General features: G+C 38.7%; 1 protein-coding gene across 4 annotated transcripts; it reads left to right on the top strand.

Moving 5' to 3' along the window:
• The first annotated feature begins 47,542 nt into the window (after positions 1-47,542).
• On the top strand, positions 47,543-139,059 carry LOC140478924 (ephrin type-B receptor 3-like). 4 transcript variants are annotated; one of them, XM_072572557.1, is made up of 16 exons: positions 47,545-47,699; positions 73,370-73,434; positions 78,715-79,387; positions 111,361-111,516; positions 115,104-115,439; positions 120,516-120,640; positions 121,834-121,996; positions 122,417-122,525; positions 122,650-122,714; positions 123,738-123,860; positions 123,968-124,215; positions 124,728-124,943; positions 127,407-127,556; positions 130,073-130,266; positions 135,905-136,060; positions 136,986-139,059. In XM_072572557.1, exons 1-16 carry the CDS (start codon positions 47,645-47,647, stop codon positions 137,092-137,094), a joined length of 2,943 nt encoding a protein of 980 aa, XP_072428658.1. In that variant the 5' UTR covers positions 47,545-47,644; the 3' UTR covers positions 137,095-139,059. The 4 variants fall into 4 exon arrangements, with proteins under 4 accessions (XP_072428659.1, XP_072428660.1, XP_072428658.1 ...); XM_072572556.1 differs by having other exon boundaries at positions 123,738-123,872; XM_072572558.1 differs by lacking the exon at positions 135,905-136,060 and having other exon boundaries at positions 47,543-47,699; positions 123,738-123,872.
• Positions 139,060-144,179: the final 5,120 nt, after the last annotated feature.

Genomic DNA, 144,179 nt, shown 5'->3' with positions numbered 1-144,179 from the left:
CGGTTGAGGGGTGAGGTTTGAGGGCGGAGGTGCGGGTCATGGATAAGATGCGTTGGAGGGCCTCTTCAACCATGTGGGAAGGGAAATTACGGTCTTTAAAGAAGGAGGTCACCTGGTGTGTTCTGTGGTGGAACTGGTCCTCCTGGGAGCAGATAAGGCAGAGGCGGATGAATTGGGTATACGGGATAGCATTTTTGCAGTCCTCACTTTCGCCACAGTCCTGTTCTGAGCCAAGAGAACCGTTAGCAAGAACCTCAGCAACTGAATGCACTTTAAAACTGTGTTTCCCCCAGTAATGAACGGAAACTCCTGAGATCCCAGAGTTTCCAACTTAGCTAGGAGGGAGGGGAAGGCGGGTGATGACAGTGCAGGGACCCCAAGTGTAGGAAGCCTGAAGAAGGTGTCTGTGATTAAAACTGCTGTGTAGTTTTGAATAGTGTTTTAACCTCTGTTTAATTTGATAGTGTATTTCATTTCTGTCTTCTATATAATTGTAGGCAGAAGTGGGTACTGCAGATGCGGGAGATTAGAGTCAAGATTAGAGTGATGCTGGAAAAACACAGCAGGTCAGGCAGCATCCGAGGAGCAGGAAAATCAATGTTTCGGGCAAATGCCCTTTATCAGGAATGATTCCAGATGAAGGGCATTTGCCCGGAACATCAATTTTCCTGCTCTTCGGATGCTGCCTGACCTTCTGTATAATTGTGTTAATTTCACTGTTTTTATTGCATTTGCCTTTTATTTCTTGTATTATACTTACCTTTTTTTTGTATTGAAATAAATGCAGAGATTCTTTTGCCCTGAAACACCTGCCTATTGCTTTCTTCATTACACATTCCCGAAATAAGTCCAGTGTCAGAATCAGGGATCTGGGGGTGATTAGAACCACTTAAGATCAGCAAATTACTGATCGCAAACCAGAAATCCTACAAGGCTGAGCATCGTTGCCTGAATTGATATGCAGCTTTGTGTGCATATCTTGCAGACACTGAGTTTGTTGGACTTGAGTCTCCACGGCAGTCACCAAACTGTCTATAGATACAGGGTTGAAAGTGTGATGCTTAAAAAGCACAGCAGGTAGGCAGCGTCCAAGGGGTAGGAGAATCGACATTTTGGACATCAGCCCTTCATCAGGAATGAGGCTTCTGGCCCAGGGGGTGGGGGGGGGGGGGGAGCAGCTAAGAGATAAATTGGAGAGGGTGGGATTGGGGGGAAAGGTACCTGAGAAAACGATAAGTAGATGAAGGTGAGGTCAAAGGTGATAGGTCGGTCAAAGGTGAGGAGGGTGGAGCAGATAGATGGGAAAGGTGATGAAAAGGTCAGGAGGGTGGTCCTCACCCTCCACCTCAACCAAACCCCACATTTAACGCACCATCCTCTGCCACTTCTGCTGACAGCGTTGGGGAGGAAAAACATATCTGGTGGCGGGGTCCGTTTGTAGATGGCGGAAGTGGCGGAAGATGATGCGGTGTATGCAGAGGTTGGTGGGGTGGAAGGTAAGGATCATGGGGTGACCTCCCTACCCCATCAATGTTCGGGAGAGACCATTCCCTCTGCGAATCCCTCGTCAGATCCACGCCTCCCACCAGCCCACGCCACACTCCCGGCACCTTCCCAATCACCCCAGGAAGTGCAAAACTTGCACCCACACCTCCCCGCTTACCTCCCAACAAGGCTCCAAAGGATCCCTCCATTACTGACAGAAATTTACCTGTAACTCCACCAATGCCATCTACTGTATCCGTTGCACCCGATGTGGTTTTCTCTGCACTGGGGAGACAGGACGCCTACTTGCAGATTGTTTCAAAGAACATCTCCAGGACACCCGCACCAACCTACCCCACTGTCCCGTGGCTGAACACTTCAACTCCCCCTCCCATTCCGCCATGGGCCTGCAAGTCCTGGGCCTCCTCCATCGCCAAACTGTTACCACCCGACGCCTAGAGGAAGAATGCCTCATAGTCCACCTTGGAATCCTGCATCTACACGGAATCAATTTTGATTTCGCCAGTTTCCTCATTCCCCCTCCCCTCACCTTATTCCAGTCCTAAGCCTCCAACTCGGCACTGCCCTTCTGATCTGTCCATCACCTTTCCCATCTATCCACTCCACCCTCCTTTCCAACCTATCACCTTCTCCTTCACCTTCATCTACCTATTGCATTCTCAGCTACCTTCCCCCCAACCCCACCCCCCCTCCCATTTATCTCTCAGACTCCCGGCCCACAAGCCTCATTCCTGCTGAAGGACTGATGCCCGATACTCCTGCTCCTCAGATGCTGCCTGACCTGCTGTGCTTTTCCAGCACCACACTCTCAACTCTGATCTCCAGCATCTGCAGTCCTTACTTTCTCCCTGTCTATAGATACAGTCAAACACACACAGGGCCATAGAGTAATGTAGCACAGAAGCAGACCTTTCAGTCCACCTCTTCCACAGCAACCAGATGTCCTAAACTAAACTCGTCCCATTTGCCAGCATTTGGCCCATATCTCTCTGAAACCTTCTTATTCTTGTACCCATGCTGATGCCTTTTGTGTAATTGTACCCACCTCTCCCATTTCCTCTGGCAGCTTGTTCCATACACATGTAGAAAAGTTGTACCTCAGTTCCCGTTTAAATCTTTCCCCTTTCACCTTAAACCTATGCTGTCTAGTTTAGGACTTACCCATCCTAGGAAAAACGATCTTGGCTATTCACCTTATCTATGGCCTGCATGATTTTATAAATCTCTATAAAGTCAGCCCTCAATCTCGTCTGCTCCAGGGAATGAAGCCCCAGTCCATCTAGCCTCTCTCCATAACTCAAGCCATCCAGTCTTGACAACATAATTAAAAACCTTTTCTGCACCCTTTCAAATTTAACAGCTTCCTTCTTATAGCAAGGTGACCAGTATTATACAAGTGGCCTCATTAATGTCTTGTAAAGCCCCAATATTATGCCCCAACATCTGTACTGTATGCACTGACCAATGAAGGCCATCTGAAATAAAAACAAATGGAAAATCTCAACAGGTCTGGCAGCAACTGTAGAGAGAGAAACAGTTAATGTTTCAAGTCCGGTGACACTTCATCAGAACTATATTTGTTGCATATTGCACTTTGCACAGTAAACAAGTACACATCTTTGTTTAAATGATTACTTTACTTGAATTTAGTTTTCTATATCTGTTTCCAGAAGTTTTGAATCATGACATTGTAGTTTATGATCACAAGCGGCGCTGCTGTTACTTGCTTATGTACACATTGCGTAGAAATCAGTTTGGCCTCATAGAAGAGAATCTTTTTGACAATGCATGTCATGAATAAGGCAGACGAAGATCTATGCCTAAATGTGCAACATGTAATCCCAGCAAATGAACCTTGTGTGCTGATGCACTTGGGTGGCATGATGACTTGGTGGTTAGCACTGTTGCCTCACAGCATCAGGGACCCGGGTTCTATTCCAGCCTCGGGTGACTGTCTGTGTGGAGTTTGCACATTCTCCCAGTGGCTGCATGGATTTCCTCTAGGTGCTCCAGTTTCTTCCCACAGTCCAAAAATGTGCAGTGAGGTGAATTGACCATGCTAAATTGCCCATAGTATCCAGGGATGTGCAGGTTAGGTACATTGGTCAGGGTAATAGGGTAGAGGAATAGGTCTGGGTGGGATATTCTTTGGAGGATTGGTGTGGGCTTATTGGGCTGAAGGGCCTGTTTCCACACCATAGGAATTCTATGATTTATAAAACTGACCCTGATGATTTGGTGTCAAGCATAACAACATTTCTGAGACCATCTGGATCAGGTGCCATTCCTTTCACAATAAACAATTTGCTCACTCCCACCATTGACACTTGCACATGAGAAATGGCCATTTCAGTGAGATCACAATTGTTGGGGACATCCATTAATCACATAGAATGCTGCCATCTGACAAATATGAAATGTTGAGGCAATCATCAGGATAAACCCTGTGAATATTCAAACATGAGAATTGCTGAGGGAATAATTGTAGCTCCATAGTTTCTTTCATGATCCCAAAGGCATCCTACAGAACTTTGCAATCAATGAATTATCTTTGAAGTGCTGTCACCACTGCCATATAAGTAAACACAGAAGCCATTTTAGCACACAAGTTCTCACAAACAGCAATGAGACAAGTGATCAGTTAATTTTTTTCAGCAATGCTGATCTGGTAATAGATGTGAACTGAGGCACCAGATCAACTCCCTTGCTCCTCTTTGAATAGAGTAGTGAGATGCTTTGTGTGAGGACAGACAGGCAATGCTTCCCATAATGCAGCATTCCTTCAGTATCACACTGAAGTGTCAGCCAAGATTACACGCCTAAATCTCTGAGCTGGGACTTGAATCCATTATTAATTTAATCAGGCAAAAGTTTGTGACTCACATGCCAGTTTCATTATTTATAAATGATGGAAAGAAATTTGGCGAAACAGAAATCAGTTCCTCTGTTAAATACTTTCAGAAGAAAATTAGAGCTATCCCTCTAATTTTAATGCCAAGCATTTCCAAATCTCAATATATTTCTGAATGAAGACACTGTATTCTTGCTTGTGATCAACTTTTCCAGTTTCAGAAATGAAGTTTGCAAACTTCCTACTCTGATTCCACTACCTGGGTCACCCTGATTTAGACAGCCCAGGAGAGGGACTGAGTTGGCCACAAGGGTTTGGAGGTTGTGGTAGGAGCCAGGTAAGGTAGCTTTGTCTCTCTCAGTGTTTAGACATTCAGAATATTTTACCTAGTACTCAACAGCAAAGAGGTGGATCACAATAGCAAAATATGACAAGTTGGAAAGAGGCAATATCATGTTGTACTATAAGTACTTGAAAACATTTCCTGGTTGAATGTATCTACCAGAATTAGTCATGGAATTAATGCAAGAAGCCTGGAGAACCTCAGGGAGTAGTGTGACATTGTGCTACAAGCTAAGGAAAGGAAGCTCAACCTCAAGTTAATGATCAGTGATCTGAGCAAGGGGGAGACACAACAGCATTCATCTTTGATTTTTCTTTTCAATTTATCTACTGGTTGTAGCCTTCAATGGATTGAAATGCTTGAGGTGTCACAAAGATAGGCAGCACCCGTAATGGCAGGTTATGAGACAGGTTAAGAATAGCCTCAGGAGGACGAAAGCTGAAGCAGCAATAGGCAAAGAAATAAACAACATTCTTTTGAATTTAGATTTTCCTTTCTTGCTTCACTTATAGGCTTATCTACAGTGACAGTGCAAAAGTCATAGTATAATTCAAGTTTAGCCACTTGGAGATATTGGTGGATATACCAGCGACATATTATAATTGCATTGTCTCATTGAGATCTCAAGAAAAAAAATCTTGAAAATTTTAGAAGTTTACTGATAAGGCAAAGTTTTGGCTCTATTGCATCATCTGCTTAGCTTTGTTTAATTGGCTATCAGAGATTATTGTGTCTTTCTTGTTGCAGCTACTGAACATTTTGTAACCAATCTACTTTTGATTCATTGTGTGGTTGCAATGTCAAATGGCGTACTTCAATGATTTCCAGGTGTCTCTTGTGTAATAATAGACAATGTATGGGTGGCATTGGTGACTCAATTGGTAGCATTGTTTGCCTCTGACTCACAAGGTTCTGGGTTCAATTTCCACTCTTGAATTTAAAGTCATGGCCTACGGTGCTAAAGGAATGATGTTTTGTCCTTCAAACAATTGGATTCCTGTCTGCCCTCACAGGTGAGTGAAAAAAAACATATACTGTACATATTATGGCAGAACAACAAATGGAACACAACCAGAAACACTTTCTGCCTTCATCACTTCACTTGTAGAATCAGTAATGAAAATGCGTCATAATGGATATTGGGAAAATGGGCAATATGGGACTGGATGCCCATAGTATTTAGTGGAATTAAGTTTAACATTCTGATTGTTTTAAGTAAAACCAGTAGAGCAAGCTATCAGTAATAAAGCACCTATTGATACAAAATCAAATTGAAACTGGCAACAAGGAACCAGTAACTGGATTAGAATAAATCAAATGAGTCCCTGTGAAATCTTTTACCCAACCTCAATGAAGGGAGAGCATTCTATGCTCGGAGCTGCATTTCAGACATGCTTGAGGAGATGGCCTATTCCTGCCTGAAGCACTGAAGATGGTTGGGTCTCAGACAGGACCCTGAGGAATTCCTGCAGAAATGTCCTGGAGCTGAGATGATTGACCCTCCAACAACTACAACCATCTTCCTCGTTGTTAGGAATGAGTCAAATAAGCAGAGAATGTTCCATTTGATCCCCACTCTCTAGTTTTGCATGAGCTCCTTAATGTCACACTTGGTTCAGTGTGGCCAGACAGGAGAAATCACTTACACCTCACCTCTGGAGTTCAGCGCATTTGCCCATGGTTGAACCAAACTGCAAGTCTGCATCTCACTGTGTTGGGACACCAACAGGAGATGGTTGTTAGTCGGACCATCCTCTCCTGCACAATACTGATAATATTGGTGGGCGCCTCCACCATTTCATCTCGTTCACTGACCATCCCTGACAATTCTGTCTGCTGTTCGAGCCTCTGTCTGTGCATTTTCACAAAGTTATTAATGGCTGAAATCAGGGATTGTCCACTGCCCACAATAAGGTTACGGTTAGGTATCTGGTCTTTAGCAGTGCTCTGAGTGTCAGAAGCCCAGGGCAATTTTTTTCTCGACCAGCTGTGGACATGTATCTGTGATGTGCCCACAGATTGCGCTGAGAAGTCTAATCGATGTACAGCTTGAAAAGAAGTAAAAGTCTCTGAGCTGTGAGGTTGCAGGTGCAAGCTTTGCCAGAATGTCCTCTGAAGGTAAAGACGGAGGGGTGTTGAGTGTCTCCTGGCCCCTTTTTTCCTGACATTTGTCAGGCGCCACTATTGCCTTCAAAGGCAGGAATTAGTTGAAGGATAACTGCTTGGAAGGGTTAAGTATGAGTTAGCTTTGGTGATAATGAGAGAGCAGTGCAGCACAGCGCAATGAATCTGGTTGCCTAGTGAGGTCTCCCCATTCCCACATGTGATATTTTTTAGCTAGCACAAGAATTTTCTCCTCATATGGAATGGGGAGCTTTATGTCTGACGTTACCCCAATTGTGTGCCAAACGTTGGGATTGAGAATGATGGAACTGTATGGAAAAGCCTCTCGTGGTGAAACAGGACAGATTATGAAATGTTATGAGTATGCACAAGGATGCAGAATAGATTAGTAACTGGAAAGCTAAGGTGGATGAGAGCTGTTGAATGAAATGGTGCATGCAATATCATTGAATCCCAACAGTATGGAATCAAGCCATTTGGCCCATCGAGTCAACAACACCTCTCCGAAGAGCATTCCACCCTGACCCAGCCCATTATTCTATTCCTATGACCGTACATTTCCCATGGCCAATCCATCTGACCTGCACATCTTTGGACTGTGGGAGGAAATCGGAGCACCTGGAAGAAACCCACGCAGAAATAGGGAGAATATTCAAATTCCACAATAGCCTGAGGCTAGAATCAAACCAGCAGGACTAACCGCTGAGCCACTGTGTCACCAACTCTTACAATATTTACGAGTTGGAGTCCATGCGCTTTGGTGAGTGACAAGTGCATTAGTAGCTTTAGAGTAAGTGGTGACTTTGTGAGAAGGAGATAGCAGAGAAATGATGATGCACTTAATCATGTGGAATCGAGAAGACTATGCAATGCATTTCTTCTTACAATTCAGTACTGGCACAGGCAGGCTGAGTCTGGTGGCTTGGCCTTCTTTGTGTTTAATAAGATAAAGCACTGCCCTCCTCACCACCACCAATCCATCAGCATTGCCAGGTCTCTGTTGGTGCATGGGGGAGGAACTTGCATCTCTTGCCCATGTCTTCAGTGATAATGGTTGAGCATCACAGTCTGAGAGCCACTTCCTGGCTTGTAGTGTTTGAAATGGTGTGTAGTTGGGCTTTAAAAATGGGGATAGTGGCATGAACACCAGAAGTTCTCATCAGTGATAAGTACTTCCACTTCTCCTGATTCCATATGAAGTGCACTGCAAAGCCCAGATTCATAGTTAATGAAGTGAAGAACAGAAAATTGCATCAGAAATGAAATCACTTCAAGCCGTAGCAGACTGGTCATCATGAATCTCACTTTGACAAAACCCTTTAACTTAAAATGGGAAAATTCACCCCATAGTTTGTCAATTTTAATCTTCCCTTAAAATTGAAATTGAACAGGAATGATTTCATGGAACCAGAATGATCTCACAGAACAGGAATGAGCCTACAGAGCACACACAAGAGTGAGGCTTTGTGTTCATTATTGCGCTATTTAACATTCTGAAAATTGATCGTAATTTAACAGGTGCAGGATGTGTACTAACACCAAGCAGAAATATTGGCAAGCTGCCATATTCTAAATGTCGGCCCTTTGCTTCTGTGACTGATCATTCAAGTAGAATTATGACTCCTATTAATATAATGTGAATCTAGATACATAAAGGCAGCTGCTCAGCAAAATTTATACTGTCACTACAGTTGCTCTTCACCTGTCATTGCTCAGTGCTTGGAAGCAAACTATAATAGGGCTCAACAAGACAGAACATTTGTAGAATGAGTGTCTACTCTTCTAAAGAGTGACTGATGATGATCTATTTAACCCTGGAGAAGCAACACAGCTGTATCTGATTTCCAGTCACCCTCACATATTCCCACAAGGGCTCTGGTCAGGAACCATGATTGAGTATTTTCTCTTCCTTAGCCTGAGGACACTGAGCCCAACTACATAATCTCCAATGTTATCCAACTAGCTTAATATAAGGCTGGGTTTTGTACCCAGCGTCCTTATGAGTCATTGCCTCATTATTTGTGGGATTCACTGAGATATATGGGTGAATGAGGAAGGGGAATGGATTTCAATCATTCATGCATGCCAACTGAGTTTTAACCATTGTTCAGTTTTTTAAAAAGTGAGTTTCTTTTACATTGGTGCTAACCAAGGAACTTGCTATTGCCAAACGTAACTTCATTCTGCACCTGGCTTCAATGCTAATCGAGGGCTATAACCAGGAATCTTGTTTTTCAGTGCAGGAACAGGTGGGTCAGCAAGACGGCTCCATCATGGAGACGGGAGCAGATCAAATTAACGTCACCTCCTCGGCAATAATTATTGCCCTGGCCAACAATTATGATCTCAGCGTCAACTTCAGTCCTGACTGCTTCCATTGCTTTTCCTAGTATTGACTGAAAAGTGGTTGCTTTAATTTATTAATTTTATCCATAGCATTTGGGATGTTTATCTTTTGCTAGAGAACATTTTCCTTGTCAGAAGCAAGTGGAAAATACATTATTCCACCATGGAATTTTGCAAAAATTATGTTTTATAAACTATCTTCTGCAAGGGGATTGTCAATAGTGACACAAGCGTTTGGTCATTTTGTTGGCTGGACTCCAGAAGCTTTAAATGATGAGAAGTTAAACTAAAAAGTAATCAGATTTATGTTTTGTTCATGTGAAAATAAATGCATCATCAATTTCAAAAATCGTGTACAAGTAAAATAACTCACTAAAATAGAAATGTTTCAACCAAAAGTACACAAATATATGGGAGGAAATCCAACTTTTGCATGATGTACACTCCACAGACATTGAACTTAACTGTACACATATGTTGAGGATACTATATTAACTGAGTTAAAGTATTAAAACAGCTAATGTCATTAGGCTACTTACATATTCACATAAGAAGTGATAAAATTTAACTTTTCTTCATGTTAACCCTTTAAAATTATAATGTTTCATTGAGAAATTAATGTTGTTAAAGTCCAGCATGTGGCGCAACTTATCTGCCTAAATCATCTTTTGTCTCGACATAGGATAGATTAAAGATAATAACTGCCTATTTGGGTGTTGATACAATGATTGACACTTATTTCTTCAAATCTTAATCTGATTTTTCATTATAAACATATCGTTGCTTTTTTGATTTGCATAATCTCTAAGGTTTTGGTACAGGTGGTTGTTTATTTACATTATGTAATAGAATTATCGGATTTTTACGATATTTATGGCATTAAACCTGTTTTATATACATATTATGTGACAAGACATTGCTTTAATGAAGATTAAACAGTCTGTATCACTAATGTACCAAAATATCTGCATATATTAAAGAGACCATCAGCAGCTTTGTGTGTAATATTAAAAATCCTCTTCGTCAAATTTTCAGTGCTTTATCTTTGGCAGCATTTTTTTAAAAAAAGGCTCTCTTGTTTTAAAATTTTGCTTATAACATACCTCAAATATAAACAAATTTATTTTACATTGAGTATTATTGTCAAAGTTTAACCGTTAGAGTTCAAGTATTCTATTAAGTCTGCTAATTATTGCTATGATTCAGTTATGCTACAGAAACTTAGATGAACAGAAAATTTGTGGCACACAAGAGGTCATTTTACCCATTATGACCATACCAGGCAAAAAGGAATGACTCAGCCAAATCCCACTTCCCAACCCTCAGTCTGAATTTTCACAACTTTAGAAGACAACAGATCTTAGCCAAAATAGCCCCAGAGCCTCAATTCCAGAAGTTCTGCCACCAAACACAGTGATGGAGGCTGGGGAGTGGTGGTGGAGATTGGTGGTTTCAGTAATTGGATCAGGAGGCTTTTCACAAAGTTACAATTCACAGAGGCAGCAACACATTACTTTCAAACAAGAGAAAGTTTGGTCATTAAAGTTTCAGAAACATGACATTAAACATTTAAGAAAAAGATACAAAATTACTGGAGTTTTTTGAAAAGGAAAAATTCTTTCTGGAAAGGTCAGGTACTCTTTGTGATTAAGAGCAGCCATGAATGTGCATAAAATTAAAAATCACACAACATCAGATTATAGTCTAACAGATTTAATTGGAAGCGCTAGCTTTCGGAGCACTGCTCCTTCATCAGGTCCTCAGGTTCAGAGCAGCGCTCCGAAAGCTAGTGCTTCCAATTAAACCTGTTAGACTATAACCTGGTGTTGTGTGATTTTTGACTTTGTACATCCCAGTCCAACACCAGCATCTCCAAATCACAAATGTGCATAAAAGGAGAACAAACTCTGTGGAACTGTCAAGCTTTTCTGTTATTTAAAGTTCTTGCCCCATAAATTTTAAAACAGAAACTAACCAAATTGTTGTTGAAAAATGAACCATCACTTGCAATTTCAATAGACATTTGTTGACAAAAGTCTGTGTGCTCTCATTGTAGTATTATCTTTGATTCTTTACTTCCACAATCCAACACTTACACAATGGGAGCCTGTAATTCCTAGGCTGTTTGATGAACAGATCCAACTGACTATCAAAAGATGAGCTTTCTCTGATGTGGGACTATAATTAAAAATGTTATTATGTGATGTCAAGTACTTCAAGCAAATGTTTATTTGCAGAAGGGACTAAACACTTGAACTGATTTAAATTTTTTGACTAGATTTTTATCAATGAGCGTTTTTGTTTTAAATATAATGACATCTGTAATAGACACAAAAATTTTATTTTGTTTTATATGACTATAATTCCCATGATCTCCCCATGGTGGACGCTCAATGAGTTGCAGGAAACTTGTAATGGCAAAGGATGCTGGGTAGGGCATAGCTGACGTGAATTGACATTAACTTGACATAGGAGTTATATAGATCCAACGGGATAAGTACTCATGAATTAACATTAATCTGTCATAAAGGTTATGAGAGGTCATAGGGTTGGGGGCATATGTGGCATAGTGGATATGGGGGGCCAGAGGGTGGGTAGATGGGCATAGGTTAGCATGGAGGATATAAGGGAGCCTTTCAAGCATGGGGTGGCATGGATGAGCATGGGGAGTGTATGGGTGTGAAGGATGAGTGTTTGAGAACTGTTATTGTTTTTACTCATTTCTTACAGATGGAATCTCAATACCTGCCTTCAAACTCTTTCTGGGAGATGTAGGCCAGACATCAGTTGGAACCAGGTCCCAGAATAAGAATTTGATTTATAGAATCAGGAAATCTCCCATCTCTGCCCTCCAGGTTTGGTAGCGCAAATTTGACACTTGTTCTTCAACTATTTAGGTTATAGAATTACAAGTGCATATTTCATGATTATTTTAAACATAATGATAGCTTCTTGATTCCATGATCCTTAGAGGCTGTCAGTATTCATCCCTCGCTCCCTTTGGATAAAGTAAGTTCTTTCAACTCCCTTTTAATTCTTCTGCTCATTGTGTTAAACATATGCCCTCTGCTAATTGATTCCTGAAGGAAATTCCTATTCGCTCTAAAGCCACTCACAATTCTGTGCCTCAGCATCTGCTGTTTTGGAAAAAAACCAATTCCAGCCTCTCTAATCTTTTCTCAGCTAAAATTCTCCATTCCTCATTACAACCATGTAATCTCTTCTATTGCTGCACCAACGTGACAACATCCTTCCTAAAATGCAATGACTAATCTGTGCTAAGTATTCTAGTTATGATCTACCTAATGCTTTATACAGCTATCATATAATCTGCAAGTCCTCACAAACAATGTCTCAGCAAATAAAGAAAACTATCCCAAATGCTTTGTGATCACTTTATCCAGCTGTACCTTACCTTCATGAATCTATGGAAATTAATTCTGAAGTCTTTCCATTCCTCTATGCCTTTCAGTACTATATTATTCATTGTGTATTCCCTTGCCTTGTTTGCCCTTACCAAATGTGATACATTTTATACTAAGGGATTGAATTCAATTTGTCACTTTTCTATTTAAATTTTCACGCAGTCTTCCAATTTCTTCCTCACTTTAACATGATCATTTTTGATATCATCTGTATTTTCTGAATCATCCCACACCTAGATTTAAGTTGGAATGATTGATATCTATCACAGAAAGCAAGGGACCTAGCACTGCGCCCTGTGGAACTCAATTGGCCACAGCCTTCCAATCATAAATATACCTATCATCAATTAGCCTTCTCTTTCAGCCACTGATCCAGTTGTGGATCCAACTTGTCACTTGATCCAGGATTCCATGTATTCTTTATTTTCTGCCCAGACTGCCATGTTAGACCTGGACAGAAACTTTGTAGACTACCTCTTTGTAAATTTCCCAAAAATAAATCAGAATATTTACACATGACCATTCTCAATTGGCTATCCTTTGTTCATTTGAGTCTTTCTCAATTATTAATTATACGGTCCCTCAGAATGTTTACCAATTATTATTTCCCACCACAGAGATTAGGCTAGCTCACCTGTAATTACTCAGTCTATCATTTCCCATCTTTTTAAAAGCTGTTAAAACAATTACTTGCCTCCAGTCCTTTTCTACAAAGCTGTTGCCAGTGATGAGTGAAAGATTATATTTTGCATGACCTATTACTGGGTTATTACAAACATTTAACTGCATTTCAAAGTTTAATATTATCTCAGCAAGGGTTCCGACTTCATAGTTTCATTGACAATTTAAAGAGACTGAGTCAAACGGTGTGGTGCTGGAAAAGCACAGCAGTTCAGGTAACATCTGGGAAGCAGGAGAGTGAATATTTCGGGCATTAGCCCTTCATCAGGGATCAATTGTCTTTGATGTGGGGTTGAAATAGAAGTTTATTTTTTATCAGTGATTAACCACCTGAGAGTATTTAATGCTTTGGATAATTTTCATAAATAGGATTCTTTCACTCTCAAATATATATGGCTGAGAGCTGTATTGAATTATTAGGCATTCATTTTTCTCTTTGCTACATGTTTCCAAATTGTATAAGATACACTGCAGCATGGTGATCAAATTAAGTTTGAAAATGACACACAGCAGTCACAAACTTAACCAAATCCACTAAAATATATATTAAGGGAGAGCAGAGTAAAGTAGATTGAAAGGTATGGTATTAAATAAACATTTAAAGAAGCAATTCAACTAAAAGCTACTTTAATTTGAAAAACAAAACCTCAGCTGTAAAGATCCATCTAATGATTACCAAGAAGGTTAATAGTAATAAAGTGAAGCAATGAATTGCAGAACTGGAGATCTGAAACAAACAAAAATAGAAATAGCTGGAGAAAATCAGGCTGGCAGCATCCATGGAGAGAAAATAGTGTTAATGCTTTGAGTCCAGTACCTTTCTGAAGAAGGGTCTGTTCTGAAGGCTTAGTGTTAGGATGGCTGATTAATGGCTGTTCCATTATTGTATTTCTTTTAGTATTGAAAAACATTTTGAATGCTTTATTCAAACAATCATATCCTGTCAAGCTTTCTTCTATGATTTGTCTTATCAGAACATCCTCAGATATTGGGCACACTGTATATAAAAATGTGCTGACTTGATGTCACCTTTCCTTCACACGCAAGCCTGAAGACATTCCACAGCAGTGAAACTGCCACTTCCAGAGATCTATTCCCTGAAGTGAAAGGAAGTGAAAGGAAGAGTTGCTTAGAGGCCATGTTAAGCTGTATTGGGTACAAATCGAAAGCAAAGTCAATAAAATTTTCCAACTTAGTGAAAGAGTAGAATACATCATTGATACAAGCACCAATGATGTTAGAGAGAGTTCCTGAGCACAAATGGAACAAAGAATGTTCCACATATCCCGCAAAAAGGCAGGCATAAATCAGACACATGCAGGTGCCCATAGCCAAATTCAGCCAGACTGCGGAGAATGATGTTGAATGGAGACTGATTCAGGAGCCTGGAAAATGGTGAAGGAATGGAGGGTATTGGAGAAGTTACAGAGGTTAGGTGAGGCAAGGTGATTAATGCAGCTGAATGTATGCCTAAGAGATGATGCAGAAGAATGGGGTTTACGATTCTTGCAGCACTGGAACCAGTTCCAATGCAGATTTCCAGCAACCACTGTATCTTCTTATTCCGGCACTTTAATTTATTGATATATCCATCATCCCACCTCACAGTTTTGATTGGTTCTTTAACAAATGAAAGTATACCCACCTCCTTTCATTAATCTTTCTCTCTATCCTCTCTGAAAACCCTGTCTTCAGGAATTTAGAATAAACATTCCTGCATTTTCTTTAGCTATGGGTCTGTCACTGCAACTATATCATATTTGCAAATATTGATCTGTGTCCACGTCACATCTGCCCTATTCACTGGGCTCCTTTCATTGAATTTCTTTTGTAGATTAGATTCTCTACAGTATAGAAACAGGCCCTCCAAAGAGTAACCCACCCAGACCCATTCCCCTACCCTACATTTACCATGTTTACTAATGCATATAACACTATGAGCAATTTAGCATGGCCAATTGACCTGACTTACACATGTTTGTTGGGAGGAAACTGGAGCACCTGGAGAAAAAGCCACACAAACATGAGAAGAATGTGTAAACTCCACACAAACAGTCACCAGAGGCTGGTATCGAACCCAGGTCCGTGGTGCTGTGAGGCAGCAGTGCTAACCACTGAGCCACCGTGCCACCCTATTATATTGCTGATCACGACCTTTTGTTCTTTTTGCCCTCTATACTCATTTACTAATTTCCTGTTTTCCTTTGTAGAATACACCTTATGACTTTGACTTCAGTTGTCAGCACTCACTCACTTTATGCTTACATTAGCAGTTGCCAAACCCTATGGTTCGCATTGCATTTTATCACAATAGGCAGATTCTTATAGGGGTGTGAATTACACATGCTATGGTGAGATGCATGCAGAATTGAACATGAAGTCTGACAAGGCTTATCTCAACATCAAAAGCATCTCACTCCATTTGATGCAACTTGCACTTAGCCAATCAAAAGTAAGATTCACACCATTGGCTCTTCAGTGCTGAATGGCTTATATTTCTTCAAAGAACTTGAATTAATTAGCTAAAGAAAATTTATGCCAACTTTGCCTGATTACCTTAAATCTTTCCAAGTGCTCTGTTATAATATTTGTAGTCTTGGACCTACTCTGCTCTTCCTTAAATTGAATGTAAAGTTGAACACTGCTACCTATGGGGAATTCTTCATTTTGAGATCATTAATTAATCTGATTGCTCTACCCAATATCAAGTTTATTATACCCTGCTCTCTATTGGAATCCAGAAAGTGCTTTTCTGAAAAATTATCCTGATACATTCTCTGCACTCTTATTCTCGGCTACTCTTGGCCATCTGACTTGTAAGATTAAAATCTCCAAGATTATTCATATATTCAGAGTATTCAAGGAAATTTGTAATTCAGGTTGTGGGAGAGGTTGTTGACTTGCTCGCTGAGCTGGTAAGTTTGTTTTCAGACATTTTGTCACCATCCTAGGTAATATCATCAATGAGCCCCGGTGAAGCATTGGTGTTCTGTCCTCTTGCTATTTATGTGTCTGGGTCTGCTGGGGTTGGTGGTGTCATTTCTGGTTTTGTTGCTGGTTCTGTTTCTTAGTGGTAAATATATGGGGTCCAATTCTATGCGTTTGTTAATGGAGTTCTGGGGTTGAGTGCCAGGCTTCTAGGAATTGCAATGCATGTTTCTGTTTGGCCTTCATTGTCCATGTGTATGGATACAAGTGATAGCTGGTCATGTCTCTTGGTATGTAGTTGGTGTTTGTGCATGCTGGTGGTTAATTGCCTTCCTGTTTGTCCTATGTAAGGCTTTTGGCAGTCTTTACATGGTATTTTGTATATAACGTTAGTCCTGTGAGTATGGAATCCTTTATACTTGTTAGTAGCTGCCATATTGTGGTAGCTGGTTTGTGGGCTACCATGATACCACGGAGTCGGAGTAGTCTGGTGGTCATTTCTGATATGTCCTTAATGTATCGCAGTGTAGCCAGTGTGTCAGGATGTGTTGTGCCTTCTATTGTTGTCAGGCAGGTATCAGCGTACTATGCTTTTTGGATACCCAATGTTTCTGACGATGTTGTGTAGGTGTTCTTCTTCTGCTTATCCAGAAGATAATATGGGTAACTAATCTGTGATGCCATGTGTATGGTGTGGAGTTAAAATTCCACAGTTTATGAGTGAATCCAAATTTCTGAATTCTCCACAATTTTCAGATCTACTTGTTGCCCAAGGTTTAGATCTGTCAAAATGGAGGTCTTTCTTTCCAGAATGAAGAAGCCAAATATCACAAATGTTTCCTTAGAGCCCTGACACTGGGGATAAACCTCATGACTCTTCCCTGCAGAGTGTCTATAACCTGACTGTCTCCCTTGTTTCTCGTTGACCAAAACCAGACACAGTACTCAAGGTGATTTCTGACCTGAACAGTATGCATGTTTGATCACCCACTTCCTCTGATTTGTTCTCTGCTGTTTTGGTTTGTAATTTAATACTCTATTGGCTTTGTCTTTTGCCACTTATGTACGCATATATTTGAGCTCCAGGGTGTAAATATTTGTTGATTTAAAACATTTGAAAAAGGAAGAAAAGTGACTAGACCCATAATTGAATGCAGATACAGCTCAAATGCCAAGAATCATGCAACCCACCTCCTGACATTGGTCTGTCAGAGACTTTTTTAAAAAATTATTTTGTTACAAAATAAAGAACGATTGGATGCATATGTTGCCTATAAACTCCTCAGATCCAGACACGGACCACCAGAAATCAAACAGCCTTTCTAGCCCACCAGGTACGAATAATTAAAAAAATGCTCCTTACTTTTTTTAAAATTGTGGCTTCAGTTTCCAGTCAGTGTTCTAGACATTGCTGCTTTCATACTAATTGGGAGTTTACCATGAAGTAGCATTACTTTTAGTTAGAACTCTCACCTGGGTACAAGATTTGCCGTTTCAAACTGTGCAATTAAATGTGAACATTCTCTCCCACACATTTGGCCAGTCAATGAAAAGGGATGAACAAGTTCTTGACGTAAAGCAGCTGAAAATTCAATTAGAAGTCAGCAAACAACCTGAAAAAATACTGAGATGGCAAAGTGGCAAATCATCCACCAAAGTGCTGTAGATTTCACAGTTGTTGAGTGAGAAAAACTTGCTTTGCCTTTAACTTGCTACTCTTTTGCAAGGGTCCAGGGAAAGAAGATTCACAATTCAGGGAAGTAATGGTTATCTTTCTCATTTATTAAAAATACCGATTATACCAGATATTGAAGGAAATAGCTTAAAAGCAACCAACAACAGTGAATCAGCACAGACCCAGATATGGGTTTCATGGAAGAGAATTCTTGTAATGCATTGCCTGACACACAAAGAGCAATCCATCAGTGAAACATTGCACAGCTAACTTATTTTTATCCCTACCACAGGAATGCATTTCAAAGGATTGGCAGATTAAATGCCACATACCTGCAAAACCCCAAACACTAAAACACATCACCTTGAAAATTTGCCAATACTCACTCATCAGATTATGATGTTCCTTGCAATAAACTATGGTAATCTCTGAGAAAAGAGGAAACCTGGATTATTTCTCTCAACCAAACAGTCACAGCAAACCTGACAGTGCAGCACGTGTTAGAGTCATAGAGTCATAGAGATGTACAGCACAGAAACAGACCCATGCCGACCAGATATCCCAAACCAATCTAGTCCCACCTGCCAGCACCCGGCCCATATCCCTCCAAACCCTTCCTATTCATATACCCATCCAAATGCCATTCAAATGTTGCAATTGTACCAGCCTCCACCACATCCTCTGGCAGCTCATTCCATACCCGTACCACCCTTTGCATGAAACAATTGCCCCTTAGGTCTCTTTTATATCTTTCCCCTCTCACCCGAAATCTATGGCCTCTAGTTTAGGACTCCCCCACCTCAGGGAAAAAGACTTTGTCTATTTATCCTATCCATGCCCCTCATAATTTTGTAAACCTCTATATGGTCATCCCTCAGCCTCCGATGCTCCAGCCTCTCCCTACAGCTCAAATCCTCCAATCCTGGCAACATCCTTGTAAATCTTTTCTGAACCCTTTCATGTTTCACAACATCTTTCCGATAGGAAAGAGACCAGAATTGCACGCAATATTCCAACAGTGGCCTAACCAATATCCTGTACATCCGCAACATGACCTCCCAATTCCTGTACTCAATACTCTGACCAATAAAGGGAAGCATACCAAACATCTTCTTCACTATCCTATCTACCTAAGACTCCACTTTCAAGGAGCTATGAACCTGCATTCCAAGGTCTCTGTTCAGCAACACTCCCTAGGACCTTACCATTATGTGTAAGTCCTGCAAAGATTTGCTTTCCCAGAATGCAGCACCTTGCATTTATCTGAATTAAACTCCATCTGCCACTTCTCAGTCCATTGGCCCATCTGATCAAGATCCTGTTATAATCTGAGGTAACCTTCTTCATTGTCCACTACATCTCCAATTTTGGTGTCATCTAACTACACTCCTTATGCTCACATCCAAATCATTTATATAAATGATGAAAAGTAGTGGACCCAGCACCGATCCTTGTGGCACTAACTGGTCACAGGCCTCCAGTCTGAAAAACAACCCTCCACCACCACCCTGTCTTCTACCTTTAAGCCAGTTCTGGATCCAAATTGCGAGTTCTCCCTGTATTCCATGATATCTAACTATGCTCACCAGTCTCCCATAGGGAACCTTGTCAAATGCCTTACTGTGGGCCATATAGATACATCTACTGCTCTGTCCTCATCAATCCTCTTTGTTACTTCTTCAAAAAACTCAATCAAGTATGTGAGACATGATTTCCCACGCACAAAGCCATGTTGACTATCCCTAATCAATCTTTGCCTTTCCAAATACACGGACATCCTGTCCCTCAGGATTCCCTCCAACAAGTTGCCCACCTTTGACACCAGGCTCACTGGTCTACAGTTCTCTGGTTTGTCCTTACCACCTTTCTTAAACTGGCACCACATTAGCCAACCTCCAGTCTTCCAGCACCTCACCTGTGACTAATGATGGTACAAATATCTCAGCAAGAAGCCTTGAGGCATTGAAGATGAGAAGGAATGAAATTTGCTGTTTGAGAGTCATTGCATGCATTTGTGCTAGAAATGGAGACCAGCGCAAAGATGAAGAACAGTTGGAGACTGCAGAAAATTGTGACTGTGATTTTTAACTCACCTCCTTCTGAATGTTGCTGAAGCCCAGAATGAGAATTTCCCAAAATGTGACTATTTTGTTGTTGTAGAAATAAGAATGTTTGCCTTGAACTAGGCTGAATCATCAGGATCTCCTTAGGACATCCCCAGACTTTTCAGTCTATAAAAGCTCTTGCTGAAAATCCCATATTCATCTTTTTCTACGAGACCAATTTTTGGTCACCCATCAATGGACACAGCAAATTTAAAGTGGGAAGGTGAGAAATGTCCTCTGAATACCAACACCAAATTGAAATTCTACTGAGATTGTGTGGCAGTGCACAACATGCAGAGACCTCATCTAACAGGTCTGAGCCCTGAACTACATTTTTACTACATCTGAGAAATGAACATTTTCCTAACTTAATAAAGTTGACAATCTACCATGTGGTTTCTGCTAAATACAAAAACTGTAATATCTGAGAAAGGTGTAGATGTAAGCTGAAATCTCAGAGGGAGAGAAAATACCTGAATATGTATTCTTTCAAGGAAAATCAACAAACAGAGAGGAGGCATTAGAGTATATAAACATTGACATTTTTATTATATAATTAATTCTTGGGATATGGGTTTTGCTGGCTGATCCAGCATTTATTACTCATTCCTTATTGTGCTTGAGAAGCCAGTGTTGTTCTGCCGTCTTGTACCATTTCAATCCTTGAATGTGTGTGCACCATCAGTGCCATTAGGATGGGAGTTGCACCATTTGAACCAATAATATTGAAAGATCAACAATGTAGTTTCAAATCAGAATGGTGTGTGAGTTGAAGGGAACCTGAGGGGATGCTGCTTTAATGCATCGACTGTTCTTGTCCTTTTAAGTTAGAGATCACAGGTTTGGAATGTGCTGTCAAAGGAGTTTTGTTGATTTGATATATTGCATCTTGTAGATGGTACATACATTGTGAGTTGGGGTGAAGAGAATGAATGGTGGGTATACTAGATGGGGTGCCAGTCAAACAGGCCACTTTGTCTTTGATCATGTGAAGTTTCTTGAGCATTATCCAAGATAGAGCCTGCCTGGCAAATTAAGAGTATTCCATCATATTTCTAACTTGTGCCCTGTGGATGGTGGGCAGGCACTGGGTACACAGGACATGACTGCTTACTATGGAATTGTTGGCCTCTGACCTTCGCTTGTAGCTACAGTATTTATATGGCTGGTCCAGTTCAGATTCTGGTCAATGTTAACTGCCAGGATGTTATTAGCAAGGATTTGGTGACAGTAATATTGTGAATGTAAAAAGGGAATGGATAGATTCTCTTTTGTTTGTGATGGTTGTTGCCTGAAATGTTATTTACCATTTATCAGTCTAAGCCTGAATGTTATCCTGGTCTTGCTGTATATGATACGGACTGCTTCAGTACTTAAGGAGCTGTGAATAGTGTGGAATATTTTGCAATCATTGGCAAACATCCCAACTTCTGATCGTATGATGGAGGGAAGCTCATTAATGAAGCAGTTGAAGATGGTTGATCCTAGAATACACTACCTTGAAGTACTCCTGCAGCATTATCCTAGGGATGAGATGATTGGCTTCCAATACTCACAACATTCTACCTTTGTGTCTTCAACCTGTGGAAAGGTTTCCCCTTGGATTTCATTGACTCCAGTTTTGAGAGAGCTCCTTGATGCCACATTCAGTTAAATGCTGCATTGATTCCAAGGTCAATCACTTCTGGAGTTTAACACTTTTGTTCATGTTTGACATAAGCGTGCGATAACATCAGAAACTGCGTGGCCCTTCCAAAACCCAAACTGAGTATCTTTGAGCAGGTTATTGCTGAACAAATGCCACTTGATAGCCCAGTTATTGCCACCTTCCAACATTTGCTGATGATCAAGGGTAGATTGGTCAGGTACTGAGGGACCATTTTAAATTTTTCCTTTTTGTAGACTGGATATGCCAGTATTATAGTCTGCTATAACAGATGGGTAAGAGGCACAGATAGTCTGGATGACAAGTCTTCAGTACTGTGGCTAGAATATTTTCAGGGCCATAGCCTTTTACAATATTCAATACCTTTGGCCATTATTTGATAATGTGGAATAAATGAAATTGGCTGAAATCTGGCATTTGTAATGCTGGAAACCTCACGAGCAGCACAAAACGGATCATTCGCTCAGCATTTCTGCATGTGCTTTAGTCGTGTCTTTTGCACTAATGTGCTGGGCTTGGGAATAGGATAAGAATGGGATGAAAATAATATGGAATGTCCACCTCCAATAGTTGTTTAATTGTCTACCATCATTCTTGCTTGGATGTGGCAGAACTACAGAGATTAGATCTGATCTGCTGACTGTGAGATCACATAGCTCTGTGTATTGTATACTGTTTCTATGACTGGCATGCAAGTAGTTCAGTATTGTAATTTCACTAGGTTGAGACTTCATTTTTAGGTGTGCTCGGTGCTGCTTCTGGCATGCCCAACAGTATTCATCATTGAACCAGTGATGATCCCCTGGCTTGATGGTTGTACAAGATCGGAGAATATACCAATCATGAGGTTACAGATTGTGCTTTACGTACAATTCTGCTGATGCCTTGGTTCATGGATTACCAGTTTGAATCATTGGATTTCTTTAAAATATAACTCATTCGGTATAGTGGTAATACTGTTGAGCATGTTAGAAGGTATCCTCATCATGAGGATGGTCTCCACAAGGGTTATGCAGTGGCCACTCCGACACATACAGACATGGATAGGTACATCTGTAACAGGTAGATTGATAAGGACATGCTTGAGTAGGTTTTTATCTCTTGTCGGCACACTCATTATTTGCTGCAGATCCATTCAATCGATTATGTCCTTTAGGATTTGGCCAGACCAATGGGTACTGGTGCTACGAAGACACTCTTTGTGATAAGTGTTGATGTCCGCCATCCAGAGTGCATTCTGTGTCATCACACTTTCAGTGTTTTTCCAAGCAGTGTTCAGCATGGCACAGTACTGATCCATCATCTGTGTGGATGGGGTGTGGGGGAATGCAGGAGAGCTGCATCAGGTTGTAATCAGCAATGTCTCAAATAAATTGAGTCTGGAGTCATAAGTAGGTGAGATCACAGGTGGCAGGTATCCTTCCTGAAAGGAAGTTAGTGAACCAAATGGGTTTTAACAATAATGCTCTCATTGTCACCATCAGACTAGCTTTTAATTACAGATTTATTAATTGACTTTACCATTTGCAAGGTGGGACTCAAATCCATGTCCCGACAGCATTTTCCAGATCCTCTGGATAGGTCATCCAGCGACATTACCAGTTATGTGCCCTTTTATTTTTTTGCTGCTGTACAAACCTCTGAGGTCCATATGCAGCAGCAACTTCCACAACCAGATGTCAATGCATCAAAACATTGATTAGTGCGTGTGGACCCTCAAGTGCAGGCATGCAGCTTAAAGGAAACAACAATTACCACTGTACCACTGCCTCACTTTTGCTAAAATAATGTGTTGAAGGAAAGACTTAGCCCAAATGGACTTTATGGGCAGATATTCCTCATTTCTCAGTTCAATTTCTGCTGACATGCACAAACGTATGTTCATTACCTTTCTGCCCAACTATCCAATATACTTCTGCCAGGTCTCACAAATTTTATACTCCCTAAACTTGGGATCATCTAAAACTGAGCTCCTGATATATTAACTCATAACTAGTCCTATTGGTCTTTCATCTATGTGCTTGCTGACTTACTTTGCATCACAAACAAGCAATGTCTTAACTTTAAAATTCTCATCCTTAATTTTAACTCTCTCCATGGCCTTGCTCCTTTCTATCTCTGTAACCTCCTCAAATGCACAACCCTCCAATATATCTGTGCTTGTCTAATTCTGGTCACTTATGCATTTCCAATTATAATTGGTCCACCACTGATGGCCATACCTTGAGTTTCCTAAGCTCTGAGCCCTTAAATTCCCTTCCTAAAACTCTCAGCCTCACTTTCATCCTTTAAGAAACTCCTTCAAACCTAACATTTTATCCAAGCTTTTGGTCATCCAATCTAATAACTCCTTATATATCTTGGTGTCCTACTTAATTTTGTACTATTGCTATGAAGTCCCTTTGGATGTTTCGTTATATTAACATTGTTGTGTTGTAGCAACAGACATAAATATTACTGTAGTTTTCTGCAGAGTATCTTTATTATATGTAGAAATAAAGTTTTAACTTTTTTAAAAATATAAACAAAATTGTTGCTCTCTGAGTTTCAGTGATAAGTTGTGGACTTAAATCTCCTAACAGGGGACTTTTGTCTTTCAACTATGAAATTGTTTCTCACGTTGTGATACTCATGAAATTTTATTATATGTGGGGGAGGGTTTGAAGCACCATACTGAGTATTGCCATATAGACTGGTTTCCTCTATAAAAGAGGCCTTTTGCTTTAGGGGACTACATTACTCCCTTTGTCCATTTGTTTTTCAAACACAAGCAAAGCAGAAAGTGCGATATTCTTTGCTGAAAAGTGAAAGACTGCAGTATTCTCAATGCTCTTGCATTTCATTTAAAATCAATTGCATTATAATGTGATATCTATGATAAACTGCTATTTGCATGATAAATAATGGAGTGTTGGCAGTAACTTGTAGTCCTTAATCTTTTAATCAAGTGCTGATGCACTAATAACAATAAAGGGATGGAATAGATCTGTACTAATTCAAATAGAGAGATGTGAAAAAAATATATACTGTCCACATGTTTTGATATCATCATTTGCTTCTATTGTAATGGCTATTCTTCAACAATTTTTAACTTTAAAAAATATATCGAAGTTTATTTGTTTCGATCATGCAAAACTCCCAGTGAACGATTAAAGACTGCTGTTTAAAATGTCTGAAAATAGTGGATGTTCCAACTAATATTAGGTAAAATGATTTACGTCAATTGTTCCAGTACATGGGAATCACTTCAACTGTACAAATAAAACTTGTAAAACTAGAAAATATCAATGAGGATGAGCAATAAAACCCAATTAATACTCTGTTTTATTAAAATATAAATTTTAGGAATTAGGAAAATTACATCAGGCTCACTGAAACATGCTTTTTTTCACATTAAATAGCAAGATCCTTAAAGGAAGGCCATTGAAAAACCAGGTCTTCACCAAATGGCATTTGATTCACTACTGTTTTCACACTAAACAGCAGCATAGTCTGGGCCATTCCTCTTCTTCCTGGACAATCCCTCAAGATCAAGGACTACTTACCTCTACTCTGGTTTATTGAGTTCGACATTGGCTGGTACATGCTCTGCTACATCAGATCCCTTCAGGTGAAAACAGGCCATTTGGCCTATTGAGTCCACACTGACCCTTCAAACAGCATCTCACCCAGTCCCAGCCCCTACCATCTCCCTATGACCATGCATTTCCCACAGATAATCCACCTAGTCTGCACATCGCTAGACACTGTTGACTATTTAGTATGGGCAATTCACCTTTCAACTATGGGAGGGAACCTGAGCACCCAGAGGAAACCCATGCAGATATGGGGAGAATATGCAAATTCCACATAGTCATGCAAGGGTGGAATTGCATCTGGGTTCCTGGCAGTGCTGACCACTGAGCCACCATGCCATCCTTGGTGTGTGGGCAGGTAATTCTCGATACAATCTAGTAGATGGGTTTTTTGTGGGTTTTGCACTCCCTTTAATGCTTTGACATTACCTCTGCACACTCTCAATCTACCCTCTGAATCTGTCCTTGAATCAGCCTTCTCTACCTTGATTAGTCACAAGCTAAGTTTCCTGTGAGTCAGTGGATTTGGTAATCTTTTCAAGGATGCTTTCAGTAGTTTGATCCATTGAATGTCACAAGGTATGTAGTTCAGTCCTCCTAGCAGACCAAGTATTTGAATTTAGTAATAATAAATGTGGATAGCATTTTTCCAGTTTAAATTGACTTTGATAACCAACCATAAAATAAATAACATTTATTTATGATTATAAATATTTCTGTTATTGTGGTATTTCCACATATAGTAAGCTGTTTAAAGATTGATGTTCAAAGAAACCGGGGCCACAGTGAAGCTTTTTGCCAAAAGCGTTAAACAGGAACTGGGTGAGCTGGAACGATTCATTCAAAACAGTGTGTGCAGATCTGAAATAACTATACCAAAATTGCAATGCTTGAATAGGAGTAGATAAAATATTGCAGTACTCTGCCGATTATATATAGTAGTCATTGAGTTTCCATGAGCTTAGGAAGCAAATTATGGTTTTAAAATTATTCAATTATGGTGCAGGCACATTTAAGCAATTACCTGTTTAATACTGTTACAGCTTGAAAGTTTTATGTTTTAAATTACTCACATAACAGAGAGACCAATTTACGTTATGTTGCTGTATTTGATGTCAAACCCACATACACTCTCTCCTTTCTGTCTATACAGCTTTGTCTTTTCAAAAATTGAATATTAATTGCCTCATTTCAGTGGGTTTTTTGGAATAACTGGTAATGCTACAGAACATGTATATTGATTGATGACTGTTAACATTCTGCAGGAAACAAACTTCAAAGAAAATGTAGTTCTTAAGGAGTTAATGGAGCACATGCACGCTGTAAATTTCTGAATGAGTAGTTTCCTGTGTTTTCCTTGCCAGAAAGTGGTTAAAGAATGAAACTCGTAATGAGGAGCTATTAGCACACAACAGCTACAAATCCATTTTGAAAAGGTCCTCACAGAGAGGGTCCATCATCACACTTCAAGATAGACATGCAAATCATCACACCTGCCACCACCAAATGTCACATACTCATGTGTTTACAAAGGAATTCTCACCATCGCAGCAAAGGAAATAGAGCTAAAAGAGATTTTACTTAATTTATTGAAGGAAATCTGTTTGAGACATTTTGTAAAATGTATCATTCTCATGAAGGTAGTCTGGACAGAACTTATCAAAACACATTGAACTGAAGTAAATCTTTGTGAGTAGAAATGTTTATTTTGAAGTTACTCTGGAGTTTTCAGCTATATATTAGAATAAATTAAAGTGAGAAAAATTCACCCTAGACTGTTAATAGAAAACCTTGTAGTATTTTGTTGCTTTAGATTGAGGGTGCTTTTAATGTGATATGTTATTTCAACAGAGGAACATATAAAATAGTGTGTACACTGACTTAAGTGTACACACAAATATCATAACTTATCAAAGTCTTTCAATCCGAACAGTAACACACAATATCATATGTCTTCCTGATAAAAGAGACAAACTAAAATTATTTTGTTCTGGAGTAGGAAAATTATTTCAGGCATTGAGGCTACCAGTTTATAACAAAATACTGGCAGTTTCCCACTCATAATAGCTGTGATGTGAATTGCTGTTTCATTCTTGAGCACTGAGAATGATACAAAACAAGTTTTCTCCTGATAATTGTAAACTGCATTGCAAGGTAGGGTGGGGTCAATTCTTTCCTTGTCCAAAACAGGATGAGGTTAGATAACCTGCTCACTACTATAATTCAGACCTTGAAAATGATCTAGGAAACCAAAAAGATTAATAAAATATGACACTAAAAGACAAACTATGCAATGGCATATTAGCACCTAACATCACACTCTTGTTATTGAATTGCTTTGTGGTTTCTGTTCTGTCCTTTAATGTATTCAAAAACTTGGTATCAATTAAAAAGCATCGTTGAATACAATAGCATGTGCTTCAGATAGTAGCTAGTTATGTACTGAAACAGCATTCATAGATTAACAGCTATTACAGGTTAAATAAAATGTGCATCGAAAGCACCTTTTGAAGAATATGCCACATTTAGGACATAACATGTAAGAAAACAGCTTCTAGTTGAACAAAAGAGGAAAGACTTTGAAACAAAGGGTGATATTCGCTCATTTATGTAAAACTTCAGAATGCATTCCTTTTCTGTGTGGTGTATCTGTGGTCAATAATGTACAACATATTAAATTTGCAAACTTTAAATATTCCTGGTATTGTTTTGTGAAAACTATCCCTTTCAACTTCATTCTTTATTACATATCAACTAAACTACCACACATAGTTTATTTGTACTGTTTTGACTAAACATCACCTTTCCCACCTTTCTGCTCCACCCTCCTCTCCGACCTATCACTTTCTCACTCACCTTCAAATAACTATTGCATTCCCAGCTACCTTCCCCCCAACCCCACCCCCCTCCCATTTATCTCTCAGCCCCCTGGCACACAAGCCTCATTCCTGATGAAGGGCTTATGTCTGAAATATCGATTCTCCCGCTTCTCAGATACTGCCTGACCTGCTGTGCTTTTCCCACACCACACTCTCGACTCTGATCCCCAACATCTGCAGTCCTCACTTTCTCCTCATGGATATTTTCATCAATAGTATCGCAAAAAACTGACCATTCAGTTCAGAATGATCTTAACTGTTCACAGTAACATTTACATTGTTGTTTTAGCCATAAAAAAGGACACAAGACTGTTTCATGCAGAAGATTTGGAACATACAAATCACTTTCTGATCTCTCCAGCAATTTTAAAGTCATGTTGTTTCCTTCCAGTTAACACTGTACATAAATTTAACTTTTCTTCTCACAAATGCATATCCTAATGATAACAACTTTGAAGAAAACTAACCTGAAGACTATCTTTAAAAAGTCTTTCAGCTACTTGATGTTTACATGCCTTATGACATTTCAAGTGATATTTAAACACATAAGGTTAATTGAAATGAGTAATAAGAATTTGAGTTGAATACTGTGATCATCATTTTCATAACCATAGGATGAGTTCTCTGGACAGATATTTAAGTGGCCATAAGAAATAGGAGCAAAAGTAGACCACATGGTCCTTGATCTTGCGCTACCATCCAATACAATGTACTTTCCCGACTGCTCCCCATATCTCACTGATTGCACAAGAAGACAAAGTCTATAGATCACAGTCCTTAAATGCACTCAATGATGGGGAATTTTCTCCTCATCACAATCTTTAATGATCGGCTTCTTCTCCTGAGAGTGAGGTACCCATGTCTGAGGTTTCCCAGCTGGGGAAATGACTTCTCAGTGTCTATTCTATAACGTCCTTTCAGATCCTGAATGTTTAAATTTGATCACCAATCATTTATCTAAACCCTGAAGAATATTGGCCTAGTTGGGCCATAGGGTGGTATGGTGGCTCAGTGGTTAGCACTATTGCCTCATGGTCCCAGGTTCAATTCCAGCCTTGTGTGACTGTCTGTGTGGAGTTTGCACATTCTCCCCGTGTCTGTATGGGTTTCCTCCGGGTGTTCCGGTTTCCTCCCACAGTCCAAACCTGTGCAGGTCAGGTGAATTGGCCATGCTAAATTGCCCATAACATTAGGTGCATGAGTCAGAGGGAAATGGGTCTGGGTGGGTTACTGTTCAGAGGGTTGTGTGGGCTTGTTGGGCTGAAGGGCCTGTTTCCATACTGTAGGGAATCCAGTAGATGTATTCCTGCTATATTAAAAATGGAATTCATCATTTTATTCGTTGGACAGTAGGTTATTTGAGTGTGACAATAATCACTTAAGCTGTGTTCTTCTCAAATAATAATGTAACAGCAGCTGGAGTATTTCACATGACCTGTGGAGGCTGCCCAACCATTCAGTATGATCATGGCAGTATGTTCAAAACAAATTCCAACATCCTACTTGCTCCTTATATCCCTTGATTCCCTGAGAAACCAAAATTGGGATTTACAATAAAAGTTACTCACAATTCCTTCTATCAGAATGTCAAGGCAAAACTAGGTTCATTCAGTGAGTTAAGGGCATTAAATGCTTTTGCAGATTGATTTTGCCAGAATGTTGATGCAATATAGTTGCCCTAAGTATTCAGTAAGTTCAACTTTCTCCCCAATACAGAAAATTGCAGAAAATCAAAGCACCTAAGTCCCTTTATCTTCACCTGTACTTTCCTATGACTGCCTTGTTTTTTTTTCCAAATCAGCCTGGCATTTTTCTGCAGTATAACAGATGCATTTTATTATTGCTGACTAAATAAGCTGTGCATTATTCAAGAGGTTTTTTAATTTTAATTTTCAAGTCAGAAGGCACAAAATGAATTCCCTCTAAGTCAGTGTGGCTGCTCTCAGAGCATAATTTTAAAATGTAAATCAATATGATTTTTGAAACATACTCGAGAATGAACTTCACGATAAAAGGATCCTTATTTTTCATGTTTGGCATTTTTAAAATCTCTTTCCCTTTCTGAAACAATTCTTCCTCTCCAATAATTTTGAATTTCCAATTAAATTGATGAGCGAGACTGTGTACTGAGGAACTGGTCAACTAATTGATCTGAACATGAAATTTACCGTAAAGTTAAAACTGTAATGAAAAACAGGAATAATGTGCTGCCCATAACTCTCATCCAATGGTAGATATTTTCAGAAGATATGGTTGTTTTAACCTTCCATGAGGTTGTGTTATTTTGAAAGACTTTTTGTTCTACATAGATGGCTTTACACTTACACTTTTGACAGGAATCCCATTGTCCTTTGTGCTTTACTGTTGGACAGCTAATTATATTATGTCCCCTTTCTTACTAATCCAGCAGTTAAAAGTGTTGTTTTTTAATACTTTAGTCTTGGAAAATCTCCCTCTTTCCATTAGCTATTTCTTTATACAACAGAAATACGAAGATAATCTACCATTTATTGTGCCCTCAAGCAATTTTACCGTCACCATGCACTGGTCATGATCTCTTTGGTTGTATAGCCAATTATAAACCTTTTTTTATTGTTTATAAAGACAAATGTCCTAATTATATTTGAAGCATTATATAATAGAATTGTATAAATATTTCTCATGTCGCCTTGTTCAATTAATGAAGCGATGAGTTGTCTAACGAATAAATTCTGTACCTACTGAAACTGGTTATTTCCCATGTGCTCCAGATATTAATTAGATGACAGGCTCCTGATTGAAGAGTTGCACATCAAATGTGCATTTTTTTTTCAGACATAAATTTCCCAACTTTTATTGCACTTTAGTAGAAGTAGTAGTAGAAGTGGGCCCTTGAGGTGACTGGAGACATTCTGTGAACCTCTCACTACCGCATTTCCCACACCTAAAACTGCAGCCACCGGTGAACATAATAATATGCCAGTTTTATCAAATGGTTATTTGTGCCATTATCTAAAGGTGTTATTCAATCACAATACAGAATGCCAGAGGGATGTAATTGAGGGAAGTATTTGAAGTACTTAGTTTTCCATTGGTGAGTTGATTCGCCTGTAGCATGCACAGTAATTTAGACATTCTGTCCATCATAAGATCAGGAGTGTGAATGTTCACCGATACTTAAACAATGTTCAGTTCCATTTGCAATTCTTCAAATAAGAGAACTATCCATTCCCATATTCTGCAGATCTTATTAGACAGGCTTGTGTTAATAAATGGTGTGTAACATTAATATCACACAAAAGACCAATTACCATCTCCAACAAAAGGGAATTTAACGACTACTATTTGTGATTCAATAGCATCGTCATCAGCCCATACTATCAGTACCCTAAGAGATTATTTAATAAAGACCCAAAACTTAATCAAAACAGCCATATAAATACTATGGCTACAAGAACAAGGCAGAGGCTGGGAATTTTTCAGTGAGTGACTCACCTCCTGACTCTCCATAACCTTTTCAGAATCCACAAATAGCATGATGGAGTATTCTCCACTTGCCTGAATGTATGCAGCTATATTAGTATTCAAGAATCTTCACAACAAGAGGTGACACAGTGTCTCAGTGGTTAGCACTGCTACCTCTCAGTACCAGGAACCTGAGTTCAATTTCAGCCTCGGGCAGACTGTCTGTGTGGTGTTTGCACATTCTCCCTGTGTCTGCGTGTGTATCCCTTGGGTGCTCTGGTTTCCTCCAACAGTCCAAAGATATGCAGGTTGGGTGAATTGGCCATGATAAAATGTCCACAGTGTTCAAGGATGTGTAGGTTAGGTGCATTAGTCAGGGGAAATGTAAAAGTAGTAGGGGAATGGAACTGGTTGGGATGCTTTTCAGAGGGTCAGTGTGGACTTGCTGGGCCAAATGGCCTGTTTCCACACTGTAGGGGTTTTTTGATGACAACATCCAGGATGAAGCAGCCCACTTGATTGGCATCCATCATGTTCTGTGAACATTTATTCCCTCAGCCCCAACATGTTATGACCTAATTGTGTACCATTGACAAGAGGCATTTCAGTGACATGTCAAATCTTCTTTGACAGTATCACCCAAACTTGTCAGTGCAGCAATTTAAAATGGCAATGGAACATTATCATTAGCAAGGTGTACAAGCACACAGCATCCTGAATTGGAAATTAATTGCCATTTCTTCAGCATTGGGTCAAAACCCTGGAATCACTTCTCCACTTCACTGTGAGATTACCTCTCCACATGGATTGCAATGGTTCATCACCATCATTTTTCTCAAGGGCAGTCAAAAAGAAGTAATAAATGCTGGCCTCACGAGCAATACTCATGACCCAGAAATTATTGTTTTAAAAAGAAGTCATGTAGCGCTTTACTGTTTTACATTGAATTAGTACACCAATCTCAGAGGAGAGAAACTAAATTGCTTGGACGCACAACAAAGTTGTGCTATCCAGAAGGTGTGTTTTTTTCAATATTATTGACAATAATGGCAATACTCAAAGAAGGTGGAAGGAGGGAAAAAATTGAAATATTTGTGAAAATGCAGGAATCCTCTAACCTGATACGGTTTATTATAGGAGTATCCCAAGTATGGCAGTATAGTACCAGCGTAAAAACGTCCCAAAATTTGAGGTTCACCCATTTAGTTATGAAGTAAAATTAACCAAAACATAATCATAGTTTAGGAAACTGAAACCAGACAAGGCACATGTTGAACATAAAGAGAGCAGAAATAAACTTTAACAAGGAATTGGGAGGGCTAAATGAGACCATGAAATGTTTTTCTCTAGCAGGATTAGGGATAATCACCAGGCGTTCTCCACATGTTTCAGAAGCAAGAGGGTAGCTTTGGAAAAGGTAGATCCATGCAGTGTTAACTCAAAAATTATATCTTCAAACCAGACCATTATGGGTTATTCATTAAAGGTTAATTGGACATGACATGAGCAATAGAAGTAAAGTGGACAAGCACATGAAGAACAGGCTTGGTGTGTCAATGTCCCTACCCCCCCAACTGGGAGCCTGAGTTCAAGTCTCACCTGTTCCAGAGATATATGATAACATCACTGAACAGGTTGATTAGAAAAAATCTAAAACTGCCATCATAGGGCTCTTGTGTTGCAGTGATACTGTTTGAGCTAAGAGATCTGAATTTAAGTCCCACCTGTTGTGGCAGTGTAATGACATTTCTGAACAGATTGATTAGGAAATATCTATAATCCCCAGCATGAGGCCTAAGTCCCAATCTAACCTGCTTCAAAGGCTAATCATAACAGGTTGATTAACTATACCTATAACTCCCATTTTGTAGGACTGTTATGGCACTGTAGTAGTGTACCTACCTCTGACCCAGGAGGCTCAGTTCAAGTCCCACCATTTCAAAGAAAAAGAAAATAAACAGGCCTGGTATTAAAAAAAGCCTATTTTGGCTGGGAGGGAAATGCATAATCTTGATTTGGAGATGCCGGTATTGGACTGGGGTGTACAAAGTTAAAATCACACAATACCAGGTTATAGTCCAACAAGTTTATTTGGAAGCACTTGCTTTCGGAGCGTTGCTCCTTTATGAGGTGGTTGTGGAATATAAGATTGTAAGACACCAAATTTATAGCAAAAGTTTACAGTGTGATGTAACTGAAATTATATATTGAAAAAGACCTGGATTGTTTGCCAAGTCTCTCATCTTTTAGAATGAACATGTTGGTTTTAGTTCTTTCATATGCAAATTGCAGAACTTTTTAAAAATTCATTCTCAAGTGAACTTTAACAATTGGTGTCATGTTGGCCCAGATAATACATTTAAGTTGTGAGGTCCCCTATGTGAAACTGCCTGTGCCACAACATTCAGATTGATTCTAATCTAAAAAATGGATTTACAGAATCTTACATGGATTCATGCAGTTTTTGAGCAAAGCAAAATGTAACTCTGCCAGTATAAATTCACCCCACAAGCATATATGTATGTGTGTGCATGTCAGTGTGGGTGTGTATGTGTGAGCATATGAGAGAGAACTTGTGTGTGAGAGTCTGCCCGAGCGTGTGTGTGTGTGTCTGTGTCTATCTATGAATGTGTACCTGTGGGTGTGTGTGGCGCAGTGGGGTCAACTGTAGTGTGACATGAACCCAAGGTCCCGGTTGAGGTCATTTCCATGGGTACCGAACTTGGCTATCAGCCTCTGCTCGGCCACTTTGTGTTGTTGCCTGTCCCGAAGTCTGCCATGAAGGAAGGTGACCGAAAGTCCAATGTTGAATGTCCTGGACTGCAGAAGTGTTCTCCAACTGGGAGGGAACACTCCTGTCTGTTGATTTTTGTGCGGTGTCCACTCATCAACTGCTGTAGCCTCTGCTTGGTCTCGCCAATGCTTCAGGACATCCTTGCCTGCAGTGTATAAGATAGATAACGTTGGCTGAGTCACATGAGTATCTGCCACATACATGGTGGGAGGTGTCCCTATGCATAATGGTGGTATCCATATAGACACTCTGACACATCTTGCAGCGTCTACCATGACAAGGTTGTATGGTGTTGTCCTGAAAGCTAAGCAGTTTGTTACAAACAATGATCTGTTTGAGGTTTGGTGGTTGTTTAGAGGCAAGAAGTGGAAGCATGGGGAAGATCTTGGCAAGGTGCTCATCCTCATTGATAATGTGTTGCATGCTGTGAAGAACATGACCTAGTTTTTCGGCTCCTGGGAAGTACTGGACAATGAAGGGAACCCTGTCGGTTGCAGCTCATGTCTGTCTCCTGAGGAGGTCATTATGGTTTCTCGCTGTGCACGTCGGAACTGGCGGTCGATGAGTTGAGTACCCTGTTCTTATGAGGGCATCCTTGAGTACTTCCAGGTGCCTGTCATGTTCCTCCTTATCTGAACAGATCTTGTGTGTGCGTAGGGCTTGTCCATAGAAGATGGTTGTTTTAATATATTTCGGGTGGAAGCAGGAGAAGTGTAGCATGGTGAGGTTGTCTATGGGTTTGCGGTAGAGTGAGGTGCTGAGGTGCCCATCCTTGATGGAGATGCATGTGTCCAAGAATGAGACAGATAGTAGAGAGTTGTCTGTGGTGAGTTTGGTGGTGGGATGAAACTTGTTGATATCTCTATGTAGTTTTTTCAGTGACTCCTTGCCATGAGTCCAGAGGAAGAAAATGTCGTCAATATATCTGGTGTATAAAATTGGTTGGAGGTCCTGCAGATAGAGGAAATCTCGTTCGAACCTGTGCATGAAAATATTGGCACATTGGGGTGCAAATTTGGTCCCCATGGCTGTTTTGTCTATCTGGATGAAGAACTGGTTGTCAAAGGTGAAAATGTTGTGGTCGAGGATAAAGCGGATGAGATGTAGGATGGTGCTCGGAGATACAACCTGCAAGACGTGTCAGAGGGTGGACACGGATCCCACCATTACACGTGGGGACACTTCCCATCATGTACGTGGCAGGTACTCATGCGACTCAGCCAACGCTGTCTCTCTCATATGCTGCAGGCAAGGATGCCCTGAGGCATGGTCCATTGGTGAGCTCAAACAGAGGCTACGGCAACAGATGTATGGACACTGCACAACAATCAACAGGCAGGAGTGTTTCCTCCCAGTCAGAGAACACTTCGGCACTCCGGTACATTCGACATCGGACGTTTGGGTGACCGTCCTCCAAGGCAGACATCAGGACAGGCCACAATGCAAAGGGTCCTGAGCAGAGGCTGATAGCCAAGTTCGATGCTCATGGGAATGGCCTCGCCTGGGACCTTAGGTTCATGTCACACTCCAGGTGACACACACACAGAGACACCGACACATAGATGGAACCACACACACACTCACAGACAGACGGAGACATGTGCATTCCTACAGACACACACACACTCCTACAGAGAGACAGCCAGACACACTCACGCAGACTCTCTCTCATACACAAGCTCTCTCTCATACGCTCACATACATTTCCACACTCACATGCACACACGCACCCTCTCATAGACTTATGTCCCTTTACACTCACACTAATACACACACTCTCACACAAGAACTCATACCTTCACCACCACCCCCATCCCCTGCACACTCGCCCACATGCACACACATATGTTTGTGGGGTGAATTTATACTTGTAGAGTTACATTTTGTTTTGTTCAAAAATTGCATGAATCCATGTAAGATTCTGTAAATCTATTTTTTAAATTAGAATCAGTCTGGACATTGTGGCACAGGCAGTCTTACATACGGGACCTCACACCTTAAATGCATTATCTGGGCCAACATGACACCAATTGATAAAGTTCACTTGAGAACGTAACTCTTGCGATGAAAGAACTGAAACCAACATGTTCATTCTAAAAGATGAGAGACTTAACAAACGATCCAGGTCTTTTTCAATATATAATTTCAGGTACATCACACTGTAAACTTTTGCTATAAATTTGGTGTTTTACGATCTTATACTCCACAACCACCTCACGAAGGAGCAGTGCTCCAAAAGCTTGTGCTTCTCAATAATCTGTTAGACTATAACCTGGAGTTGTGTGATTTTTAACTATGCATAATCTTGATCACCTGTAGGAACATCCACTTGTGGGGTTTACAATGGGGTCACTTAGACTTCTTTTCCACCTATTTTTGGCAGCTGAAAAAGTACTGTAGTACTGTAAAAGTACTGTATGAAATGATGATACAGCTAAAAACCAGTATACTATTAATACCGAGGACTATGTCCCACACATAGGACCTTCCCTGTAGAGTGGGCTTACAAGACCGGACTTCCCTGTTAGACTGGGGTTTATGAGAGCGGACTTTCCCCATTGGACTGGGGTTGTGAGACCACGGCAGTGGAAACTGAGCTACAGTTCCACGTGCTACCTGTCACCCAGGAGTCCCTGATGGACAGAGGGCTGTGAGACTCACTTGTTGAATATGTCGAAAGTAGTTTTAGCTAATAGATTCTCTCACTACTTTGCATATATTTAAAGTAGATTAAGCCATTAAATTTGCTTTATATCAACGTGCTGGTTTCTTCTTGTATTTATTTTAATCAGACCTTATAGAAACTGTTAGGCACTTTCAGTTTGACAATGCAGTCTATTCAAGGGCAAAAGACTAAATTGATGTGTAAAGCCAGGGGTAGTGGATAAGGTCCTCAATGAATATTTTGCATTGGTATTCACAAAGGAAAAGGACATTGATGACAGTAAGATTAGGGATGGGTATAGTGATTGTCTAGGGCAGATTGATATTAAGAAGGAGGATGTGTTGAGTGCCTGGAAAGTCAATAAGGTAGATAAGTCCAGGACCTGATGGAATCTATCCCAGGATACTGAAGGTGGCAAGGGAATGATTGCTGGAGCCTTGACAGAGATCTTTGTATTCCCTTTAGCTATAGGCAAAGGCCCAGAAGACCAGGGCCAATATTGTTCCTCTATTTAAGGGCAATAGGGATCATCCAGGAAATTATAGGCTGGTGGGCCTATATGTAGAGGGATCTTGAGGTGCCAATCCATAGCTCCTTGGAAGTGGCAACACAAGTGGATAAGGTGGTAATGAAGGCATATGGCATTCTTACCTTTGTCAGTCAGGTCATTAAATATGAAAGTAGATAAGTCATGTTGCAGCAGTAAACGACTTTAGTTAGGCCACATTTGAAGTATTATTTGCAGTTCTGGTCATCATACTATAGGAAGGATGTAGAGGCTTTACAGAGGGTATGAAAGGGGTTTACTAGGATTTTGCCTGGGTTGGAGTGTTTTAGCTATAAGGAAAGGTTGGACAATCTTAGATTGTTTTTGTTAGAGTGTCAGAGGCTAAGGGGTGACCTAATAGAAATATATAAAATTATGAGAGGGATGTGCAGGGTGGGCTTACGTAGCTAATGTCAGAAATGCTGAATCATGTCTCATTTTTGATCATGCGTAATGGGATTTCGCAAATGTAGGCAGTCAGAACCTTACTTGTTGTGAATAGCCAAAGGGATATGCTGTTTGATATGATTTAATTGTCTTTGTGGTTTATAGCCTCAATAACTAGCATCACATCAGTTCCAAAATTCATAGATCACATTCCTCATTTTTGTGATAGGGTAAATTTTTGGCTTGAAGGTAACACCCTGTTGGTGGTGAGTGGTAGATTGATCAATTTTAAGGACTAAAAATGGTGGACATGGCCCATTCATGATTTTACAGGCTACAAAGCAAGAACTGATCGGATCAGGGTAGCCACAGCATGACTTTGATGTGCTGTATTTCAGTATCCAACTTATATGTTGAAGAAATAGCTTGGGCTCAATTTATGATGTTGTCAATTAAGATAATCTTATGCTGCTGGAACTATAGTAATCCCAACACATATACTGATGAGTGAGAATAGGTTTGTGTTTGATGGTAATAGAGAAGTCCATGGCCGATTGCTCAACCAAGATATCAAGAAATCATCCTATCAATGAGAGATATGAAATCTTATCTAAAGTAGTAAAACTTTGTCTGTAACAGTGACACACTTTTCTTCCCTCTATTTTGTAATCACCAACTTTCAAAATTACCTTAGCAGGAATGAATAATAAAATACATACAGTCACTTAGAGCAAAATTGGACAATGAATGTTTACAGTTATTAAGTACTGTGTAATTTAAGACCAGTTTTTTTAAAACATTACTGCTGATGGCACCATTTTTAAACTGAAGTGTGTGTGCGTGTGTGTGTACGTGTGTGTATGTATATGTGTCCAAGTACTGATTTTAGCAAATGGTGGTTGAAGTGTTTCAAGGAAATTATTTGTAAACACTTTAATATTCAGCTTCTGTCACACTACAACTGGTACATAGCCATTCTGGCATGAGGCTAACATCTTGACTGCTTCTGTTTGAGAGAATCCAGTCTGGCATTGCCAAAGTTGCACTGCAAGATTTCTATTAACGCAACATGAACTTCAAGTTGAAGCAATGGAAATTACGACAAATAACTGGCCTATTGGAAAATTCCAAAGACTAAAACCAATTATTTTGGCTGATGTAAATTAATCCAAATTTCTACTTACATTTAGAAATGCACCCAGTGTAAATGGTTAGCAGCCAGAAACTCCATCAACTTCCTATTTTTAACCCAAAATGTGGTGCAAATGGTTTAATGGGTCTTGACATTATTAAAATTCATTCACAGGATGTGCAGAGCATTAGAAAGGCCAGAGTTTGTTGTCCATCGCTTATTGCCCTTGTTCAAGTGCTGATGAGCTGTCGGCTTGAAACCTAAAAGTTCTGCTAGGTCATTCCAGAGGTCATTTAAAAAGCCAACCACATTGCTGTGTCTCTGGTGATATATTGACTAAATTGGTAAGGGATGGTGGATTTCTTTCTGATTTTCATTACAATGGGGTCTTGTTCATGGCCATCATTATTAATAGTAACTTTTTGTTCCTTTTTTTTAAACTTAGTATGATGGGAACTGTATTCACATTGCTTTAAATCAGTTGTCTAAGTTGCTCATTTAGTTAAAAAAAATGCTTACCATACTATTATTTAATGTTCAAAACGCAACTTGAATAGGAGGAAGAAAATGAAGAGTGCTTTGGTCTTGCCACTTAAAAAAGTGTCTAAATTAGGCTTGTTCTAAAAAAAAGGCAAATTTACAATTTTCTTGTTTGTTTGAAGTGTGGTTAATTTCAATAATGTCAGAATAAGTTGTGGGTTGCAACCTTAAAGAATGTCATCACTGACAGTTTGAAATCTATTAAGCAGCAATAATGAAGTAAGCATAACCATATTTTAAAGTTCCATGTTTAAGAAGAATAAGTTACACTTTATTGAGTAACATGAAATACGTAAAGGTTTTGTGGCTTAGTTAGTAGTGCCCTATCTCTGAATCTGAAGCATTGGGTTTAAACCTGCTCGAGAACTTGTTGGTCATGAAGAAGTATTCATAATGTGGTTCAACAGAGCGATAGTCAGTTTCCCAATGCTTTCAAATGCCTCCTCTATTCCCCAAAGGAAAAATAAAATGTGCAGGAAGATACAAAACATCAAAGCCTGAAATCTTAAATGTGTTTCTCTGTGTGATGAGTGTTTCTTGAATCTAGTATATTTATTTCAGATTTCCATCATCCAAAGTATTTTTAATTTATTCTAACATATTAGTTAACATATAACCTACTGTGGCATTTGTGGGAAGAAGAATGCTACTTTTCATCTTTCCTTTGATTGACCGTAAGGGCACATTTAGTTTCTATTTTTTGAAAAGGAGCTATTATTGAGTCTCAACAGAAATAAGTTATTGTCTCAACAAGATGTGGATTATTGAATGGTAGTAATCAGGTACAAATTGCATTAGTTCCTTCTACATTGTTAGGAAAGCTATGAGGCAACCTGGGAATATAAATCTGCACCAGGAGATCTTACCATATTCTACCTTAACCCCACTCTGGCCTGCATGAAATCATCAAATTGGATGTAGCTCCATGCAGTCTCCAACATTAGCCCTTTCAGAACTATTAGTTAATTTGTCAAATATCACCCCTGTCCTCACTTCATGATATTATCTCGCAGTTAAGCAACACCTTGATTTTAATGTTCTTATGTTTGTCTTCAGGTTCTTCCACAAGCTCATCCTACTTTATTATCATTGTATTCTTCCCCTGCCCTAAAATGATCTGAAGTACCTGCATGGAGGAAGGAGATGGCCTTTTGATATTATTGCTGGGCAGTATCCAGAAACTTAGCTAATCTTCCAGACATCCTGGATCAAATCCTGCCACAGCAGATGGTGGAATTTGAATTTGATAACAATCTGGAATTAAGAAACTACTGATGACCATCAGACCATTGCTAATTGTCAGGAAAATGCATCTGGTTCACTAATGTCTTTTAGTGGAGAAAACTACCATCTTTACCTGGTCTGGCCTGCATGTGGTTAACTCTCAACTGCCCTTTGAAAGGACTTAGCATGCCACCCAGTTCAGAGACAACTAAGAATGGGCAATAAATGCTGACTAGTCAGTGTTTCCCATGTCCTATGTGTAAATAATTTTTTTAAAAAATCCTCGAATTCTGGCTTCTTGGGCATCCTCAGTTTTAACAACACCAGCGCCACTGGCTATTCCTTCAGTTGTCAAGATATATGTTTTGTAACATTCTTGCCTCTAAGTGATAAGAAAATCTATTTAAAATCCACTGCAGATACTTAAAACACAAATAGAAAGCTGACACTCCAGTGCAATAGTGAGGATGTATTGCAAGTCAAAGTTGCCATCTTTTGGATAAAATGTTAAACAAAGGTTCTCTGTTCTCTTTCAGATTGACATAAAAGAACCTGTGACAGTGGGGTGCATAGCGGCTCAGTAGTTAGCATTGCTGCCTCACAGTGCCAGGGACCTGGGTTTAATTCCACCCTCAGGTGACCGCCAGTGCAGAGTTTGCACGTTCTCCCTGTTTCTGAATGGGTTTTCTCTGAGTGCTCCAGTTTCCACCCACAATCCAAAGATGTGCAGGTTAGGTGGATTGACATTCTAAATTGCCCACAATGTCCAGGGGAGAGTATGTTAGGAGGATTGCCCATGGGAAATGCAGGATTATAGGATAGGGGGGTGGGTCTGGGTGGGATGCTCTTTAGAGGGTCAGGTATGACTTGATGGACTGAATGGCCTGCTTTCACACTCAAAGGGTAACAAAGGAGACTCAAAGGATAACATTACTGTTTGTCAGAACTTTCTGTATACAAATTGTTCAGTTCCAAAGATTCAATTGTGACAACACTTCAAAACATATTTCTTTGATTCTAGTGTAGTTTTGAGATGTTCTGGGTCTGGAAAAACTATATATAATTGCAAATCTTCTTGTGCAAGAATGCATATTTAAACTCTAAGGCAGTGTTTATACTTTACTTATCCTGAGGCCAGAATGTGCAATACATGGGCAAAGCTTTGCTTCTGTTCTGAAAAATGTTAAATGTTTCCAAGGCATGAATTAAGATCTTTGGCTTTCCTACATTGGAAACACCCATCAGTGTGCTTCCTCCCCCCTTCAGGCGGTTGTACTTTTTAAATCAGTTTGAAAAGTCAGTTGAGACCACACTGAAGTCAGACGCGAGGCAGTGTCAAGACCAAAAAATGGGCGATGACTATCTTCAGATGGCACCCAGAGTCACAATTGTTTTCTTTTTTTTGCAAAACTGGGGCCAAAACAGGATTGCGAATCTGAGATCACGTTGGAACATTCTGAAGCGGTAGAACTTGTCCATATAATTAATATGGAGTAATTCTACTGTTTTCGCTTCCTTGCAGTTGCATGTCGTACTTTTTTTCATCTTACTTAGGGATTATTTATTTTTAATTGCATAATTTCTTTCACTTGAGTTTGTGTCTTACTGCTGTAGTGTGTATATTTGTAAACCCGTAGGTGGCGCAAGAGGCTTGGCCTTGAACCAGCGTTTCCTTTTCATGAACTTACTTCAGGATACAGACAAGAAATAACACATTTGGCAACATATTGGCAATATGCTCCGGATGTAACCTTCTTCCGTGTTCCAGAACTCTTTATGCTGTAGCCCCTGCCTTCTAGCCTGTGGACGAGTTATTAATGGTGACTCACCATGTATCACCTATTACCATGTAGGATTAGCATATAGATGCTGAACACAAGTGGAAAGATTATGCGGTGATCGCACATCTCTAACTAGCCGGGAATAAACTACTGGAGCAAGGGTCTCGTGCAATTTCGAAAATAGAAATGTACTTGAAGATTTGTTTTGCTGAAAATATTCGCAGTGATCGCTGTACTAAATTTTTCACACCCAATTGTTTTAACTTAAAATAATGCAGTATACATGTACCGTCAACTCAACAAAGAATTCAAAGCCCAGTACTTTAGAAGCAATTTCACTTTGGCTCAGCAAGCTGTTTCCAGACACTCGGGATGTTCAGGACAGTGACCAGAAGTGACTGGAAACGGTAAAATGTCTTGTTATTAAATGCCAGTGCTTGGTGTAATACTTCTCCTTAATCCCCACCTAGTCTAGAGAACTACTGACTGCAGCAAGGAACATAAACGCAAAATTGACTTTTTTTTTCATTCTGACGCCGAATAACCGGATCCTTTCCACTTTGGTTACGTCCTATCTATGTACGATATGTTTAAAATTGCTTGGTAAAATCTCACATAGCAAGTGGCTCAATTATGTTTCAAGTAAATTAGCTGAAAGGAAGAGTTACTTTGATTTCGCTGAAAACCACATATTTTAAATATCCCTGGAGTCCTTTAATCAACAGCTGGTCACTCTAATCCGACTGCACCTCATTCGATCAGAGAATTCCCAGCTACCGAACTATCCGGATGGAAAGTTCAGCAACGGTGATGTGTGTGGAAATGAATGTCATTTTCTCACTCTTCCGACCCCAATCAGATTGATAGTAATCTCCCAGAGCCGCAACTCAATTTTACATTTAACTCATTCATTTCAATTTCCACGCGCCCCCCTCCCCGCACCACCATACACCCCCCCCCCCCCCCCCCCCCCACGCCGTTCGAGAGGTTAGACAATTCGAAAGGTGTAAAGTTTGCTGCTGACAGGTTGTTTCCTTGAGCTTGGGTGTGAAGTGCCTCCCCTTCGCAGAAGCAAATGACCCGGTGAAATTCACACGTCGCTGCACCACCTCAAACTGTTCGATTCATCAACTTTCAGTTCACCGACATCTGACTTCAGCTCGGCGAAGTGGCTCGGTAGGAAAAGACCGGCCCACTTGTTGTGCGTTGTTTACAGAACACAGGCCTCCCACACAGAAAGAATGCAATGATTTTTCTTTACCGAATATCAGGTGAAGCCTTACAGGTGTTACTCGCACACAAATTTAAACCCGAACATTGCGTGGCAGCGCTGAAATCGGTTGTTTACAAAGTCTCCTTTGTCAGAAATAGTTTTGGTGTGCTTCATTTTCCTGTCATGAGTTGCTACCGCCTGTAAACTCCCGACTGTTGGGCTTTTGAGTTTGATGTCAGGTTCTGGTGACAGACAGGCCCTCGCGAAAATAAACCAAAAGGAGGCAGAAATAGTCAGGGACTTGCATATTACCTATTATTATAAAGCCGGCAGCATTGTAGACAGGGAAACTATGGCATGCAGCCTCGTAATGACCTACAGAATTGAAATTGCACTTAAGCACTCATGCTGAAAGACTATGTGCCGCTATATATTATTCCAAAAGTAAAATGTCAGATTATGAGTTGTAGCAATGTGGTTTGAAATCCTGACACAGACTGTACAGGCAAATTACTTATCTACTTAAGGGCTACTTGACAAGCTCCCCAGGTGAAAGAAGCCAGCTTTCAGTGACTCAGAGTTCCTGGTGATGAGTCCTTTCCTGGTTGTTGCTCACCTGTCTGATGCATTCCCAGAATCAGAGAGCTACCGTCGACGGCTGAGTCATCAAAGCACCGGAAATCGCAATTTGTTTCTTTTAGTCATTCACCTTGTTTGCATGGTCTGACTTCTTTTTTAGAAATATGTGTGAGAGTAACGTGTCTTTAGTTAAACGTGTGTAAATGATAACCATTTAATTATACATAATACACACAGTAGTTCGTGTGCACTTATTCACTAATAAATGATAAAATAATGTCTTAATAACAATTGGCATAATCTAAAATTATAATCCGGCACATTGTATATTTGTGCGAATAAAACTCAATGGCATGAATATATCTGACAGCGATGTATAAGGTACAGTATTAATAATACCAGGACACAGTTTATACACATATGAGGATAATGTTCGAACACTTCCCACCCACCTCCAACTCAATGTAAGGGAATGATTCTAAGTTTTTTTTAAACTTTCAACTGGATGAACCTATGAAAGTTTTCCCAAATAGCACTGTTTCCATTTTCTATTTTAATTCATAAAGAATCTAGCCACAAGACTAAAACATGACATTTCACAGTTCAAGTCGAAATGGAAAAAGCAAGCCTTGTACGTATAGAAAAAAAAATCAGGGATGTTATGACATAGTTAAGCTTCTATTTACACCAGGGGACATTGCCTTGGCTGTGTCAATTCTAATCAAACAGTAGTTGTGGGTTAATGGATGAGCAAGAATAAACAAGAGCACTGCATACAAATTATCTTACCACTACCTCCATCTCAAATATGAGAAAAGTGACAAGAAACATGCATGTAAGGACTGACTTTTTTTTAAATAAAGAACGTTGTGCAGCATTACAATGGTTTGTGTGAAAATTAAATAGAAAATAAGTGCTTAACCCGAATTTAGAATTGGGGCCATTTTGATCAACCGTATAAGAATCCTTGGTAACATTAGGGGTTGAAGTCTCTTTTTAGACACACTGGTTCTGTAAACATGATCATGCAATGACATTTTAGAAGACCAGGACCTGCTAACGTATCGAGATGTATTTATCATTCAGGACTGTTATATTTAAATTAATCATTAGATGCATGAATGACAACATCAAGCTGGTTACATGAAATGACATCCGTGATGCATTAAAGCGGGAAGGAGACAACAATATTGTTGTAATGCAGCGTGGAACTTGAGGTGAATGGAACGTTTAAGTGGGTCAGGTTGGGAGGTAAATTTGCTGCTGTATAATAAGGATAGACGTGACTATGCTTGGGAAATCCCTGCACTTAATACATTGAAAACAAATTGAAAGTTACTGTAAATTGTTTATTCAGCCGACTGCACTTAAGTATATTCCCATTAAGCAACTTACTTTAAAACCCAAACTTACCTCTATTATTTTTATAAACTCTCCATCTCTTAATTACACAATAAAATGTGTTTTTTTTCTAATGAAGTATAATTTTTGCTGACATGCTGGAACATTTGTTTTGAATTATATTTTCCTTCTGCCAAAGCCCGAGTCAGTATCATACTTCAGGATTCACATTCTAAATCGTCCTCATTGTTAACATGAAGCAATGGGGATCTAAGTTTCTCATTAGACTATTTAGTCTAGTAAAATTTACTGTTTGGATGTTCGCAAATATGTGTCCATTTAGGATCCGTAGATATCTGCTTGATTGAGTCATGGCTGGTAAATGTGCTTCGTTTGCAATTACAGTGTTTGTCTATGGGCTTGCATTTTACAGGGAAACTGGTACATCAGGAAGTATCGAATGTGCTTAAGTTGTCACCAAATGTCAGTAACGTTTGCATACCTCGGTGCACAATACAGAACACAGCACACACACATATATACACAAGCAACACCGTTCGAATTAGCCGAACAAGGTCAGAAGGCGACAAAGAGGCCAGGGCAAGTACAGTGGAATTCTTACTACCAGGGCGGGAACTACAGGGCGAATCGACATGTCTTCTACTTTTTTGTAGAGCCACTGCTTACAATAACTCACCGTCCACTCTTAGGCGCAGAACGTTAAATTAATTATCCCAAAGAGTTTGGTTTAACTGTTTCGAATGCATCGTTATTATAAGCGTTTTGCAACTTTATGTGATTCCTTCAAATGAGTAGAATTTTAACAAGTAGCTTTCAGGAATCTCATACTCAACCATGGCTTCGAAGTAATGATACAAGACAAAACATTCGTTTCTGAAAAAAAAGGAAACATTAAGTCGTGAGCGCTGTCAAACTATTGCCTGATAAGGAAAATTGAACACTTAGCAAAACCAGTTCGAAACAATATTCTGTATTCCTCACTGGAACACTATTGTGGCAAGGATAATGTATTAAACAGCTTTTTTTTAAAAAAAGTTAATTTTCAGTTCCTGCACTATTTTCTGCTGTGTTGTTTTCATCTATTAAAAACTATAATTACATCGAGCGTCAAGGACCGAGAAGTCTGTTTTACACCTGAACAGATGTGCGTTCCTTGTTAAAACAGCATTTTTAGTATTTTACAGTAATCACAACCTTCAGACTTGAGGTCTGATTATTGTCAACGATATATACAGTACATACGTTTGAGAAAAATACAGATTTTTTTTAAAATTGCGGACTATGTAATTTTTATTTGCATGAAAACTACTTAAAAGGTAGCAACAGTCTGGGGAAGCAGCGGCTGAAGATTCCAAACTTGGTGAAATGCCAATAATGACGAGAAGACGGAGAGATCGATAAACAAATTACCTGTATCCCTGTGTAATGACCTATTTGTCAATACCATTTATACACTGCGCTGTAGTTGAGAGATCAGTAAAATCTGTGTGACCTTCAGTGATTTGAGTAATAAATCGATAATTCCCTGCGAAGCCCTGCAGTGTTTTTTTTGTTAAAAGAGACTGGTGTCCATTTGTCCAGGTCTGATTCACTTTGCTGTGGGACTTGAATGTGCCCAGGATGGTTGAGGTCGGTAGGAGGCGCTCAGAGCACATAGCCCAGTGAGCACACAGCCTCTCGGGTGCAGCAATGAATCGCTGAGCCTGTGGGCGGACTGGCCTCTGTGATTGACAGCACGACTGGCTTTCCCAGCAAGCCGCACTCATTCACCACTGATTCCTGACCAAGTGCCAGAGCGATCGAGAGAGCAGTGTGAGCTCAACACTGGAATAAGACGAGGCGAGGAGAGGGGAAGTGGTCAACGTTAACAATATGGATATCTCGGTGTTTTTGTACTGCTTCTTCCCGCTCACCTTGGCTGTTGAAGGTAGGACAGCTTTTCAGTGGTCCCATTACTCTTAACATTTGATGAAACGCAGCAGTTTCAATTGGATTCATTCAGGGGGACGGAGAAGGCAACGAGATCGCGGCAACTACATGCAAGTCTCTGAATCCACCTGATCGGAAAACTGAGCGAGCGATCCACTTGGGTTTTCTCATGAATTACGAGTAATCGTCTGTCTGTTCTTACCTGTTACGGACCTATAGTATATGTAGAAGCAGTTGCTGCATAAACTTATGCCTTAGAGTTCATTACTTCACATTTGCTGCTGCGTGGTATCTTCCCATATATGTAATACAAGAAAGGACGCCGATAGTTAACAGTTGTTGCACCGTGTACATTCTGAAGCGGTCAGGTTGAAATTTCCAGGATATAGATGAGCTTTATTTTGGCGAGAGAAGCTGCGCATCGGGCTGCAGCCAAGAATTACTGGGACTACAATCCTGTGGATTGCAGTTTGATTCTGTGCCCTTTTTACTTGGGTGGTAATTGGAATGGGGGAGGTAGGGTTAGTGGAAGCTGAAAAAATCTTACGAAGGAAGTTTGTTGGTTCTGACGATCGGCCAAACCTGACTGTACCTGGCAGTGAAGAATCCAACCTCAGGGAGTTTTCCCTTCCATGTCGAGGCGAGTAATCAGTTCAGCGAGTAGTACATTTCCACACGCCGCTGTGGTGTGCCCTACACTGCATCATTGTTCGGGCGCTGCAAATTTAAACAGGATCCTCGTAAGGCAGGGACGCCCGAATCTTTTAGGAAGGCATTGTCGTTTGAAAGTGTGGGATTTTTTTTTGCGTGTTAATTGTTGAGTCTGGGAGCAACAAGCAACTTAAGGTGGGAGGTTGGGGGTATTAGATGGCGTTTTCTGTGGGGTTTATCTGCAGGCATTCAGAATTAGGAATCCGAATCAGGCTAAATCAAAGTAATCATGGTTTCAGAGAATTTTAACCGATTGAATGTCAATCAGAATTTGGTAGCCGTAGAAATACAGATTCATTAATAACAAGTCCAGTCTCGATTGGCCTCTGTTTAGAGAAACAAGGTAGAGTGGAATTTGTCCAGACTAGAAGTCGCTGCCCAATCCTTATCACGAAGATAGGAGGAAAATCGCGGGGATATTACAGGCAGTTCTAGTCTTTGGAACTTGCTTCCAATCTTGGGCGACTTCCCATGCTGGCTGTGTACGTGGAGAAAGAGTATCCAAAGCGCCGTTTAACTATTTAATTCCCCAGCCCACCTTTATCTAAGTGGACTGTTGGCTTCCATGATGCCTTCGATAACCCTTCAGTTGCTTTCAACTGGACAACATTTAAAAGTTAATCAGTCAGTCGATTAACAAGAAACCTGACAAAGGCTCAATCAGGGCATTTTACAGTTGCTGAGAAACGCTAGATTTCCATACAAAACAATGGTTGCAAGCTGCAAAATTGATTGTAATTAACTTCTACACACCCACCACATTAAACAGCAGCTATGTTTGGGAACTGACTGTGACAGCGAGAAATCGTGGGATATACGATCATGTCTTCCAGCCGGCAACATGCCATATTCTTGTAAATTCTCGCTGCAGTGAGCTGTTCAGTTCTATTTTTCATAATCTGTTAAACTGTCAGAGTAGTCACAGCACAGTGGGCCGTCGGTTAACAGGGCACAATTATAATTCTCTCCACGAATACCAATCCTTGTAGTTAGAACAAGGTTTCCTGTGCTAAATTCGCCGCTGCCATCTTCCGAATTGGTTGCGAATACCAAAGGCCATGAGAACAGCGTTCCCGAGAGTGGTCTCGCTGCGATCAGACACGGGCTGTTTGTTCCCAAGCGACGGTAACAAGGCGACTCTGTGCCACTTCAAGAAAATTGCTTCACTTCAAGAGTGAATATTCCCATTATCAGCCCTGCACCAAAATTCCACGTCATTCCTGCTGTTTCTTCCTGGGTAAACCTATGGAGTTAGTGCATATTGTCACTGTTTAATCTTCACTGAAACTCCATAAAATAACAGCGGGCTTTCTGAGTGGAATCCTGTAATTAGACACCATCAGTGCTAGATTCAGAGAGAGTTTACACACTTTTGAGTGTTTTTAATCCTGGTATACCATTTAAATATTTGTTCACATAAAGCTGGGTTAAACATAATCAAACAGAACATTGCCGAATTTTGCTTTGGTGCTTCGCTTGTGGATATTAAGGCCTACAGCCCTTATGTGGGCAAACCGTATTCATGCCAAAAGTTCCCCACTGAATTCTGTAAATCTCATCTATGCCCAATGAACAAATTATTAAGAATTCAAACACATGAGATATTTTGACCTAATCATATCCATGAAATGAGTCATTTCTGCATACATGTTCAAAGATGTCTTATACCTATTCAAACGGGCAAGCACAATATATCATAAACTTTGATAATTTATATTACATCTTGCAAAGCTAGAAAATAACAGGGCTGTTCAGAATTTCATTTTGCAAAACGAAAACTTTTAAATTTTTCACTATAAGTTACTGACATACGTTCTATTAGGGGAAGAATCTGACTGATTTTTTAAAATGAGCTTAAATGTCTGTTGATTGTGGTTTTACATGAGTCAGGAAAGACACATTCCCGTGTACCACATCATAAGGAAAACGATAAACACACATAACGTTAGTTTCATATTTCCGCCTTTTAGTTAGGTTTCCTACGTAAAATTTGAGAATTATCCATTGAACAATGATGGCCGGTACCTCAGTCGATATGAAATGATCATTGATGGTTTTGTTAAAGAGAGCCGGGTCTGGCAATTTGGATAAAGTGGGCCAGTAGCTATTTGGAGACGGGGCTCCTCCACGTGTTGACCGTGCTGTGGGGATTCTGTCTCCCCTCCGTGCCAGCAGCACGATTCCTTCATTCAAAGCAAACCTGGAAGGAGGCTGGACGGTGTGAATTTCAGTATGCTCCTGGGATCCTTTTGTCTGAAGTGAATTTCGCACATTACTGCTAAACTTCCACCCCCCACCCCCACACCTTTCCTTCGTCATTTCCATAGAATGAACAGATCTAAGGAACGCAGGCTGGATACAAAGCTGCTCATGTGGCAGTCTGGTGCAGATTCTGGTTTCAGAGTTGCGTGCTCGCTTGTTGTGGCTTTTTCAGCATATGGGCTGGCGGATTTCAATGGATTTATTTTAAAGGAAACAAATCTCCCAGATACCACGACAACAAATTTAGTAAACAACTGCAGAAAGAAGTGGTGTCTCACGCATTTTCGTTCTGAGCTGTGTTTTTCCCTCATTAGAACCATCGAGTTGTGATTGCGTTTACAAAGCAAAGCTTCCGGCTACTCGTAAACAGCGCTTCTCTAATCCAGACATTGGATAATTTTGTATTATGGGCAACACAACGTGAATGGATACATTTCGCGTAACCAAAATAAAATGTTGTGAGCAATTCGACCAATTAAGGCGAGTTGTCTGTAATACTTGCACTGGAGATTGCTATACAAATGAATTGGAACAAAAATATTCAGGGTTGGTGGTTAGACCGGCGGTATATGTGGACAGATATGAAAAGCTGGCTGCTGCAAACAAAGGTTCACCACAGATTTATTAAAGGAAATGCCCCGTCTTTACATTGCTTGTTCAAACATGTGGCACCACCTAATTGATATTGCACCCGTGGTTTTCATGACTTGTGGACTGTGGCTAAGACAGAAGTCAGCATTAACCAACAGTGAGATAAATAAATGATCACACACCTCTGTGTTTCTTCAATCATAATTTGTCTTGTTTGCTACTAAGCAAAGTTTTTTTTATTTTATGAGGAGAATCTGTTGCGAACAGGTTCAGAAGTATTGGAAAGTCTCTGCACATCTCCTGTCCTTTTGTACTAGAGTGATGAATTGCACAATTAATGCACTGAGAGCTTGCAGTTTTTAATCCTGAGGCATGAACTGTCATCAAGAGGGCAGGAAGAGGTCATGAACTTGCTGATAGAAGAGCTGAAAAAGCATTGGTGCAATAGTGACAGAACCTCTTTGGTAAAATGGCAGGCAAAATGTATGATGATCCCTCGGCACTATTGGAAAGGGTCATATTAATATTTCTGCAAATTTAAAAAAAATCTTGAGGGCCCCCTGCTCATGTTTGTTATCATTTTTAGCGTCCTGTTTTCTTAACCAGTTTCTGCCATTTTGACCCTCAATTTATTTTTAGTGCGGAATGATTCACATCAAGTTACTGCATCATTTTATTGATTTGTAGGCCAAACTTTGGTGATGCTCGCAATCACTTGGTTGAGTAAGATAGTAGATGCAGAAGTATAGATTATATTATAATGGACCATTTTACCAGACATAAATACTGAGTCAAAAGATAAGTAGAGAGTGAGATCGATTCCAGACTAAGTATCATACTTTGGGTGAGAGGGGGAGCTGTAGGTTAGACAGTTTTTGTCTCACCAAAGGTACAAACATTAACTAACACTTTATGTAACTCTGAATAGTAACAAAATTTTTGTTTAAAGTGTTAGTATGTAAACTTTGATCCTCAAGTGTAATCATGATGCAAATGCTGTTTTTAAACCAGAGCACAAAGTCATGAAATATGTTGGGTGTTCCCTTGGTTCTATAATACTAGGGTTTGTGTTTTTTTTCCTGTGGCTGGTTCAAAGACATATTCTAACTGGAATTGGATTAAGACTGCAGTAAATATTAAAGAAACATTTATGGTTATGTAAACCAAAATGAAAAAACATGACTTACAATCTGATAGGAAAGAAACACCATGCCATGGGACAAAGCACTGATTTGAACCTTGGTGCCATCTTTGACGAGCTGTGAGAGAAAAAAAATGTAATGCAAGCTTGTTCAGCTTGCTACTCCTTGCAAACTTATTTCTCAGTAACATGGTGGTTGAAAATAAGTATATGTTGTTGCTTGTTTGGTACTGCAAGCCAATGGATTAAGGGAAGAGAACTATTAAAAAGATAGAGTCCATTTTAAATGTGATTAATTTTTCTCAAACAGCTTTTGTTCAGATCAATGTTTAAAAGAAATGGAAATGTCCTTTCTTGTGTGTACAGAGAACATAATTGGTCATACAACGTCAGTGTCGAATGGAACATGTAGCATAATACAGTGTTTATTGATGAAAAAAATTGTCAAAATAATCACAGTTTCCCAAGGCAGACTGAAACCTATTTTTTGATAGGCAAACAGATCACGTTTAAACATCAACTATACACATGCACAACCAGCGCCTTGATAGCACTTCACAGAACCCACTTTGCAGGCAAGCCTGTGAAAAAAGTCAATGACTCCCTCTGTCAAGGGCCCTCCCAGACAACAATGAGCATGAGTGTGCTTTACTGAGGAAGGGGAGGCACTTCACAACACTAATGGAGCTTTTGATTCCTCCTTTTGCAGGGCAGCAATTAATGATCGATGGTGCATGCAGCTGGCCAGATGTTTTGCAGTCAATCTCTGCTGCTTTTTGCTGAACATTTTTAGTCAGTGAGAATTTGAACTTATTGAGAGAAGAATGAATATATTATCAGTGCAATAGTTTAGTTAAAATAGTAAGATGCAGGAAGAGAATTAATGAATTAAAAGGGATACACACAAAGGGACTGGAAAGGAGAAGGGTTTTTGATCTGGAATATAACTGTTGGTGATGGAACTATAGGCACTAAACTGAGTCAGCATCATGAACAGCTTTAAGCAGCCACATAGAAAATGCGCAAAAGAACTAAATTAATAAATTGAAAGGAGAATGTCAGGAGGGATAAAAGCCAGGGATCTGGTAAACAATGTCATTATAGACCAGTTGACTTATTTAACAAGACAGTTTAGTTTTGATTGCTTTAATATTTTAATGTTAATTATCAAAGCGAGAATTAAAGCAAAATTTACAATATTTATAGCTCATCAAATATACTTTACAGTCTAGTATAATTGGGTTCAATTTGTCATATTCAGAAATTAAGCATGAGCCTTATTTATTGCAAATGTGTTGAATAGACTCTCGAAGTGAGATTAACGGTTTGTTTTTTTAGAATCCCTTTATTGCATAATGTATCTTTTCCACCTTGTGTCCACCTGCCTGTACTCTAGGAAATTGTAAACTGCTGCCCATTCTGGCTGTTTGTTAAGACTTGTTGCAATGATAGCACAGACAGCCAAATCCAGTAAAATCTTCATAACATTCACCATCCTCCAACTTCAAACCTAAGAAAGATAACTATAAAAGATTAATGGATAATTACCATTGGTCAAATACTGCTCCCTGCCAATAATCCCCAAAATTTACAAATTATTGCATTTGAAAACAGACCACACAATATCATCAGAGTGTCTCAGCTTTAAGTTAATTGTTTATAAATGTCTTCATTGCCCTTACATGTGTGTGTTTACATCATCATATGTGTGTCTGTGTATATGTGTCTATATACTGTGTATGTGTGAGTGTAAATTTGCATATTTGTCCACGTGTGTATCTATTTGCGTTTATTTCTACATGCATGTGAAAGTTTGCCATTGGAGACAAAAATTACTCACTCAGGAAACTACAAATGAAAACTAGAGAATGATGCTTGACTAAGTATGTTTGATTCTCTGTGCTATGAAATGATATGTGAATTTGCTGGAAACTTCAGGGAGCTTCTGTTTGTTTTTCTCATGGGCACTATGGGTTGGTTCAGGTGGTATTATGCTGTGCTGAGACATTAAGCATCACAGGGGCTGCTTCACCTAAGAAATGTCCACGTATTAATCTTCCTTGTTGGTAGATCTAATTGTGATTAATGTGTACTTATATAAATCTATATTCAAAGAAATTGTATCTAGGAAAGAGAGGGTACTCAGTGGCATGCCGTTGATTACAGAATCTAGCCTCAGATAGAAGGGAGCAAATAAGTCTTAAGTATTGCTTGCACAAATAAGTTTGGTAAATTGGTGGGTTCCGTAAACTATGAATAGAACAAGTTCTACAAAGTGTTACTGCCCAACATTTTGTTTATGGCAAGGTATCCAATCTGAAACTGTAAGAAGTATTTTCTATTAAATATTGGGATTTTAGTCTGAGCAATGTGAAAGAGGCAACATTTCTCAAGACTTGCCATGTTTAGTGTCCAGAAAGATTATATTCACTATTTGGAAGTAACACCAGAAATTGAAATGTTACATTTATGGAGGCAACCATTTTCCCAGTAGCAACACTTATTCAGCAAGTGTTGGCTATGCTTTTCAGATAATTAATTGGGAAGAAAACTAAATTCATTAAAATATTTTGTAAGTTTGCACTGTTGTACACATTTCAATTGCATTTGAACTTAATGCAACAGACAGAATGGTGGCGTAACTAAAGTGACCGGTCACAGAAACTGCACCTGTGCTAAAAGTCTGTTTTACCAACCAGTGCTTCATAACTTCTTTGTTTAGAATCCTCTTTAAGTGTTCATTAAAAAATCCACATAATTAATCAAAATATATTCCAGAATGCATGAACCAATGTTCATGGTTGCAATGGCATTGCTCTTGTTTATGTCTAGAAGGTTTGAAAACTGTTCTCACAAATTATTTAAATAATACGCTGCAGTTGGCTTTTAACTCTTGTATGGTATGTTAGCCTTTCCAAAGCACTGAGTGTAATATTTTGAGCATCTCACAGCCCACAGCATTTGCTCATTCTATTGCTGTATCTCTATTGCTCCCTCTCTCTGCCCCTCTTTGCCAATATAATGGGCATTGAGGATCCTGATCATTGATGTTATTTGTTGACAACTTCTGTTTCTACAGAAGTAAATATTCAAAGTTTAGTGTAGTATTGTTAAGGGACTAATAAGTTTCAGAAAGCCACTGCCACTAAAAGAAAGCACTAAACAAAGTTCTAACCATTGCACGTGAAATCCCATTCCAACACATTCAAAGGGGTGACATTTTCTTAATGGTATCAGAGTTCATAATTCATGTGTATTACACCACTGATTGCATGGAGCAAGGAGAAAAATAGGTTTACTTTGAGCTGATTCTGAGAGGTCATCCCCCACCCCCCCACCCGCAACCCATGGCAACTACTAAGTCTCTATTAAGATCAGCTCTTTATACAATGTTCCCATCTCAAAATAGGTTCTGTATCTACTTCAGCTTTTCTTAATCAAGCCTTTAAGAATTTATTTTCATGAAAAGTAGTAAATTAGAAATTAAATCCTAAGTGCAGATGAAAGATCATATAGTTTTATAATAATACAATTGAGTTAATATAGGAATTTTGTTATAATTAGAACACTGTTATAACATTTCTGTTTAGTCTCTTATGTTCTGAAGGAAAATTAAAATTTGCTAATATAGCCTATAAATTCAGTGGTTATATGAACAGGTCAGAGGCTAAGAATCCTGCGGTGAATAACACACCTCCTGATTCCACAAAGTCTGTTCAAGGTTCTTCAACAAGGCACAAGTCAAGAGTGTGATGGAAGATATAATCATTCCTTCAGTGTCACTGGGTTAAAAATGCCCTGGAATTCCCTTCTGAACAACATTGTGAGTCTGCCTACACCAATGGACTGCAGCCATTCAAGAATGCAACTCTCCACCACCTTGTGACAGCAACAAGGAATGGTTAATAAATGCTGGCTCAGCCAGTATGTCCACATCCTGTGACTGAACAAAGACCTTTGTGTGGAATTGAGAAGGTTCTATTGCAAAATAACATTCATGATGTATTACAAATAGGATGCCATAAGAATCTTCTTTAAACATTTGTACTCATCTGATTTTCATTCATTTGGAAGTGATTACGAGTCACAGTATGAGATGAATACTCATTATATAGACTATAGTTTACCTTATGCTTATGAGGTTAGTGGACTATAAGCTAATTTCAGGATGTTTCCTTATTCAGTTAAAAAAAACTGAAGCTGAACTGTGGTAGATTCAGTCTCATATTGATAACAGGTATGTTATTAGTTATGGGATTTAAAACTAACATTTTCACTCGGAAAAAAGCAAAATACTGTGAATACGGGAGTTTAGAAATCAAAGCAGAAAGTACTGGTGAAATGCAGCATATATGGGGAGAGGAACAGAGTTAAAACTTCAAGTCCAAAGACATTCGAAGGAACAGTCATATTGAATACAAAATGTTAACTTTGTTCTTCCCTCCACAGATACTGCCAGACCTGCTGAGTGTCTCCAGTACCTTGTTTTTATTTAAATTAAGATAATATTTTGAGACATAAAATCTTTGTACATTAGCATCAAGATAATTATACATGATAACTTGATGTTGCTATAGGATGGAAAGTATTTGTATTTTCAAGTTATACAGTCAGAGAGTCATAGAGATGTACAGCATGGAGACAGACCCTTATCCCAACCCAATTTAGTCCCACCTGCCAGCACCTGGCCCATATCCCTCGAAACCCTTCCTATTCATATACCCATCCAAATGCCTTTTAAATGTTGCAATTGTGCCGGCCTCCACCACTTCTTCTAGCAGCTCATTCCATACATGTACCACCCTCTGTGTGAAACAGTTGCCCCTTAGGTCTCTTTCCCCTCTCACCCTAAACCTATGCCCTCTAGTTCTGGACTCCCTGACCCCAGGGAAAAGACTGTCTGTTTATCCTATCCATGCCCCTCATAATTTTGCAAATCTCCTATCCTGTCTACCTGCGACTCCACTTTCAAGGAGCTGTGAACCTGCACTCCAACGTCTCTTTGTTCAGCAACACTCACTAGGACCTTACCATTAAGTGTATAAGTCCTGCTAAGATTTGCTTTCCCAAAATGCAGCACCTCGCATTTATCTGAATTAAACTCCATCTGCGTTGTCTTGAGGATTCTGGTATTTTGAGTTCTTTGGAAAGAATCTGGGCAAGTGCAAGAATATTGAGTTGTGAAAACTGTTAATATAATTTTGTCAATTGGAAACTCTATCTCAGATCCTTTATTCAACACCAGAAGTTTGCAATGCCACTTTCACATTACTAACTCTACATTTTTTGTGCATTTAGCAAAACAATTTACTAACATTCTTGATAGTGTGCTGGCTAAATTGTCTCATAAGACAGTGTACTGAACAGCAAATCCTTTTACAGGAACAGATACCATCTGAGCTTTACTGAAAAGTTAAAAATCAGTGTACTGACATCAAAACCGATTGTAAGATGCTGTTAAACCACAGGATTATAATTTCTTTATGGATGAGACAGAAGATAAGAACAGTCACTAAAAGTAATAGAAGAAAATTACAAAACTCCTGTAAAATATCTTGGTAACAGCAAATACTGCTGGCCACTGGCCCTTGGGCTAAAAACTAGAAATTAGTCTAAACATTTGTGTCATAGACAACGGAAAATATATTCAGCACTCATTGCAAATATCATTCTTATTACTTTTAATAACAGAAGCAATTATTGTTTTACGTACCATGGTGAACATCTATTTGTTGCTTTATCACTTGGGTATATTAAAGGAAGCCATGCAATGTACAAGGTAATATGTGTATTATTAAAGCAGTGCCAAGTATGAGAAAAGGTTTCAAAGGGTGTTTGTTTTTTTTGCCTAGGGCTTCCTTTGTGATTAGGAACTGGTTAGTGATTGTGCATTTCAGAAAAGGCAAGCTTAGACAGTAGTTTCTTTGTTACTGCATTTACACGATCATCCATACCTAACCAAATTAAGTTGACGCATACCTTTGCAACATTCTTTGAACTTTCTGACTCAGTTTTAGGGTGTATTCAATAACTGCAGTCGACGCTATGGAATATGTATATGCTAATGTCACTATTTTACTGTAAATCGACTTCAGAAAAGGCTTTCTGAGATGCTTGTGGAGGGAGGAGAAATCCACTTCAGTCTGATTATTTTAATTGTAAATATTTTTATAACAAGATTAAAACACTTAGTTACATTATAACCATTTTACATCAACATGAACCTGAAGAGACTCCTGATATTTATGCTTTTGACGATCTCAAAATTTCCTTTAAGCTATCATCTGGTCAACTATTCCAGAAAAGAACCTTCTTGGACTCATGTTCAATTGTAGCTGTTAATTAATCACAGTTGTACCATTTATCAAGAATTCCCATTGTACCATTGGCATTATTATGTCTATGTGAAATAAAATCCAGACAGATGGTGACAAATCGACAGTAGATTTTCTTCATTCCAAAATGAATAATTTGGGAAGAAAGAGCTTTGGAATGGATGTTGTACATTGTCTGTTTGCTTATTCACACTTACGCAATAATGGTAGAACAGTTTGTCCCTATGTGGACTGACTGTAGTGCTGCAGAGTTATGAATGAATTGGGTGTGTGACTGACAGGATGTAGCCTAGGAAATTGGATCTCATTTGGAAAATGTAAAGATATTATTTAAGTTAATTGTCAATCATAGGTAGAAGAGGCATCGACTTGTACATTTTATGGAAGAAGTATTAGATAATGCTTAACACTGTATATTACATATAACAAATATATTTAAAGAGCAGATTTGTGTATGAAGTTATTGTAGGTTAAAATTTATTTAAAATAGCTCATCCTTTCTAATTCAAATTTTTCTATTGATAAACACATGAAGGTAGGGCACTCGTCATAATGTGTGACAAGTCTATGTCTTCCATTTTAGCAGCTGATATCAGCATTAATTGCACTGAAGTATCATAAAGAATATTTGTATAGCAATGTTTCTTGAGTGTTTTCTACAACAAAATGTCTTAGCACCAATCTCAAGTGGGGATTTCCTTTTGCACCAGTGCAAATTTTTCACTTTCAATACGAGTTATCCCTAGAGCTTTTCTAAACAAAGCAGGAAAAGAATGATGAATTGATTAAGGTAATCCAGATTTCTCTCCTTAATTGCCATCAGAAAGTTAGTCATATCATCAGTTAAAGCTGGATGTAGATCTGGGTCCCAGAATGACTTTGGTGAACTCATACATTGGACCACCCATATACTGCATTATTTTAAAATTGATGGTACTGAAAGCACAAATATTTAAAAGCAAGTAAAACTAGTTTGAATAAATTAGTGCCAGATAATTAAACTTCTTGTGTGCGTAAACTGAACCAATTTGCTTTGAATTCAGATATGCAGCCATGTATACTACCATTTCACATAGACACGTTCAAGCATGGTGATTTCATGTATTTTTTTAGGTATACATATACATACATTATTGTGGTAGGGGTTATAATAAATAGCTGGTTATATTAGAGAAAGGCATATCTTAGTGAAATACATTTATTTTAAAACTTGAATAAATATTTAGTTTTTAATCATACTTGAGGAAATATTCACCAGTGATCCAGAAGTCTGCTACCTTATACCGTGTTAAGACCTACTGCATGGTCTGACTATACTGTGATTTTCTTTCTTCTCAGATGAATTACTGCCTGCTGAGATGTTGCTCAAGTTCTCCTGAACTCTGCGGCATTTTCTTTCATTTGAGTCAAGGCTCAGTGGAGATTGGCAGGCGAGAGACAGCAGGGCAGCCTGTAGCTCATTAGCTGGTGAAATTACCATTTTCACAGTTTTTTTTCCCCTTGGTGTAATTGTTCCTCAAGAATAGTTTTGTATAAATGACTGCATTCTGCATGCAGCAACTGAAGCAAGAGGCTGCTGTGTGTGGAAAAAAAAATTCTGTCTTGTGCAATTAACTATCAACTTTCTTTAGGAGGTGGACGATGCCACCATTGTTAACCCCTGTCAGATGCTTTTGTTCCAGACCAGTGCATGCCTGAATCCATTCTCAGAAGTCAATGCGCATCTTTTTCCCCCCCTGGCCCATAGTTCTTTCTTGCCTTTATAGAAGTTCATGCCTTATTGTATTCTGTTACGATACAAGCAAAATGTTAGAGTAGCAGAGGCCACACACAGAATGCTGTGTACATACTCTCTGTGCCCACCCTCCATACTCTCAAATTGAACAGTTCTGGGATGCTTTTAGAATATTTTAACATACCGGAAAACATGTTAAAAGTGTGAATCTGAGGGCACAGTCATCAGTTCAGCTTTGTTTGACATTGGTACTGGCTTCAATTATTTTTACAAACCTACAGTTATGAAAAACACTTGAAGCGATTAAACTAACCAACTTAATGGTTTCATATAAAGAATCAATATTTAGAAGACTGACTATGCATCTTCAGCAAAATGAAAACCACAATCTGTTTGTAGGGCTTGTCAACATGGATAAAAATAAGCAAAACGCTACTTTTGTAATACCTTGGATACTCCATATTATGAGATTTTCTAATATCTCAGTTAATTGTAAATCTGGTCTGCTGATGATTAAAAACATTAATCTGCCATTATTTGTTGAAAGAAAAACCTGCATTTGTAAAGGGCTTTTCGCATCCCCAGACATGTCAGTGTTTTACAGTCAACTTTGATGTGTAATCACTCTTGTAGTATATGAAACCCAACAGCCTATATGAGCTCAGCAAACATACACCTTCTCTGTAATTGGGGCTATGTAATGGTTATTTTTGTAGTGTTTATTCAGGGATAGATATTAGTGAGGACACTGAGGAAAACACCCCTGCTGTCTTCATAATAGTGCTGTGGAATCTCTTCCACCCACCCCAAGCAGTTAGATGGGAGCTCATGTTAATCTGTCAAATGAATGACTGCACCGCCGACAGCCGACAGTGCAGCACTCCCTAAGTACTGCATTGGATTTTCTGTTTTGACTTTTGTAGTCAGGTTCTGTCTGAAATATTGTGAAATATTATTTTACTTCTAGTAATTAAATATACATCTCTTAGCTGTGGACATACCCATATAATGTATTTGCATATATAAAATATAGAGATATATTTTGTGTGTATGTATCAAAAACCATGAGCACAATAACATTTAAGTTATATGGTATATTCAAGTTAAGAATGCCTTGTAACAGATTTTGATATAATTGTAAATAGAAGAGTATTATTTTACAGTTCTATAATAACTGGCTAACACATCCGTATCCATGAACACCAACTAGCCACGAAACGACACGACCAGCTATTCTTAGTAGCCACACACACAGATAACAAGCAACATAAATTCGACTGGGACAACACTACCATTATAGGGCAAGCCAAACAGAGAACATCCAGGGAATTCCTAGAGGCATGGCAGTCATCCATAGACTCTATCAACAAACACATCGACCTGGACCCAATATACCGGCCACTACAGCGGACAGCTGGAACTGACAACCGGAAGCGGCAGAGACAGGCCACTATAAATGCAGGAGGAAACTGCACAGAAGCGCTTCACAGGAGGCTCCCAAGCACTGAGGATGTCACCTAGACAGGGGACGAAACGTTTGCAAGACAAATTCCCAGCTCAGCGAACAGAACCAAAACAATGGCTAACACATCATTTACTGTTACAGTAACCTATATTTTAAATTAAAAATCTTATTTATAAAATTGGTGTAATAAATCTTAATTAAATAAAATGAAAAGAGAAAACATCTCAGAACTTGCAAAATAATAAAATCAAAGTTAGATCACACTGTTCTCTGTGTGGAGCAGGATTCAAAATGGACCAGCTTTGGCCCATTGGACCTTAACACAACAATGATTCATTGATGATACTCAATATGAAACAACACTTTCCCGCACGGCTGTATAATTGGGGCTGGAATTTGGCAGGATAGCCTAAATTATTATCAGGACCTGATTGGATTTTCTTATTTCAGAAAAGAGCCTCTTTTGAGCATAAATGATGAGAGGACAGAGTGGGTATGATGCAATATGGCATAACAGCCCACTAGATGGCAGTAGTGAGTCCCATTTTTGGGATTCAAGCCAAATCCTGGCCCCTACCCTGCCAGCCCACTACTGTACACACATTTCTACATACACAGACACATTAAAAAAAAGGGAGATTCTTTATTAAATGATTTTGCCCTTTACACTGTGAGGACCAAAAGTTCCTTTCTGTGGACAAACGTTAGAAACTGCAAGTTATACTGGAACTTATTGTTACTGGTTACGTTGACAACCTTGATAAGGTATTGGTGACTTGGACATCTGCAATTCACATGCAAATCAAACTGCCTTTCCCTGATACTGAGCAATTTGGTAGAATCAGTGGCAGAGGTTCAAACGGGTATATCTAGCATTTACACCAGAATACTGTATACACTACTGACCCGTCAATGTTTGGGTACAGTATTCCTACTTAGAGAAGCAGGAGTTGTTTCCTCTTCACCTGCTCTTAAAATGGTTCTTCCAATCATCATGCATTACAAAGTCTAATTTTATAACTCTTATTATGACAAGTAGGAGCAATTAGTCTGAAATTAATAATTGGTATTATTATTAGGCAAATGCACAGGCTGCCTCTATTAATTTGATATAGGTGTTCACCGAAGGCATTAATCTACAAAATGTTAAATAGGTCAATGCATCTGTTGAAGTGGTAGTTGGAGGAATGTCTTCTGGGTTTGTAAAGTGTAGTGCATCAATATTGGTATTTCCAAGACTAAAGGGTTTCCAATGTAATGGGATAAATCTGTGCCCCGATTCTCAAAGCATACCCTCACCAGATGACAGGCTGCCAGGCATACTGCAGGTGCTAATTTACTTGGATGCATTTGAATTAGCTGTCTGTCTCAGCTGGTTGGTTACAGAAAGGCAGAGTGTGGATGCACCTTCAATTTCCAACATGGTAGATTTTCAGGTGTAACATCTGGAAAGGATGAGAACTGAGCACTACCCCTCAAACTACCTCAGCAGAAAATTAAAACTGAGGCGCTGCATTAAATAAAAAATCATGTACAGGAAATCTGAATGACCCCCTCCCAAAAAAAGCTGAATCTGTGAAGAAAACAAGATTGTTTGCATTTCTGGTTGATACCTATCATAGTTTTGATGAAAGATAAGACCTGAAATGTCAACTGTTTTTTTCAGAGATGCTGACTCACCTTGTTGTGAGTTTGGAGGTATTCCTCTGCCATATGGAAGTTGATAACGTTGCCTGTTCAATTTATGTAAGTCTGCTGTTTACATGCAGATGCACTTTTCTTAATACATTGTCTAGTAGGTATCTTATTCGGTTTGATCATTCAATTCCTGCATTTCTTTGTGAATTAGTGATGCAATCTTAGCTTCAAGTTTGTGTCAATGTCATGGTCATTTAGTCCGTTTGTACATAGCAGTTATTGCATTATAATCTGTAGAACCTCATTTCCTCAACTGTATCAGGGATCATTCTTGTATTGCATTTGTTGCAAAGTTTGATCAATAAAGGTTACTCAACTATTATATGATAAAATAATTTACACAACTTTATTTGCAAAATAAACCAATGATATTTTTATTACATTCTTTAAGTGATCACACTGATTTGATATATAGAAGATGATGAAGAGGATTACAAAAGGTCTGAATGGTGTCTTTAATTCCAACTGTTCTTATAAACTAATACTAAACAGTATAATGAATACAGTTTATCCATATTACAAACAACAGAGTATTGATCATGAGTCTTCAAATTATAACACCATTAAAAATGAGGTGTAAAATTCACCTAAATGTATGCATGGCATATGAGTCAAAGTCTGCTTTAATTCTATCAGCAACTATTTGAAAGAGAATATTTGTCAAGTCCTTCATAGAATAGAACACACAGTTGTTAGTTACCTTTTACACAAGTCTCATTATATTTTTGCTTGCATTTTCAACCTTCTGATGTCTTTGCAGACACATGGTAAGTATAATCAAGAGTCAGGGATCATTTCATCACCTCTGATGAAGATAAATGACTTCCAGTACAGGAACTGAACCTTGTCACAAACCATTTGCACAAAATGTCACACTTGGGTTTTACATAAATCTGTGGGGAATAAGATGAAAACCACAAGACAGCTCCTTGCAGATTTGTGGAGCTCATTTTTAAAAAAAACTTAAGTTTTTGGTATGTTACGCAAAGCCCTGTTGTATCACTGCAGCAACATTGGAATGTCTGCATCAGGTTTTGCCCACAGCATATACTAAATTGGTCATGACTATAGTCTTACCATTTTAACAGAAATGCTCTCCCTGCTTTACATCCTGAATGGATCACTGTGCACTTTATATCAAAATATGCTCTGCACATGCCTCTGTGTGTTATGTGTGGTATGCAGAACAGTCAGATAAAGTCAAAGATAAATTTGAAAATTACGCAGAGCAGATTCAGAGAAAAGATATCGTAGAGAAGCTCTGGAGAGCACAAGCATTCCTGAATTAAAGTAAATTGAAAGATTACTAAAGGAAAAGGTAAAAGTAAAAAAAAGATGAAAAAAATGTAATCTATATCTCAGGAGTAAGAAAGAAAGTAACCATAAGCAGACAGTCAGAGGCATAGCCATAACACTTCACAAATGCATTGTCCAGGTCTGATGAGTTGTATTGTTAAACAATGATTAATAGCGGAATGTAATTTTGTGGTTACATTTTCAGCTTTCTGATATCAATGAGAATCTACAACCACTTCTTCAATTTTGTTTTCTCTATCTGCCAACCCTTGCTCACAATATATATGCGTTCAGCAGTGAGCACAGTCTGAAAGGTTCTGATTTATGTTTGAACTTTAAAAGATAAACCAACATCCAAATATGTAGATATTTTAATTAGTGCTGGCTTGTGTTAAATTTTCAAAATTCATTTCTGAGTTGCACGGATTTTAGTTGTGACTGAACATATTATGAAAGATTAATCAATAGCTTTGATCATTCAGAGGTTAATTGAAGATAATTTTTTACTGCCTGAAATCATGATCCATAGGTCAGGTGAATTGACCATCCTAAATTGCCTGTAGTGTAGGTAAGGGGTAGATGTAGGGGTATGGGTGGGTTGCGCTTCGGCGGGGCAGTGTGGACTTGTTGGGCCGAAGGGCCTGTTTCCACACTGTAAGTAATCTAAAAAGTGGGCGGCACGGTGGCACAGTGGTTAGCACTGCTGCCTCACAGCGCCGGAGACCCGGGTTCAATTCCCGCCTCAGGCGACTGACTGTGTGGAGTTTGCACGTTCTCCCCGTGTCTGCGTGGGTTTCCTCCGGGTGCTCCGGTTTCCTCCCACAGTCCAAAGATGTGCAGGTTAGGTGAATTGGCCATGCTAAATTGCCCGTAGTGTTAGGTAAGGGGTCGATGTCAATGTAGATGTAGGGGTATGGGTGGGTACGCTTCGGCGGGGCGGTGTGGACTTGTTGGGCCGAAGGGCCTGTTTCCACACTGTAAGTAATCTAATCTAATAGTTGTCTTTTAAGTCTTATGCCCACCTAGACAAAGTAAACCTGTGCTAAACTTGGCACCTGTGACCTGTTATCCAATTTTTAATATAATTAGTATTTATTCTCATCTGTTATTATATAATCAAATTTCTTTGTGATTACTAAGTTGGAACATAGTCACATAAAAATAATTTAAAAAAGAAACTTTAAATACTATTCAGCTAATTTTCCAGTTCAAAATTTCAAGAAGTAAATAGTTTTGATCCGTAATTTGCGTGGCAACGACTTACGGATGTGGGTTATTGATTCAAACCAAAGACATTGTCAGGCAGGCAGCTTTAAATTCTTTCAATCAGTTTGCATAAGTCATATAAAGTGGATGGTAACTTAATTATTCTGCAGTTTGTATTAATACTTAGACCTTGTAATTAGTAAAAGAAGTTATGACATGGATCTGCTTCATAATTCATTTTAAATCAGAGATCACATGGTAACAATAGTGTAGGCCACTATCATGGGAAAACAAAAGAAAGGTAAAGAAATCAATCATACATTTTATGACATTTCTTTGCTTGAATGTCTTAATGTGATGAATGTTTCTATTTTATTTCAGTAATAATGTTAAAACATGATCAGTAGTGGAGCTTATTTCACAGTTCTGCTTTTTTAGTCTTCCTCATTAGGAATTTAAAGATATTTTTGTTGCAAGTATTTGAAAGGAGATGGTGCAAGGAGGCAGACTTTCAATCTCTCACAGTTAATTGTTGCACTGCTCTTAATTAGTTTGCTTTATTCTTGTTCACTATGTTAAGATTTAAACTAAGCTTGGAGAGACTAATATCATGAGCAGTTTCAAGACATCAAAAACCCTGCAGGGATTTCTTTTTCTAGTAACATTCTGCCTTTGTAACAATGTAGCATTATCACCCACAAAGACAACATGATGTTTATGGCTTTGAAAAATGCAGATGCTGTACATGTTAAAGCTAAGTTTAATGACAATGTTATTTTTCTATTTTAAATTCACCAGAACAAACCAGAATCATTTATCTTCTGTCATCCTTTTTTTATTATCTGTATTGTTTGAGCAAATGCTGAGCAAACAAGCATCAGCAGCCTGTTTTCAAATTTGCTAACACTCGCATGTCACTTGATCCTGCTGACCGAGAGTTCCTGTCGATTTACATCTCATTATGGCACTAATTGATTTGTTTAGGCAACAAACAAGTGTGGCCACAGCTTTGCATGAGTTTCCATCCATAATTAATTAGACGTACGTTTGTTAATATTTGAATTTTGTCACCTCAGTTCCTTGGTTTCAGCTTTAGTACTGATGATTTGGAGATGCCGGTGTTGGACTGGGGTGTACAAAGTTAAAAATCACACAACACCAGGTTATAGTCCAACAGGTTTAATTGGAAGCACACTAGCTTTCGGAGTGTCGCTCCTTCATCAGGTGAAAGTGGAGGGCTCAAGCCTAAAAAGCAGAATTTATAGCAAAAACTTCTGCTTTCAAATTATGTGTGCTTTTTGTCTCAGTTCACATTATGGAAATCAATAGTTTGTGGTGATTCTTTTCATGCTCCTTTTCAATGCATACACTGTTTTTCTGCATCATTTTTGAGTAATTTGTTCTTCATTCAGGTATGAAAGCATCTAGACACGTTTGACTATATAAGCAGAAGCAAACCATCAAAGTGAGAGAAAAAAACGGCAAAATTTGCTGATCAGTTTTATTTTCAATTGCATATTTTACCACAGATTTTCATTAGTAAGTACAGAGCAGATTTTGAAACCATATTTTGGCATTCATCTGGTCATACAGTTATCCATGGGATATTACATAATCATACAGAAAAGGCCATTTGAGTTTTCATGTGTGCTTAATGTTTTTTTCTCATTGTGACCTCATATAATCCAGCGACCCACTCTCTTCTTGTACTCCTTAATATTCTTCATTCAGTTTGGCTCAACTGGTCGTCCTATTGCCTCTGAATCGAAAGGTCTTAGATTCCAGATCAATTACAGATATGAGCATATAATTTACACAAACATTTCATTGTCGGGCAATTGTTGTTTTAAGAAAGAAATCACCAAGGTTACACGTACCCACAGAATGGCTCCCTTTTGTGCTACAATTTCAATAAAGCTTTATGTCAAAGAATACTATATTCTAACCATTGTCTAAATGTTTTCTAACTTTAATTTCATTTGCCTTGAAATGCCTCTTTTTTTTGTTTGAAAATTCTTCCCTTATCAGTCTCACCCCAGGTATTGTGACATTTTTGTAGAACTGAATGAGCAATCTGGTGAGGCTGATTTTGACATCAGGAGCATCTCAGTCCATCTTTTATGCTTTTGACAAGCTATGACATAACAGTGAGTTGCCAACAAAGGGGGATTATTACTTGTTAAATGCCTTCACATGGAACGTAGAGTGGGTACTTGGTGACTTCAGCTCACTGCTTACTGTAAATAACTTCTATGATGCATAGAATCAAACAGCTTCTCAGGGCACAATCCATGGACACAGCCACCCTCACTCCTCATCCACGAACATTGGTATCCAGCATTTGTCAACACTTCACAGTCATCGTGGCACTTCTGATATATTGCAGAACATTCTGGAAGCATAGACTTGCATTGTAATGCACTCGTGCACTCCAAGGTCTTTTTGTTCAGCAACACTCCCCAGGACCTTACCATTAAGTGTGTAAGTCCTGCCTGATTTGCCTTTCCAAGATGCAACACCTCAGATTTATCTAAACTCCATCTGACACTCCTTGGCCTATTGGCCCATCTGATCAAGATCCCATTGTACTCTGGGTTAACCTTCTTGGCTGTCCGTGACATCTTCAATTTTGGTGTCATCTGTAAACTTACTAACTAAATCTTTGATGTTCACATCCAAATCATTTATATAAATGACAAAAAGCAGTGGACCCAGCACCCATCCTTGTGGCACACCACTGGTCACAGGCCTCCTGTCTGAAAAGCAACCTTCCACCACCACCCTCTGTCTCCTAGCTTTGAGCCAGTCTGTATCAAAAGTGATCTTGGAGTGTGGTTCATAGTTCATTGAAAGTAGAGTCTCTCATAGATAGGGTAATGAAGAAGGCATTTAGTATACTTTACTTTCCTCTATTGGTCAGAGCATTGAGTATAGGAGTTAAGATGTCATTTTGCGGCTTTACAGGACGTTCATTAGGCCTGTTATGGAATATTGTATGCAGTTTTGGTCTCCCTCCTATAGGAAGGGTGTTGTGAAGTTTGAAAGGGTTCAGAAAAGATTTACCAGGATGTTTCCAGGGTTGGAGAATTTGAGCTACAGGGAGAGTCTGAATAGGCTGGGGCATGGATAGGGTAAATAGACAAGGTCTTTTCTCTGGGTTTGGGGTGTACAGAACTAAAGGGCATAGGTTTAAGGTGAAAGGGAAAAGATTTAAAAGGAATCTAAGGAGCAAGATTTTCACAAGAGGTTGGTGTGTGTACGGAATGAGCTGCCAGAGGAAGTGGTGAAGGCTGGTACAATTACAACATTTAAAAGGCATCTGGATGGATACATGAATAGGAAGGGTTTAAAGGGATATGGGCCAAGTGTTGGAAAATGGGACGAGATTAGATTAGGATATCCGGTCGGCATGGACGAGTTGGACGGAAGGGTCTGTTTCTGTGCTGTACATCTCTATGACTCTAAGGCACATCAGTAATGAGCATTGAAAGGCTAGTTCAAGATCACTCGTGCATAGGGTCAGGGACCCAGATGAAGGATTGGGTCAGGCTACATCTCAGGGATGCTTGCTTGATTACTTAACCCTGACTGAGCTCCTGCCTGCATGTTAACAGTATCCTGCTTTGCCTTGCTGTCCCAATTAGTGCACCCACACAACCAGGCAGCTTGCCTTGCTGGCAGCAATCCTCAGTGAGGGGAACAGACACCATGCTGCATGAACGGGTGCTGCACCAAATGTTCATATTCTGCTGCAAACACTCTACAAGTGGACAAGCTAGCAGCCGTGTCCGAGTGTGTTCGTTCTAAGTGAAGTCCAGAGAGGCACCTGTCATTCAGAGGTTCCCAGCAAAATAAATCAAGGGCAGCCTCTAATCCAAGTCCTGGGGGTTGGGCATGTTTAGGCATCTGGTCAGCAGGGTGTGCGGCAGCAAGGTGGATCAGTGTTTAGCACTGCTGCCTCACGGTTGCAGAGATCTGGGTTTGATTCCAGCCTTAGGTGACTGTCTGTGTCAAGTTTGCATATTCTCCCCATGTCTGTGTGACATTCCTCTGGGAGTTTCAGTTTCTTCCCACAGCCCAAAGATGTACAAGTTTGGTGGATTGACCATGCTAAATTGCCCTATAGTGTCCAGGGGTGTGCAGTCACTGAGGAGGTGTGAAGGTTATGATTGTGGGGAAATGCACCCAGAGGCTCACACGTTTTGAAGTGAAGGCTGCAAGCCAATTCCAGAGGAGCTCTCACTGTCACCTTCCATTGGGCTGGAAATCAAAAACAAAACATGCTATGGAGAAATAACCGGCTGCAATTTTTCTTAGAGTGTACAGGTAAATGTCTTGAGCTTTGCAGGAGGGATTTACAGAAACCGATAAAGTGAGATCCTTTAAAGGGAAACACTATTACAAGCAAACAGACTAATGAACTGCACAGGCACAGACCTAGTGTGTCACTAATCTCAGGCAAAGCTATTGCATTAGCTTACTGTTTTGCAATTCCCTGCCCAGATATTGCTGAGCAACTCATTCCCACACAGAGGGACACAGAGGCCAGAGAAGCAGTAAGGATGTTGTAGAATGAGGGTCAAAGGTGTCAGCAGCACCCATTGCTGTCTGTATATCTTGTTCCTCTGGCTTCCATATCTCCATTCATGTATATCGTGCACAGGCATGAAGTTATACCTCATACTGCAACTGTTACAGTCAAGTCTAAACAGAAGGACAACTAACCTAATGTAAGGTGAAAGCAGTGCCATTTATAACAAAATTGCCAAATAACATACGTTGTCATCTGTGCCATCAAAGTGCCTTCCAGATGTTTGTTTCTCCCTCTCCCTACCACTATATGTTTGTACACTTCCTAGTTCTGAAGCTCAGATGGAGATAACCTGTTAAGCAGTTGAGGCAATTGGCACATGAGGTCTAGTCAGGTGATCTGGTTGGGGAGATTCTCTGGCCAGATGGGCCAGGCAAGCTGAGGGTGCTCTTCCCATTTGCAAATAGACCTTCCTTGGTATGAAATTCCAAGGTTTGAGAGGGTCAGGCAGGCTGGAGGTGGATGGCATGGCCAGCTCGGGGAGTGTTCTGAGTGGAGAATCGTGAAAGGTCTGTGTGAGAGCCATTACTCCAGTGGTTGGAGCGATGTGTGCTCCTCTTCTGTAAAGAGAGAAAGGGACAAATTGAGCAAAGTGTCTGCTAGCGTAGTTGGTGAAAAGGGAGTGAGCTGGTCTGAGAGAGTGAGGTGGCAGTGCAGAGGCCTTGCAGAGTTATTGGAGGGGTGATTGAGAGGCCTGGAGTATGCACTGATAAGTAAACATGTTGCAGGCACCAGTGAGAGCGGCAGAACTTCGTGGGAGGAGGGTGCAGTATCAGAAATAGAGGGAGGATGATACAGCAGATTGAGATGTGTGCCACTTAGCCTTGGTAGAGCAGGGAATTTCATTGTCTTTCATACAGCACCGCCAGCTCTGTACTATGGAAACAGTGCTGGTGACCCCGGGCTATATTGTCAGGAGCTGGTGCCATAGCCTCCATTGCTGGTCATCTGGGAAGAGAGCTCCTCTCCTATGCGCCAACCTCTCGACCAGTACCTCCAAACCAAGTCCATGTTGCCTTCTCTAAAGTATTCTGGAAGTGTCCTTGATCAAGCAGGGCAGTTTAGGAATGCCAAAGCTTTTCTGGGTGCAAATACTGAAGTTTTAAAGATGGCAGAGAATCTGAACTTTTTGGCACATATCCACTGAGTGGCAAATTGTTCTGAGAACTTCACTTGGTAACATAGAGTTGGAGTTGGATGTGGTAGGTATTGTAGGTGCAGCAGAGATAGATGATGAAATGAGTTTGGTAAGATGTGGGAAAACCTGCGTGGCCTCAATGAAAAGCCTTTGAAAATTTCAACAGAACTCAGACATAGTCATAAGATTTGGATCCCAATTCTTTCAATATTTCAAATACTGTAAGAGTATTTTATAGTACATTAGTCCCACTTAAACACAAACAATGACTGCATAGTCGTGTTGTACTTTCCATTGCTTTTGTGTCCTCTCTTCATTACTGTGCCAAAAATGCTTCATGGCAAACATAAATATGGTTCTGAACATGACTTATATTACTATCTTTTACTTGCTATTTTTATCTTATATGTGTCTGATGCAATGCCAATAATTTTAACTGACTTTTTGTCATCTTATTAATTTGTGTTATCACCTATTATGACCTTTGTGTCTGTGGACCAAGACTTCTTTATCCTTTCAAAATCTTACAGTTAAGAGACCGCTTCAATTCCCTATTCTTACTTTCAAAATGTATGATCGAACATTTCTCTAAATTAGATTCCTTTTGTCATCTATCCATCCATCCAGCTGGTTTATTTCTACTTCTATGGGCTTCCTATTGCTACTTACCCACAATTCCAAATTGATTCTGTAAGCAAATTTTGATCATTTTTGGTTTCCTTAATTTCTGAAGTAAGTTCATTTTTGCATATACAGAGTAGATAAATACCTCTAAAACCAGGCCCTATGGTGTCTTTATGGTCAATAAACTGCCCTTATAATCTTATCTGTGTCTACTTGTCATTTCATGTCCCCTGTACAGGACAAAACTGCAGTTTAAACTTAAAGTATGATATATTTTCAGGAATCTATTTATCTGTACAGATTTAAGTTAGCAGTAGCCCTTTATAATAGTCAAGCTGCTGAGCAGCTGTTCTTCATCATATGTGGCTATAGAAATCATCCCCTGTTTCACTGATTTGTAACAGTCTTTTTCTGCTGCAGGGCCTCTTTAATGTGAATTACCCTGATCCATTTTAAAACCCTCTGTGCTTTTGACCCTGTCCTCCCTCCCAAGCAATTTGTGCCCCTGGTTTCCTTAACCTTTGTCTTGTAAAGTGCTGATTTATGTGCTGAGACCCCCAGGTTGTATTCTGCATAAATCAAAAAATTCTGTGGATAAAACACAAACCATTGGTTTCAAAGAAAGGAAGTACACCTTTTGCACAGTTACTTCTTCATGGGTGAATTTGGGTTATAAAAGCTGAAGACCAAAGACATGTCAGATTGTGTGCAGCACTATATTTCTGAGAAATAGGCACAAAGAAGTAACAATGAATGTTCTGTTTTATTCTTCTGATGTGTAGATATGTAAGTTGTTATGGATGCTGCCTTCTGTTTTATCACAAGATTTTTATTCTTAGATTGTACATTGATTTTACCTCAATTTTGGTCCACAGAAATGCTTATGGATTCAAGATTGGCAACAGCTGAATTGGGATGGACTGCATACCCAGATTCTGGGGTAAGGAAAATTTAACAATACATTTTGAATAGCAAAATTAAACTAATGTTAAAAAAATAGAACCTGTACTTCACTGAGGTGAGGAGGGAATCATGCAGAAAATGCTGAAAATACTCTGCAACTCATACAATGTTTGTGGACAGAGAACAAAGTTGACCTTTCCAGTCAATGACTTATTGATACAGTACTAAGGCAACAGGGCATTAATAGACCTGCTCTCCTTTAGACAAAATGTTCAGCTCAGGCTCAGTCCATTAAAATTGCTAAAACTATTTTAACTCCGTATAGAGAAGAACAATAATTATATACTGGACAACCAAAAATGTTGAAAACAAACTATCTGTACCTCACTGATAGTTGTGGGATCCTGCAGGTGAAGAATGGCTTTTGCATCTTCCTCCAATACGATGTCACACCACCTCATCAGTAAAAAAACACTGGGATATTTCAACATAATGCAATAAAAAGGAGTGTTGGTTACTTTCAAAGCTTTGCTCACTAATTAAAGTAGTTTTTTGAGTCAGTAACACAGCAAAAGCTGAGAGGAAAGATTTTCACAGACCTGACCCCAGGTGTACTTCACAAGTCAGAGTATATTGCTGTAATTAAACCTACTCAAATTTCCACTATTTAAATAAATAAAAGGAAAATGGAGTCACTTACCTCTCAGGCTTGTGTTCAACCCACCCTCTGTCCATGCAGTACATTTGGATGCAGATCCAGGAACAGGTCCCTTTTATTGATATTTAATGATGAATTTAATATGACGAATCAGCCCCTTGTTCAAGTCTTTGAATTATGCGCCAAATTCTGAAAGTGTTTTTGGTTGAGTAGCTTCAGAGTCAAAAATTCAGTTCAAAATGCCAAACATTTGCAAAAAGTGGACAATTACAAACTGTCATTAAATCATATCAAGACAGCATAGAATTAGCTATTCAATGCGAAGTAGTGAATCAAAAATGGCAGTGTGTGTCAGTAAAAATGGTCAAAAAAAAGGCAGTCATAAATAATTGAAAGATTTGTTTTCAAATGTGGAAATTAATTTTAAGGAATATTAAATATGGTCAAATCCCAAAACATACACAACTAAGTTGTCAAGTTCAAAATTCTTCTAAATCAATGTTTTATTTGAATTAAGGCTCCACAAAGTAAAATAAACCAGATGATCAAAACATCATCAAAACAAGTCAAAACCTTGACCAAAATATGCCAAGTACAAATGGTATGTGATTACTGTAGCAGGCTGCAAAATCTAAATCAAAGTTGAGAGTAGATTGGTTCACTGAGAATGCATTCTGGGGATGGAATTTAATGTCCTCTTCCTTTGTATATTTGACAGTGATAGAACATTTTAGTCAGGCAGGTGAGACCCCAGCTATATTCTTGCATCCACCCTAATGATTTCTGTTTTGGGAATGTCCATGGATGCCACCCACCCCGGAATGTAAGGAGCATGACAGGCAAACCTGTGCAGGATGGCTTGTGGGCTCCCACAGAACTGGTGGTGACTGGTGAATGGTGGAGGAGAGTACTTTCATTTTCTTTCAAAGGCTCATCAAGTGTCTGCTCAAGAAATCTGTACCAGGGACCTATTGAGACATACCCCATTCTCTCATTCCTCAGCCTTAATTTGTTAAATGAAGTAGGGTACAGAACGTTTTATCTCTGTCAGTGGCAATATGAGGAGGAATGCTTGAACAGGTGTGTAGCTTCTGAATAGCAGAAAAAGATTGATCATTGCATGAAAATATTATTAATCTTCAAACATCCTTTTATCTTCTAATACAACAATGATTAAGGGAGAAAAAAAATCTGTATTTAAACTGATTGTATTCTAACATGTGTAAAGCTTATATTTTCCCACTGTATTAGCCATATGGTATTTATATCACACCATACATGAGCAATATTTCTGTGTAATAAAAAAGAACATTTTCATCAGAAGCAAAGTCTTGATTTTGAGTTCATTTTACTTTTAATCTTTTTGAACAATTCTCAAAGGACACTGTTTCATGTAGAAGTCCCAGACAGACAATGTTTAGATAAGTGCACTAAGACATCTTTCTCCAATGTAATTATCTTTACTAAATCGATGTTCATAAATTAGTAAACCAGTCTTCAATTTAAATATATGTACAAACATAACTATGAATTGTTTTGAACAGATTGTGGTTACCAATCTTTTCGAAGCTTACAACATTGAGTAATTACAGCAACCACAGAAGTTACTTAAGATTTGTTTGCAATAATTTTGAAATATAAACAATAGACAGTATAGAGTGGAACAAGAAAAGGCAGTTTTGCTTGTTGATCATACCTGATCCAGTTTCAAATGTTGTGATAGAATTACATGCCATGCTAGTTTCCTCTCCCAATTGCCTTATCTGAACCTAATGATTAGAATAATTTTTTTACAGTGTGTCTCCACAATGATGTCATTTTACTTTTAGAAAAGCACAATCAACTGCATGGTGGGACTGCATAGTGATGGTTACTTAATTCAAATTACTTCACAAAGCAGAGAAAAATTGAAATAGGATGAGATTCTTTAAAGCTTTTTTGATGATTGAAAGAACTAAATTAGTGAGTACTTTATGCTTAAAACATTGCTTATGCATGTTGTAAACTACAGCGACATTCAATATGCCCACCAATAATATTCAAAACATCTTTGAAAAGTATCTGCTCACTAAGTTTCAGTTGAGGCTCCAGAGTATAGTCTGGCTACTTTAAAAAGAAAGCAGCCTTGAGCATTATATAGACATGACTAAACTTGATAGGACCTATGACCTTTAGCAGCTATTAACTACTTAGTAAATCTAGCAGCTAGACATCTATAATCACATTTTAGAAAACAACTCTTCACAGTTGATTTTAATTTGCCTAAACCAGTAGCCTCAAATGTCAACCTGTGTTCGTGGAAGTCAATCAGTATAGATTACATCATTTTGCACTGGAACTTCTTGTACATGTGACAGTTCTGTTTACAGAAAGGTGTTCATTCAAAATGTTGCAGGTAGGCTCAATATTGTGGTGGGTACCAGTTGCAAAACGGAATACCTACAATTCCTGGAAATCAGAAGCAAAAGCAGAAAATGCTGGTAATACAGTACTCAGCTGATTAGGGAGCATTTATACAAGAGGAAAATTAATTAATGTTTCATGTCTATGATTCTTGGTTGGAAAGGGAAAATTGAAGGTAAAATAGATTTTGCATAAAGGGTGTTATGATAAAGACAATAGGTATGTGATAAAGTGAAAGGGAGGAAACGTAGAATAAGAACATAAGAATGAGGAGCACGAGTAGACTATCTGGCCCTTCAAGCCCGCCATTCAATAGGATCATGGCTGATCTTTCCTTGGCCTCAGCTTCATTTAGCCGTCCTTTGTCCATTCCTTTACTGTTATAAGAACATAAGAACTGGGAGCATAACAGAGACATTAATATCCCAGGGCCAAAGAGATAGGTGAGGGTGCAAGAAAACAAACAAGAGACTTGATTGAATGTGTCCCTATTGAGTGCATTTTCAGTTGGAGGGGAATATTGAATGCTTAGTACAAGCTCACCATCTCCCCACTCTTGACCTGACCTCCATAATACCGGGGAAAAGGGTGAGGGCATGGTGGGAGTGAATGGGCAGGTGCTACAATCAACAGACTGCTTGCCAAAAGTAAATAAATAAGGGCCAAGTGATCTCAGTATTATCATGCCCATTCCATATCACTGTTGGATTAAGCAGATGAGCAGGAATATGTGTCACCTTTAAATTATTTTTAGAAAGATCATGAAAGAGGGGAGTACTGTCTTCAAAGGGTGCCCTTTTCTCATCAGGGTACCTCCCCCAGAAGATAGTAAACCCCCTCCTTCCTTTCTCTGCACCTGCACTTTAGAACATACCCCTTGCCCCAACTTTCTAAGATGCTTAAACCCTTCCTCCCAATGCTGTCAACTTGCCCAGGTCCTGGGATTGATTGGGAAGATCATCCTGTATGTGCTCTGATCCAGGCACCATCCACTACGGAGCTCTGTTGCCATTGGAGCTAATTGCTGATCTGATTGGATGGCAGTTCAAGAGGGTTGAACATTCACACATTGAGAGACAGGGATCCCACTCTTTCCCACATTGCTTGTGGCTCAGGACAGGCTTCTGAAGTGGTCCCAAAAGAGAAAATGCTGGAAAATCTCAGCAGGTCTGGTAGCATCTATAAGGAGAGAAAAGAGCTGACGTTTTGAGTCTAGCTGACCCTTTGTCAAACCAATTAGACTCGAAACGTCAGCTCTTTTCTCTCCTTACAGATGCTGCCAGACCTGCTGAGATTTTCCAGCATGTTCTCTTTTGGTTTCAGATTCCAGCATCTGTAGTAATTTGCTTTTATTCTGAAGTGGTCTGCCAGCTGGTCACTGACTTTCCTTCTGGAGAGGCAAGCTATCCCCTGCCATCCTCATCTTGTAAGATTTTGTCCAAAGGAGTGAAAGATGTGACTGGAGCAAGTTTGCTACTGACTGCTAACAAAAATGATAGTAAAAAATCCAAAGTGGACAAACTGGGGTAGAGATTAGACTCTAGAATTGTTGAACTCGCTGTTAAGTCTGAAAGGCTGTGGAGGCCTAAATCATAGAATCCCTATAATGTGTAAGCAGGCCATTCGGCCCATGAATTCACACTGATCCTCCAAAGAGCATTCCACCCAGACCCAATCCTCTGTCTCTGTAACCCCGTATTTTTCACATACCACTGCTAATCCTTCTAACCTACACAACCCTGGACACTGTGGACAATTTAGCATGGCCAATCCACCTAACCTGCACATCTTTGGAGTGTGGGAGGAAACCGAAGCACCTGGAGGAACCGACACAGACACGAAGAGAATGTGTAAACTCCACATCAACAGTCGCCTGAGAGTGGAATCGAAATGAAGGGTGAAGTGCTGTTCCTCAGGTTCATGTTGAGCTTCACTGGAATAGTGCAGTGGGCTGAAAATCAAGTTGGATGTTTAGTCATATTTCATTAACTAGAATAGCAATAAAATATGTATCAATAATTATGTGTGAATGGTGTTGCAAAACCAACAATGCTGAAGGGATTGCTGCAGTAATTAATAAATTATTTTTATATGATTGTGAACCCTGCTGACTGTAACGCCATCAGTAAGTCGAGACAATTTGAAGATATACTCCCAGTTCAACAATTGTAGAGTTAATCCATAAGTAATATTTAAATGTATTATTTGTAAAATGACAGTGATTTTTAAAATAATTATTCTGTTTTCTTTGTTCAGTGGGAAGAAGTAAGTGGATATGATGATGCAATAAATCCTATTCGCACATACCAGGTCTGTAATGTGATGGAAGCAAACCAGAATAATTGGCTTCGAACTACTTACATAGAGCATAACAACGTTCAGCGAGTATATGTAGAGATGAAATTCACTGTGCGGGACTGCAACAGCATACCAAATATCCCAGGTTCCTGTAAGGAAACTTTTAATTTATTTTACTATGAGTCTGACACGGACTCAGCAACAGCATCTACTCCACTGTGGATGGAGAACCCTTACATAAAAGTGGACACCATTGCGCCAGATGAGAGTTTTTCCAAACTGGAGTCTGGTAAAGTCAACACAAAGATCAGAAGCTTTGGCCCATTATCTAAGAATGGATTCTACCTAGCATTTCAGGATCTGGGCTCATGCATGTCACTCATTTCCCTGCGTGTGTTCTACAAGAAATGCCCATCTGTGATCGCAAATTTTGCAGTTTTTCCAGAAACTGTTACTGGAGCAGAACCTACATCACTTGTGATTGCTCCTGGCATCTGTCTCAGTAATGCTGTGGAATTGTCTGTCCCCCTAAAACTGTACTGTAATGGAGATGGTGAGTGGATGGTACCTGTTGGAGCTTGTACTTGTGCTGCTGGATATCAACCTGCTAAACAGGAGACTGCTTGCCAAGGTAGGAAAATTATCAATTGCTTTCAGTACTTTTTTCCTGTTTCCACCCAAATGTTTTAGAGATTAGTCATACAAACCTAAGGCACCTAAGTCTAATATTTGGAGCAATTGTCATTGTGTTCCTTTCTCAGTAAAGAAATGGGATAATCATGTAACTTAATATGATGAAAATTAGATAAAAGCTCTGGAGATACAAAGGTTGCACAGACCTTGTGCCCTCCATTATCCTGAGTGGGATTGTAGCTAGGATGGGGGTGGGCAGTGGAGATGGAGGAAGGGAGACATGAGAATTTATTCAAGTTGGAGGATAGCTTGTGAGGGCACAGCCAACTTCCTTCTTCCTTGATTAAATCCAAGGCAAGAAGGTGTGTGACCAGCCTTCCTACTCAATGCCAATTGAGGTCCTTCAGTGGGCAATCAATAGGCATTTGAGGGCCTCAACCACTGCTCCTGGTAGGGGCACGGAAGTGGCTCAGGTGCTCACCATGAAGGGAACACAACAAAAAAAACCCCGTGGCATGCTTGTTTGTGGAGAGTACTGTTTCTCATTCAAAGATACTCAGCAGCTGATTGAGGGCCCAGCATCAGCAAGGGGGATGCACTGGAAGATTCCTGACCCTCTCCACTTATGATTTATGACCTTCTTCCTGCCATCAGGACAGAGACCATAGGGCTTTGTGAGTGGCCAAGAACCCCATGGTCTCCACAAGATTCTGTTCGTTATTTCTTTGACTGGAATGGCTGAAACTTGTGGTCCAGCTATAAAGTTGTGCAAGTATATTTTTATGCCATGTATGTATTGGTTCTAATGGTTGGTTCTATGTATTGGACTCACTGAAGCAAAGCACTATCTGCAAATTATGGTCTCACTTGAATGGTCTTTGTCAATATTATGCATCATGTGTAATGAATGTGTCAATTAATTTTGTTTTCTCTTTTCTCAGCGAGCTGTCCCTCTCTTTTTATTAATTATTATTCATCTATCTTAATTTTGTCTTCTGAACAATTGGTGAAACATGGGGCTAAGTCTTTGGTAAGGGCTTGTTTAAGTCCACAAGTAATGTGGAAAACACAAAACAACAAATGTAGACATACATGAAGCTTGGTTGCACCTGAATAGCTAACAGTATAGCAAAGTAATAAACAGAAACAGAAGTGAAGGAATTTGACATTGTATATGATTAACTCATTATTTTGAAGTTATAATTGTTTTATTTTTGAGCATGATAGTAAGAAGTTTGAATTAGGACAGGCCATGATAAAATAGGATGTCCATGGTCTAATCAAATGAGTGGGCAAGTGTACCTTTTTCTATTTCAAGCTCTCCTACATACCTTTATCAAAGGTTTTTCACAATGTTTCAATCGAGTCTATGAATAAATTAGAAAGGGAACTCAGTCAGAAAATCAGTTTGCACTGTAGTAAAAATGTTAAGAACAGGTTGGAATTGAAATGATGCTGGAACTTGAGAATACTCTTGTTTTGAAAGCAGTCCGTGAGGGATGAATGGGATTTCTATTTGCATGTTCTTGATGTTTGCAGATTCCACAGCCTAAGAAGTTTGCTAGGAGACATATTATAGCTTTTAAGAGGGAAATTAGGTGTTTGAAATAGTTTTGATCCATTGGAGAAATATAAATAAATAAAAAAGTCATTGAACCCATCAGGCGTATTTCCTTCAGACTCTGTAAAATTCATTCTAAATTGAAGTACACTGAATCGCCTGATGAAGGTAACTAAACACAAGTGTATTCCCAAGAAGATAAATTTGTGTTAAGTTTCTCCTGATTTTCAACACTTGATTGAGTAAAACTCTAAAAAATTAGATCAGTTTTACATCTTGAGTCATCTGCAACGCATCATTGACACTTTAAAGTAAAGTGCCTTAAATTGTGCACACTGTTTCCAAATGTACCCTTAACAAAAAGCTAACCAAGCGTAAATAATGTGCTTTAATTGAAATTTGAAGTACTTCACATGGACCCCATCATCTGTGCAGCCATTTTCAACTTCACCTTGACTTGACACTGCTGGTAGATTGTGAACCATGGAGCTTATTCATTGTGTGCCTTCAGTTCTTGAAATTTGTGTCATTTTATATTGATGTTTACTTCAAAAAATATTAATTACTCTGATCCCATTGATTTTTTTTGAACTACATTGAAACTTCTTTAAACTAGTCATGGTTGATGTAGCTTGCGGTCATCAACAAACTTTATAAAGCCCTTCTATACCAAAAGTATCAAACAGAGCACAATTAAATCAAAGTTTTCATGTGAAATTTGAAGAGTACTCTTTAGAATTTTCTAGGAGCTGTTCCTGTTGTGCCTCCACTAGATTCTCTGGAAGTACAATGGAAATCCCATCCAGGTATGGAAGCTTCATCACACTTCCATTGAAGTTATTTGGTAAACATTTTGACTTCACCAAAAATTCTGGACCTAAGTGTGTTACTGCTCTCATTACTACAACTTATCTATTTACTTCTTAAGCATCTAGAAATTCATTTATATCAGCAAAGAAGGAAAAGTTGTATTTCTCCCTGTATCTGGTGAGCATGACAGGATCATCCCATCAGTTTAAGAATAAATTCTTGCATATTATATTCTTCTCCACATTAAAAGTATGGGTTTATAACATTCACTTAGCAGCATGTTCAAGTTATTTAGTAGGATGACCAAAAACATTTTTTTAATAAATCAAACATTTAAAAGATTATTTATGACATATCTCTCCGCTGCAAAATCTTAGATTGACTTCCTTAAGTGAATGTTAAGGAATTGTACTCACATTGGTAATTTTAGCATACACATCAAATCCAAACTATAAGACAGACAGGTTGATATAATTCACACAACCCACATCTAACTTCATACATTATCTTTTCAAAAGTGACTTATTAAGTAAGGAACCCAAGCAGCCATGCTCAAAGTTTGCAGTACATGCAGTTAGTAACAAATAATGGTCAGTGAATTATGCTTTTTTTAAACATCTTTTGATGCAGATTTCAATGTACATGGACTGTGAAATTATATGTTGATTTTGAAATGCATTCATCACCTAGCTGTGAGCCCACCAAATGATCATCTCGGGAGTGTACACTATTGTCTGCCTCCAAAAGAGAAAATGCTGAAAAATCTCAGCAGGTCTGGCAGCATCTGTAAGGAGAGAAAAGAGCTGACGTTTCAAGTCTAACTGACCCTTTGACAAAGCTGACCCTATTGTCTGCCTTGTATGTTCAAAAAATGCATGTAATTTTGTTCAATTGATTTCAATCAAATGAAAGCCAGGCAGCACCTAAAAACTGTAATTGATTATGCTCAGGTCATCACATCAGTCAGGTTAAAAATGCCACAGAAACTTAGAAGAATGTAGCTTTAGTTGTTATAAGTATACACAGGGTGGGGTTAGATGTTTTGTTACAGATAGGGTTAGATTCTTTTGTGGTAGAGTGACACTGGTCCAAACTTTGTAGATATAATTGGAGATTGTACATTGAGACTACTAGAAAGAGACAATTACATTATTTTAAAAAATGACATGACAATGTACAGTGTGTAAAACTTCTGCAAGGTAGCCAGTGGTTTCAGTCTTGATCTATAAAGCTTTTGTTGTGCTTTGAGAAAATCTTTGAGAATATTAGGGTGGGACAGATCTAGCAAATGAGAGACAACGGGAAATCCTCTTTCCCAGGCTTCACCTGTCACGCTACTTCTTTCTGTTTAGAATTATATAGTGCATGGGAATCTGCTTTTTTTACTACCACTAGATTTTGTTCTTGTATTTTTTTTTCAGACAAAGGGCACCTACACTCACTGTCTTCACTTGAATGTATAATATTTTGCTAAAGTAAATGCCTATTCATACAGGTGTGGCAACCAAATCTAAATCAGACACTTCCTTGATACAGCTTTTCACCACAAAGTCGTACAAATTACATTTACTAAGTAGCACACAACATGTTTCCTTCACTTAACTGGCATTTAAAGAAATAAAAATAGATATCAGTATTTTGTTTGATAATGTGCACATCATAAAATCCTAAGGTAAATCTGCTGCTTAAAAAACACTGAGGCTTCAATGAAATAAGCCTAAATTTTGTCTACATAAGTCTGAATCATCGGCTAAGTAAAGGGGATTTCAAAGCATTTTGGCAGCAATTTATGAGGGTATAAAGGGACTGATCCCCTAGCAATGAAAATCAGCTGGAAGCCAACATATCCCAATTAAATCTATCTGCAGCCATGCATGTTGCAAGCAGGCTAAATTGGATCATAGCAGCTCCAGCGAATTACTTCCTGGGGTCTTTTAATGCTGGCTGGGACTCCAGACCTTGGGAAAGGGATTGTTAGGGTTTATGCAGCCTGTATGAATGGCCTGCCAACTCCTGCCTAACCTTACCAACTTTAGTTGGACATAAATAACTTATTATTCAGGTCAACATGCTTGTTAACTAGCCTAATTCATCTTTAACTATTTATTTACTTTGAACAGGCCAGTCGCCAATCTACATGCCCAACCCCCGAGCCTATTATAGGGTTTAACTTGGGGTTGGGTGAGAGCTTGGGGGCTAACCACACAACGATCTTAAATGCTCCTTTCCTCTGCTGAAACTGTGCCTCACATGGCCAACATAAAATCCAACCCCTGAAGTTACCAAGCATGGTAAGCAGCCAATCAATTTGAAGTGTTCTGACAGAGTGCAATTCAAGAAGCAAACTGCACTGATATCCTTCACTTTTATTTAAGTTTAGACAAAGTGAAGTAAATGGTTGAGACACCATATAGGATTAAGATAGAAGCTTAATAAATACACATTAAAGAAACATTCCTTTTTATAAATGTAGAAGTTTGACATTCCGCAAATGTGAAAGTAGTGTTTTCAGTATCAGAGAGGCTTTAGGGAAATGATCATGAACTTTATGCACGAGTCAAAAAACCAACTTGTATGGCATTCAACAAGGAACAAGGTATATTTCTTTCATAGATTCTTAGTACGGTGCATTCATGCAGAAGGGCAAGTTGCCCTAATTCAGTGACTTTGCTTTACAGTCTGGAGAAATCTCATCAGCTCGTGTTGTTGAGAATTTTAGAAATAATAATAACTTCTGGATTTCCTTGCTTAATTGGATGTACTGACTATGGAAGCTCTTCCAAAGGGGTTGTAAGCAAGGTTAGGTGGAAGCCATAAATAATTAAATGGCTTCTTTTTTAGGTAATACATTGTTCTGGTGGCTGTACTTGGAATGATGCAGGCATTTAGGCTGCTGGAAACATAAGAATATAGGACATATAGGAGTAGGGCCTGCAATCCCTTGAGCCTATTCCAGAATCCAATGGTATCGTGGCTGATCTGTGGTCTAAATCTATACAACTGTCATTCGTTCACATCCCTTAATGCTTTTGCTTAACAAAAATCAGATTTTAAAACTAACAATTGATGTAGCATCAACTGCCATTAGTAGAAGAGAGTTCTGTTCTGGTTGGCTTAAATTCCCTACCTTCCAGACCAGTTCATAACAGAGGAATAAACTGCTGACAGTTTCCCCATCATTTTTCCACGACAAAAACATGCCTGATGAAAGTCATTTAAAATATCTTCTGCCTAAATAGCAATATCTTGAGGCTATCTTTGTTTTGCTAACCAACATATTACAAAAAGCTTAATAAATAATGGAAATTACTGTTTGTTGATGGTAATTCGACAATTGAAAGCACATTCTGCAATTTGTAAATGTTATGTTTTAATTAATGCTAACAGGTGTAGTCTTCTTTCATCTGAGTGCAAATGAGATCTTGCATTGATGTTCTTTATTCATTCTTCCTTCTCTTTCAATAATGTGTGAAAAAAGACCAGATGATGTACTCTATATATTTGGAGGCAGTCAGTTTATATGCAGCAAAATGTATACAATAAATGATATCTCCATGTAAGGTTGCCTCATTCGCTGTCCCCCTCTTTTATTTAATATATGAATTTTCATTTTATGTAAATTTGACCTTTTTATTTTGTACGAATTGCCTTGATAAACATTGTTGGAAAATTATTATAGGAGGCTACTGTAGGCCCTTATGGTGTTAACATCTGGCCTTGGTCATACATATCCTTTCTTACAGCTGGGATACACTTCATTTCATCAAATGAGATGTCCCGTATTCCCCGTTGTAGTTGAAGATTGATTTTATTGTCCTGGGGGTGCGCTGAACTTCCCACTATCCTGATTACATATAACAAGCATTCTCTTTAAAAAGCAGATTTGTACCACTTGTCATCTTGATAGATAACTTTCCGTCTGAATCCTCATTGATAAAATATTGACTGAGCTGTTACTTGACTGAATGTAACATTGATCACCCACAGAGGCTGATGGATTTGTTTACCAGCTGAAAAAGAAATTAATGTCTGCTGTTTGCACTCTGTAAATACTTAAAATGTGTGCATTACAAACAGAATGCTGCAGTCATATAATTACAGAATCCAAACATGATGCTGAAATGTAACTCAAACAGATTAAACCAGCTGCTTTGTCAGAGAAGTTACCATGGTTTATGTTACATTGGTTGCTCACATGTAGTTGAGATTAATTTTAGTATTGAGGTCAAGCAGTGCTAAAAGATGGGGTGGATGACTACGCTTAATCACAAGATCTGGACAGAAGATGAGAGAAGATGGGATAATGTGGATGTGGGAGGCTGGTAGAGAGAGGGATGCGGCAGATGGTTTGGAAGCAGCTGGGAAACAGGATACAGGGAATTGAGAAAGAAAATTTGGGAAAATGATTTGGGGCTCTTAAAGGTAGCTGCCTCCGAGCCGTTGCTCATTCTCTTCCCTGAGTAAAATGGATGCAATGGGTCATCTTTCATTGATGTGTGAGAGGGTGAGGATAGGGAGTTTTGGCAGAGAATGAGAGAGAAAGGGGAGAGATTGCTGGAACAGGCCAGAGAGCAGAGCTCACAAAAAGGCAGAGGGAGGGAATGGGTGGTCCGAGGCAAAGCACTAACTTCCCTTTCACTGAGGGAGGGTGCTGCGGACCTGAGTTGATTTTAGTCATAAAGGAGTAGTGGAATTAAACTACCTCTTCTATTAAATTCATTTATGGAATGTGGGTATTATGCCAGCATTTAATGTCCAACCCTAATTTATTTGGGAATATAATGATGCACTGCTTTCTTTAACCACTCCAGTCCATAGGACAGAGGTGGACAAACATTCTTTTTAGGAAAGGAGCTCCAGTATTTTGCCCCAGTGACAATAATGGAACAGTAATATTGTTCCAAGTCAGATCTTCTAGGTGGTGGTGTTCCCAGGTATCTGCTGCTCTTGATCTTCTATATCGAGGTTGTGAGCTTAGAACTTGTTGTCTTCAGGGGTCTTAGTTATATGCTGCAGAGAATCTTGTGGGTGCTTGGAGTGAAGGGATTGAATGTTGAAGGTGTTTTAATGGGATGTAATTCAAACAGGCTGTATTTTCTTGGCAGTGTCAAGCTTTTTCAGTGTATATTGATCTGTGTTCATCCAAACTAGTGAAGAGAATGCTTTCAATACCAGACTTGAATCTTGCAAGTGGTGGGCAAAATTTGAAACAATATAACGGATTTACTTGTAGCAGCATTCCCAGCCTCAGGCCAAAGTATTTATATGACTGTCCGATTCGGCTTCTTAATAATGGTAATCTCTACGCTGGGAGAGTCAGTGATGGTAGTTATCAAGGGGTGATGGTTGGATTTTTTTTTTGGAGAGGATCGTTGCTTGACACTTGAAGTTATTCAGGGTCCGTATACATTTTCATTTGTTGGTGGGGGCAAGTGGTAGAAATAAAGCAATAGTTTCCTTTTCAATTGCATGGGCTTTGGATAGGTGAAGAAGGCAGGTTTTACCTTAATCTGGTTGGAGAAATGAAAGAAAGTTTGCTTTCCCTACTGTATGGGATTGGCTGAGGTTGTGAGAGGTTTTCTTTTCTTGGGAAGTAGGGGGACAGGCCCCATTAGTTCTAGGCATTGTTTACATTTGTTCTCAGAGGGCAATAAAGAATAGCATCTTCAATTCCTTCATAGTAGAATGGAAGAATGATGTTGGTTATCAAAATAAAGCTGGAGTTTTGAGGTGTTGAGAAGAGAGTACAGAGTTGGTTGTCCAGAATACATGCAAACTGTTTTTCAAAAGACAACGTTCTCACTGTAGTGACTCTCGTGAACATAATAATTTCACAGCCTTTGTCTCAAGCAACAGAACTCAAACTTGGACGTGAAGATTTGTAACTTGTTTATTGCATGTTTGATCTGTTTTTACTATTTACTTTAAAGGCAGCATGCAGTGGAGATCTTTTCCAAAGCAAATTTGCTCTTTGTCTTTCTCATGTTATCTGTTGTGTTAACTGTGCAAATCCTGTGACCCCAGTGCAGCAGTGAGCATGAAAATGACATCACAGTCTCTCATCGTCATTATCTTGAATCATAGCAGATGATGTCCACATAAAAGTCTGGTGGCATGGCTTAGATTTTGTATCCAGCCTCATTCAGATCTGAGAAGCAACATTTAATTTATAAGCGCAAACCAAAAATAGATAGATGGTCCTGTTTGCTGCATTGTTCTGAAGCTATTTTTAGACTGAAAACTTTTAGACTTTACAGCTGTCTGCTCTGGTTGACTTTGACCCCCTTCCCTTCCAGGCATACAGTACTACTGAGAGAAACATACAGTTGAATAAGCACAGTCTTATACAATATGCCCTGGACCTGAAACTGCACCCTGAATATGTGTGTGTGCATGTATGTATGTCTTTGTTGGGGAAGTACAGTGAAATGATTCCAGGCTCATTTTGAATAAGTTCTCTGAGATGTAAAAGCTCAACATTATATGTAAACTGAGATTTTCTGATCACTTTGCAGGTTGAGAAAGCATGATAAGTAAATTGGTGGAGATGTGTTGTGCTAGGTCTCTGTTCACTTAGTGCATTGCATACATTTAGGAAGATAAGGAGCAGCTGCTGGAAACAGCAATATTAAAATATTTTGCTTATTAGAGAGCATCCTGTCTGTAAGTCTCAAATACTTATAAATGACATTGATATTCCCATCTGTCTAGAATGGTTGGTGTGCTGAATATAAAGTCACCTTTAAGAAGCCTTACAGGAAAACTGTTTGCTAAATTGTGAGGTCTTTTCTAAAGCCTTTTTGTCAGCTTAATTGTACTTCTGCCACTTGGTGTTCAACTCAGTTAGTGGCATTAGACATGGGTAGTCTTCTAATCTTTCTACTGTGATGCATTGTGCATTGCTACTGTATTACTGTCCTCATTATCACCTTATATCTCTGACTCTGGGGAAGATGAGAAGCAATGTTGAGTTTGCAAGTTCAGGGAGCACCTCAGATGTGTGTTCATCAATTGTTATCCTTGTGCTGACACAAGCTGAGTTCATGCAGAGCTTACAGTTCCCAAGGAGTGCTGTTATACCAAGCCCAGTTTCTGCCTAGTTATATAGGCAGGATGGTTCTACAAGATGGTATGCCAAGTATTAAGTGACATTGCATGAAATACATGCAAGAGTAACGATAGCCAGCAGAGCCTGGCTAACTACTTCCACCAAGGCGCCACCTATATCCAGGCCTTGGTTTGTCAACCTGATAAGGATCATGTGGAGTTGAGAGTCATCTGCTGTAACTATAGCTACAGCCAACATGTAGCACAGAATAGAGATGCTGGGGAACTATACCTTCTTTGTCTCCCCAAAAACCTACAGATTTATACATCTGTAGGCATACAATTGCAAAAAAGGTCACTATTGTTACAATAACCTGAGGCAATGCTATTCCACATGAACAGCTATCAGACAGCAAAGGACTAGGCTACTGTCATCTCTTGGGATATTTATACCTGCAACACTATTTCGTTTTATTTCATTTGTGCTTGTCTCTTCTTAGCCTTCTTCCACTTCAGCTAAAGAAAAATCTGCTAGTGGTTTGAGATGCATATTGAAGTCTCCTTAAAGACTATAAGGATTTTGATTCAGTATTCTGACAGCAAGTTGTCATACCCTTTGATTGTTTGCACCCTTTTCAATTTCACTCACAGCAGTTTTCTGCAAGAAACTTGTGCTTCAAACTGAAAAATATTCTTCTGATGGTATATGGTGAGGGAGAATTTAATTGTAATTTCCATTTGACTGTGTGTCCTGTGGTGTCAATGTTGAGATGCAATCTCTGAGCCAAAAGACTGTTTCTCAAGGTTTTGCAAGGACAAGCACTGAAAGCTTAATAGTATATTGTGCCTTGGAAACATTGGCAGCTTTCCTACTTTAGGACATGGTATTGTTCCAAGGTATTACCTTATCAGTATGCTGTCCACTGTGTCAACTGTTCCTGGTTTTGCAGCCACAGTTGAACTGAGTTGTCACATGGGCTATGTATGCGTTAGAATTACAAGTCTACCCCAGTCCAACACTGCCATCTCCACATCATATGCTATAAAAGTTAGCCCATTGATCTGAATGTAAGCTCCAAATTTCAATGTTTTGTTTGGTTACCATTCTTATATGACATCCCCATAGCCTGGACTACAAGACCCCACTCTCCATGCCATAGCCCTCTTTACCCCTGTGCTTCCATGCCTCTGTCTTGCGTCCAACCACCAGTCTTCTTAGCCCTGCCTCTTTGTGCCAGCCCTCCATAGACGATCCTCTTTTATCCCTTTACTTCTTACAGCACACCTCCTTACTCCAGCTGTCCATTTGCAAGTCCTCCTTGCCCCTGCCCTCCATACAACAGCTTTCTATTCTTACACCATCTGCTTCAACACATGTACCACACTTTATACCGAGCACAGCCCTAAAATGTCCTGTTTTCATTTCTTTAGTATGTATGATGTCTATTTCTCAATGTAGCCTTAATAAAATTCACAGATCACAGGCTCAGAGGTCACTTTCCTTTATTTAGGTTTGTTTCCTTTAATTTGAAGCTATAAAATTTAATGGATATGAGCTACGAGTGCCTTCTTCGCTCAACACAGTACTTCTTTGAAGAGCTTTAGTAGTTTAGAAAGGTGTGTTGAATTAATGCATGAACTGGACTCTACATATCTAGAGAGCTCAGTGCTAATGACAGCAGCCTACTCACAGCAGGACTCATATTGAGGCTGCATGCATCGTCAGCCCCAAATAATTATAATGCTAAAAATAACTACATGAAAGCTCTGCTCTTTTAAGCATGTAGATCAGTTTTTCAGAAATACCAGCAAGGTAACACAGTTGAATGTCTTCGAACTTTGGAAAAGACAGTTATTCTGTGAGTGTAGCACCCTGTGGTGAGAACATGGCACAGATGGCTATTTCTCACACAAATTACTTCAGGCAGAAGAATCCTTTCAACATCAACAGTAACTTGTGACTAATTGCAGTCATCTGTTACGAGAGAACTCTTGCAGGTGTCAGTGTTGTAAGGGATAACAGAAGAATTCATTCCTGACAAATTAGGAATCAAGCTAAGGCCAACAAAAGATACAACATTAACTCCAACGAGGTTGATGAATAGCAAAGTGTAATGAATGAGAGAAATAAAGAAATTCTGGTCTGTTAATTGCAGGACATTTTGACAGAAACATTGAATAGTGTCTCATTCATTTAGTTTTAATTGGAGAAATCGGATGTGCAGTCCTTTAATATTTTACTAAGTGTCACAATTAAACTGTTTACATTTATACAACACTAGGTAAGAAAACATCTCAGTACATAATAAAAGTGAGTGATGGAGATTTTCCCTCTTCATCACTAAGTTCTCTTTGTGCCTTGGTGGTGAAAATCCAACAGAAAAGTTTTCTTTATTGAATAGACCACAGTTGTCTTAATGGTGACAAAATTCAAGTTCAAGTTCTTCACCAAATTCAAGTTGTAGTCAATGAACAGTGAACTTAATTTGGAAGCCATGAAATACTGTAACACCTAGCTATCAACATTTTAATATACTTGAGCTATATCTTTAGAGATTAATCCCTTCGATGATTTAAAAAAAATCACTGACTCTACCAATTGTATTCTGTTCCTGTTATAAATCCATTTAATGGATTTGTTGGTACAGCTATATGGCAAAGTAAACTACATCCTGAAGAAGGGCTGATGCCCGAAACATCGATTCTCCTGTTCCTTGGATGCTGCCTGACTTGCTGCGCTTTTCCAGCAACTCATTTTCAGCTCTGATCTCCAGCATCTGCAGTCCTCACTTTCTCCTCCAAGTAAACTACATGTAAGGTTTGTTGCCCAGAGAGTGTCATGCATGGAATAACCTTCTAGATGAAGTGGTGCATACATGTACAGTTACAATGTTTAAAAAACATTTAGGTACATACATGAATAAGAAACATTTGGTGGAATATCAGCCAAGTGCAGGCAGGAGGACTGGTTGAGTTGGGGATTATGGTCAGTGTGCATTGGTTGGATTGAATGGTCTGTTTCCATGCTCCAAGACTCTATGTTTTGGGGCGAGAAAAATCTTGCAGCTGTGAAGCAATGGAAACTTGTTGAGTAGCTGAGAGCCTTTGAATAAATTGAAGTCTTGAGGGTAGTCAAGAGTTCGTGCAAAGATAGCTAATAATGTAATGCAGCTGGAGGCTGAATGAATCATTAGGCAGATGGAGTGAGATCAGCAGGTTTCTTAATCACACATGTTTGCAACCATTTTTCCATTAATACGTGTTGTTGATCATTAACATAAAATATTCCTATTAGATTAGATTCCCTACAGTGTGGAAACAGGCCCTTTGGCCCAACAAGTCCACACCGACCCTCCAAAGAATAACCCGCCCAGACCCATTTCCGTCTGACTAATGCACCTAACACTACAGGCAATTTAGCGTGGCCAATCTATCTGATCTGCACATCTTTGGGCTGTGGGAGGAAACCGGAGCACCCAAAGGAAACCCACACAGACACAGGGAGAATGTGCAACCTCCACACAGACAATCACCAGAGGCTGGAATCGAACCTGAGACCCTGGTGCTGTGAGGCATCAGTGCTAGCCACTGTGCCGCATGTATTAGAAAGAGAGTAACTTGAAGCCCATTGGGGCACCTATCCTGTTTGATCCATTATCAATGTATTGGATGCCTTTTAAGGGATGATCTTAAAGTTTGCAAAAACTTCCTGAAAATAATTGTGGTACTTGCTTTTTTGGAAACAATTGTTGCTGCCAGGTACATTTGGAAATCCAACATTCTTACAAGACAGACTGAGTATAAACTGTAAATGTTTCCTTGTTATTGCTGACCTGTCTACTCAAATTAAGTATGTTTACAAATAAAAGTCAGTGGTAGGGAAATTATTGGAGAAGATTCTTAGGGACAGGACTTAATATTTGGGAAAATATGGATATTTTTAGTGACGAGCAATATGGCTTCTTCCCAACTTGATTGAGTTTTTTGAGCAAGTGACAAAGATGATTGGTAAGAGCGGGGAGGTAAATGTTGTCGATACAGACTTCAGCAAGGCCTTTGACAAGGTCCCTTACAGCAGACTGACACAGAAGGTGAAGTTACATGGGATCCACAGTGAGCAGATAAGGTAGATACCGGATTAGCTTTGTCAGAGAAGACAGACAGTGGTGATGGAAGGGTGTTTTCCTGATTAGACATTTTACAGAGATCAATGCTGGGACCCATGATCTTTGTAACTATATATAAATGATTTGGAGGAGAATATAGGTGGCCTGATTAATAAGTTTGCTGATTACACAAAGATTGTAGATAATGAAGAGGGTTGCCAGAGATATAGTAGGATATAGATAGACTACAGACTTGGGCAGAAAGATTGTAAGAGGAATTTAATTCAGCCAAATGGGAGGTGATTCATTTTAGAAGATCTAATGCAGGAGGGAAGTATACAGTAATTGGCAGAATCCTGAGAAGTCTTACATACGGAGTGATATAGACACACAAAGCCCACATTTCCCTGAAAGTGGCAACACAAGTGGATAAGGTGGTCAAGAAAGTTTATGGCATGCTTTCCTTCATCGATCGGGATGTAAATTATAAAAATTGGCAATTAATCCTGCAGCTATATCAAACTTTACTTAGGCTACATTTGGAATATTGTGTATATTTTGGGTCACTATATTACCAGAAGGATGTGGAGGCTTTGGAGGAGGGTACAGAAAATGTTTACCAACTTATTGACTGGTTTGGAGGGCATTAACTATAAGGAGACATTGGACAGCTCGGTTTGTTTTCTCTTGAATGTTGGAGGCTGAGAGGATACCTGATGAAAGTTTCCAAAATTAAGAGATGCATGAGTAGGATGGAAATTTGGAGTCCTTTCACAAGACAGAAATGTCAATTATTAAGGAATATAGATTTAAAGAAAAAGGGGTAAAAGTTCCAACAACAATTTTCATGAAACCAAGAGGATTCATACAATCAAGATTAATCATAAATATTTTTTGTTCAAAATGTTTTTGTGTGAAAATTGATTTCGTTAGACATGTTTTATCATTTTAAAATGAATGTATCATGACACAAATTCAAAGGCTGAAGACCGAGGTAAAATGTCTAACCTGAAATTTGATCTGCCATTGTTCTAGCCCAAACTGCCACGATCCCTTCCATGTGCCAGAGACATGTTCAAAACAAAATCCATACATTAAGATAGCAGAGCACCCTTTGAAGATTTGAGAGATGCTACCAGTTCACACAAATGCTGGCTATGTCTTCAAAAATGGGTTACAAAAGAATCTATTCTTGCTAATAATGTGGACTTCTTAAAATTAGACTCTATTACTCTGAATTTGATTAATTCATGAACACCCTTAACAAAAAAGTCAGCATATTTCTCAAAAGATTTTGGGTGCTTAATCTAGGTTAGAAGTTCGGCACAACATCGTGGGCCGAAGGGCCTGTTCTGTGCTGTATTGTTCTATGTTCTATGTTCTATGTTCTATTACAGCTGAACTGGAAGATATAAAAGCATGAAGAAGTAACAGCCAAAAGCCATTTTGCACCTGGACTGTGCCCAGTTCTTAAATTAGCTTTAAGTCCACCTTACAGCTTTCCCCTTGCAATCTTTGACTCTCTTACCTAAACTGGGTTCAAGGACAAGATGTTGGCCCCAGAATTGGACTGGAAATGAATGCAGACAGGCATGGAATTCCTGACCAGTTTTCTGGAGGCTGGATTAGATGGGTAGATTGGGTGGTGTTGGGTAGATTGCTGAAACATCTAAAAAGCCATTGATCAGAGAACACGCAAGTTTTCCAGTCAGCCTATGCCTCTGTTCTAGGGAGCACAGCAGCTTCCCGGAGTGATCTCTGAGTGGCAGACAGGAGGTGAGTGTAGTTCTCCTCCACAGTGGTGCTCGTGTGACCATGTGTCATCTCAAGCATGTTAAAAATGCTAAAAGGGCACATCAAGATGCAAGTGGTGTCTCTCTCTCTCTCTCTCTCTCTCTCTCTCCCTTACCTGTAACGGCAGACTGTAGCTCCTTCAGTGCTAGCTGGCCTCCTCTATGCCTGACTGTTTCTAAAGCTTGCCCACTGTCCTCATTTGTACAGTGAACATGCTCCTTGTCATTACGTGGCCAACTGATTGAAATCCAAAACAAAAACAGAAAGAACTGGAGAAACTCAGCAGGTCTGGCAGCATCTGTGTACAGAGATACACAGTTACTGTTTTTAAGTCCAATAGGTCCTCTTCAGAACAGGTCTGATATTGGGTTCCTGCTTCTGCTATATTGTGAAGTCTTGACCCCAAATCTTGCGTCAAATTCCAAAAAAAAGAGCAAACATTTTTACTATCCAGCACTTTGGGACCAGGAATGTGTCAGTTGATCAAAATATTCCGGTTGATCAAGAAATTTATGTAATCAATGTTAAAATACATACTAACTGAACTTGTGGTCAGTTCTGGTCGCGTCATTATATGAAAGATGTGGAAGGCTCAGAAAACGTGCAGAGGAGATTTACCAGGATGCTATGTGAACTGGAGGGCATGTCTTATGAAGAAAGGTTGAGGGACCAAAAGCTTTTCTCATGGGAGCAAAGAAAGATGAGCGGTGACTTGGTAGAAGTGTACAAGACGTTGAGAGGCATAGATAGAGTGGATAGCCAGAGACTTTTTCCAGTGGCAGAAATTTCTATCACAAGGTGGTGTAATTTTAAGGTGATTGGAGGTCACTTTAGGGGAAATTCAGAGGTATGTTCTTTATACAGAGAGTGGTGGGTGTGTGAAATACACTGCCAGCAGTGGTAGTAGGGTCAGATACTTTAGGCACACAGAATATAATACTTTGAAGGGTATGTAGGTTGGTCTGATCTTAGAGTTCGAAAAAAGGCCGTCACAACATCAAGAGACAAAAAGGCCTGTACTGTGCTGTACTGTCCTGTGTGAAACACTAAATATTAGAAACATAATGCAGGAGGTATACACATCAATGTTATACTTTATTTACAAAATAAATCATTTAAATAATAACGTAACTTTGCGTTAAAGTTACCTTCAACTGACAACTCGGACATCATGCAGATTTCGGTATTTCAGGAGAAATTGATTCAAAATTGAGTCAGCTGTTTATAGTTGATGTGGCCATTCAATTGAACAACAAGTATATTTACATTGAGGCAAATAAATTCTAAAAATACAATAATTGGGCAGAATATACAGTAAACTTTGTAGTATTTGGGGTGTATAATTTATTCTGGTTTACCAAGAGTGTCAGTTCATAAGGTACCGATTAAAATAAAGTTTGCTGTATTTATCTTTTTGATATCTTAAAAGATTTCACAGGCAGTTAACTGTGAAGCAGTCATTGGAACAATGGGTTTAAAAACATGGAAAAATCCATGAGATCATCAACTTCTGTTTTTCTCAGAAGAATGATAATTAAGGCAAGTTAAACAGTCTAGTCCTCAGAACAAAATGTGAAAAGGCCAATCTTTGGAATTGTATGCATCTTTTTAAACATATTTATATTACATTCCAGGTCATGTGTTAGCTTCTTTATTCTCAGAATTTAAGCAAAGAATGAAATGATATAATGTTTGAAAATTTGAGATGACGTCCAGAGTTGGCTGTTGATATTTAAAAGATGCTTTTAACATCTTAAATCTCCCTATTTCAGTACATTATTGCTGAAAATGGTAGATTTCATAATTCTGTACTATTACACAAATTTGCATGTAAAAACCAATAAAGAAGGTGTTATGTCTCAGTAGTACCACCACTGCCTTGACCAAAAGCTCCACATTTTTTATTTGTTCATGGGTCATGGGTGTCATGGGCTAGGCCAGCACTCATTACCTGTACCTACTTGCCTTAGAGAAGGTGCTGTCGTGACGCTTCCTTGAACCACTTCAGTCTTTGCAGTGAACAGACACCAATAGGACTGTTAGGAAGGGAGTTCAAGGATTTTGATCTAGTAACTGTGTAAAAAAAAAACAGTATAGTTCCAAGTTGAGATGGTGTGTGACCTGGAGGGAAATGTTGAGACGATGGTATTCTTATGCATCTCCTGCTGTTGTCTTTCTGCATGGTAGACATCTTCCTTTTGGGAGATGATGTCAAAAGATGCTTTGTGAGCTATTGCAGTGCATCTTGTAGATAATACACACTGTGCGTCAGTGGTGAAGTATGTGAATGTTGAAGCTGATGGATAGGGTGCCAGTCAAGCCAGCTACTTTGTCCTGGATGGTGTGAGGCTTCTTGAGTACGTTTAAAAGTGAACTCATTCAGGCAAATGGAGACTCTTTTATCACAATCCTGACTTTTGCCTTCCAGATGGAGGAGAGGCTTTAGGGACACAGGAGCTGAGATACTTGCTGCAAATTTCCAAGCCTCTGATCTGTTCTTATAGTCACAGTATATATATGGTTTGTCTAGTTTATTTCCAGTCAATACTAACCCCAGCATATTGATGCTGGGAAATTCAGTGATAGCAATGGCATTGAACATCAAGGGTTCGTGGGTCAATTTTCTCTCATTGGATTTTAACATTGTCTGACACTTGTGTTGTGTGAATATTATTTGCCACTTGTCAGTCCAAAGTTGGATGTCATCCAGATCTTGTTGATGGACCACTTCTGTATCTAAAGTCTCACAAGTAGTACTAAACATTGTGCAAACATCAGTGCACATCCTGAATTTGAACTTTACAACTGAGGGAATGTCATTGAAGAACAAAATTGAGGATGATTGAGCCTAGGATACTTCCCTGAAGAATTCCTATAGTAGTATCCTGGGGTTAACATGATTGACTTCCAACAGCCACTCCCTTTGTGTTAGTTCGGACTCCAACCAGCAAATAATTTTGCCCCTCAATCTCATTGACTCCAATTTGGCTTCATGGCCCAAAGTCTTTGCAATATCCAGAATCTTTAGCCTTTACTTGATTTCATGTGGAGTGAACCAAATTGGTTTAAAGCTGGCATCTGCAATGCTGAGGACCTCAGGAGGAGACCAAAATGATCATCCACTTGGCACTTCTGGCTAAAGATGGATACAAGTGCTTCAGTTTTACCTTTGCACTGATGTGCTAAGCTCCTCTATCATTGGGAATTGGGATATATGTGGAGCATCTGCCTCCAGTGCACCATCATTCACACCTGGATTTGGGAGGACTGCAGAACTTGACTCTGATCTTGAATGTCGTATGGCTTACCTCTGACTACTGCATGCAGCTTCCAATATTTGGCATGCAATAATCCTGTGATGTTGCCTCATTAGTTGAAACCTCATTTTAAGGTACACATGACATGCTCTCCTGGGAGTGAGAGTGGGATGGCAGGAAGAGGAGTTGATAACCAGCAAGAGGTTTCCTTGCCCATGCTTGACCTGATGCCAGAGACTTTATGGAGTCTAGAATCAATGTTGAGGGTTCCCAAGCCCGCAAGACATGATGTACCCTAGGGATGGTAATATTAGTGTATAGAATTGTGTGAAATGATTCCATGAATACAACCATGCTGCTGTTTGTCTACTCAGTGGGACTGCTGTCTCAATTTTGACATTTAGCCTCAGATGTTGGTAAAGAGTATTTTGCAGGGCTGTGCATGCCATTGTCCTACTCCAGAACACAGAAAGAGCTTTCATGATATGTTGAGCAGTTTGCACACAACCTTCAAGTTGTCCCAACATTTCCCCACCATTTCTCAAAGTGATGAAAATTAAGAAACAATCAAGCGAAAAAGAAATATTATTTCATCTTCAGAGACTTTCACACATTTCTGTTAACTCTGTGAATATATACCGGAGTTTCCACTGCACATTACTCAGTTTTTCTCTGCAAAAATGGTCAGGAAGTTGTGAGGGGTGCCTCTTATTACCATATTCCTCATATGCATCCCTAATAGATAAATATCACGTGTGAAGTACAATTAATGAAAATTCTCATCACTTTGCATGAACTCCACTGTGCAGGCTTTACACCTTGTTTTCAGTTTCCTTTTATCCTTCTGTGTCCCCACCTCTTCACTGGATTAATTAAATGTTTTAAATACAAAGATACCAAAAATCCAAATTGTACTGATCAGTGTCACCCAAATTGAAATGATCAGAGTTGCCTATTAATCTGAATGTTAGTCCATTTCTAACACTTGGCTGCTCCCAGCTATTGGAAAACCTGGTTTATGAGGTGTAGAATAACCAGACCTTCCCTGAAATAAGCTATAACCTCTTTGGCATCTGAGTAAGTGCACCGATTGACAATTACATTTCCTTAATTGCCCATTCTCCAGTGGTCCCCTTGCTTTCATCTGGATGCTGCACTGTCTTCTCTCATTATACTTATCGGCTTCCACTATGAAGGGAAATCCCAGCCAAACCTGGAAAATTGCAAATTCCAGAAAAGAGCTGTCCCAGATCTCCCGTCCATAAACAGCAACCATCCCTATCACTGATTGTTTGGGGGGAAGCAATCATTAGTTGCCTTGTAAGGGGTTGTAGATGTCATACTCTTACAAAACAGAACTCAACATTCCTAAAACACCAACATTCCAGCAACAGCTGACTCCCTGACATTAGATGATGGATTCTGTTGACTTCCTTCTGGAGTTGTGGGACGTGTCCACTGATACCCAGAATAATTTCTGGTCCTTACAAGTTGTACCAAATCTTCTACTTTGCAGTTACTACTATTAATGTGTTCTAGAAATATTGTTTTGCATCTAATTACTTAGGATCATATAATAAATGTCTCATTTTTAACTGGATTCTCACTATAGCCTTAATTAGTGCACTGCCACTTACAGTTAACTGCTTTTCTCAATATAGTAAAAACAGTGCAATTAGCAAGAGATTGTAATGCCTGGAACTTCGGCATTGCAGAATGCAGGGCCACTCATCTATTTGTAACTAAGGTTAAGTATGTTCAAAGCCAGTGGCTCACTTATTGAAAAATACAAGAATTTTAATGAAATCTTTGGTCAAAGAGCACTTACAGAACAGGTCAGACAAAAATTGCTAAAGCAATTGGATAAAGTATCCCTTCATTCTGTATCCCTTCAAACTGGTATAAAAAGGGCAGAAGTGTACTGTGTTCCTTTTCAAATAAAGTCTAATTCAAACTGGGATTCAATCCAAGAAAGAACCAAGGGCTAAACAGAATATGGAAAGTTACTCTGATCCCTTCCCATTTCTTTTCTCTCATTTTATTCTGAGTGCACTTTATTAATCCCACAGGCCTTGGAGTTATAAAGTTCAACCCCACCTATGCCAGGCCTTAAATTAAACTAGCCATTATTAGGTTTGGAGTTCCTGCTTCTCAGAAATCAGCTACAGATACAACTGGAAATAATTTTAGTTCGCCGAATGGAAAACTGATGGACCTCCCATCCTGCCCATTTCCCCACCATTGAAATCAAGGAAAAGCAAAATTGAGCAGGCAATAAAACCGGGGACCAATCCATTTCAGTCAGTCTTCAGCAAGATGTATTAGTTTTAAGTTGTTTCAAGCATATTTATGCATGTTTTTTCTTCAATAGCATAATTCTAAGTAAGCATTTCATTGCTTTTATATTTCATAGCTAGAACAAACAGAATATCGAAGCAAAGAATGTTGGAAATACTTTGAAGATCAGACATTGTCTATGGAATGGGAGAGATAGAATTAATGGATTGAACTTTCTCACAGGCAACAGGACTCCAGTGACAGGACTATAAGTTTGTGCTGAGCCTCAGATGGCCTCAGTGCATCTGCAGGGACAAATTTATGTGAAGTGAACTGCAACTTTAGTATTGACAGTGGTATCAATGAGTGGGAGACCCAATGAAAGAGGTCACAGCACAGAATGGCTTTCAGCCCAATGGAGAGAGGTGGACACTGTTGAGGGGTTTAGATGAAGCTGAGCGAAGGTGATCTAAGGATTGTAGTAGAGAACTGTCCTATGGGACCATGATGTTAGTAAGGTGAATGAAAAGGAATGCAGAAATCTGATAAACTTGAGGACCTTTTCATGGAAGACCATGGGTCCAGATTTACAAACCAATTAATTGAATGATGACTTAAAAGTTGTAAAAGATCAGACTAACAAAAGAAAGTCAAACATTTGTAGTTTGCTTGCGATGCTGCATATTTTGTTTTGATTATTTGGAATTTGGTGAATAGTTAAATTTAAAACGGGGGATCAAGCAGTTTTACTCATGAAACAATTACTAAAGGAATTACTAATTTAAATTTCTCGTGGTACATTTGGCAATAAAAGATTAGTGAATACAGTCAGTGTAAGCATAAATTGGGGAACAGACCCTGTTGGAGCAAAAAGTCATTTACATAATGGAACATTACCAGTTTGAAAATGAACCCTTATAAACTTGTGGTTTAATTCAAAGGTTTGACAACACATTACTGGTTTTAGAGTTTTACTTAAGGTTTGCTGATGAATTAATTTCCTGCTGATTTAAAAGAGCTGATACTGTGTGCAGACCCTCTGTTTTTCGTTAATGCAACATATAGATGGAGGCCACAAATTCAGTCTAACAAGATGCGCTGCCCGAGGCATTTTCTCCTCAACATGGTACACATATATTCATTAAACCATTTTATTACCTTTATTGTATTAAAATAACCAAGGGAATGGTTGAGATATTTTAATTACAGTACAGTATTCAAAGGTTGTGCTTATGGGCATGTTTTAAAGACATCTGCTATTCGTTAAAGCATCTATGTGTCCTTATTAAACCGCAGAACAGAACAGGTTAGTTTCAGGAACATCTATTTGTTTCTCAAAAGATTAATTGTCCTATTGCAAAAATAATAATCAAAACTTACTTAGACAGTGAGACCCAAACAGTATTTCAATATTTCCAGGCTTTGGAAATGCTGGTTTCATTATTTTAAATATAGAATACTTCTGCTGTGTTCTTTCAATTGTTCAGATTTGGAAGAATGTATTGCAAAAGGGCTTTGAACAATCATCCATGAACCACATTACACACAGTGGCAATGGTAGGCCTGAAGGTGATTATGTAAAAGAACGTGTATAACACTTAAGAGAAACAATAGTGGTAACAGGCAAGCAGAGTTACATAAAGTTATTCTGCAGCCTGAGAAAACTTTCAACAGCAATGATAGTAAAATCACAAATATAGCTACACAGGTAAAATGGCTTTTTAAAACTCTTTTTCCCATTATTTCCTCCTCTCCTTCCCTGCAGAGCACAATGGGTGTTATCGCATAGGCTATGTTTCATGCAAACAGTCCAGACAATGAGAACCACCACGTTGCTCACCGTGGGAGGCATGACACCTAATATTAATCTGTTTTTTATTTAGCAGCCAAAGCTTTACACCTTGCTTGAGGAGACATTGGGTAGCTGTCAGGACTAGAAACTCTTGCTGAACCAGGCAAAACAGAGAACAAGTATAGCACAATTGCTATTTCTATTACTTTTAATTACTTAAGTTCGGACCTAAAATGTTATGCAAGAAATAGCACGTAGTTTAGTGACACAATGGGCTGTACTTTTAGCCATCAGTCCATCATAGGAGTATATGCAGCAGAGTCTGTGAAGGCATAGGCCATTGCATCATTTATTGATGTTGTACTGAAGGAGGTCATTCAGCTCACCTTGCCTCTGGCAGCAGTCTGGTAAATCGATCTCATAGGTGCCATGCCCCTATTTTTTTCTCCATAATTCTGTTCAAATATTTATCCAGTTCTCATTTGAATGTCATTGAATCTATGACTACCAACTCACCAAACAGTGCAGATATTGGGTCCTAAAGTCCTTAACTTAGCCAAAGTATCTCAGCATAAAGAATTACTCTTAAAATGTAAACATTATTTGAGCCTTCTGAGATAAAGCACAAAAATTGCCCGCCAGTATTTTTATTTCTCTTCCGCATCAATCTAAAAATACTTTAGTGGAGGTCGCATAACCCTCTGGACAGTCCACAATCTCCCTTGTCTGTCATTCATTGTTTAGATTGTATTACTTGCATAGCTTCTCGAGCCATTCACAAAGAATGTGCATGGTAGCTATCTAACAAAGAGGTTTTTTTTGTTCACATTGGCAATTTATCTGTGGCTATTTGTTGAACATATTTGAAGTACTTTATTGTACTTGCCACAATTCTCTGAACAGAAGTTGTTTTGACTTTGGTTTGTTCTCATTTGTCATTGCCACCGTCTGCTTAAATCTTCCACAAGCAGAATAATTTACCCCAGGTGCTTCAATTTATCTTCTGCTTTTAAAGGTGGATATTCTGATTCAAACGACCTCGGGATGGGAATGTGATGAGACATTCACCAAATACCATCCAATACATTGTGAATTTCTGTTTCTGGCTGGACACCTGTGTTAGGGTCCTTATTTATTAATTAAGTGTGAACTCCTACTTATACAGCAATTTGCCTTAGATTTAAAATTTAAAGAAAATGGCTTTTAATATTTGAAAATATTTCTGAATATTTGATTTCTAAAAAAGATGCAAAATCTGAATTCTTAAGTAAAACAGAAATCGTGAGTAAAATAAAGAAAGATGCATTTAAATAAAAACTTTCTCAACCTCAGTACAATCCGAAGTACATTTAAGTATAGTCACTGACACAGTTCAAATGTTTTGTGGATAACCAGCTCCCATAAATAGCACTGTGTTATAAAATGACTAGATCATCTATTTTAATAACTTTACATGAGGGGTTAATTTTGGCTAGGATGCCAGCGATAAATTTCCATTGCTTCAAAATGCTATTGGATGTTTGACTACGGTTAAACGGACGGTAACTCGGTTTAAAATTACTGCTGCAAAGCAACACCTTTGACATATGCAACATACTCTCTCAGCACAGGCAATCTGGATATTGGTGCTCTAGAGCATAACCTAAACTAAAACCTTGTGGCTTAGGTGGCTAAAGTGCTATCAATTGGATGATGAGTCAAATGTGGATCTAGAAAAGGTTTACATTAAGAGCAGTTCATTCTGATATACAAACAAAGAGTTCTCCTGGGTTTCCGAAAGTGACTGAATCACACAGTTCTACTTCGATAGCCAGATCCATAATTCTGTAATAGAGACTGCTGGACATACCATTTAGCAAATTCAGAAAAAACTAGCAGCATGAAAATCTCAACCTCTGCTCTGAGTCTGTGCTCACCCATCCTTAAAATGCAACTTCTGCTTGAAGGATAATTAACAAGTTTTTACCAGCAACTGATATTGAAAACTATAGTCACTTTCAGAATGTGTTTTGGACAATGTATCAAGAACAACATAAGAATATGCTGTTGACTGTTCTTGGCATCATGGGGTGACATCAACCCAATCAGAGCAAGTGTACTATTCTAGGTACTTCATAGTTGGATTTTCCTAATTAGCCTGCCTATGACAGTAAAAACATTGGGTAAATTCATCAGTCAAACCATGAATATGCTGCTTCCTATTTGTTTCATGGCTGTGCAAGTTCTACTTGTGATTTACATGTACATCATCTCTTTGAAACCTCAATTGCTCCCTTTAGTAAGCATTCAATTTCTCTTAACCTTCTATGTTAAGAAGTTTATCCAAATTCTCTCCCCGTTCTCACTGGCAGCTTTACTAAGTATCCTCTACCACTGACTGAAAACCAAGGCAAGTAAACTGTCACTATTCAAAATCCTCCATGATTTTAACCAGTTCTATTGTATCTTCTCTCATTCTTCTTTGGGTCAGTGAAAATAGTCCTAGTGTTTCAAGTCTATATCTCAGTTTCTGACCCTTTGGGGAGATTTTACGTGTGCTTTTTGCAAGGAAATGTTTAATAATTATACGTGCTGCACAAAGGTAATTTGGTTTTCCCATTAACAGGTTAAAATAAAAAGTTTTCACCATCCATGCAACATGCAATTCCTAAAGCTTCACAAGATCTAATTAATGTTTGGAAAATAGCCCAAACATGTTCTCTCTGAAAGTTATCCTTTGGCTTGTTTTAAACCATTCTGTGAAAATAACATTTCCTACAACAGGAATAGTTACAGTTCCTTTGAAACACTCCCTGGAGATCTCAGCTCAATTTTTTTATATTGATTTTATTTAATTCAAAGTTTTATGAAATATATTTGTAATTAATCTTCACCCAGATTTCAGAATGCGATCAAGTTGTTTCAGAGCACTCCATTTTCTGAATGTGGGCTTTTTTTTAAACCATGGAAATCATGACTTAGAAATAATGTTTGCCATTTGGATATCGGTAGCTCATGAGGTAGGATAATAAGATTTTTTTGCCACATCTGTAAAGATGCTCGTTAAACACTCGAACATTAAATTCCTTCACTGTTTTGGAGTGTTCTGGAAACAGTTTGCTGTAAGAGATTTGTGTTGACATTGGTCAGATTAGAAAGCAATGAGCTTCCTCCCAGACTGTACTTGCAAGAGGCTCTTTGTAGATAAATGCTATTTGCGGGGCTGTGATAATAGTTGGAGTAAGTCTCATAACACAGTACAGCACTCATTAAACTTTCAATGTCTAACCAAAACATTAAAGATCACTGCATATTATTGCCAAATTCGGGAAGTTCAATCAGAATTGGCTGGATAGCTGACTCTAGCTGAACTGTAATGCATTGAGATTGTGTGCTTCAAAATACACTGTTAGATCATTTGTACGATTTGCAACATAGCTTTAATTTTGTCTCAGCAGGTAAACTAATGGCCAAATGTTCTCAAATTTAAGTTATCCACTCAAATGTAAGTAGTCATTCAAAGGAGCAGTTACTTTCTCAGCCTTCGTAAATCTTCAAATGATATTAATATTTCAATCAGGCTTTGATTGGGCTGGGGAAGAACTGAAGTGAAGAACCAAGTAGAAATGAAGCAATAGCAAACCTTGTGGAGGGAGAGGGAATTACTCTCCATTCTGTCCAATTTCTGGCTAGAAAACAATTGTATCACCAAGTTTCCAATGCAGTACTCCCACACTCGACATTTCTGAAGTGCTCCAGTGGAAGCTTTTGAGTGCTCAGGCATTTGTCTAAATAAGGCAAAAACCAAAAAAACTGTGGATGCTGTAAATTTGAAACAAAAACAGAAGTTGTCAGAAAAGCTCAGCAGGGCTGGCAGCATCTGTAAAGAGAACTCAGAGTTAATGTTTTAGGTCCAGTGACCATTCCTCAGAACTGAGTTCTGGAGCCAGTTCTGAGAAAGGGTCACTGGACTTGAAACGTTAACTCTGATTTCTCTTCACAAATGCTGCCAGACCTGCTGAGCATTTCCAGCAATTTCTGTTTTTGTGTCTGAGTAAGATTCTGGGCCCTGTGAAAATGCTAATCAGGGACCTAATGCAAATTTTAGGACTGTGTTTCCCTCTAGGGTGGAAATTGGATATGCCCCAGTAAATGTTGCTCGCTCTATTGTGGCGTCACCAGTTTAATTTATTGGGATTTCTTCAGGCTGCAAAAGAGTATGCTAGGTTTTTGTCTCCCTATCATTAATGTGGAACCTGGAGAAACATGACATCTTGAATTTGCAAGAGAGCAGCATTGTATGGAAACTGCCAGATGCCCAAACAGAAAGTAACATCAAAGTGTGCTATTGGTTTCTGCTTTGCTGATGAGTCCTAAACCTACATTCCAGCAAGTTTCAGACACTTAAATTTGGGTCTATGCTGCACATTTCAGATCAGTATCTTGACTTGTTCCTTTATGTGAGTGACACAGAATTAAAGTTTTTGATTGATGACTAACAAAGTGACTGTCATTCTATTTCATGAGTGTGAGTAGAGACATGGCCCTCGAGGCTACCCTTCCTACCACCAACAGGCAACAATGTAAACCACTTGTCAGGAACTTTTGGGAAAGATCCAGTTTGTGTGAAGCATAAGAACTATCCACTGCAACTAGTAGTATTCATCCTGAGAATCATTCTGTGCCATATTAAGAGTTGCCTCCATTCCACAGGGAATGTAGTGAAGATGTTGTTTCATGAAAGTCAGACCTTTGCAAGTTGTTTTGTGGAATAGGTTACAGACTAGGGTCATAGAGTCTGGGAACAGGCCCTTTGGCCTAATTTGTCCATGCCATACAGTTTTTACAATTAAACCGGTTCTATGTGCCTGTGTTTGGTCCATATCTGTTCATACCTATCCCATCCACGTACCTGTCCAACTGTTTCTGAAATGATGAAATTGTGCTTGCCTCCACCACTACCTATGGTAGCCCGTTCCAGACACTCACCACTCTGTGTAAAGAAATTGCCCCCGGACACTTTTGTATCTCTCCCTTCTCACAGCAAACCTACGCCCTCTATTTTTAGACTCCCTATCATGGAGAAAAGCAACTGCCTATCTACCTTATCTATACCTTTCATGATTTTATACATGTCTATAAGGTCACCTCTCAAGTCTCCTAAAGGGAAAAAAGTCCCAGCCTTTTCAGCCTCTCCTTATAACTCAAGCGTTCCAGTCCAGACAGCATCCTAGTAAATCTTTTCTGCACTCTTTCTAGTTTAATAATACCCTTCCTATTGGTAGGGTGACAGAACTGCACACAGTACTCCAAATGTAGCCCTACCAATGACTTGTACAACTGCAATAAGACATCCCAACTCATATATTCAGTGCTCTGACTATTGAAAACTAGCAAGTCAAAAGCCTTCTTCACTACTTTGTCAACCTATGATTCCACTCTGAAGGAGCTATGAACCTGTACTCCTAGTTCTCTTTGTTCTACAACATTACCCAGGGCCCTACCATTGATTATATAGGTCCTACCCTGGTTTGACCTACCAAATTAAACTCCATCTGTCATTCCTGAACCCAGTTAATCAAGAGCTTGCTGTAATCCCAAATAGCCCTTTTCACTGTCCACTATACAACTAATCTTGGTGTCATCTGCAAACGTACTAACCATACTTCTTAAATTCTCATCCAAATTATTTATTCAAATGACAAACAACAGTGGACTCAGCACTGCTCCCTGTGGCACACTGCTGATAATAGGCCTCCAGTTTGAACAATAACCCTCTTCTCCCTTCAAGTCAATTTTGTATCCAATTGGCTAGCTCTCATTGAATCCTTTAAGATTTAATTTTACTCAACAACCCACCATGCGGTACCTTGTCAAAAACTAAATGATTAACTTGGAAGGAAATAATTACAAAAAAAGGCAACACATATCTTATGAGGTGAGTTATCCCAGTGCAGTAGTATCCACACGTCAGCCTCCAAGGGATGACACAATTGTTTAGTCGACACTCCCACCACTAAGAAGTGAAGACAGTGGGTGTTGTGTCTTTTGACAACAGTGCAAATTAGTTTCTTGACCAGTAAATGCAATTGTTGAACTTGGCTTCCTCATATAAACAACACATATAAACAACACTGAGGAAATGACTATCTTCTATATATTGTTTGGCATTAGATGCATTTCAGCTGCAAAAAAAACTTTTAATTTTTAAAATCAAAACACTTTGCAGCATCAAAGCCTAAACACAGGGAGAAAGTAGCAGAGATTTTTTTATTTTTCATTTATTTTTGTTATAGTAATCCAGCTTCAGTAGACCAGAGCAAAAGACTAGTTGTGTGCTCATTTTATAAGGTGAGTTGCATGCTAAGGGCATATTCGGCCAGCAACCTCTTTAAAACCATCATGAAATGGAGAAAAAGGTCTGTATAAGTAATGATCACAGCCTGTAATGTAACATGTTTTTGGCAGTAGTTCCCAGATTTCTACACCACAAATTGTAGCTGCTTTGCTCTGGGCACTAGGGCACAATTTTACAGTTTCCTCTCTGTATCAGATTGACTCAACATTGAGAATGGAGCCTTGAAAAGTTGGCTCTCACCTCCAAAGGCTTTCAGGTTAGGTGGAAAATATTTAAGATTTTGAATTACATTTTGAGATAAAGTGAAATTTTCTTACAGTCATTTCTAATTACTCTGGAACCTCTTATGTCTGTGAGAATTTTTATTGGTGTCTAAGTCGTTGAGGAACACAATGGAATTTAGAACTGAGGGGGAGAACATTGGTAGTTGGTTAAGGTCAGGGGAGGAGTAGCAGTCAGAGGGGGAGGACCAACTGGAGTCAGGTCAGGAACCAGACTTTTAACTGCCTTCCTGCACAATTTCACTGACATTAGCTTTGCAAGGTTAATAAAACTGTTTCTGATGCAAAAATGTCATTGGGCCTCTTGGGTCTATTAATTTATCTTCTGTCCTGGGACTAAACCTTAATTTTTGTAAAATATTATGACATTAAGTAATCTTGTCAGGATACATTGCCAGTCAGAAAGCATTGCCTATTTAAGTGTGTGTTAGAATATTGAGGCAATGCTCCTGTGATTTTCCAATTTGTGCAGCAGCTGGTACTTGCTGTCAAGGCATCCTTAAAAAATTGTTCTACATTGTTTATTTCAACTTCATTGGCAGTGATTGCATTATGTGCAGCAAGTTTTTAACCACCTTCCAATTTCTATTATTCACATGATGGGAGTTATGCTGTTATATTAGCCGGTTGTAAATGATCACGATAATAGCATGAATAACATCGTTTTTTTCAAAGTTCAGTTTTATTTTAGTGGAAAGCACAAGTGTCAAAATTGTAAAATCGGAGTACTTATTCACCAATTTTGTTGTCAATATTCAGTGATAAAGCAATATCACAGCAAAGAAAGATTATAATCAGCCAGAATTTGTTGTCAAAATAACTTGGGCTACTAATGGTACTTGCAGTTGTTTAAATGTGAATGATACAGCAAATTTAAGCATGATTCAAATGTATGGTTAAATGTAAATTTCTGTAAGTACTGTTCAAGTAACACCACTCTACTGCCAGCTGCAGAAAACAGTATTTTGCTGACTGCCTTACCCTTGACATGCAGTGAATATTGTAAAGCTACTGAAATTGTACCATAGACACAAACTAAAAACACCATAGATATTTAGGGCTAGTAATTGGTGGGTAAGTACCCTTTAACTGGCATGATAAATGTTGTTTATTGCCAATCAATCTTCCTGACACAAAGAACTAACAATTATAGGTGTGGAGACTCATTCTTTGAATTTTTTGAATATTTTCAACTTTGTTATAGTTTTTTGTTTTACTTCTTCTTTCTGTCTCTTTTTTTTCACCCTTATCCCAACATTTCTTTCTCCTTAAATGTCACTTTCTGTTCCTGATTTGATGCAATATTCATTCCCATTAATCCCCCTCCTCTGTGCTTATTTCCCAACTCTTAAGCCTCATTGGTTGAGGACATACCCTGCTGGTTGCCCTGCTCACTCTGGTTCTGAGTGTCCTGTTTTTCTTTTGCAGAGATGTCACCAATCTGCACTTTAATAAAAATTGTTTTATGCTGAACTGTGTGGAGAAAGTTATAGGAATTACAGACACCATTAGGTTTCGTGCTACAGGAAAATCTGGTTCATTAAAATATGGCAGGTGACCATCGTGTAATAATACTAGAAATCCATAAAATAACGATATTGGTAATTGCTATTGTAAGATAGCCCCATGACCTATTCAGAATTGGAATGTCTCTCTATTTTTGATGTTGAATTCAAAGAATCAAAGTATTCTGTCCTTAGAATTGGTGTTTCGATAAGCTAGATAGTTAGAGTTTTCCTCCTGGGATGTAAATGTTAAATACAAGGAGCATAGGTTTAAGGTTATGTGGGAAAATTTAAAGGAGATGTGCGAGGAAAGTTTTTACACAGAGGGTGGTAGTGCCTGGAATATGCTGCCAGAGGAGGTGGTAGAAGCAGATACAGTGGCAGTGTTGAAGAAGCATTCAGAAAGACACGTGAACAGGCAGATAATAGAGGGTAAAGGGCCATTTGCAGGCAGATGCAATTAATTTAGAATGGCGTCATAGTCAGCACAGACATGGTGGCCTGAAGGGCCTGCACCTGTGCTGTACAATTCTATGTTCTACTTGCTTCAAAATATAGGAGAATAGCCAAAATGTAGGGGCTAGGATAGTTCAGTGGGTAACTTTCCTGTATTTGGATTCAAGCCCCATCCAGGACTGGTTGGTTAAGATTTAATCCACCTAGGGTCAGGATATATTGGTACCTGTCTCCAGCACAGATAAATGAGGGGTAGTGGTTGGAAAGGCAAACAATACCACATACCCAATCCAAAAAAATGTAGCTGATATGCTCCCCCAGCATTGTAATGCCCCATGTAACATGGGAAACAGAAAGCAGCCAACTTAAATGCATTTGTGATATCTAGCAGCAGAACAGCAGTTCACTGTAGGAACATTATTGTAATATACTCATATTACAATTAAAGAATATTAGTAAGTTGTCAACTTGAACCGTCTGAGTTTGTTTTGTGTCTGGGTATGGCTGGAATCATATATCTGCAATTTCTGCTTTTGAATTACAGACCCTTTTAGGATTATCTCTAGTGGGATCATTTCCTTCCCAAGGATAATGTACTGATGTTCTTTGCAAATGTGGCTTTGTACCTGCAAGGAAAGCTTTTTGAAGCATTTATTCTTTGTTCTAAAGACTAGCGAGCATTAAACATCTAAATGTGTTTGCCGGTAAAGCACTATGTTCCTAATTACTGTTTGTTCTTGGCTTTCAGCTTGTAGCCCAGGAACTTTCAAATCCAAACAAGGGCATGAACCCTGCGCACTTTGCCCATCTAACAGCAGGGTCAACTCTGAAGCAGCCACTATCTGTCAGTGCAAGAATGGATTCTATCGAGCAGACAGTGACCAGCCCGAGATGGGATGCACAAGTTAGTTATTGATTTTTTTTTATGTCAACCAGAAGTCTAACACTAATTATTAAGTCATACAATTCATATTAAGCTCTTTTGATTTGTGACAAACATTGATTGTCACAGAATTGGTGACAATACTGGTACGCTGTTCTGATACCATATACATATATGTGTCGTAATCTCTTAGGTGATCATAGACCAGTTTTGTCTCTACATTTCTGCTGTTAGAACACCAGATATCATCTTTAAAACACAACCTTAGCCATATAGCAAATTACCAAACGTTTTGCTAAATATTATGATGCTTTGAAATAACTTACTTTATATTATATTCTCATGCTTAACCTGTACTTCAGTGAAGCTTCTTTATTTTGCAACACTGCAGTAATGAATGAATTCTTTTTTCATGTCTTAAATTAAAAATAATGAAGCAAGCATCAAACTATGATAAAGATCCAGATACATCCTAACTATGTTCATTGTCCACAAATGTTGAAGGTCCAAAACACTCAAGGCATAATGAGCAGAAACTGCCTTACTCTGCCATTAATTCACATTAATTGAGCATGGGATTTTAATTGTATTTAAAGTTAAAGATGTAATTAGTAACACAGCCAAATGAATATGACCAGTATAGTAGTTGGCAAATTCAGACACATTTGAAAAAATGACATTGCATCCAACCAAGCTCCAAATATTTTAAACACTAATCAAGTCCAGTCTTCTCAGCATTGGTACAATAATTGCAGAACCTAAGCTGCCTAAGCCATGATATAATCTTACTCACATAGATTATTTTACAGGCCTAAATAACAGTTTATGTTGAGAAGGACTTTAAAGCAGACAATGACTGACAAGAACAAAGACAGCAGTTTTTAAACCACTTCCAAGGCTTTTATAATCTTCTTTCTGTTTTCCCTGTGATCCCAAAGCCATTAGTTTCTTCTTTTTATGGCACTAGGGGGAACATGTCTGAGACAGATATATTTTTATAGTGCCATTGGGTTATTTGCAGTTTAATTATCTCAAATAGTAAATGCACCTCTGACACATTAATGACCATGCTGCTAGTCTGTAAATCTTAAGCAACCATGTCTGTGTGTAGTTACTGCACATTAATTTTAAACCTGAGCACTATTCCGAGTAGTAGCATGCGTATTTTGCCCATGTTGGCAGCCTTAGTGCACATATGAAATATTTTGTCTCATAACTGAGATGGTTTACACTATTTAAGCAGTGTGTGGTGTTTAAGCTTAAACATATTTGACCTTTGTTGAAACATGCTAATATACTCTTATGAAATTCCTTTCACATTATGTACTTATTTTGTCAAAAAAAAGTTTGCAAGTACATATCATAGTGCCAGTAAAGCATGCTGTGAGGCCTTTGAGACACAACTACTGAAAGGCGATTTTATGAGTGTAACTGAATATTCTTATGAATATATGTAACTACACTTTGAAAAAAAAATTAATAATGACTACTCTCAAATTTCTCCCAAATCTCATAAAGACAAGACAAACGGTTAAAACAATTAAAACTTGTTATGTTTCATTGCAATGATTGCCAAAATCTTACTGAGGTTATTGCTATTACTAATTGAATTATTCTTAATTTTCTGTTATACAATACTTCCAATGTTGTGCTTAGTTCAAGTCACAAAAATGCTATCCATTACATTGAATTTTATCTGAGAAGGGAGTAACATCCTATACTTTAATGTAATTATTTATATTTCATCAATATATTACTATTCCTTCACTGTTACTGAGTCAAAAAGTTCTGGAACTCTATTCCTAGCAGTACTGTGGTTGCACCTACACACTATATACCATTTCTTAGCCCATGCAATATAGTGGTTCAAGAAAGCAGTTCTACCACCTTCTCAACAACAATTAAAAAGGGGCAATTAATACTGGTCTAACCAGCAATGTCCATGTCCTGTCAACAAATGAAAAGAAGAAAGAATACGGGGGGAAAAACAGGAAATTAGGAACAGCAGTCTATTCAGCCCATTGATTCTGCCCCACCATTCAAAATAATCATTCACTGATCAAGCACTTCAAAGTCTTTTATTCAAGACAATCTCCATACGTCTGTATGCCATCAGTAATCAGAAATCTATCAATGTCTACCTTAAACATTCACAAAGACTGAGCTTCCATAGCCTTCTGTGGTAGAAAATTCCAAAGTTTCACAACTTTCTCAGTTAACAAAAAATCTCCTCACCTCAAACCTAACTGGCATTTCTCTTAACTTTTAAATTGTGAACTCTGGTTCTTGACTGTCCAACCAGGGGAAATATCATGCCTGCATTTACCGTCTGCCCTTTCAAGAATTTTCTAATTTTCTATGAAATCACCTCTTAGTCTTAATTATTTCAAGGAATCAATTTAATGTGGTGCAGGAGCTATGTTCAAGTAGTGTACACATTATTGGGGCCACCACTACTTATAATTTAATATAAATGAATTGGATTCAGAAACAAGACAGAATTGTAAGATGAACAAATGATACCAAGAAAAGAGAGGAACTGTGAAATGAGATGGGCAACATAGAAATGATCAAATTTATGCAACATATCTATCAATAGAAATGAAAAATAATGCAATCAGGAATGAAAAAGAGATTCTTTACATCATCAAGTTGTATTAAAATAGCTAACAGGAGTCTTAGTTAATTGAACACGAAGTAATACACAGACAAACACACACTTTCTCTCCCTCTCTCTTACAAGGACACCGGAAAACATGCATCACAAGGAAACCAGAAAATCTTAATTGGATACTGTACTAATGCAGATAAGACCATGAGGTGTGTCAAGGCTCTAAGTGTAATGACCTTAGGGTTGAAAAATGGGAAAAAAGGATAGTATGTATCCTCTTTCAAACATGATATTATTTTTCCTAAAAGGATTATCTCCAATAGTTTGCCCTAGCACATTTGGTGAAAAACACTTTATGGCTTTTACCTTGCATTTAAAGGTTTGTCAGTCTCAGATGCTTTCCATTTTTTTATCAGCACAATGCAGGCAACAGACTGGTTGTTAAAAGTACATCTGAAGTTACGTTCTGCCTTCTATAAAGTTAGTGTCTCAGATGCTTCCATTGCCTGCTTATCAGTAAAAGCCGTACCCAACCCCAGATACCTTCTCTCAGAACAGGCTTTAATTTCACTTTAGAACTTTTCCTTTTTAAACAGCAATTTGCCTTTCCAGTGACCTTGAAAGTGTTTTCAAAGCAGATGTTATATCCTTCTGACTTGCTGTGAATAGTCTTCCATTGTCTCAAAATATATTTTCATTTAAAAAATGTATTTCTGATCAGCTCTTAATTTATAACAAAGACATGTCTGCTCTTTTATTTGATTTATTATAGATTATTTCAATGAGAACATTAATTTCTGTGAAATAAGATGCAAACAGATTTTTGTCTGAATTCAGTGTTTGCAACCCAGTATTATATGGAAGCAATACATATATTTCAGTAATATAATATAAAACACGTATTATATAAATGATAAATGCATGTTTCTAAATTTATACATGTTGAATTTAATTATGCTTAACACACATTCTAACTTCCAATTTCAATTTTACTAAGGTGTGCCTTCTGCTGCACAGAATGTTATTTCAAAGGTGAATGAGACCTCTCTGAGTTTGGAATGGAGTGAGCCACAGGATGTTGGTGGCCGTGATGACCTGCTCTATAATATCATCTGCAAGAAGTGCAGCGTTGAAGGCAAAATCTGCTCCAGATGTGATGACAATGTTGAGTTTGTCCCACGACAGCTGGGCCTGACAGAAAGACATGTGTTTATCAGTAATCTTTTGGCTCACACCAGATATACATTTGAAATCCAAGCAGTAAATGGAGTCTCCAGCAAGAGTTCACTTCCTCCTCAGTTTGCAGCAGTTAATATTACTACGAATCAAGCTGGTAAGTAGAGCATTGTTTCAACATTTAATATTGTAATGTCTATATATAACTTAAACATTCCAGCTTCCCAATAAATAATTCAGTGAATCTGTGCTTTATGTTTCCCAGTGTAATTTTAAAAGAATCACTGATTTCTGTGTAGATTGCATCTGTGCAGACTATGACATTGCACCTTGTGGAGGAGTAAGGTATTGCTGACAGCAAGTTGGGGACATCAGAAGTTGCTATATGCTTCACAGAGTAATGATGCAAACATGAGCATAAGGTAGCTAGTAACATAAAAGAAGATTGCAAGAGATTTTTTTAGATATAGGAAATGTAAGAGAGAGGCAGAAGTGGACATTGGACAGCTGAAACACAAGGCTAGAGAAGTAGTAAAAGGGAACAAAGAAATGGCAGAGGAACTCAATAGGTACTTTCCATCAGTAGTGTTTCACAATAGAAGACACCAGTAGGATACTAGAACCATTGGAGAGTCAGAGGACAGAGGTGAGTATCATGGTCAGCACTACAAAAAAGATGCTGGTGAAGCTGAAAGGTCCGATAGTGAATAAATCATGTGGAGCAGATGGAAACACTGTAGAGTTGGGGAATCTGTTACTAAGAATGATATTGTGAAGTATGTGGAAGTGTATAGTAAAGTAAGGCTCAGTCCGCATGGTTTTGTCAAGAGGAGATCATGCCTGATAAATCTGTTAGAATTCTTTGAGAAAGTAACAAGCAAGTGAACATGATCTATTTGGACTTCTAGAAGATATTTGACAAAGTGCCGAAAAAGAGGCTACTAAATGAGAGCAAAAGAGAAAATGCTGGAAAATCTCTGCAGGTCTGGCAGCATCTGTAAGGAGCGAAAAGAGCTGACGTTTTGAGTCTAACTGACCCTTTGTCAAAGCTCACTAAATGAGAGCCTCTAGTGTCAGGGACAAGGTACCACTGAGTAGCAGAAATCAGTGAGAAGGAATAAAGGGGTCTTTTTCAGGATGGCACGCCTTGATGAGTGGAGTTCTGCAGGGATCAGTGTTGGGACCACAAATATTCACATGATACATAACAGTTTAGATGAAAGAACTGAGAGCATTGTTGCTACATTTGCCAGATAACGCAAAAATAATTGGACGGACAAGTAATGTTGGGGAAGTGGGGAGGCTACAGAAAGACTTGGATAGTCTAAAACAGTAGGCAAGGAAGGGAGTGCATGGAATACAATGTAGGAAAGTGTGAGGTTGTGCACTTTGGTGGGAAGAATAGAGGCTTAAACTATTTTTTAAATGAACAAAAGGCTTTGAAAACCTGAAGCACAAAGGGATTTGGGAGCTCTAGCCTCAGGATTCTCTTCAGGTTAATATGCAGGTTCAATTGGCCGTTAGGAAAACAAATGCAACGTTTGCATTCATTTCAAGAGGGTTAGAATTCAAGATCAGAGATGTACTGCTGAGACTGCATAAGACTCTGGTCAGACTGCATTTAGAATATTATGAGCAGTTTTGGGTCCCGTGTCTAAGGAAGGATGTCTGGCCTTGGTTGGTGAGGAGGAAGGTTTCCAGAGGAGGTTTACAAGAATGACCTTGAGGTTGAAGGACTTGTCATATGAGGAGTGGTTGAGGACTCTGGGTCTGTATTCAGTGGAGTTCAGAAGAATGAGGGAGATCTGATTGAAACTTTACAGAATACTGAGAGGCCTGGGTAGAGTGGATATGGAGAAGATGTTTCCTCTAGAGACAAGGTCCCGAAAACAGAGCCCAGAGTGAAGTTATGGCCCTTTAGAACTGGGATGGGAGGAATTTCTTCAGCCAGAGGGTAATGAATCTATGGAATGTATTGCCACAGAAGTTCATGGAGGCCAAGTCATTGTGCATATTTAAGACAGAAATAGATAAGTTCTTGGTTAGTAAAGGGATCAAAGGTTATGGAGAGAAGACAGGAGAATGGTTGAGAAATCTATTGGCCATGATCAAAAGGCGGACTAGATTTAAAAGGCCGAATGGCCTAATTATGCTCCTTTATCTTATAGTCTTAACACCTCAGTTTCTTCAACATTCCAACCGCAACCTGATCCTTTCATACTCGATTAAAGTAAATACAATTGACACTAGCGTCAAAAAACACAAGCTGAATTTTTCGGCCCCAGTAGAAGTAGACAAAGAGCCAGGTGGTTACAGAGTTTCACACGGCCTGACAGGACGCTGCTTCTTTGGCATCATCCTGTCCTCAGGCCATTTTATTCTTTCGGACTAATTATAAATTTTTAAGATGTTAACAGTTTCTAGCATGGTTTTGGTCAGAATATAACACTTGACCATGTCTGATTAAAATAAACATTGATTTTGTCTCCTTTAATTTATCTTGGTTAACATTTAGGGTGTGTGCAAATAAGTATGAGTGGATTCCTTTCATCTCTGTTCAGTTCCAACTCAGCCTCTCACACCAGTTCAAAAGCACTATTGTACACTCCCTGAAAACAGTATAGACAGAATAAATACAGTTTTGCATCATCATGCCAGTTCAAGTGTCAGTTATTTATTGTCGCAGGACAACTGGTGTTAGTGTAAGCACATTTCATGTACTGAAGAACAAGTGCATTTATTTTACAAAAGAAAAAGCAATTTAAATATTTCAGCTTCAGGTTGTACAGAAAGCGTATAAATTTAAAAACTGTCATTTTGACACACATTTGTTGCACCAATATCCAAAAATTACATTTGCAACAGCTGTCTTGTGCTCTGATAGTCATTTTACAGAAACATGCACATTTTATGTATATGTGAAGATTATGTTCTGCTTGTTGAGTATGTCACCACAAAACAATTTGTGTTGCAATAGCAACAGTCCTGTAGGTTTCTAAAACTCTTGATTCCAATTATTGAAAGCTCTCAACCCTTGAGCAGAAAGGATTTATTTGAGGGTGGCCATCCTTGAGGTTAAGACTTGTCTGACTTTCACATTAAGCTCCCCTTTTGTGTTGTAGCTTATCTTGCAGTGATTAAGGCCTGAATATTCATTCACTTGGCACTTTCTATATTATAAGTCCGACACAATGAAATGGTGTTAGGGGACCTGCTAAATCACAGCCCGAAGCAGCTGGTGGGATGCCATCAGGCTTTGTCAGACAGGAATTCACACTGGCAGTCCAGGTGCTGGATGGTGTAGCTGTAATTAGGCCCTGAGAGACAGATGACTGTGTTCTGAGTTCGGCTGTTAAGGGAATCTTACCTCCAGGCAGTATGTATGTAATTTGTCCATTGATTGGTGTTTAATGGACGGTATTAGCTTCCATTGTTGCATGACTGGATTAGAGGAGTTGGGCAGCAGGAGCTGTAAGTGGAGGAAATCTGAAGTCTTTCTCTCTATAGGTAAAATTCTTTAAGTAGTTTGGGTTTAAACATTGCAGCAGGATGATGGAACTTGTTCTGTGCACTCACAGTTCCAGTTTTGAAACTCTAGTATCGGCAGAGAAAGATAGCCTTCTTCAAGTGAATTGCTGTACAAAGGCAGCAAGCTAGAAAGCAAATGAACATATTTGTTTTTAACAACAAAGATATATTTTTATGGATCTTATTTTAACATGCTAAACTTAACAAGGCAGTTCACAGGGCATTAGAAAGCAAAACTTAATGTTAAATCATTCAGCTAATGGCCAATTGCTTGATCAAAGAGTCATAAGAAGTAGCTTTAAGAAAAGGTTTAAGGAGGAAATTACAGAGTTCATGGCCAAATTAAGCTGAATGCATCATTACCAAAATTGTGAGTGGTCAAGAAGTGGAGAATCACAGATAATTTAGGGGGAGCTGTGCAGCTGCTAATGAAGGTCAAGATTATGGAAGGATTTGGAAACAAAGATGAGAATGTTAAGATGGAGCCATTGCTTAAAGCAGAAGCCAGTGCAGGTCAGTAAGCGCAGGGGTGATAAATGAACAGAAATCTATGCAATTTAGGACATGAGCAGCTGAGATTTGGATAATCTCTTGGAGTAGAATGTGGGAAGCTAAGCAGAAATTGTCAATTCTGGATGTAACAAAAATATGGATGAGGAAATCAGCAGGAACTGAGCTGAAACAGGGGCTGACCCAGACATTTTTCCAAAGTGAAAATAGGTGGTCTTAGTGTTAAATAAATGGATAAAGAGTTACCTTAAAAATAATTAATATAAAATTAAGGATCTTTGATGAAGATCTCAAATGCTAACTCTGCTTCATTCTCCACAGAGTTTGCCAGGCCTGCTGAGTTTCTCCAACATTGCCAGACTTTATTTCAAGAAAATTCATAATGTTTTAACATACTTTCTATTGAATCATTGCAAATTAAGGAAAGTTAGTTTGTTTAATCTTTATTAATCTAGCAAGAGTTTGGCATGTAACAAGTTTACTAATTTGTAGGTATTATGGATATAAAATAAGAAGAATTTCTTTAGTTAGTGATAAATATAGTGTTACATATAAAATACGCTATGAGGGCAATGAGAAATGACGAATAACTGCACTCCTAAGATGGGAGATATTGCATTGCAGTCTTCGTGATATTCATCATTCACTCATAAACGTATACAGTGCCTCAGGACATATTTTAAAATGAGAATCCTTATGATTGAACAATTGATACAGTTTTATAAAACTGTGGGTTTAAGCTAAGGGAAGTTCCTATACCACTTAGGTATCAGTTTGTTTCAGTTGTAGTTGTTCATTATTAGATGTTTTTAAAATTCTGAATGATTTTGATTGAGTTCTTTGTGAACAATTAATTTCCAATTGAACGTCCAATTAGATACTAATTTAAAATTACTCCTCAGTGGTGGTAGGTTTTTTTTCATAAAGTGTTGAATTTGAGAATACATTGCTGAGAGAGCTATTGAGGAAGTGGTCACTTCTTCTTTATATTGGAACATTGGCTCTGCATTTGAAATAAGAAAGCATAGCACTGTGGTGACTGAGTAGGTAATTAGGAATTATTTTGGATTGCTGTAATAAAGAGCTATTAGAGATAAAATGTGGCAAAGGTTCTTCTGAACTGTAAACACCATTGGTTTTGTTGGTGGTGCTTGGAACTAAAAAGAAATGTTTGCTGTTTGTTGTCCTTTTGCAGCTCCTTCTCCTGTGCTAATGGTGCATCTACTGAGTGCCACATCAAATAGCATGACTCTATCATGGCTTGCACCTGAAAAACCCAATGGCATAATCCTGGACTATGAGCTGAAATATCGTGAAAAGGTACAGTAATGCTATACATGCTGCTGAAAAGATCAGGTATGCTGGTACTTTAGTGACACTAATCCCAGACCATTGAAGTAGTCTATTCCCAATAATTATTTTCAGTTGTTTATGTGGATCTCGTAGAAAATAAAACATTGTATATTTTTAAAAATTGCTCATGAGGGAATCATTGATATTTTGACAGCCCAGAAAGAGGCTGTAGGCCTATTGTGTCTGCACCAGCTCTGTTAAAGAGCATCTCACCTCTTGCTATTCGCCTGTCATCTCCCCACAGAACCTTGCACATTGTCCTTGTTCAAATAACTATGTAATTCTCTTTTGAATACCTCAGTTAAACCTTCCTCCACCACTCTGTCTGACACTGCATTCCAGAGCCTATGCACTCATTATGTGAAAGATTTTCCCTTGTCATTTTGCTTCTCTTATGAATTACTTTAAATCTGTGTTGTCTCGCTCTTGATCTCTTCATGAATGGGAATATTTTCTCCCTATTTACTCTGTCCAGATCTCTCAATTTTGTATGTTTCTATCAGATTTCTTCTCTCCCTTTTTTATGATGAATTCAATTCCAACTTCTCCGGTCTATCATCACAATTGAAATTCATCATCCCTGGAACAACTCTCACAAACCTTCTGTACCCTTGCCAATTTCTTCAGTTCCATCCAAAGGAGTGGCATGCAGAACTGGAGAAAACACTCCAGCTAAGTCTATTATTATATGTTCAACACAACCTCCTTGCTATTGTGTTGTATGCCAATTTTAGTAAAGACAGTATTAATCAAATATGTTTCATTACTGCTCCATCAACCTCTTCCACCTTTACGAATAAAGCACAAATATACCACGTTCCTATACTCCTGCACCCCCTGCAGAGTTGTACTCTTTAGTTTATACTTTCTCTCTACTTTCTTCCTAACAAAATGTTTCATCTTATATGTCTCCACATTGCATTTCACCTGCCAATTATCCACCCCCTCAATCTATTTTAGTCATGGTGTTGCAAAGAATTTGAATACAAACTACTTTTCAAAAGTGATTTGGAACATACTCTTCACTAGGTATTTTTTTCACAGGTTTATCAAAAAAAGCTCTTTTACTATCACTTGGCAGCTGAGTTATGGATTGGACAATAACTATTCGCCCTGTCCTAATACTTTTTCATCAATATTTCACATGTATTTTAATCCAGGACCAAGATGAATCAACAGCGTCGACCATTACAAGTCAGAAAAACACAATTCGCATTGAAGGGTTAAAACCATCTGCTTCTTATGGAGTTCAGGTGCGAGCCAGGACCGTGGCTGGATATGGAAAGTACAGCAAAACTGTAGATTTCCAGACTCTGATGGAAAGTATGTCTGTCAAATTTTGACTTTGATTGGCAGTTTTCAACAAGAGTTCTTAGAGATATAAAGTTAAATGTGTTGTTGATAATTTACTAACACTATTTTAGGTATATTATCAACACTGCAAAAATTTGAATAATCTAAATCTCTTCACTTTTTGGCATTTATTATAATCTATTTGTGGCATTTGTCAAATGATTTACAGAAATCAATTAATAAATCCTAGAGAGATCAGCTACTATGTCAGACTGTGGGAAGCAGATGATGATTTAAGATCAGGATTAATCTATGTGAAAGTGGAATACACGTATTAACACATTCACAGATTGTTAAGGGCTTCACATTTCTTTGTTTTTATTCCTTTTTATGAAACTTCTCTTTTCTACTGGTTCAATTCTTAAATAATACCTGTCCTTCTCTATTCAGATGAGAGTGGGAAAAGCATCCAAGAACAATTACCCCTGATTGTAGGTTCAGCCACTGCAGGCCTGGTATTTATTGTAGCTGTGCTTGTGATTGCATTTGTGTGCATCAGGTAATCAAACCTTTTCATATGCTCAAAGAAAAGCCTTCATAAGAGTTTTCATTGTCTGTATTTAATGCTCTTAGTGTCACAATAAAAGTTTTCAGAAAATATTTCTTTTCTATCTTGTCTGAAGGAAACGTGGAAGTGGTTCAGAGTCAGAATACACTGAGAAACTCCAGCAGTACAGCACCGGCCACAGTAAGTTCCTCCATGAGTTTTTTCCACAAGAAATATATTGGGGTAGAAGTTTGTCTCACATTGTTTTCAGACCCAGAATCAGGGCTGAGCAAGGCGCATGTAGCTCAAACAAGACACCTGGAATTGGGCATCAGATCTCATTTCAGTTGATTTGGTGTTGTGCCCCTCGGCATCTCAAACATTTCAGCATTTCAAAATTCATGCTGTTGATGATAGCTACTTCTTGTGATGTAGAACGGCCCAGAGTAGGATAAGTGTGCTTGAGGTGGATGGAGCAGAAGAAGTCATGATACTTTGGATCCATGAAAAGCATTCTTACAACCACTGTCAGTACAAAGTTCTTTTTAAAAATTGCCAATAATATTTGTTGGTGACCACGTTAGAATTGAAGAATTCTATTTGGATTGCACTCAGTTTCTGTCCTGCTCATCTAAAAGTGATTTTCTCGACAGCATTTAAAATGAAAGTCAACGCCTTGACTTGTGTGGAGAAAGTGAGTACTGCAGATGCTGGAGATCAAAGTCAAAAAGTTTGGTCCTGGAAAAGCACAGCTGGTCAAGCAGCATCTGAGAAGCAGGAAAATCAACGTTTCGATCATTGGCTCTTTATCAGGTTTAAGAGTTTATGCTTGAAACATCAACTTTCCTGTTCCTCGGATGCTGCCTGACCGGCTGTGCTTTTCCAGCACCACACTTTTTGACTCCGCCTTTACTTGCATACATAATAAACCTAATACAATTTTTGGGGTGGCTGAAAATGACTTTCAATTTATGGTTTCAGTTAGCTATTTTAATCAACCTATTCAGACATATTTTGGCACACACTCAGGGCAGGTGAGGCATGAACCTTATATCTTCTGTCCACGAGGCAGTGGCACCAGGACACCACTTAGTCCTCACTTAGTGCTTACAAAATGGGTAGAAAAAGATGCAGTTTCTATTTTCCATGGCTAATTATTGATTCAGGAAGTATAATCTATTTGTTCCATTAATGCTGCATATCACTTGTCTTTATCACTAATAGTCACACCAGGAATGAAGGTTTATATTGACCCTTTCACCTATGAAGACCCCAATGAGGCTGTCAGAGAATTTGCCAAGGAAATTGATGTATCCTGTGTAAAAATTGAAGAAGTGATTGGAGCAGGTAGACCAAAAGGCATTGACAATCTCTTATACTAAAACATATCTAAATTTACCATGTTTTATGTGACCAAAAATCTGAAATTTAGTTTGTAATTTTTTTTTGTGCAGGTGAATTTGGGGAAGTATGTAGAGGACGCCTTAAACTTCCAGGACGAAGGGAGATCTTTGTAGCAATAAAAACACTTAAGGCTGGTTATACTGAAAGACAGCGAAGGGATTTCTTAAGTGAAGCCAGTATTATGGGACAGTTTGATCACCCAAATATTATCCATTTGGAGGGAGTGGTCACTAAAAGCCGTCCAGTCATGATTGTTACTGAGTTTATGGAGAATGGTGCCTTGGATTCCTTCCTCAGGGTAAGTGCAAGATTTAGCACTTCTTGCATCTAATGTAGTTCTTGAAATCCATTGGAAGAAAAATCATGAGGAATGTATAACTGGTGGTCAACTTACTACCAGAACTTTCTACCCCACCAAAGCTGAACTATATTTCTTTTACGAGACATGATGGAATTTTCAGTACCTGGCTTCCCTCTAACCTTACATTAAATTTGACATAGCAACAGTTAATTAGAACTTAATTCTTCGATTTTCCTAAACTGAAGTGAAGTCCTTTGATGACGGGGGTTAATATGCCTCACTGTGAGCCTGTAAATAAATACAAGCACACTTGGCAGATCTCTTTGTGTGATATAGTGCAGGTGTGTTTTTTATAGTCACATGATTGAAAGGATGTCAATTTATTTCATCAAGGTTACCTCAGGAATTTCAAAGAAACCTGAGCTCCTCTTCCGCTGCCTTTATAGAAACAAAATACTTAATACATTTTATTCATTGAATTTCTGGCCTTGTTGCTTGTTATTTTGCAGATGAATGATGGACAGTTCACAGTCATCCAGCTGGTCGGCATGTTAAGAGGAATTGCAGCTGGGATGAAATATTTGTCAGAAATGAACTATGTGCACAGAGACCTGGCAGCCAGGAACATTCTGGTCAACAGTAATCTTGTGTGCAAAGTGTCAGATTTTGGTTTGTCGAGATTCCTGGAAGATGATCCAACTGATCCAACCTACACAAGTTCATTGGTGAGGGCAACACCAATTATGTGCATTATGTTCTCTGTACTTCTTTCTGAAGTTGTTTGAACACTTGAGATGTTAGAATGAAATGAGGTAGTTAGGCTATAGATAAAACTAAATGTCATGCTAGCTGCAAAGGATTCATGACATAATCTGAAAATACAAATGGTGAAACTGTTTCATGTTGTAATGTTCAGTTCATGTGCTTTTTTAATATAATGCTTCTACTGATCATTATAGTTTGAAAGCACTCCAGTTTCCTTTGTGTCGTTTGGCTGAATTTTGCTAGAATTTAGCAAGACATCATTTTGGCAATTTTCATGGAGGGTTTTTCTCCAGTGAGCCCTAATGGGTTTCTTCGCATTACCTTTCCCAAACTAGTCTCATTACCTGTGCATTCCACCCTATGGCACTCTCTCATTGTAAACTCCCAGTCACCACAGACAGGATTATTGGCTACTGTCGGGACCACCTGGGATTGCTGGCACCAGCACCATCTTTAAAGGCCAACCATGTATTTGGCCAAGTGCTGGAAATCTGCAGCTGCCTGACATGGTTCCTGTCACTTCTCCCAGACATATTGGGCAGATAAAGGGCCATTCTGTCAGGGATTCGGGAGTTCTCATGGATGGATGGGAATGTGCGTATGGTTGAGATGTCGAAGACTCCTGTCCAAGATGCAGGACTGGAGGAGCAAGCAACAAGCGGACTCTTTTGAATTGTTCATTTACGGGTTGTGAGCATTGCTGTCTGGGCCAGTATTTGTTGTCTATCTCTAGCTGTCCTTGAGAAGGTGGCAGGAAGCCACCTTCCTGAATCACTGCCATCTGTTTGGTGTAGGTAGACCCATGGTGCCTTTAGGGAGGGAATTCCAAGATTTTGACCCAGCAACACAAAAAAAATGGCAAATTATTTCCAGGTCAGGATGGTGAGTGGTTTGGAGGGGAAATATAGGTGGTAGGTCTACCATCGAGCTGTTGCTCTTGTGCTTCTAGATTCGCATGGCATGGGTTTAGAAGGTGCAGGAACCTCTGAGTTTCTGCATGCATCTTGTGAATGCTACTCACTGATGCTACTGTATGTCGATGGTGGAGGGAATGGTATCAAACAAGCAGGCAACATTGTCCTGGATAGTGTCAGCTTCTTGAGTGTTATTGGATTGCTGTCACCAAGGCAAGTGAAGAATATTCCATCACACTCCTAACTTATGCCTTTCAAATGGTGAACAGGCTTTGGGGAGTTGGGAGCTGAGTTGCTCATTGCAGGATTCCTAGCTTCTGACCTCTTGAGTTGCCAGGTGACCATTCTGATTTTCACTTTGGGAATTGTCACCATCTAGATTCTATTCAGTGGGGAAATGGGAAGCTACATGTCAATGAATCAAGATGGTATAATAATGAGATGTTACTGCATTAAACATGCCCCTTATTGCTCACCAGTGAGAATTTCCTTCATTGTAAATTGGGACTTTTTGCTTTCAACATCAGAAATCTCATTAATGCCAATCCGGCACAATTCTCCCAAATTCTGGTCATTGCTCACATTTTTCCAGGGCTATTTTCCCTATTGTACCTCAGTATAATATTTCTATTGTACCGAAAGTATCAGCTTTTTAAAAAATATTACTGTTGGTTTGGTGATTCAAGAGGCCAGGTGATCAAGAGTCAGGGAATGCTCAGACATTGAAAGGAGGAGGTGAGCAGAAGAGGTCTGTGGCTGCACATAGACTTCTTTCTCCTGATGGAATAGGACCCATGTTTGGAGAGATGATCCTGATGTGTTTAGGGTGTAAAGAAGAGGCTGACAGTGGGTACTTTACTGTTGCAGAGTCTGACAGAAGCACTGTTCTCCTCCAAACACTGTAAAGGTTCATCTCATAACTTCCATATGCTATTTTATAGCAGTTTTCAGCAGTCCCTTTAAATGATAACTGGTTAGACCACTCAATACCTGCCACATCTAAAGATATTACAAACAGTGCTTGCTTCCTACATTTGTATGCAAAAATGCTAATCACTGTCTTAACCAGTTTGCCTGTATAAAAAGTATAACATATTTTAATTTGGACTTAAAAGAAATGTTGGTGATCAACAACTTCCCGTTGTTAGAAGGTATTCCTGGAAATTGAATCAGGTCAGCCTCACCTTCAAAGGGATAACTACCTCCACCGTTCTATTGAGAAACAGAGAAGCAGCAATTGAAAATTGCCCTTATCCTTTCTGCAGTTCATGAGAAACTGATTTAGACTTAGTTAAAAATCACACAACACCAGGTTATAGTCCAACAGGTTTATTTGGAAGCACTAGCTTTTGGAGTGTTGCTCCTTCACCTTGTGGAGGATAAGATTGTATACTCCACAACCACCTGATGAATCAGCGGCGGCACTGTTCTGTTTTATCTGGCTTGTAACAAATATCAATGTGTTGAAAGTGAAGGGGGACTGAAAAGACCTTTCTGTTTTGGTACCAGGGCGGCAAAATTCCAATCAGGTGGACAGCTCCTGAAGCAATTGCTTATCGCAAGTTCACCTCGGCCAGTGATGTATGGAGTTACGGAATTGTCATGTGGGAAGTGATGTCATATGGTGAAAGACCATACTGGGACATGTCAAATCAAGATGTAAGTGTCTGAGCTGATAAGCTCAAGCAAACATATTGCATGAAGGAGCCATCTGAAGTGTTAAATAAAACATTTAAATAAAATGCTATCACTTTGCTCCTTTCTGATGAAATGTCCTCTCAATTGTTTTGGATTTTGACTCATTTGGATAATTCACAGATTGCACTGACTGGATGCAGGAGTTTTTTCACTTGGTTCAAGACATTGATATCAAAACCCTAAGATTTCTCCTTCAAAGTCAGGTCAAAGTAAATGTGGTAGGATTTGCCATGAAATTAACAGCAGGACTTTCAGACAGATTTGAAAATAGAAGCCCAGGACCATGAGTCCTGTTTTTGACATTAATGGGGTTTGGATAGATGTCTATGTATTGATTGTGCCACAGAGAATTAGATTAAATATTTTTGGGGAATGGTAGGATGTGTGTGATGCCTTATTGTGGGGATGTACTTGCTACATATTAAGACAATTGAATGTTACAGTTCAAAACATTATTTGTAATAAGGTAAGTGTTGTACCTTTGAAGTTTGGAAGTGCAGTGCCTTGGCATTGCTTCTTCTAAGGCTCATAGTAGTCAAACATATTCCTCCTATACTCCAGAATGTAGGTATGTTTTCTACCCACAATAAGGAATAACCTAAGGCTAAAAGCTGTCTAATATCTCCCAGATACTACAGTTCTTAAGATTTTTTTTTGGTTTGAAATGAGGACACAGACATCAAATACTTTTGATCTTGTAGAATAACCAGACAGGAACTGGTACATTTTGCTTTCACGAGAAATGATATCAGCTGGTCAAGGCTTCATACAAAATTTCAAAACGTCAAGTGGCTGAGGGGAAATTCAATTTAATTGCCTTTATCAACTTGTGTGAGGCTTTTGATTTTGTTTAAAACACAGTCTTCATGGCGGAGCTGGACTGTTGGAAGATGTGCCAAATTGTGGATTTTGTCAAGCAGTGGATTTCAGTTTAAACATCTGTTTATGATTAGTTTGGCAACTCATCATGTCTGTCTCTCTCAAAAGAAGTCAATGTATCTTTGCTGAGATTCAGTGCCCAAAACTTAATGCTGCTCTCTGGGTGAGATCTAACCAAGTCTATACAATGGAGCTATACCTTGCACACTTCTGTAGTTCAACCTACTGAGATAAAGGATAGCATTCCACTAGCCGCCTTTATTCCTTTTAAACATGTATGGTAACTTTAGTAATTTGTGTACAGTATCTAGATTCTCTCATTTCTTTGCTTATCCATAGCTCCCAGCTGTGCATAATTTAGACAGTATTTCACCTTGTCTTTCTCAGGTCGAAAGAGGATGTCCTTACATTTCACATTAAACTCTATCACTTAGTTTCACTACCTCCTTTTGCAATGTTACTCCTTTCTGCATAATTTACTGTGCCTCCCAGTTTAGTATCACCTGCATACTTAGACATATAACTGTCTATTCCTGTATTTGACATTACTGCATATGGTGAAGAGCTGAGTAAACATTCCTAGAAAGCTCCAATCCTCATATCCTGTCAATCATCATTCTTGCCCTTTACCCCTACTTTATGTTTTCTACTTCCTAACCAATTACCTTCCATGTCAATAGGTTAATTTGAAATGTAATTGTTCACCCGTGGAAGGTGAGAAGTACTGAAAAGGCTAACATTTGTTGTCCATTCCTCACTTCCTTTGAGAAGGTGGTGGTGAGCTTCTTGAGTGTTGGTTGACCTGCAGTCATCCAGTAAGGTGGAGAGTATTCCACCACATTTCTGATTTGTGTCTTCTAAATAGTGGAGAGGCATTGGAGAGTGGAAAGGTGTATCACTCATCCTAAAATTCTTAGCTGTTGACCTGCTGTTGAAGTCATACAGCTGAGTCCAGTTCACTTTCCAGTCAGTGGCAACCCCAAATGAAGTTGATAATGGGGGGGATTCAATGATGTTAAGGCTGTTGAATGTCAGGGGGAGATGCTTAGATTCTACCTTGTTGCAGATAATCATTGCCTGGCAAGTGTGTGACACATTTGGTACTTGCCTATTATTAGCCAAAGCCTGAAAGCTCACCAGGGCCTGCTGCATGTGGCAATGATATCAGAAAGTATACAAAGAATCAGTGAATGACCCCATTTTTCATCTTATGGTGGAGGGAAAGATGAATCAGTTGCAGATGGTTGGGCATTTGACACCATACTGAGAAACCCCTGTAGTGATATTCATGCACTCTCATTTTTTTTATAATCTCTAATGCAAGACCTTAACAAATGCTTTCTGGAACTCCATATAGGATGTATATAGAGCTCTGTCTGTCAAAGTAGTTCGTGACTCTGTGATGAATTATTTCAGTACGTTTTCAGCACTTGAAGGTAAACCGACAGCATTGTAATTTTCCGGTTTCTGTCTGTTTCTCTAAACAGTGGAGTGATATTTGTAGTTTTCATTCCATGACTCATATAAAATATGGAGAGTTGTGCAAAGGGAGCTCAGTTCACTTGCAGTCTTAAATAACACTTTGGATTTTCTTGTAGGTTATTAATGCTGTGGAACAGGACTATCGTTTGCCACCTCCAATGGATTGTCCAACTGCCCTACATCAGTTGATGTTGGACTGCTGGGTAAAAGACCGTAACAACCGACCTAAGTTTGCTCAGATTGTAAATACGCTGGACAAGCTTATTCGCAATGCAGCTAGCTTGAAAGTCGTCTCTATTGCAAATCCAGGGTATGTTTCATGACAAAATGGAAGTTCCGTTTTCAAGACCACATAGAAATGTGACTTTTGACTTAGACTAAGTTCTTACCTTTTAAGTTATTACCTTAAATAACATCATGTTCTAAGGATGCCACGAAAGGGACCTTTAATTTGATGAAAGAATGCTTAATTTCCATATACAAACACTGACATTTTAAGTGATTGACTTCAAAATCTTCATCTTGGTGTCTGTTGCTCAAGCATGAAGTCAATATCAGTCATGATCCTGATTATCTAATAAACTTTTGTATAAATGCCTGTCATCTAAGATAGTGTGTGGGACCACAAAAGACAATATGGACTCTTCAGCAAATGGTGAAGCACTAAGGATTTTTAAAATAGCTTGGATCCTTTCTTCTGTCTGTGCATCTAGATCCTTACTGATGAGTGATAGACAGGAAACAATAATGAAGTGACCTTTTGTTTAGAACTAAAGGTCACAAGGTCAGTTGACACTTAATTGATAAGACTGATAAGAAATCTACCTGAACAATACAAACAAAAATGTGTTAGTTATACAGGTGAGTGCAGAAAATTTTGAAAAAATGCACATCAGCAAGATGGGAATAAACAATAGCCCTGAAAAGTTTATGGTACCTTTAGACAAGTTAATTAATAAAAAAACACTGGGAGGATTTATGAGACAATGTCCACTTCTAGTTGTGGGGATGAAATCTTCAACTCAAAGAAAATCTCCATTTCTACTTGAATTACTTGTCAAACCTGTAATGAAATTTGCATGGAAGAATGTTTAAGGAGGTTTGGGTAGTAAGAAGTAATTAATTACACTGGCATGAGGCACTAAGGTTTTTTTTAAATTTAAAAATCTCTTAAATGTATATATATTAAAGTGAATGAGGAGGGTCATAAATGATATAGGGTAATACTGATGACAGGACTGACATCAGCCTATAGATAAAGTTAATGAGTCAGACTTCAGGAGTGACTACCTCAGATTTAATACAAGAAGTAGGGCTGACTGACGCTGCGATAAAATTTGATCAGACAGACAGTTGACATGTGGCTCAGCAGTATCAGTGTTTCTGCAGCCTGCAACAAAAGAATTATTTATTTGACTATGTAGCCATGATTATTTATTTCTTTCATCAGGAAATTATACAACAATAGGGAGAACATTTATTCCTCTGTGCTAACTCTTTGAAAGAACTATTTGCTGTCTATTGCTCTTTCCTCACAGGTCCATAAGTATTTCCCCTCGAGTATTTATCTAGTTTTCCTTTGCAAGTTGCAATTGAATCTACTGGCCATTTCTTCTCTGACAGTGCATTGCAAATCATAATTCACTGCAGAAGCATTTTTCTCTTTGTGTCACTTCTGACACTTTGATCAGTCACCTTAAGTCTGTATCAACTGCTTATTGAATTTTATGCCAAACAAAAATTGCCCTTTATTCGTGTTTTCAGAAAAATTTACTATTTTGAACAATCCTATTAAATCCCTTTTTAACCTTATTTGACCTAAGTAATGCAACAATACTACAGTTGGTGTCCAACCAGTGTTTCATGACGATTTGATATAGCTCTGTTGCAGTTTATACTCTCTGCCTCAAACTACAAAGTCAATGCTCCCAAATTCCTATTCAACTGCCTCCTCTACATGATCTTCCACCTCCAAAGATTTATGTATGTAGACCCCCAGTCTTCCTTTCTCAGAATTTTGTATTACCCCTCTTCATTCCTTCTACTAAAATGAATCACTTTTGATTTAGCCACAATAAATTTTATCAGCAACCTGTCTGCCCACTCATGCACTTAACACAACTTAATTTGTATTTTTTCATTCATCCATTCAATAATGCAGCATTTTAAAGCAAAGTTATCAGTACAGTACTTACGTAAGTTGCTTTGGCTAAATAGTAATAGAATTTGCTGAGATAACTCACTGTGTAAATGAAACACTGCAAATTGACATTGATTTACATAAATAAAGGTGACCTGAGCCTAGAAAGTGGCCTGTGCTACATCTTTTTGTTTGGTGTTGCCCAGAATCAATTTCTGTATGGTGGGCGGGGATGTGTGCAGATTTCCATTCTGTTGTACAATACTTACCTGAGTGGTGAAGGCAAAATTTAGGGTTTACCCATGCCGATTTGTTTGTGTCATCTGTCATGACATGGATTACTTTCAGTACAGCACACCCATTCTCTTCTACTATCACCTCTCATCTTCACTTATTTAACTTCTCCTCTGTCCTGGCCTACTATTAATAATCTCCTTCTCTGCTACCTCTTTCATATCGCTCTGTCTCTCGCTCTCTGGACTCATTTCCACCTATCCATTCATCGCTCCCCCAACATCTCTCAAACTTGTCTTCAACATTATTACCATTTTTTCTCAAGCTGGTATCAATTCTGATGAAGAGTCACCAGACTTGAAACGTTAACTCTTGCCACAGATGCCACCAGACCTGCTGAGTTTTGTCAGGACTTTCTATTTTGTTTCAGATCTCCAGCATCCACAGTTCTTAGTTTTTAGTGGTTAACTCACTGCCACATCTATTCTAGGTATGCCTAATTTGAAAACATACTGCTCCTCTCTCCAGCAGAATTTGTGGCCCGGCTCATTCGATGAGAATTATGGAAGATGTAGCTGTGTAGTGATGAGCTGTTTGCTGGAATTCTTTAAGATCATACTGAGGTGTAGCCACCTCGATATTTTACTAGAAGCTTGCAAATGTCAATGGAATTTTAATAACAATTATTAAGAATATACAAGGAATGAAGGAATGAAGGGATGTGAACCAAGGTCAGGCAGAAGGGATTAGTTTAATTTGGCGTCATGTTCCACACAACATTGTGGGCTGAAGGGTCTGTTCCTGTGCTGTATTCCTCTATGTTCTAATTTGGCAAAACTGGATAGGTGAAATGGAAAAGATGAATCTTGGATCCTGCTTATTACTTGTTTGCTTATTCAAGAATGAAATATTGAAGACATCTGTTCTTTCTCCTCCACCCTCTTTGTCTCTAAGTAAAAAAGATGTATGAAATTAGATTCATATGAGTGTAATTTTGATCTCTACGCTGCTGGAGGTGAAAACAAATGAAACACATGCCCTGAGTGGCCAGTACAGCTTTGCATCTGTGAAGAATGGTATGTAGGGTGTCCATCAGATATTATTTCCCTTACTTAAAAAAGATTATAAGGATAAAATTGAAAAAGTAGCTTAAAAGAGTTTGTGTCCTGAAAGAGACTGGGACATCTTTCTTTATTCCTTGAAGTAACAGCAATAAGATCTGTCTTTGTGAAAGTACCACATGCCCCTGTATTGATGTGCATCGAAGATGATCTTCAAATACTTTATTTTATTAACAGTATATCTACAACAATCCTGAGTCATTCTTTACCTCTATAATGGCTCTAAGTGATTAGCTGTCAATGATATGGTCCCAGTCCCAGTTCCAAATACCCAAAGGGGCTCATTCATTTTGCACTTTTAATCACATATGTGTCATCAATGTTGTCATCAGTTAGCAGACTAATTCCAATATTGGCCCATGTAACAGGATGGGTCGTTAACAAGGGCTGCTAATCATGCCTGCTTGATCTGTTTCCTTAAAATTTCTCATCCATTTCCTGTGCAGTCTGCTTTACATTATCTTTGAATCTCTCTACAGATGCCTTGGTAGGAATATTTTGGCAAAAATCACTCATAAAACACTTTATATGTCCAAAGCAAGCTAACCTTTGTATTGTATTCAAAGTATACAATAAACTGTGCCTCAAATTCTTTCCTGATGTCCTCATTGCTAATTGTTCTCACTCTATTTAACTATAGACCTTTTATTGAACTATCTGCTTCATTTTATATAATCAACAATGTTGTCTGGTTTGTGCCAAAGTGTAAATACTACAGATGCATTTAACTATATTTTATTTATTATTGATGAATTTATGTATTTTGTTACTTTTAAGAGTAATAAGCCAAATAATGTATCAGTATTTTGTTATGAATGAGTGAAACCTAAAACAATGATTTTGGTTCTGCGAAAGAATCAGAAGTGTGGAGTTGGGTTTCACAGTTAGCAGTGAAGCAACAGCATTGACTCCTGACCTTGAAGAAAGTTGCCCACAAAGGTTTTGTGATCTCTGTAACCTGGATTTCATCCTTCCTGATGTCAGTTTCAGTCAGACACCACGTCATCTCGGTGTCTAGCAGCAGAGATGTCATCTGACAGGTCAATCAGCCAATCAACTACATCATGGGGACTGCAGCAGTTCAATAAGGTGCCTCACTGCCTCCTTATCAAGGGCAATTAGAGATGTGTAATAAATGCTGTCCTTGCCAGCATCACCACATTCCCATGAGTGAGTTTAAAAAAATGAAGTATTCTCATCAACAGCAAATTAGGAAGCACAAAATACTCACTTCTTTCATTTTTACTTTAAATGTTATATGGATAAAAAAAAATGGAGTATACATATAAGATTAAAGTAGAAGCTAAAGTATCTTAAATAAACTTGAAAGAAATTATTTGAAAGAAAATACAGGATGTGTTTTATCGTATTGGAGAAATTTGACATTCCACAAATGTGTTTGTACTGTTTAAGGGTCAGAGAGTTTGTTTAGGAATAATTAGAAACTTGTATGCTATTAAAAAGAACAGGTCTGCCTCATTCAACAAGTCCAGCTTTTTGCAAGAGTTTTCAAGAGTAAGATTAATAGTTTAGGAATAGAAGTTCACATTAGCTCAATATTTATAATCAGCTGCAAACTGGAGGGTAGGGTGGAATCCCTGGTACCAATGGATTTCTGCATTTAACACAAAATTTCAAAGGTTCCCCAGTTTCAGAAGAGTAAAGACAGTGAATGTTGATGGTTCTGCCATCATCATTATCGCATCAATACCAAGGTCATAAGGAAGAATAATTCTAAATTCTCTTGAGGTAAAACTGATAACTAGAACTTTGAGAGATATATATTGCAAAGCACACCTGTGAGTAGTAACCAGTTCTTTCCTGTATTACATTGCATTACCAGCATATTACAGACAACTCCAGAATATATTGTGGCAGAGCATACAGAGTCAGACAACACAAAAGCAAAACCCCTTAGGTGCAGAGTTAGGACATAAACATGAAGCTGGAAAATTCAATTTTACTATTTCATCAGGACATTAGTGCTCACAGCATTGTATGATATTATAAAAATACAAAATGCTATCTTCCTCCCTCCATTGATTCTGTCTCCCTTATCATTGATGATGAAGTTCCCTTTCAGTATTTTAACCATGTAGTTCAACACACAGGTCTAGGTGAACACAAAACACACAAAATTAAGACTTTTTAGTCAAGGAGCAAGTAACTGGTATTTTGTGTACTACTTCACAGGTTACAAAGCATTGCAGATATTAGCAGAAAACAATAGCATATCATTTACCTCTTGTGCCATATTATATCTTAAAGCAGTGTAGACATGCTCAGTCAATTGTCAATGATCAGAACTGAGCCACTATGGGAATTAGTGCACACAGGGCAGCTGTGATCCTTAAAGTTCTCAGTACCTGAAGTGACTTGTTTCAGGCTCACTCTGGATACTGATGTAAACAGGGCTTAAGGTGTGGACTGATTTTGTCTTATCTTCCCCACAGCCCTTCCCAGCCTCTTTTGGATCGTACTGTTCCTGACTACACCACATTCACCACAGTGGGAGACTGGCTAGATGCAATTAAAATGGGTCGATACAAGGAGAATTTTATTAATGCTGGGTTCACCTCTTTCGACTTGGTTGCGCAGATGACAGCAGAGTAAGTATTAAACCTCATCACTTTCTCTAGCCTGTTCATGAAATTTATTATGAACTAAGGCTGAGACAAAAACATGTACAATTGGATCAACCATTTTAGTCACGATTTCTCTCACACCTAAAGTGTAGGCTCTGTCCTTAGAATACCAATTGGAAACCATTTTTCTCATGGGATGTTGGCATTGCTGGCAAACTATCAGTTATTGCCCGTCCTTAATTGCCCTTGAGAAGGTGGTGATGAGCTCCCTTCTTGAATGCTGCAGATCATGTGCTATAGGTACACTCACCGTGCTGTTAGGAAGAGGACTCCCAAGTTTTTGACCCAGTGACAGTGAATAAAGTTCCCAATAAAATTAGTGTGTGACTTGAAGAGGAACTGGCTTCATGCTTGGGTTTCAGTGTAATAAGTAATTTTAACTCATTGGGACCAAATGATTACATAGATACTTTCATCATAGGGATGACAGAATTAACTAATGGAGATGAATACTACATAAAAGAGTAATGAGTGGGAAGTTGAATTTGTGAACCATCAAGTTGAACTTTCTTCCTTCCAAAAGGTTTTTTAGTCGTCAATGTCTTTAGACATTGAATGGGATGCAATTAGTTGAATGGGATGCAATTAAAGACTTCATTTGACAATCCTTATAATTTACTTATTATATAATAAATACTGCAGAATAATTATGTTTAACTAGAGGAATCTTAGATGATAAACAATATTAGTAACCAAAGTAGGGCAACTCAGACATTTGTAAATTGTTGCTTTAAAATTACAGAAAACACATTTTTCATTGCGTTGGAGGGAAAAAAAAGAGAATTCTGAAGACATCAGTGTTGAATTATTAAACAATTTTAAAAAAAATTTGGAAACTAGTCAAAATAAATTGACAAAGGAAATGTAACAAATGTGCATTCTTTTGCAGAGACTTGCTGAGGATAGGAGTTACATTGGCTGGACACCAGAAGAAGATTCTCGGCAGCATTCAGGACATGAGATTACAGATGAACCAAACGCTTCCAGTGCAGGTCTGACAGCAAGGCACTCTGGAATTAATTAAGATTGAAGTCAAGTAGGATAATTGTGTGCAGTGCCTGACTTCCAGTCTTTCCTGTGTGGAGCACCTAGTTCTATTGTTTCAAGTCAACCCTCAGTTCAAGGATAATTGTAGCATGAATTGAAAAATATCTGAAAGGGCTCCAAAAAGGAACACAGTCTGAAAATAGTTATCTTGGCTTTTGGGCAATTGGTTTCTGTCATGGGATTTTTACTTCTTTTGCACCAAACCTGTGACGATATCAAAGACTTTCAAAAGCTGCCACAGAAGGCAAGTTCTGCCCAGAAGTCAGTATATTATTAAGTCTTCATATTGAAGATGTATTATTTAAAATCTATGTGTCAAGATACCACATGAGATATTGGATCATAGATTTGATATTCCACTTGTGTTCCATTCCTTCAGAGCACCATCGATGAAAAGAAAGAAAGAAGTTGAACAATTCTGTATATAGAGTGATAATCTAGTCTCTGAGTTAGTTCCTATTTCTCAACTTGCAATAAAACCAGATTGGAATAATAATGGAATGCCTTCAAGGTGTTGCTTGCACCTTTTGGTTCAGAATGACCTTTCTTCACAACTTCTGTGGCATTTGAGTATTGAATACTGGCATCAGAATAATTATATCGTGAGATGGAAGTGAAAGGAAACATGCCTAGCTATCATGAATACAAGATTTAACTTGAAGTTACCGGGTGTTCTTTTAATTTATGGTTACGCTAAGTAAATGAATGACTGGATGCATTGGCTATCCCTGTGTACCGACAAGGGAAGGATATGCTGTGCACAAAAGGCATGAAACAGTTCTTATAGTGTTCAACCAAATAACACCTGGAAAAAGATGGATGACAAGACTTTCATCAATAAATTGATTCTGATTCAAAACTGCTGTAATGCAAGACAGAATCTTCATTCTGGACTTTATTATTGGGGTTCCTTTGGCTTCCAGCTGAAATTTGTGAAATTGTCACCCATGGGAACACAGTTGTGTGGAACATTCTGAATTGCAAAAGCAGAGCCGAAACACCAAAATGATTTAGAACCTTTTAACTGTGAGAGCTGTCAAGAAAAAGAATAACTGTACATGACCGAAGAAACTTCATGGCCATCTGTTTAATCAAGTGCTGTTAAATTTTGTTGTCATTGCCAAAAGAAAGGAAATTTTATTTTTTCTAAAGAACAGATAAAACCTTTGTAAACAATAGAGTGCAAAGAGTAATTGTGACACAAAATATGGAAAAGGCAATAAGCGTTTTTAATTTAGGTTGTATTACAGTAAATCATTTCTTAGCTCATCTTCAAACCTCCCCTTACTTAATATTCCAAGAAGACATTGGCAGAGGAGACTGTATATTTGTACATACTTTTAGATATTTTCCTTTGTTAATGTGTGGGCTTTAACCAATAAATACAGACTGTGTATATTTTGCCACTCTAAATGGCACGTACCTATATTGTATATAGACAAGGCAAAATGTGCAGAATGATACAGTTAAATTTTGATGTTCTGCAATCCTCATTCACAAAAGTAGACCATTAATTCTAAATTGTTCTGTAAAATAACAATGTTGTAAAAAATAATTTTGAACTATTCGTTGTGATAGGTCATTCAGTAGTAGTTCACAGTACCTGCTCGACATCTGTGACTAACAAAATACATTTGGTTATGTTGCTGTGAATTTGGTGCAAGCTTTAATAATGTGGCCCACCATTTCCTCTCAAGTAATCTTTCTACATAGTACTTCTGTAAGGGCCATACAGTGGCTAATCTTTTGTAGAAAAACCTAATGGCTGTCTTCCAGTCACTTTGGAAAACATACCTGTATAGTATTTTGCAAACTTTTTAAAATATTGAGATGTATTTAATGGTGAAAAAGATGCATTCTTGCATTTGTAGAAATATTTTTAAAAAACCTTTTGCAATTAAATTATTTAAGAAGTTTATGGTATTCCCTGAGCTTGTTTCTTTTGTGCATCAAATTCAGTGCCATTCCTTGTGTTCAAAGTTGGCAGTTGGTTAATATAATGTTTTATGGTAATGTCAATCTGTTGGAGACATCCTGAGTTAAGAATAGAGTTTGTTTTACAATGCACCTGATTTTAAGTGAGAAACTAAAAATGAGTCATAGTGGCCTGAAGCAATTCTGTAATAGAGTGAAATGACAAAGTCTAATGAAAAAATAAAGTTTACATTAAAATTTCAAATTCTTCTATTGGCTTCAAAGTCAACGAGGAATATATATTTATTAATCTAATACTGTCATTGTTTGTCAATCAATTGTGGATTTGAGGATGTCACTGAATTTGGGGACATTTTTCACAAAGTTGAAATACCATGATGAACACTAACAATGGGCTGAATCTCTCCGATTTTGGCAGGTGTCTTGTGGTAGCCTAAGAGAGCCAAGACAGACACACACATGCACGTGCACACACGCACTCTCTGTATTAGAAGGAGGGCCTATGGGATCTCCTGTCCATTAAGCTCTTAAGAGGATACTGGCAGACCTTCCTCTCAACTTGAAACTGAAGTATATGATGTTCCATCTGCCCACAGCTGTAGCATTCAGCAGCACCAGTGAGAGGACTATGGTTGCCGCCATTACATCATGCACTGGAATCCCAAGATTGAGGACGAACACAAGTTAAACTTTAAGTGTTGTTGCAGGGGTTGGGAGCAGAAGTGCCAGGGTATTAGAAGCAAGTGAAAGGAGTTAGCACTCAACAAACATCATCTCCCACACTATGCCCACCCAGAGGTGGGAAATTGCAGCTATCAGGATGAGAACCTGAAGTGATTGTTTTTATTAAAACTCTTAAGTAGTCAATTAAATGAATGCGGGTTTAGAAGGTACCATGAACCCAGCACTTAATTACATGGAGGAGGGAAGGCATTGGGTAGCATATCACCATGCCAATCTATCTCATTTTGAAGGTCTCCTCTGGACCTGGAAAATCCCATTCAACAAATCTCGTGGTATATCTACAGAATGCCTAAATCTCAAGTCTCTTAAAGTAAACAATATTAACCTCAAATAGCTGTTTTCTTGAAGCTTCCTCTGTTGTTTAAGATAGTTTAGTCAGGTTGAGTACTTCACTACTAACACGTGGACCAATAACTGGTTTCAAGTTCGTGTAGCTGTTAACCAATTGGAGAACGTCATCCACCTACAGAGAAAGGAAATGCTCCATCATCATTAAGAACCCTTGCAGATTCATCCTGTAACTGGTAAAACTCACCACAATTGAAGTTAATGGATTCAAGTATCCTGCAATCCATGGACTCAACGTGTAACCATTACATTGTGAAACTCCTTTCTTATGAGCACCTTGTTGAGTCTCTGGTTCTTATTTTGGTGGAATTATTCTTATTTGTACATTTGGCTTCATGTCATCCTCTATTTGTTATTTCTTTTCACTTGCTGAAAGAAATTTGGATTATACCTGCATATTTGGAGATTATGTTGACTCTAAATATTCTCACGATTTGACAGGATAGCAAGATTAAATTTCAATCTGTATTGGTTTAAGTTTTCTCCAAGAAGTTTATTTCTGTATTCAGCATGAAGTGACTTTCTTCATATGGCCTATTTTTCAATATGACAGACTCTGGTACTAATTTAATGCTGTAGTTTTTGAACTCAGATCCGACTAAAGTGACTACCAGAACACTTGAACTCATATTCCTAAAGGGTGATTTTTACGAGTAAGGGGATGCAGGTCTGCTCAATTCACACAGAACTCTCTACTTTTATCTAACAAATAGAGACTGATTTAAGCTGGTTGTGGTTATGTTTTGGCTGAAGTTAACTCCAAGTATTCAAATATTTAGGCAAGTTCTGGTCTTTGTCTTAAAGTGAAAATGGATTTCATTCATTTCTTTTCAATCCTGCTGACAGGAAACTAAATTTAATACTTTGGAATGTTCGATGTTGCATTTAGAGTTGTGACCCTACAATATATTGAGTGAGGTGGAGACAGTTAATATTCTTATGCTGAAGGAAATTTAAAGGCAGCTGTAGTCTATAAATTTTTATGACTTAATACCATGGTATGTATTTCATCTTCATTACTAGCGTACTTTTGTGGAAACTGATTTCTTTTACGCTTCAGTATTGATCTTAAGTCCTTGTTACATAGCTGAATTCTAAAGGAATCATTAAATGGTTTGTTAGCATTGCCCAATTTTACTGACAAGAAGGTAAGGTGTAGAAGTCTTGGTGCAACATCACAGACTGGAGCACTTTTTACGGTTGGGAAAGCAGTGTTTTCATTTAACTGCATCTGAAGGAAACAGGCTTCTAACAAACAACTTAGCCTTAGTATGGTTCTTCAGAACCAGCCTAAGTTATGTGCTAGTCATCCAAAGTAAGGCAGATGTTTGATCAGCTAAGCCAACAACAATTGCACTGAGCATTTATACATCTGGATCCTTGTAAAGACCTACCTAAGACATTGGACATGGATGTGTCCAATAAATATATGGTCATCTTGCATAGGAAAGGTCAAAGCTACCTACTTTGAACATGGGAAGAGGGTGGTGCAATTTACACAAATTTATTAAATCAACCTAATGCCTTTTTCAGCATATAGAATGCAACTGATTATGCCCATACCTTTATAGAACATGATCCAATAAAAAGACATGCTACTCTACAAATGTGGAAATACTCAAATTCACACACCAAGCAGTGTGCTTGTCTAGAAACCATTGAAGAGCTATTTCTGACTCAACTTGCATCAAATGACATTTGGACTAACTTATAAAGACTCACAAAAATACATTACAAAGTGTGTCGAAACAACATTTATGTTGCTTAAATTCCTCTTCTCTGAAGGAAAGCCAATGTAAAATATCCAGGAAGTGTTAATGAACTAACATTTTCATATTTCACAAATTCAAAATAGACATACCTTGCTTTTAAACTTCATTCTCACTAACATAGGAAATCCAATAAAGGATGCCCACATTTAGTTGAAAATTGAGACTAGTAACCCTGATGAGCTGGATTTATGCATGGTTATCATATGACTGTGCTAATCAGAGTGGAGTTAGACCAAGCTAAAGTGTGAAATCGTGGGAAAGCCTGCAGCAAAAATGTTTTTGAACATTTTTTTTCAGAATGAGAATACACCAAGAGTAGTTTTAATGTGGATGAAAGTGGATTGTTTTGCTGTCTTTTAGCAGATCACTCTATTTAATGCTGAAATGCGTATGGTGAAAAGTAAAGCGAGGAACATGTTATTGATGTGATTGGTGCAACATAGATGGTACCAAAGAAATGCTGTTGCTTGTGGTAGCAAAGTCCAAGAAGCTATGTTATTTTGCAAATATCAACCTCTATATTATGAGGCTAACAGAACGGCCTGGATGATCTCCATCATTTGAAGTGGATCAGAAAGGTGGGCAAAATGTAAGAATAAAAGAAAATGAAAATAAAGGCTCTGAGGGACCTGAAGAGTCTGATGAATACATGTCTGCTCTCTCTCCTGTTTCCACAGTTGAAGCTGCAAAAAATGGAAGACCTGCTCTGGAAGTTTGTCCTTCTGCCTAAAAAGATGTTTGCATTAATGACATGATGTGCTAAGCAGAAAGAAAGACAACTGAGGCTTTTTTTCAGAGCTAACTCCCGTTATTTTTACCTTTTGCGATACAAGGTCAGGCCAGTATAAGATGTAAACAAATTGAAAAAAAAGCATTCACATTTACTGTGTCATCATGCTCATGTTTTTTGACAGAACTTGTTTGTAGGCAAACTGGGTCACATAGGTGATTCCTCAACCTTTTGGAGCTCTGTTTAACTCAAATTTGCAGGCTTCCACAATTTAACTTAGTGATTTTACTGCATGAAGAAGCCACTTTGGGCAGAAACACTAGATTAACGGAAAAGGCTGTTGTGCTTCAAAAAGGAGAATACAAAATTTGAGTCGCACCATTTGAGCATATACTGATCTTATCCTGTGCACTTTGTCAGGAATTCTGAACCAACAGTAATCCACACAAACTGCTTACACCAAGTTATTACAACATCGCTTATCAAGTTTATGATATTGAAAAATAAGAAGTAAAAATCACATTGTGAAAACATCTATTGCCTGTGCTAATCATACACTTTCACTGTTTCTAAGATGCAATGGCAACTGAGGTGGATGGCTACTGTTGATCTGCAAGGCTGGTTGATGTAGTGAACCACTTCAAACAGAGTTGTAAATGCTGGGGCTATTGGTGGTATATGTCTAGGAGAGAGCAGCAAGAGTGCTGTTGTTTGAAATCTTAACTTCAGAACCTTTGTCAGATTATTAATTACATTTGCTTTTGTGGACACTTTTGGTACCACAATTCGAGTTTAGACCTCATGCACATCTCATAGTTAGTGCCCGGAGGTTTGGCTGAAGATGCTAATGCCCATGAATGGACAGAACATCTCTATCCTCTGCCAATATTTCCAGTCTAATTGCAAAGCTGTCGACTGCAGCTGAAGTCCATTTCCCCTTTGAAAAATGCAGGCTGCCTTTAAGTCTGTCACTGAGGTCGGATGTTATGTGCCACCAGTAAACAAGCTGCCATTAACAACAGCAAAAGGAAGGCAACAGATCAATAATTAGCGTTAATACGGATAATGCAACATGAGACTGGTTCCCAACCAGCTATCAGCTAACAATAGTTGGCAAAAGGTGAATTTAGAGGTTGGAGACAAGTGGAGAACTCTCTGTAACCCTTCCATCTCTGCTCCAAGCAAAACAAAAACAGAAATACTCATTAGGTCAGGCAGCATTCAGTGAGAAAGCTAAAGATATTATGAATAAAGAGGGATTTTTTTCAGTTTCAAATGTTCTGCAATGTATTGGTATATAACAGAGATGATCAGTGCTCCCATTTTATGCATCCTACCAAATTAAATGCTAATCAGACAATTAACTGGACAATGGACCTCTCCAGGACACAAAAACATTGAGTAGGACCCTTGTGGCACAGTTGTAATGTCAGTACCTCTGGACCAGGACACCCGTTTTCAAGTACCGCTTGCTGCAGATGTGTGCCATAACATCTCAGGACAGGTT

Source organism: Chiloscyllium punctatum, chromosome 6 (assembly GCF_047496795.1).
Source record: "Chiloscyllium punctatum isolate Juve2018m chromosome 6, sChiPun1.3, whole genome shotgun sequence".
Lineage (NCBI taxonomy): Eukaryota > Metazoa > Chordata > Chondrichthyes > Orectolobiformes > Hemiscylliidae > Chiloscyllium > Chiloscyllium punctatum.
Note: the sequence above shows the minus strand (reverse complement) of the source record. Positions and strands in the feature narration are given on the sequence as shown.

Coding starts and splice junctions, on each gene's coding strand:
- LOC140478924 (XM_072572556.1), top strand. CDS start 47,645: ATGGATATCTCGGTGTTTTTGTACTGCTTCTTCCCGCTCACCTTGGCT. Junction 120,641..121,833: donor AGCTGAAATATCGTGAAAAG/GTACAGTAATGC, acceptor ATTTTAATCCAG/GACCAAGATGAATCAACAGC. Junction 122,526..122,649: donor ATTGCATTTGTGTGCATCAG/GTAATCAAACCT, acceptor TCTTGTCTGAAG/GAAACGTGGAAGTGGTTCAG.